The sequence below is a fragment of the Cherax quadricarinatus genome, chromosome 32 (assembly GCF_038502225.1).
Source record: "Cherax quadricarinatus isolate ZL_2023a chromosome 32, ASM3850222v1, whole genome shotgun sequence".
In the NCBI taxonomy this organism is placed as follows: Eukaryota; Metazoa; Arthropoda; class Malacostraca; order Decapoda; family Parastacidae; genus Cherax; species Cherax quadricarinatus.
The window spans coordinates 9580748-9715540 of NC_091323.1; the positions used below are offsets into that span (position 1 = coordinate 9580748).

Sequence of the window (134793 nt, forward strand, 5' to 3'; positions counted from 1 at the left end):
GGAATACATGATATTTACATGTGTACATCAGAGCTCTCCTCTCTTACGGAAGAATCTGCAACATAATATATTAACGTGTTTGTGTGAGGAAGCTTATATTTCCTAAGACCATTAAAAATTCAAAATAATATGCTTCTAACCTGACAATATAGCTAGTGGCATTATACCCAATAACCTGCACCTTTGAGTCAAGGAATTTGCACTCTTTGATGCAGTAAAGTCATCAGAAGTCAGCAGAAACAACTGTAAACAGTGGTGCTGCGGGCTTCTTGAGCCAGATTGCAACTGCAATTGCTACCATTTACTATGTAACAAGTGAATAAGTGTAGATGGTGAGGTCATGCGCCACTGAAACTTGGAATATTTGTGGCTGTATCTGTGTGTACTTTGTGAAACTCAAGTCGTACCCGACAATCTTCATGTTTGAATGAATATTAAGGAGAACTGAAGCTAAGATACAAGGTTGAAATGCTAACCAGTGTTATCTCAACTAAGTGAAGTATCGCTAATGATTCTCAGTACTGAGGACATTATCCACGAATTTTTTTTTTTATTTTTTTATTAACACACTGGCCGGTTCCCACCATGGCAGGGTGGCCCGAAAAAGAAAAACTTTCACCATCATTCACTCCATCACTGTCTTGCCAGAAGGGTGCTTTACACTACAGTTTTTAAACTGCAACATTAACACCCCTCCTTCAGAGTGCAGGCACTGTACTTCCCATCTCCAGGACTCAAGTCCGGCCTGCCGGTTTCCCTGAACCCCTTCATAAATGTTACTTTGCTCACACTCCAACAGCACGTCAAGTATTAAAAACCATTTTTCTCCATTCACTCCTATCAAACACGCTCACGGATGCCCGCTGGAAGTCCAAGCCCCTCGCACACAAAACCTCCTTTACCCCCTCCCTCCAACCTTTCCTAGGCCGACCCCTACCCCGCCTTCCTTCCACTACAGACTGATACACTCTTGAAGTCATTCTGTTTCGCTCCATTCTCTCTACATGTCCGAACCACCACAAAACCCTTCCTCAGACCTCTGGACAACAGTTTTGGTAATCCCGCACCTCCTCCTAACTTCCAAACTACGAATTCTCTGCATTATATTCACACCACACATTGCCCTCAGACATGACATCTCCACTGCCTCCAGCCTTCTCCTCGCTGCAACATTCATCACCCATACTTCACACCCATATAAGAGCGTTGGTAAAACTATACTCTCATACATTCCCCACTTTGCCTCCAAGGACAAAGTTCTTTGTCTCCACAGACTCCTAAGTGCACCCCTCACCCTTTTCCCCTCATCAGTTCTATGATTCACCTCATCTTTCATAGACCCATCCGCTGACACGTCCACTCCCTAATATCTGAATACATTCACCTTCTCCATACTCTCTCCCTCCAATCTGATATCCAATCTTTCATCACCTAATCTTTTTGTTATCCTCATAACCTTACTCTTTCCTGTATTCACTTTTAATTTTCTTCTTCTGCATACCCTACCCAATTCATCCACCAACCTCTGCAACTTCTCTTCAGAATCTCCCAAGAGCACAGTGTCATCAGCAAAGAGCAACTGTGACAACTCCCACTTTATGTGTGATTCTTTATCTTTTAACTCCACGCCTCTTGCCAAGACCCTCGCATTTACTTCTCTTACAACCTCATCTATAAATATATTAAACAACCACGGTGACATCACACATCCTTGTCTAAGGCCTACTTTTACTGGGAAATAATCTCCCTCTTTCCTACATACTCTAACTTGAGCCTCACTATCCTCTTAAAAACTGTTCACAAGTTTACAAATTGAACTTGTGAACAGGTGATGGTCATCAGGTGACGTTTAACATGCCAACATGACGAAAAGAAATGAGTAGTAACATCAAGGGCGCCCTCTACAATGAGCCAGGTAAGTCACTATGTCTCTCAACACAATCCTAATGATGTCACTGCAGTTCCTAGAGTTAGATGTTAAGGGAGTAGAGCCAACCATCAAAGCTATGACACAAAGGCGATTGCCTAAACCAAGGTAAGATTCGTCCATGACTTTCCAGGTGATGTACCTGAAATATTGGAGAATATAGGTCTTCAGGACAAGTGTTAACCCTAGTCATAATCACTTTATTAAGCCAAGAGGAAACTAAGACAGGTGACATCGAAGGAGACCCCAGGCTGCGTCTGCTGGGCTCTTGAACTGTCAAAGGAAAGATGAATATCCAAGACCAACAGTTGTCTTTTAATTGTATTCATTCTTATACATACTAATATAATCCCCCATAGTGATCCGATCAAACCAGATAAGACCACAGAGTAGTCCGATCGAGCCTGGTCTTAGAAAATAAAACAATAAATTGATCATTCGAAAAATTATAAAAGTCCCCAAATCTTACGAAATATAGTAAGACCACATGGTCATAGAATACAGGATCAGAGACCAGGGGTCCACAGAGTCTTAAAGACTCATACATGATCCCGTGAAAATACTTATATGGTCCTCTATATTGTGCTCATTATATGCACTAATTAAAGCTATTTAGAGAGCGAAACATAGTCTCAAATACAGTGGAGCCTCTGGTCACGAACATTCTGAACACAAATCAGTTCACTACCAAAAAATTCGCCAGATTTTTGCATCTGGTCATGAACACATAATTGGGTGCTAAGCAAACACAACCGCCCCAATTTTCAAATTCCGTGCCATTTTGTTTTGCACGTGCCAATATTCCCAATGACCTGTTGTTTGTGTACACCTAACAAAGACCCTCGCCTTGTAGTCGGTCTCGGTCAGAAGTGCATTCATTCACTAACCATGATTTGCCATTCACCATGATTTGCTCCACATAAAATTGTCGCACTATGGTATAAGAAGGCACTCCCTCAACTACCTAAAATCATACCTCAGCAACAGAAGCCAATATGTGTACACAAATGGAGCAACTCTTCCGCACAGCCAATTACAGTTGGTATCCCACAGGGAAGTGTCCTTGGCCCTCTTCTCTTTCTCGTTTACATAAATGACCTACCAAATGCATCGCAACTACTCAAACCCACACTATTTGCAGATGACACTACATACGTCTTCTCTCACCCAAGACAAGTCATGCTAGCCAATACTGTGAATACCGAATTACAGAAAAAATCTACCTGGATGATGACTAACAAACTTACTCTCAACACTGATAAAACCTACTTCATTCAGTTTGGAAACAGAGCTTCAGATGTTCCTCTTAACAGAATGATAAACGGATCACCCATCACAAAGCTCACAGTGGGAAAATTCTTAGGAATCCACCTTGATAATAGACTCAAATTTCAAACATATGTACAACAAATTTCCAAGAAAATTTCCAAGACCGTAGGCATACTATCGAAGATATGGTACTATGTTCCACAGTCAGCCCTCCTGGCCCTATATCACTCACTTATTTACCCCTATCTCACCTATGGAATTTGTGCATGGTGCTCAACAACAATAAACCATCTCTGACCATTAATTACCCAACAAAAGGCTGCAGTCAGAATGATAACAAATTCCCAATACAGACAGCACACTCCACCAATATTCAAAACTCTAAACCTACTCACCATACAAAAACATCCATACTTATTATTGTACCTACTACATACACAGAACACGTAACTCGGATATAAACCCTTCCCTCAAACGTCTCCTTACCAACCTCAACAGAACACATGACCATAACACAAGGACAGATCACTCTTTGATATTCCTCGTGTCCATCTCACACTATGCAAAAACTCAATGCACATAAAAGACCCAAAAATCTGGAAATCATTACCTGGGAATATAAAAGAAACACTGTCTGTTTATAAATTCAAGTCTCTTCTTAAAAATCACTTACTCACCCACAACTAAATAAATACTGAATAACTGTATCTCATAAATGTTTAACCTGTGACCCTATCAAACTTTTTTTTTTTTAATTACATTGCCTAACAGAATACTCCATTCTACTGAATGCTCAGCAACTCAGTAAATGACCATGTGAACTGTCTTTGAAAAATCATTTGTGCTTTTTTTTTTATTCGCCGGTATTCTCCCGGCCCGGGTCTTTTCCAAGTAGTGGTGACCCGGCCTTGGCTCCCTCTCTGGGGAGTGTCTCGAGACGTAAGTCTCCCATGGGAGGAGGCACAAGTACCCCCTCATCTTTGGGACTTTTTTTTTTTTTTTTTTTTTTTTGCCGGTACTCTCCCGGCCCGGGCCTTTTCCAAGTGGTGGCCCGGCCTTGGCTCCCTCTTTAGGGAGTGTATGAGACCTAAGTCTCCCATGGGAGGAGGCACAAGTACCTCCTCATCTTTGGGACCAATTGTCCCCAGGCCTAGCCACAAGTTAGGCCTCTCTGGTCTGCCATCCCCTCCCCAAGGGGGCAAATGGGAATGACAGTCTTAAGAGCTAAAGGCTCGGGCTGAGGCACCTACCCTGCCCTAGAAGGGTTAGGCATGGTGTCGATGTTTGGGACTTAATTGTTATTTGTTTACTACAATTTTTACCACTGAATATATCATTGCTTAGTTAATCTTAAGTTAATTTTAAGCCTGGTCATAATGCTCTGCATACAAGGGGCTTTTGGCATATTACATTTAACCACTGTATTTCTTTGTACATCTATGTATCATGTCCAAATTAATAATAAATAAATAAATAAATAAATAAATAAATAAATAAACTCGAGGATAACGGATAAAGTACCATCCTCTTATCCCCTCCTGGGTACTTATGGTGATATACACCATAAAACTAAGTAACTATGATATACAAGATAAAACAAAGTAACTGTGATACACACTGTGGAAAATATTGTATATTTTCCGAAAATACAGTGTATTTTGTACGTAAATTGATGGAATGTACTGTAGGTAATAAAAATTAATTTGTAAATAAATAACCAGCGAAATTAGTGAGCGTCGCTGGGAAGAGAGACGCCATTGTTTTGAACTGGGCAAAGACACGCTAGTGAAATGTGCATAAATTTCGTCGCTCTGGAGGTTAAATTGTGATTGAAACCTCCCAAATAGGAGCAGAAATTGTTGGAATTGCAGACCTGCATAACTTGAGAAGGCGAGTGGACAGGACAGCCAGGGAACCCCAGCTAAGTCATGTCTATTTATGTTGAAATTCTGGCCAGTATTTTCTTCATATTTTAGGCAAGGGTTTGTGTATGACACACCAAGTAATCTCCAGAGAAATTGGTGAGTGGTATTGTTATAAATTCTCCTTCAGTGTATATGTAGTCATTTATTAAACTTAACATACAGTCCACATATTTATATTAATGTTGTAGCAGAATTCCTGGTGGAGCTATGACAGTAGTAGGTATCGAGGGAGGACATTTTTTGCGACCTAGGTGTCCTAAAATTCCTACTTGTCTCTGTAACTTTGATAAAGAATAATTATCTTTGTTACCATATCTGGTATGTATCTAATGAGATTCATCCAGATATTTTAATATCTCACATAGTTGCCCGTTGGTTCTTGTTTGAACCGGATGTAATTAGTGAAGTCATTAATTAGTGAATTAACTACTTAATAATTATATGTGAAATGACAGAAGGAGGTGGATGTTAAGTCCACAAATTTACTTGATATGTAGTGGATTATAATTATTACAATACTAATTTCGCTGAGCCAAGTCTAGCTAGGATTTATATTAGTGTATTTGTATAACATTAATTTGGCTAACCCAAGTCTGGCTTGAATTTATTCTAAGGTAAGTTGTAATATTTACCATTATGAAGTGAATAATTAAGTACATAATCAGTGTTATTAATTAAGTTGAATTTAATACATTGCATCAGGGGTGAAAATGAGGAAATTAATGTAGATGACAAACACATGGAATTTAGAGCAAAAAAAAGCATCATTGCAGGCTTGAAAGGGTCATGTAACAAAGACATACAATAAATGTTTAGAATTAATGTATCAGGAAACTGTGAATACTGATTATTTAAAATTGTATTTAGATGCTTTAGGGAATAGATATGATTCATTTAAATTATAAAAAATATGAAGGAGATTTGTTAGTAAATTGTACAGATGAGACAGAAATGGATCTTATGATTGACCAGTATTAGGAATTAGAAAGAAAAAATCTTTCTTGTAAAAGTCAGGCTTTGAATAAATTAAAAGATGTAAACCAGGCAGTTGATCAATCTGTTCCAACAAATAATATGTCTTTGCCAAAACTTCCAGAATTATGTTTACCTGTATTTAATCCTGGAGAAAATTGGGAGGAGTTTTGGTCAATTTTTAATGCAGCTGTGCATGATGGGAGTGACCTAGCATGTGCAACTAAATTATTTTACTTCAGGACAGATAAGACAAGATGCTCACATGCTCATACAAGCCTTTTCCAATGTAGATGACTCTTACAAGGAAGCAGTTGACTTGTTGAAGGTCACTTATGGTAATATAGAACAAAGAAGGTTTGATCTAGTGACTATCATTGTTAATTTAAAAACTCCAGATCACACTTACAAACGTTTACAGCAGTTTAGAGTTAAACTGGAGAGCACTCTCAAAACTTTAAGTAATAAATATATTCTGAAGGAATCAGACTGGTTATTGAGTGCCATTGTACAGAAAAAATTAAGCTGTAAAACGGTTGAATGGTTCTCGAACAAGTATCACAAAGATTATTTTGGTCTGGAGGAAATAAGACTAGGTCTACAAGAATTAATTGTTCAGTTGCAGACCAGCCAACCAACTCATTTTAAAGATGCAACACATAATAACTCTGAGGTATCTGTCAAGTTTCACAAAGGGAAAAACTATCCCAATGTTAATAATCAAAATTCATCTCCTAAAAAGAGTTGCATAGGTACATATCAAGTAGCAGGAATCAGAAAAAATGATTCTCTACAAGGTAAGAAGAATAAGTACCCTCCTAAGAGTAGCCCAGTTAATAAGAAACCAGTCAAAGAAAAGAGAGATTGTTTCTTCTGCAAAGGTACTCATTTTTCTAAGAATTGCAATGCATACAATTCGTACAATGATAAAATTGAAAGATTGAAAGAACTTGACAGATGTATCAGATGTCTAGGTAATCACAATGTAAAGGATTGTCATTCCAAATTAAACAACGGTTATCAGTGTCACAAAGGAAGACACCATATAGTCATGTGTAAGGGTCTATATGATAATATTGATAATAATGAAAATGTTGACAATCCTGACACAACAGTAGCTAATGTAAAAATTGCTGCTGATGTTAATAATGATGGTCTTGCTGAAGTAGCCTTACCCGTGTTAGAGGTAAAAATTGATGATAAAAGACTAATCAAAAAATGTAACTGCATTATTAGACCAGGGATCACAGCGTACTTTCATAAAACGTGAATGTCTTAATGGGATGAAAGTACAAATGGGAGATCCTACTACTCCAAAATTATCTGGTTTTCTCTCAGATAAAAGGGCTCAATTGTATGACACTGTTTATGTAACTGTCAGTTTGGGCAATGAGAAAGAACGTATTAATGCAGTAATTGTAGATAGGCTCCCAGAGAAAATATCTACATTAGGGCTTAGTAAAGCTACAGAAAAACTTTCACATAATGTAAATTTAGCACCTTCTGGTGTAAATGATGATTCTGTAGGCCCAATAAATATTTTGATAAGTATTGACTATTATGCCTCCTTTGTAAAGGTATGGTAAAGAAATGTGGTGTCACCCTTTTAAAGACTGCAGGAGGCCATGTAATGTATGGTAGGATTCCTCGTAATAATAATGCATGACTAGAGGAAACTATAAATACTATCACTGTGTCTCTTACTCATGAAATCGTACTCCAATATAATTCTTCCATAGAGGATGGTGTTGAGCCAGTGCATAAATTGTGGGAATTAGACAGCATTGGAATAAATGTAAATGAAGAAAGTCCAGACGATTCTTTTACTCAGGAAGAGTACCTGAGAGATGTAAAATTTGAATCTGGACAATACTGGGTGCGACTTCCGTGGAGACTGAACCATCCAGAATTGCCCACTAATTACAGAATGGCATATGGACAATTAAAGGCTCAGCTCCACGAACTGAGTAAGACACCAGAATTGTTGACTGCCTATAATGATATAATTACTGAACAATTAATTAATAAATTTATAGAAGAGGTACCTCCTGAGCAAACCAAAATTTATGGTCACTATTTGCCACATCACGGAGTGAAGAATTCTAAGACCACTCCTCTGAGGATTGTGTTTAATCGAAGTGCCAGGAGTAACAAAAATGTACCTAGTTTAAATGACTGTTTGATGACAGGTCCGTCGTTGACGGAAAAATTAGGAGATATCTTATCAAATTTCAGGGTGAAGAATTATGCCTTTACGGCTGACATAAGTAAAGCTTTCCTAAGAGTGGGTTTACAAGAGGCTGACCGGGATTGTACCCGCTTCTTATGGCCTGAGAATCCTAGTGACCCACTTAACCCTCTGAAAACCTTTCACTTTAGGAGCGTATTATTTGGTGCTACATCCAGTCCGTTCCTACTTCAAGCGACGATAAATGCACCCCTTAAACGTACGGGAAGTCCACTGAGTACAGTAATGAATAAACAATTTTATGTGGACAATTTCCTGGGTGTGACGTCAATTGAAGAGGAACTGTTAATGACTTATGGAGAGGCTAATAAAATAATGCAAAGTGCAAATATGCCTCTGAGGGAATGGAATAGTATTTCGTCCAAATTAAAGGACAAAATAAGTAAAGATTACCCTGGAGATGAAGTACTAAAATGTAGTAATGTATTGGGATTAACTTGGGATACTGAGAGAGATTTGTTGATGTTAAAACCTAATAATTACAGAATGCCCAATAAATTAACTAAGAGAGTTTTGCTTACTGAATTTTCCAAATCTTTAGATCCACTAGGCTTAGTGTCACCCTTTGCTATAAGAGGGAAATTATTAATACAAGAAGCATGGAAGCTTAAAATGTGCTTGGGATGAAACTCTACCTGGGGAATTCATTAACAGGTGGGATAAATTAATTGGTGGTTATGAGAAAATTCCAATGTTGGAGTTCCCACGCCAGGTGGCCAATCCAGATGGGAAAAATATACTCCACATTTTTTGTGATGCTTCAGAATTGGCGTATGGAGCAGTTGCTTACCTTCATTGTAATAGTGTTATTTCTCTTGTTATGTCTAAGAATAAAGTGTCTCCAATTAAATCATGTACCTTACCTCAGTTGGAATTAACAGCCATTTATGTAGGTGTCAAATTAGCTAATTATATAAGAAATAAGTTGCAGGAGATAAATATTAGCGACACTATAATTTGGTCTGATAATGAGGTATCCTTGCAATGGGTTCGTAATGGAAACAGTAGAATTGTGTACATACAAAACAGAGTCGCAGAAATTAATCAGATGCAAGAGAAGTATAATAGTTTGGGTCATCATATGTTAACATTTAATCATATACCTGGTGAGGAGAATCCAGTTGATTTCTTGTCTCGAGGTTTACCTTATGCTAAATTTGTAAATGCTATATCATGGTTTAAAGGACCGAGCTGGTTGATAAATAAAGCTAATTGGCCTGTACGAAAGGCGTATACTGCTCCTGTTGAAATTACTGTGACCACCGCTCCAATAGTTTGTCCTTCCTTAGCCATTGATATAAATAGGTATTCTTCTTTACCCAAACTAATCAATGTAACTAAGTTGGTGTTTAAATTTCTAAACAAGATGAATATCTCATATAAGTTTTCACACCCTCTTGAATATTGGATAAAGATGGTACAGGAAGATATCTACTGAAATGAGATTAAATTAATGTTGGAAAGAAAGATTGTGAAAGGTTCCATAATAGAGAAATTGGGGCTGTATTTATAGAATAATGTAATTAGGTGCAGAGGTAGGTTACAAAATGCTGAATTGGGTGATTATGCTAAACACTCTATCTTACTGCCCAAAATTCATCATCTAACAATTTTGATTGTTTTAAATGCCCATAAAATGTAATGCATGGTGGGGTACAAGATACCCTAAATTGTATTAGGGAAACTTTCTGGATTCCACAAGGACGGCAAAGTGTAAAATGGGTGATTAAATCTTGTGTAATATGTCACTGTGTGGATGCCAGATCCTATATTTACCCAGGTCCTCCACCATTGCCAAAGGAGCGTGTACAATTAGTGAAACCATTTGATGTAACAGGTGTAGACTATAGTGGTCCAATAATTTTAACAGGTGCTTCAGATGGTGTTCCACTGAAAGTGCATGTGTTTGTTCACTTGTACTGCTACCAGGGCAGTTCATTTAGAAGTGGCTCAGAACTTGTCTGCAGAACAGTTTATACAGAGATTTTGAAAATTTGCAGCTTGGAGATCCTGTCCGAGATTGATGATTTCTGATAATGCCACTAATTTTGTAGCGGGTGCTCAACACTTTATAGAATTAAATAAGAGTAACGATGTTCAATCTCTGTTAACCCAACGAGGGTGTACCTGGAAATTTATTACTCCTAGAGTTCCTTGGCGGGGGGGCTGTACGAAAGACTGATAGGCACAGTGAAGAGGTGTCTCCGTAAAGTACTACACAGGAAGATAATTAATTTGGAGGAATTCCGTGCAGTGTTAGTGGAGGCGGAGAATCAGATAAATAATCGGCCTCTCTCATACATGAGTGATACACCTGATGCAGATGTATTAACACCTCACCTATTATGTGGAAGGAAATTGGAAGCTGCCGCTATCTATAGAGATAATCCTGAAGAAAATGATGAAGATTACAATGATGTGGCAGTGTTGTGTGATAAATTTAAAATGTTAAATAAAGTAATTGATCATTGGTCTAATGTGTGGTGCAAGGAATATCTTCTTACACTATGTGAACACTTTTATGGAGCGACAGAGGCAGTAAATCGACAAAACATTCAACCAGGTGACATTGTGTTAATTGATACTGATCAACATCGAACATTGTGGCCTAAGATGCATAAGGTGTTGTCCGGAAGGTCAAAGTGTTGTGTCGGGTCCAGGAAAGTTTATGCACGATTAAAAAAATTATTCCCTTGGAATTAAATGGAATTCAATCAAATGTAAATGAAAAACTAAGGGAAAGTTACACAAGTGATATTGAAGATAACACTGACCAAGTGATGCAGGAAGATGAGATTGTAGTAAGACCTACTAGAAAAACAGCCACTCAAGCCAGAACTGGCTGGAATCGTCTCCTAGAGGAAGGAGCAATTTGAGTCATTTAGCAACGAACTCCGCCCGGCCACAGTGTGGAAAATATTGTATATTTTCCGAAAATACAGTGTATTTTGCATGTAAATTGATGGAATATATTGTAGGTAATAAAAATTAATTTGTAAATAAATAAATAACCAGCGAAATTGGTGAGCATCGCTGGGAAGAGAGACGCCATTGTTTTGAAATGGACAAAAGGCAAGCTAGTGAAATGTGCATAAATTTCGTCGCTCTGGAGGTTAAATTGTGATTGAAACCTCCCAAATAGGAGCAGAAATTGTTGGAATTGCAGTCCTGCATAACTTGAGAAGGCGAGTGGACAGGACAGCCAGGGAACCCCAGCTAAGTCATGTCTATTTATGTTGAAATTCTGGCCAGTATTTTCTTCATATTTTAGGCAGGGGGTTTGTGTATTATTATAAGTATTATTATAAGTTCTCCTTCGTATATGTAGTCATTTATTAAAATTAACATACAGTTCACATATTTATATTAATGTTGTAACACAATTCTTGGTGATGTATATTTCATTTAAAATTAATATTGGTCCAGAGTGACTTGTAGAGATATGACAGTAGTAGGTATCGAGGGAGGACATTTTTTGCGAGCTAGGTGTCCTAAAATTCCTACTTGTCTCTGTAACTTTGATAAAGAATAATTATCTTTGTTACCATATCAGGTATGTATCTAATGAGATTCATCCAGGTATTTCAATATTCCACATACACCATAAAACTAAGTAACTGTAATATACACCATAAAACTAAGTAAGTTTATTCAGGTATACGTTAATACAGTTACATACATTATCATACATAGAAGCATTTGTGTAGAGAGCCTAGGATAACCTAAAAAAAAAAAAAAGTCAGAATGACTTATTTTCTCAATTTCTTTCGGTGCGCGCTCGTTCTCGTCGAATATCTCGGAGGTAAGGTATTCATAAATTACAGTAATTACAACAGCCATTAGACATCTCTTAAAACTCCTAAAAAAAATTACTTTTTACAACGAACGGTTCGTAGGTTATCTCAGTGTTATTCAAGGCTTTTACAATTAGTTTACTATTACACTGTGCATTCTACGGTATAATTAACTGTTTCTGCACTTAAAAAATCTTAAAAGAACAATATTTGCACACAGTTCGTAGGGGTCTGGAATAGATTAGTCGTATATACATACAATCCATTGGATTGTATGTAAATACGATTAATCTATCCCAGACTCCTACGAACTGTATGTAAATATTGATTTTTTAAGGTTTTTATGCACAAAGATAGTTAACTGTGCCATAGAATGCACAGTGCAATAGTAAACTAAATATAAAAACCTTGAAAAACACTGAGAAAAACTTTGAACAACAGAGAAAACTAACATAGTACAAGTCTGTTCTTTACTTCTGTTTCAATTTTCTTCGAACCATCTTTTCACCCACATTACCACTCTTCACTTACTTAGAGGCCATGGTTAACTGCAAAATGAATTAAAAAACACACGAAATACAACACAAGGAGTTCACAGCTAATGAATGAAAGTATGACCGATTACAAGATGAGGTATACACAAACAACAGGAACTGGGGAAAATTGGCGCATGCGAGAAAATGGCGCAAAATGTGAAAATTGGCTCGGCTGTGTTTGTTCGGAACCTGATTATGTGTAGGTGACCTGATGCGAAAATTTGGATAATTTTTTGGTCGTGAACCGATGTGATTGTGTTCGGAAGCGACATGAATAGGTAAAATTGGTCATTTAGCAAGAACTCATTTAAAATTAAAACCTTTTAAAAATTTTCTCTTATACATTTAAAGACATATTTTTTTCATTTATGTTAATGTAAAAATAAATAATTTTGTACCGAAAGACCCTTAGAAAACTTACCTAACCTTATCATAACGAGCTCAATTTAATTTAGCCTAATCCAACTAAACATATTCAAATTAAGCTTACAATAATTAATAATAAACAAACACAATGAAATACATTTTTGTCGTTAGGTTCAGAATGATTTTTGCCAAATTATTGCATACAAAAATTTTTGCTTGCCTTATTCGGCAATAAGAGCGTTGCTATTTAAGACCAAATCGCAAGTTGGTTAATAGTGTGAGCATGGTGATTAGTGTGCCAAATGGCGAGGGGTTTTTTCTAAATGGAACAATAAGTGTATAACAATTAGCAAAAGTTAGTCAGTGATGTGCGTCTTGAGCGAACACACAGGGCCACTCCCTCCCCCCTCCCCCATCCCAGATCCCCTCCCCTCATCCCAGCCTAGGCCCACTGACTTCCTGACCAAGGGTGTTGCCGTTTAGTGCCCCACCAATTACAAGTTCCGCCGCTCGCTACTCCCCCACCCTCATCCCCCATGCATCCATGCTGCCCTTCACCCGTCACCCCACAGCTGGCGCCCTCCCACCCCCACGATATCAGCAATGTCACAAGTAGTCGCGGGTTCCCAGGAATCTTCACGACAGAGCCAAAGCTGTCGTTCACGAGGCATCTGCCGGGTGTGCCACAGGGAATGTGCACTCAATCCCACATCTGGCAACATCCGTGCACACAATAGATGTCTAGGCTCCAGGAGAGCTCCAAATGAGAACAACCAACAGCCTCCCCCAGCAGACAGGGCTGACAGCTACCGTGACTTCACCTCTACAAAGGACCTCAAATCTGCAATCAAATTAACATCCACCAGGACTCTGCTAGCAAATTCACTGACCTTCTGAAGAAAGTCAACGATGCTCCTTCAAACAACAGATCCTGGCACAACTTGCTGCTTTTTGGCAATGCCTGTTTGGCTGTCCCACCAAGGAGGGACAAGTCACTAGCAACACATGTTATTAGGGCAATAAATGCATTCCCAAGGGATGAGAACCTCGTCCGTCTCCCCCCTAGGGCGACAAACACCCGCCGGGCAAATGCCAACAACAAGACACCCGACACCTCAAAAATCAGAGCCCAAATTAGCAAAAAAATAGAAGAGGGTAATACTATTGGAGCTTTGAGACTTATAACCAGTGAGGATACCATCGCTCCCAAGGATGTCAGCACGGCGCAAGCTCTGAAGGACAAACATCCACCCAGGGCTCCCAGTACCAACATTGACCTCCCTGACATTGCAGCAGGCGAAGAACATCTAACCTTACAGGATGCTGATGTGTATAAAGCTGCTATGTCATTTCCACAGGGTTCAGCAGGAGGTTTCACCGGTTTAAGGCCTCAACACTTAAAACAAATACTCAATCCAGCACTTGGTGAGGTTTCAGAGAGGCTGCTGTCTGAACTCACCAAATTTTCCAACCTGTGCCTGGCTGGCGGTGTCCCAGAGGCCATCAGACCCTTTTTCTTTGGTGCCTCATTGTGTGCCCTCCGGAAAAAGGATGGCGGAATCAGGCCCATTGCAGTGGGTAACACCCTTCGGCGCCTAGTCGCCAAGGCTGCAGTAAGAAGGGTGAGTCAAGAGGCTGCTGCAATGCTGAAACCAACTCAGCTCGGTTTCGGCGTTCAACAGGGCTGCGAAGCAGCTGCCCATGCAGCACGAGTATATATCAAAAACATGTCCTATGAAAAAGCCTTGGTCAAATTGGACTTTGCCAATGCTTTCAACTCAGTCAGAAGGGATGCTGCTCTCCAAGCAGTTTATAGAAACTTCCCTTCCCTTTATCCCTTCATAGAATCGTGTTATAGTGTGACTTCCAAACTATTGTTTGGGGACCATGAAATTGACTCGTGTGAGGGCGTGCAACAGGGGGACCCTCTCGCCCCCTTTCTATTTTGTTTGGTCATCAAGGAAGTCACGGAGGCACTCTCCAGCGAGCTCAATATCTGGTTCCTGGACGACGGTACCCTGGCTGGCACAACAGAATCTCTCCTGGAGGACATCAGTAAAATTAAAGACATGGGAGAAAGCCTGGGCCTTTCTTTAAACCCCACCAAATGTGAAATAGTTTCTACCAATCAACAGTTGATCCAGAATATTAGTACCGTTTTACCAGGAGCACGAGCCATTGATCCAGCCAATAGCACTCTCCTCGGTGCTCCTCTTGGGTCCAATGCCATCGATCTGGTCCTAGGAAAAAAAGTCTCAGACCTCCGGACGATGGAAAGCAGGATGAAAGACATTGACACACACGATGCCTTCTACCTACTCACCAGGTGCCTGTCAACCCCAAAACTTACCTATTTTCTGAGATGCTCCCCAGCCTTCAGCAGTCCAAAACTCAAGGAATATGACTCTCTCCTGAAGGCCATGCTAGAGAGTGTATTGAATCTTTCCCTTGACGATGGACAGTGGTTGCAAGCCTCACTTCCGGTCAGGCTTGGAGGGCTAGGAGTACGCAGATCCTCCCAGATTGCTCTACCAGCTTTCCTATCCTCTTCCATTGCATCAAACGAGTTGATAAGACAAATTCTTCCTGACATCCTCAGTGACTCAGCAGGAATAGAAGACCCTAGCTATGTCAGTGCCATCACCGAATGGGAGACTCTTGCTGCTCCAGCACCAAACCCTAGTGCAGCACTGGCTCACAAACAGTCAAGCTGGGATAGCCCAATTGCTGAAAAGGTGCTTGCCAACATGCTCAGGGCTGCAACATCATATAGGGAGATTGCCCGTCTCCAGGCTGTGAGTGCACCTCACTCCGGGGACTTCCTCCAAACAGTTCCCATATCGGCAATGGGAACGCGACTCGACCCTAAGACCCTCCGTATTGCAGTGGCTCTGCGCCTTGCTGCCCCAATTCACACAGAATATATGTGTATTTGCGGCGAAGTGCAAGAAGACCAATACAGTCTACATGGTCTTAACTGTTCCAAAACCAAGGGCTGGCATGCAAGACACAATGAGGTCAACGACATCATTAAGAGAACCCTTGCTACAGCTGGATGCCCTGCCGAGAGGGAGCCACGATCACTTGCAGCAAACAATACCCACAACCCAGCAAACCGCCCCGACGGGATCACCATCTATCCTTGGAAGAATGGCAAGCTCTTAGCATGGGACTATACCTGTGTCCACACTGGCTGACACCTATATCCATCACAGTGTGGGGCGACAGGGAGGAGCTGCTGACCACAGGGAGGAGTACAAGATCAGCAAGTACAGGGACATTAGCCAACAGTATCAATTTGTCCCAGTGGGATCAGAGACCTTGGGATCATGGGGAAAAAAATGCCACACGTTTCCTTAAAGAATTGGGTTCCAGACTCATCGACACCACCAGGGACCCAAGGGCAGCCACTTTCATGTTCCAGCGCCTCAGCGTCGCCATCCAGAGGGGAAATGCTTGCTGCATACTTGGCTCACGTCCAGCCTCGGAGGAGCTGGAGGAAATTCATCATCTTTGATACATTGTGCCATTGTATTCATGTTTATGTTTTTTTCTGTAAATGTATTTTGTTTATTAATAAATGTTCACATAGAATAAAACATATATAGGGGGTGGTAGGAGAAGAAAATATTCAAACAGCTCCGGGGAGAACCTTGAGTTTTCTCTGAGGTACGTTTATTGTCTTCACTGAGGATGAGGGTCCCCATTCCAGCTATAGAGGTGGTACTTAATTAAATATATATATATATATATATATATATATATATATATATATATATATATATATATATATATATATATATATATATATATATATATATATATATATATATATATATATATATCAGGAATACTGGACTCTAGCTACGCCGGTACAATCACCAGATGGGAGACTCTTGCTCCTCCAGCACCAAAGCCTAGAGCAGCACTGGCCTACAGTCAAGTTGGGATGGCCCCCCATCGCTGAAAAGGTGCTTGCCAACATGCTTTGGGCTGTAACATCAGATAGGGAGACTGCTCATCTCCAAGCTGTGAGTGCACCTTACTCTATGGACTTCCTCCAAGCAGTTCCCATCTCGGCAATGGGAACACGCCTTGACCCTAAGACCCACTGCATTACAGTGGCTCTCCGCCTTGCTGCCCCAATCCACACAGAATATACATGTATTTGTGGTGATGCACAAGGCGACCAATATGGTCTACATGGTCTTAATGCTCCAAATCCAAGGGCTGACATGCAAGACACAGTGAAGTCAACGACATCACAAAGAGAAGCCTTGCTACAAGTGGATGCCCAGCCGAGAGAGAGCCCTGATCATTAGCAGCCAACAATACTCACAACCCAGCAATCGCCTGAACGGGATCACCATCTGTCCTTGGAAGAATGGCAAACTCTTAGCATGGGACTATACCTGTATGCTTACGCTGGCTTACACCTACATCCACCACACTGTTGGGCGACAGGGAGGAGCTCCTGATCACGGGGAGGTGTACAAGATCAGCAAGTACAGAGACATAAGCCAAGAGCATTAATTTGTCCCAGTGGGATCAGAGACCTTGGGATCATGGGGAAAAAACACCACGCGTTTCCTTGAAGAAGTGGGTTCCAGACTAGACACCACCAGGGACCCGAGGGCACCCACTTTTATATTTCAGCGCCTCAGCATGGCCATCCAGAGGAGGAATGTGTACTGCATACTTGGCTTGCATCTAGTTTTGGATGAGATTCATTTTTTTTAATGTTTTGTACCAATGTATTCATATATATATATATATATATATATATATATATATATATATATATATATATATACATATATATAGTGACCACGAACGAGTGGCATTGATCAATAACAACACTGCACTAGCCAAGGACTCGAACCCATGCTGCTTTGGCCTGCCTCATGGTGGGCGAAAACGCATGACGCCCTAATCCACTGGACCATACGATCCTTACAAGTAGGACATCTAGCGGAACTGGATGTTGTACTCCCTACCCAAGGACACACGATGGTGTGGATGACTCTAGTCTAATTTCATTCTAGTCCGTGTTTTGTGTACTAGTTTAACGAGCAGTATTTTATATTGCCGTAACCACGAACGAGTGGTATTGATCAATAACAACATTGCACTAGTCAAGGACTCGAACCCATGCTGCTTTGACCTGCCTCATGGTGGGCAAAAACGCATGACGCCCTAATCCACTGGACCTTACGATCCTTACAAGTAGGGCATCCAGCGGAACTGGATGTTGTACTCCCTACCCAAGGACACACGATGGTGTGGATGACTCTAGGCTAATTTCATTCTAGTCCCTGTTTGGTGTACTAGCTCAATGAGCAGTATTTTACATTATTATTGGGTAGGGAGTACAACATCAAGTTCCGCTGGATGCCATGCTTGTAAGGATCGTATGGTCCAGTGGATTAGGGCGTCATGCGTGTTCGCCCACCATGAGGCAGGCCAAAGCAGCATGTGTTCGAGTCCTTGACTAGTACAGTGTTGTTATTGATCAGTACCACTCGTTCATGGTCAAATAATATAAAATACTAATCGTTGAACTAGTACATCAAACAGGGACTAGAATGAAATTAGCCTAGAGTCATCCACACCATCGTGTGTCCTTGAGTAGGGAGTACAACATCCAGTTCTGCTGTATGCCCTGCTTGTAAGGATTGTATGGCCCAGTGAATTAGGGCGTCATGCGTTTTCGCCCACCATGAGGCAGGCCAAAGTAGCATGGGTTCGAGTCCTTGGCTAGTGCAGTGTTGTCATTGACATATATATATATATATATATATATATATATATATATATATATATATATATATATATATATATGCGGGGAACGAACCCTCGTTGTTTTAGCCTGCCTCGTGGGAAGAGAGCGAAAATTCATGAGCTCTAAACCACTGGACCATACAATCCTACAAACAACATGAGCCTAGCGAACTAGGCTTGCTTCATGTTGCGAGAACATACGATGGTGTAGTTGCCTCAGAGCTGATTTCATTCTACTTCCCGTTTGGTGTACTAGCCTATTCAAGTAGTGAATATATTATTGTAACCACGAACAAGTCGTATTTAATCAGCAACAATTAGCTCTGAGGCAACAACACCATCGTATGTCCTCGCAACATGAAGCAAGCCTAGTTTGCTAGGCTCATGTTGTTTCTAAGATTGAATCGTCCAGTGGTTTAGAGCGTTGTGAATTTTCGCTCTCTTCCTATGAGGCAGTCTAAAACAACATGGGTTCAATCCCTCAGCTACCTGTAGTTTGTTATATATATATATATATATATATATATATATATATATATATATATATATATATATATATATATATATATATATATGTATATGGAAAAGCAGGATGAAAGACATTGACACACACGATGCCTTTTACCTACTCGCCAGGTGCATGTCAGTCTCAAAACTTACCTACTTTCTGAGATGCTCCCCAGCCTTCAGCAGTCCAAAACTCAAGGAATATGACTCTCTAGAGAGCGTATTGAATCTTTCCCTTGAAGATGGACAGTGGTTGCAAGCCTCACTTTCGGTCATGCTTGGAGGGCTAGGAGTAGGCAGATCCTCCCAGATTGCTCTAGCAGCTTTCCTATCTTCTTCCATAGCATCAAACGAGTTGACAAGACAAATTCCTCCTGATATCCTCAGTGACCCAGCAGGAATAGAAGACCCTAGCTATGCCAGTGCCATCACTGAATGGGAGACTCTTGCTGCTCCAGCACCAAACCCTAGTGCAGCACTGGCTCACAAACAGTCAAGCTGGGATGGTCCGATCGCTGAAAAGGTGCTTGCCAACATGCTTAGGGCTGCAACATCAGATAGGGAGATTGCCTGTCTCCAGGCTGTGAGCGCACCTCACTCCGGGAACTTCCTCCAAACAGTTCCCATATCGGCAATGGGAATGCAATTCGACCCTAAGACCCTCCGTATTGCAGTGGCTCTGCGCCTTGCTGCCCCAATTCACACAGAATATATGTGTATTTGCAGCGAAGCGCAAGCAGACCAATACAGTCTAAATGCTTTTAACTATTCCGAAACCAAGGGCTGGCATGCAAGACACAATGAGGTCAACGACATCATTAAGAGAACCCTTGCTAGAGCTGGATGCCCAGCCGAGAGGGAGCCCCAATCACTAGCATCCAACAATACCCACAACCCAGCAATCTGCCCCGATGGGATTACCATCTATCCTTGGAAGAATGGCAAGCTCTTAGCATGGGACTATACCTGTGTGTCCACACTGGCTGACACCTATATCCATCACAGTGTTGGGCTACAGGGAGGAGCTGCTGAGCTCAGGGAGGAGCACAAGATCAGCACGTACAGGGACATAAGCCAACAGTATCAATTTGTCCCAGTGAGATCAGAGACCTTGGGTTCATGTTGAAAAAATGCCACACGTTTCCTTGAAGAATTGGGTTCCAGACTCATCGACACCACCAGGGACCCAAGGGCAGCCACTTTCATGTTCCAGCGCCTCAGCATAGCCATCCAGAGGGGAAATGCTTGCTGCATACTTGGCTCGCGTCCAGCCTCAGAGGAGCTGGAGGAAATTCATGATCTTTGATACATTGTGCCATTGTATTCACGTTTATGTTTTTCTGTAAATGTATTCTGTATATTAATAAATGTTCACATAGAATATCCTATATAGTGGGTGGTAGGAGAAGAAAATATTCAAACAGCTCCGGGGAGAACCTTGAGTTTTCCATGAGGTACGTTTATTGTCTTCTCTGAGGATGAGGGTCCCCATTCCAGCCATAGAGGTGGTACTTCCCCATATAATATATATATATATATTATATATATATATATATATATATATATATATATATATATATATATATATATATATAACCCTTTCTAAAATTTTCTCTTATGCATTTAAAGATATAGTTTTTATATTTATGTTAATGTAAAAATTAATAATTTTATACCAAAAGCACCTTAGAAAACTTTCCTAACCTTATTGTAACAAAGACAATTTAATTTAGCCTAATCCAAATAAATGTATTTAGATAAGTTTAGAATAATATAATAATAAGCAAACATAATGAAATATATCTTTTTTCATTAGGTTCAGAATGATTTTTGCAAAATTATTCAATACACAAAGTTTTGCTTGCGTTATTCGGCAAAAAGAGCCTTGCTATTTAAGCCAAAATCACAAGTTTTAAGGATTAGGCACGACATTTACAGTGGAACCTCGACTTACGAGTTTAATCCATTCCGTGACCTAGCTCGTAACTCAATTTGCTCTTATATCAAATCAATTTTCCTCATTTAAATTAATTGAAATGCCATTAATCTGTTCCAGTGGAATTCCTGCTCTCGGGATGCAGGACAGAAGCTAATATCAACTCTGCGCTTATTTATCTATTACATTTCATCTAATATGACATAATAAACAATATAAATGACACAGAAACATGATATATACTTTAGAATGAATGAAATGTCATGTGATGAGTGGTGGTGGTGGCAATTGCCGCTCCCACACTGACCATATCTTCCCATTCTTCCCCTTCTGAAAAAGGAGTGTTTGTGAGGTTAACTGCACTAGATCATTAGTTTCATAAAAAAAAACTGAAACAATGTATTTATAAATAAGAAATATTGTATAAAACAAAATAGAGAATGTAAAGAAGTAAACTGGTTTTATAAAGTGTATGTACATATTTACCTGGGAGAAGTGATGTAGGGTGGAAGATAGGCCATCAGTGGCCCTCAACCCACAACCCACACACCTCCACCTTGTTTGTGTTTATCTATGATTTCATGCTTTAATTCCTTGAACATCTTTTTCTTCTCGGAACCGTCCTTTTCTCCTTTCTTTGGTCCTATGGTTAGAAAAAAAGAAATTTGGCAAAATAACTGTACAATATGCAAACAAAGAATGAGAGAAATGCTTCCACTGCTTAGATGATGTTTTGACATTTGCTGCGCCAACTAGTGGCGGTGTTCTGAAGCTCGTTATTATTATTATTATTATTATTATTATTATTATTATTATTATTATTATTATTATTATTACTTTAGGGAACTGGAGCACAGATGGGCTGGAGAGGGGCTCTTGATCTAGGGAATTGGATCTGTGCTCCAGTTCCCTAAATTAATAATAATAATGATAATAATGAGCTTCAGAACACTGCTACTAGTTGGCGCAGCGAATGTCAAAACATCAGCTGAGCAGTGGAAGCATTTCTCTCATGCTTTGTTTGCGTTTTGTACAGTTATTTTGCCAAATTTCTTTTTACTATCCGTGGGCCCTAAGAAAGAAAGTTCAAAGGACAGAGCTGAGAAGAATAAGATGATGTCCATGTAATTAAAGCATGAAATCATAGATAAACACAAGTGAGGTGGAGGTGTGCGGGTTGTGGGTTGAGGGGGAAGCTTGCTCCTAACTCGGATTTTGGCTGTAACTCAGAGCAAAAAAATCGGCTGAGAGACGACTCGTAACTCGAAAAACTCGCATTTGAAAGTCCAGGTTCCACTATATACATATGCTGAATAGGTAAAACTTGCGATTTTGGCTTAAATAGCAACGCTCTTATTGCCGAATAAGGCAAGCAAACATTTGTGTATGCAATAATTTTGCAAAAATAATTCTGAACCCAACAAAAAAATATATTTCGTTGTGTTTGTTTATTACATTACTGTAAACTTATCTAAAATATATTTAGTTGGATTAGGCTAAATTATATTGCTCTTGCCATAATAAGGTTAGGTAAGTTTTCTAAGGTTCTTTTGGTACAAAATTGTTAGTTTTTACAACAACATAAATGACAAAAAATATCTTTAAACACACAAGGGAAAATTTTTGAAAGGACTTAATTTTAAATGAGTTCTTGCTAACTGACCAGTTTCACCTATTCAGCATGACACACACACACACACACACACACACACACATATATATATATATATATATATATATATATATATATATATATATATATATATATATATATATATATATATATGTATGAATGAGACAGTTATGTCTTTGTAATACAATAGGTGTAATTTCTTCGAAACATATTTACATGGCAAAATAATGCATAATAGTTACAAAATGATATGTGCTGAGCATAACTTTAATTTCAATAATACATTTTTGAACATTTCTCTACATTCTAAGAAATCATCAGCAGAGCCACTCAGTAACACAACTAAAAAATTCGAGAAGAATATATTAAAATTCTAAAGGTTCAATTTTTCGTCCATTAAATAAGAGTATATATAAAAATTGTAATTAGAAGTTGGTGGACATCGTGTTGTCGTAGGAGTTCGCCTTGGTCCTGGCTGTAACATCGGCTGGGTCCGGGAGAGACCATCTCACCCACGGGTGTATCATTGACCGCTCCACGCGACGACCTCCAGATTTACCTGTTGATACAAAGGAAATTGGTGAGTGCTGTAACCGGGGCGTGTAGATAAGACACCTTGCGGGTTATAACATTTTATTGCCATGAATTTTATCAGTTCAGGGAACTGATGAAGTCCCCGGTTAACGGTGGGAAGAGGTCATCTGTCTCTTGGTTAGCAGATGGATGATCGAGTTTACACGTTGTCTCGATAACAGGAAGGAGGATCAAGCCTCTAGTAGCTCTCACGGATTTATTACTTTATAAAGTAGGCAAAAAAGCATGTTAAGTCACACAATAGTTATTTGGGGACTAAACGTAAACGGTTTTAATAAAAAGCAGATCATTAAGGCCGCCCACTGAACTTGATTATCGCTTCCTCATAAATATAATTTTAATTAACAGGTGGAATGTCATGTAATCAGAATTTAATGTATGACTTAAGTAATGTTACGTGGCGGGAAAAGTGACCTTCACTAAAGAAACATTACATTGACTTTGTAAATGATCCATGTCGGACCGAAACATCGTTATAAGCTACTCTCTCCTATGTGTGGCTTATTTGTGTAAATATTACATTAAGGCGACGATTTACCATTCGCGATCAAGTGATGATGGAAGAGGCCAGGTGTCGCTGGAAGCAGTCAAGTTCCAGTGTAAGAGGTCAGGTGTCAGTGACAGAGGTCAGGTGTCGCTGGAAGAGGTCAAGTTCCAGTGGGAGCGGTCAGGTGCCGGTCGGAGAAGTCAGATGCCGGTGGGAGGGGCCACGTACCGGTAGCAGAGGTTAGCTACCAGTGAGAGAGGTCAGGTACTGGTGAGAGAGGTCAGGTAACGGTAAGAGATCAGGAACCGGTGAGTGAAGTCCGGTACTGGTGGGAAAGATCAGATACCAGTGAGAGAGGTCAGGTACTGGTGGGAGTGGTCAGGTACCAGTGGAAGGTTGGGCACCGGTCTCCCCTATACATAAATATGTTTCTTTATTTTTTCAATTAAAATCTAAATGTCATTATCATATTGACCAATGACCTAAACAACCTGAGAACAAATAAAATTTCAAAAGTATACTAGAGTAGGTAGAAACGAACGTTCGGCAATTCGGAGTTAATTGCAGTCTCTGATTGGTCAACAGGTTGTAGAAGTAAAAAAATAATGCTGTCAGGAAAAAACTAGATGTATTTCGGTGGCTGCGCGATCTGAGAGAAATATCCTTCTATTCTATTACCATCTTAGAACGCTAAAAGGTACGCCACTGAGAGTTTTGGAAATAATCTGTGCCAATTTAGTATTGAAATTTTGATGGCGATAGGATGAGGCGTTCTCGAGTTACGAGCGAAATAATATCGTAAACTTTCAGGGAAAGAAATCCAAACAGCCTCTTAAAGGTACCTCTTTGGGATATCTAAATAACGCAGACTTTTTCGTTAAGACCTCTCTAGAAGGTCCAGATAAAAATCTTAAAAAAAATAACCAGTAAAGGATAGCAGAAATTAGCAATCAATTCGTACATCAGATAATCCCCGAAGTTTATTTCACATTGCTGGCGATTGAGGAATGAAGCGAAGAGGAATTTGGGTCATGAAGGAATGTTGACTGACCTGTGAGGAAGCTGACGAGGACTCCCACCACAAGACCCACAACCAACCCCAGAGAACCCAGCTGCGTGTACGAGAGGCCGAAGATTTTCTGCGGGTACTGTAGGTCGGAGACTCTGTAGAAGAGAGTTGGTTTGTATTGTAACACCCCAAGTGCTGGAAAAGGAAGACTTGTAAATGATGCTCAACACGGGAGAGTTAAGGTTTGTAGTGGGATACCCCAACATGGGAGGGTGAAGGTTTGTTGTGGGTTGCTATATAAGTCGTGAGGATATCAAAGTTCTAATATAAGAATATAGAATTTTTCAAGTCAAGTGAAATGTAAAAAAGAAATTAACTTTGACACGAGTCAATAACCAAAACCTTCATAGATTTTTTTTTCATCATTTACCCTTTCTTGAATGATAAGCTGCAACGCAGGCTAGGGAGGAGAGGTAAACAAAACCCTCAAAGATTATTGTACTGTGATGAACATTTACCAGGATATATTATAAAGAATTTTTTTTTTTTTCAAAATGTTGCTCTTCAGGAGGACTGATTATGGTGATTCATGGAACTCTAGTCATCATCCTATTTCCCATTTTCCCAGGCACTGTGTGGCCTCTGCGGGTTTAGCATTTTCCAGTGTATATAATAATAATGATGACAATCATCAGTCATGACCCATTACCAAGTGATGTATTGTGACAGTAGTTTAAACATTTTTTTAAAGCTTTAGACTCGATTCATATTTTTATAAACAGCAATTTATTTATCCTTCCAAAGTACTATTTTAACTATAACACGAAAATAGTATTCAATAGTCCCAGGGTACATATTTAGCATGTCTGTCTCACTTTCAGCAGACGGAGGACCGAACCTCTGCTACTCCTTGTGTCAATAAGTAAATATTAACCTCTACGCACCTTTCATATATACGATGTATTGTTTATTTTTTTAACGTTGGTAGTAACCAGCAAAAGGTCTCAGTCACATGATCAGAAGCTGCTTTGACTGGGTATTTCACATGACTGAGACTCGTTTCTGGTGTAGGTCTCATACTACTGTAGGGTGAAACGCCTTGAGTCCTACCTGACTGGGTGGGTGTCTGAAGGAAGAGGTATGGTCAGGTTGGCAGGGCAGGCGTCCGTAGAGGTGGGCAGTATTTCTGGTGTGATACCCAGGATTGTAGCACCGAAGCTGAAGCTGAGTGCCACAGCCGTGCCCACGACCAGCGCTGAGCACGCCCCCTGGTCGCACGTCATTAAATAAGCTTAGAGACACAATATATACCGAGGGGTGTATATCTTACACTGAAATTTTAATTTATTTCCGTTGTAAGGGATTAAAACCTTCTTGACAGGTGGGGGAACAGGTTACATGTCTGTGTGTTGATTGCTAGGAAAGTAATATTTATGTAACGGTGTAAATGTGCATCTTTTCTGTGCCTTTATAAGGTGTTAAGTCACATGAGAACCTATGTTCCCTACAACTTCCTTATTTATTGTAATCAGATAAATAAGTAAAATGTAATCAGTGTAATTTAGAAGAAATTAATGTTCTGATAAGGAAAATGTACTACACGCCTGGAAATGTCACTGAATTTAAATAGGTGTATGTGTAAAAGGGGGCAGTAAAGCAACAGCAAAGAACTACAGAGCGATAGCGCTAACATTCCATATCATAAAAATCTTTGAAAGGGTTCTAAGAAGCAAGATCACCACCCATCTAGATACTCATCAGTTACACAACCCAGGGAAACATGGGTTTAGAGCAGGTCTCTCCTGTCTGTCCCAACTACTGGACCACTATGACAAGGTCCTGGATGCTCTAGAAGACAAACAAAATGCAGATGCAGTATACATAGACTTTGCAAAAGCCTTTGACATGTGTAACAACGGTGTAATAGCGCACAAAATGCATGATAAAGGAATAACGGGAAAAGTTGGTAGATGGATCTATAACTTCTTAACAAATAGAATACAAAGAGTAGAAGTAAACAGTAAAGTTTGAGGCAGCTACTGTGAAAAGCTGTTCCACAACGCACAGTACTCGCTCCCATCCTGCTCATCCTCATATTTGACATAGACAGGGATATAAGACACAGCTCAGTGTCTTCCTTTGCAGATAACATCCGAATTTGCATGACCTGGAGTTTACCTGGAAAGGGTTTCGGGGGTCAGTGCTCCCGCCGCCCGGTCTGAGACCAGGCCTCATGGTGGATCAGGGTATGATCAACCAGGCTGTTACTGCTGGTAGCACGTAAGCTGATGTACGAACCACAACCAGGTTGGTCAGGTACTGGCTTTAGGTGTCTGTCCAGTGCCTTCCTGAAGACAACCAGAGGTCAATTGGTAATCCCCTTTATGTATGCTGGGAGGCAATTGAGCAATCTTGGACCTCTGACACTTATTGTGTTGTCTCTCATTGTACTCGTGGCACCCCTGCTTTTCATTGGGGGAATGTTGCATCTCATGCCAAGTCTTTTGCTTTCATATGGAGTGATTTTCGTGTGCAGGTTTGGTACCAATCCCTCCAGGGCCTTCCAAGTGTATATTATCATGTATCTCTCTCGCCTGCGTTCGAGGGAATATAGCTCAAGGACCTTCAACCGTTCCCAGTAGTTTAGGTGCCTTATCGCTCTCATGTGTGCCATGAAAGTTCTTTGTACACTCTCCAGGTCTGCAATGTCGCCAGCCTTGAAGGGGGCCGTTAGTGTACAGCAGTATTCCAGCCTAGAGAGCACAAGCGATTTGAAGAGAATCATCATGGGCTTGACGTCCCTAGTTTTGAAGGTTCTCATTATCCATCCTTTCATTTTCCTAGCGGACGAGGTAGATACATTGTTGTGGTCTTCGAAGGGGAGATCCTCTTGACATTATCTCTCCCAGGTCCTTCACATTACTTTTCCGCTCTATTGTATGGTTAGAATTTGTGGTATACCCTGACACATTTTTAATTTCTTCAAGTTTTCCATATCTGAGTAGTTGAAATTTCTCCTCGTTGAACTTCATATTGTTTTGAGTGGCTCATTCGAAGATTTGGTTGATGTTCGCTTGGAGTCTCGCAGTGTCTTCGTTGGAGGTCACTGCCATGGTAATCCGGGTGTCATCCACAAAGGGAGACGCTGAGCTATGGCTTGCATCTCTGTCTGTGTCAGAAATGAGGATGAGGTATAGAATGGGAGCGAGTGCTGTGCCTTGTGGAACAGAGCTTCTTACCGTGGCTGCCTGGGACTTTACTCTGTTTACTATTACTCATGGTGTTCGATTTGTCAGGAAGTTGTAGATCCATCTACCAACTTTTCCCGTTATTCCTTTTTCCCGCATTTTGTGTGCTATTACATCACTGTCACACTTGTCAAAAGCTTTTGCAAAGTCTGTGTATACTACATTTGTATTTTGTTTATCCTCTACAGCATCCAGGACTTTGTCATAGTGGTCCAGTAGCTGGGACAGGCAGGAGCGACCTGCTCTAAACCCGTGTTGTCCTGGGTTGTGTAACTGATTGGTATCTAGGTGGCTGGCTATCTTGCTTCTTAGAACCCTCTCAAAGATTTTTATGATACGGGATGTTAGTGCCATCGGTCTGTAGTTCTTTGCAATTGCTTTACTGCCACCTTTGTGGAGTGGGGCTATGTTTGTTGCTTTTAGTGTGTGTGGGATGACCCCTGTGTCCATGCTCCCTCTCCATAAAATGTTGAAGGCACACGATAAGGACTTCTTGCAATTCTTGATGAATACAGAGATCCACGAGTCTGGGCCTGGGACAGAGTGCATAGGCATGTCATTAATTGCCTCTTCAAAATCTTGTGAAGTTATAATAATATCCGAGAGTTTTGGGATGACTAAATTTTGGGTTTCGTTCATGAAGAATTCATTTGGGTTGTCGACTCTTAGTGGATCGCTGAACACTGAGTCATATTGGGACTTTAGTATCTCACTCATTTCTTGGCTATCATATGTGTATGTCCCATCCCGCCTAATCAGGGGCCCAATACTGGATGTTGTTTTTCCCTTAGATTTGGCATAAGAGAAGTAGTATTTTGGGTTTTTATCAATTTCCTTTATGGCTTTTAGTTCTTCCTGTGATTCTTGTCTCCTATAAGATTCCTTCAGCTTAAGTTCGATATTTGCAATTTCATTGGCTAGTGCTTCCCTTCGTATTTCAGATATATTGACCCCACTCAGCAGCTCTGTGACTCTTCACCTTCGTCTGCATAGGGAACGTCTCTCTCTTTCTAGTTTACATCTTCTCTTTCTTTTTTCTTAATGGAATGTGTCTTGAGCAGATCTCAAGAATTACAGAATTCATTTTTCCATGGCAGATGTTCGGATTCGTGTTGTTTAGGATGTCTTCCCAGCTTGTTTCATTTAGGACATGATTTGCTTGGTCCCACTGTATGTTTTTGATATTGAAATTGAATTTCGTGAAGAGACCTTCATGAGTGCTCACATTTTGCTGGTCCAGAGCCCTGTGCATACATGTCTGTACCTCTACTTTGTTGTGATCTGAGTGAATTGTCTTTGATACAGTTATAATACGTATCAGATCATCATTGTTAGTGAAGATGAGGTCCAGCGTATTTTCTAGTCTTGTAGGCTCCACTATTTGCTGGTTTAAGGTGAATTTGTTGCAGAGATTTAGTAGTTCGTGTGTGTGTGAATTTTTATCTGAGCTGCCTCCTGGCGTGATCTCTGCTAAAACATTGTTTGCTATACTCCTCCATTTTAGGTGTCTCAGGTTGAAATCTCCTAGTAGTAAGATGTTTGGGGCAGGAGTTGGGAGATTTTCCAGACAGTGGTCAATTTTCTCAAGCTGCTCCTGGAATTGCTTGTAAGTTACATCTGGAGGCTTCTATACAACCACAATGATAAGGTTTTGGTTTTCAATCTTTACCGCCAAAACTTCAACTACATCATTTGAGGTGTTTAGCAGTTCTGTGCAAATGAGGGACTCTGTGACATACAGGCCAACCCCCCCTTGTTGTTTGTTTAGTCTCTCGCATCAGAATAGGTTGTAACTTGGGATTCATATTTCATATGTCATGATGATCCTTTACATGGGTCTTTGTGAATGCTGCAAACATTGCATTTGACACCATGAGCAGTCCCTTGATACAAGGAATTTTGTTGTTTTTTGACGGCAAAGACAAATGTCGTATTGGTGGAATTTAGGGGATTTTATTTGTTGACTCTAATATCTGTTGTTCTGGGGTAGAGGCCAATGTCTGTGCCTCTGCTCCAGAAGTGTTTTCAGGTGGTGTAGGATTATTGTCGTTTCTTGCCAGTCTTTTTTCCCTTCTGGCCCTAAAAAACCTCTGTCCCTGGAGAGGTTGTGGCTCCTCTCTTCTGTTTCCCATAGTCTGGCTGGTCTTTGTCTTCTAGTCCCCTTTAGGTGATGTGCCTGGCAGTATGCATTGTAGCATTTTCATTCATGAATTGATAAGTGACACATTTCTGGGTGAAATAAGTTGCAAGAAGGGAAGTTGCACTCTCCTGTTGTCATGTGGGTGTAGCATTTTTTTGGATGGTCAAAGGTGCATGTCCCACCTGTTTTGCCAGATATACCAGATATAGTATTTACATAGACTGTACTTCTGTTTGCTAGGATTTATTGTAGTTGCGTTCACTGCTGGTGCATTTATTTTTCCCGTTTCATCAAAATCTTTTACCCTTGTGTGGACATCAGTGCTTTCACCAGGTTTTGCTGGTAGTGTGTTGACACTTTTTCCTGAGGCCTCATCCCATTTTGATCCATCTCCAACAGTATATCTATTTTGAACCTTTGTGGATTGAATAAAGCTGTCTTCGGTGTCCTCCAGGACAACGCTAGTACCCTCAAGAGCTCTATCTTCTAAGACATCACTAGGACCCCCTGGAGCACTTTCCTCTAGGACAACACTAGCATCCTCAGCACTGTCCTCCAGGACAGCGCTAGCACCCTCATGAGCACTATCCAAGACAGCCCCGTCCCTACCACCCATTTTTTTTCCCAGCTGTCATACCATGCTGACATGTCTTTCAAGAAGGATGTTTTACTGGTGTTCTTGTCTTTTAATATAGATGTCATTTCCTCATACAGGTGTATCTCGTTTTGGCAGACCCAAAAACATCTCTCTGAGTTTATGTCAAGTGTGGTCACTAGTTTAAAATCCCTGCATATACTATGGGACCACTGACCACACAGATGGCAAGCAATCCAAGCCTGTCTTCGTCCCTTACCCTTTCTGCAGACTACACAGATCTTCATGGTAGTGGTCATCTTACAATACAGGACAACTCTCCTAGCTAGTTGGTCTATAATTCCCCGATGTATTTAATTTTTTGTAACAGTTCTTCCGCTTTGGCTTTATTTCCAACGAAACCATTTGAATCCGCCCGAATCCAGTGAAATCCGTTTGAATCCTCCCGAATCCAGCGAAACTGGAAGAATCCAGTTAGTGGATCACTGTATATCTTTTTTTTAATGAGCACCTTAACAGTAGATCTGTCTATCTGTATTGTAACCATTTGTTGTAGTTACTGTTTGAGTGTTTGATAGGGTGCGTAGAGCCCCGTCAGTTAGTGAAACCAGTCAGAGGATACTTTGTTATCAACGAATCCATTTGAATCCGGTCGTTGGATGAATCTGGGCAGATCCGGATTAGGCTCACTGGGTGATTTTGGATTAGCTCATAAAAGGACTACTGGAAAAAAAATTAAACATTAATATGTGTTCAGTTTGATACAGAAAGTATAACTTGCGTGTTCGGGCGCCGATGGCTTCAATATATGGAGATTACTGGAGGAATAATGATTTTCGTTGTGTATATTGCGACCGCTACTAACTACAGGTTTACCACAAACACTGTACACGTCACTCCATCACAATAAGTGACCCTCCATTGACGACACCGCAAGATTCCAGGCGGACATCAACCAAATAATCTTTAAATGGGCCGCAGAAAATAATATGAAGTTCATTTATGAGAAATTTCAATTACTCCAATAAGGAAAACATGGGGAAATTAAAACTATATCGGATTATAAAACAAATTCCAACCACACAATAGAGCAAAAAACTAATGTAAAAGACCAAGGAGTGATCATGTCAGAGGATCTCACCTTCAAAGTCCATAACATTGTATCTGCTAGAAAAATGACAGGATGGATAATGAGAACCTTCAAAACTCTTCAGGTCGCTTATTCTATCTAGGCTGGAATATTGCTGCACACTAACAGCACCTTTCAGGGCAAATGGAATTGCTGACCTAGAAAGTGTACAGAGAACCTTCACGGCACACATAACTGCGAGAAAACACCTAAATTACTAGGAACGCTTGCAGTTCCTCAACTTATACTCCCTAGAACACAGGCGGGAGGGATACATGATTGTATACACTTGGAAAATCCTAGAGGGATTAGTACCAAACTTGCGCACGAAAATCACTCCTTATGAAAGCAAAAGACTCGGTAGACAATGCAATATCCCTCAATGAAAAGCAGGGGTGCCATTAGCACGATAAGAGAAAACACACTAAATGTCATTGGCCCAAGACTGTTCAGCTGCTTTCCAGCATACATAAGGAGGATTACCAACAGACCCCTGGCTGTCTTCAAGAAGGCGCTGGACAGGCACCTAAAGGGAGCTGTCGGGGAAAAAATTGTAGCTCTTTTGTTTACCATCCGATTTCCTCCAGTTTTGGTGCACAAGACAAAGTGTTTTCACACCATGTAAAAAATATTTGTCAAAAATATACTTCAAACAACAACTGAGAAAAGACTGAAAAAGGACTGATTTACAGAAAATGCCCTTTGGCAGGAAGGTAGTCCTACATGGGATGACGTAAGGTTGTTTGGACACTTGGTGCCGAGAGAACAATGCTAATACTAATTTTCCGCAAAGCCTTTCCTCTAAATAACTCATCTTTATTTCGCAAAAAAATGAAGTTTGTTAGTTCTTGGAATGTTGAAAAAATCTGCCCTTTACTCCCACATAAATCCCAAAGTATTTGGAATATTTCCAAAATTCCCTCTGCATTAATTAGAGAAATCATTATTTTACCATTTCTGTGAATATTATTCCACTTAATTAAGTAATAAAGGCGTACCTTAGCGAAATAAGTGAATAAGTTACTTCCGAGATATTGGCCTGGAGCTCCGGCCGGCCCACCGTCTCAAAAAAAAAAAAAATAGCGAAAATCGCGTTTGTTTCGGTGTATTTCTTAGCAAACTGATGCTCTAGTGCAGTTATCCTCTTCAAAACACCGTTTTCTCTTACTCAGGGACCAAAGAATACGACATGAGAGGATTCACTCATTTACATCGAAATATTCCCGATGGTCTCTCGCCATATTACGGCTTATTTTATTCAGTCTAGAGTATATAACATGTTTGTATATTATTTAAAGTGTTTATTATATCATATTGATCAATTCTGATAGATAAATAAGCCGTAGAGTTGATATATAAGCTGATATAAGCGTAATAATGAAGTGATTTCTCCTGGCACTCTCTAGAGCGGGAACACTGCCGAGCGTTCCCATATGGTTCCTGGTTGTCTCGTCTACGGATAAGCTCCGCCTACTGTTTTATGATGCCAAATAGTCAGTTATTATATTAGAAAGAATAATGCAAGAAAAAGCGATAAAAAGCAAGGAAAAAATTCCAAAATATATGGGCTGTGAGCAGACGCGCTACCCAAATCGCCGTCACAATACCTGATATAAATGACTATAATTTTTTGTAGAAACGTCGTAGAACATTCATTCTGGTATCATTGTGTTGCCATAGAGTTAAGCTATTTTTCTATATATATATAGTTTAATTTCTATATGGCAAGATGAGCGTTGCTATTTAAGCCAAGAACGCAAGTTCTGCCTATTCGGCACGACATATATATATATATATATATATATATATATATATATATATATATATATATATATATATATATATATATATATATATATATATATATATATATATATATATATATATATATATATATATATATATATATATATCTATAGTTTAATTTCCATATTTTTTCGATTTATGGTTAAGCGCGCGCGGAAATTTGCCCTACAGCCCTACAGGGGGTTGTATCAGAATTTTCCGCGCTCACAAAAAAAATCGAAAAATTATGGAAATTGAGTTATTTATACAGAAAAATAGCTTAAGTCTTTGGCAACACAATGGTACAAGAATCAATGTTCTACGACGTTTCTACAAAAAATTATAGTCATTTATATCAGGTATGGTGACGGCGATGTGGGTAGCAAGTCTGCTCACAGCCCATATATTTTTTGGAATTTTTCCTTGTTTTTTATCGTTTTTTTTTGCATTATTCTTTCTAATATAATAATTGACTATTTGGCATCATAAAACAGTAGGCGGAGCTTATGCGTAGACTTAGAGCCAATTAGGCACCATATAGGAACGCTAGGCAGTGTTCCCGCTCCAGAGAGTGCCAGGAGAAATTACTTATTATTACCCTTATATCAGCTTATATATCAACTCTACGGCTTATTTATCTATCAGAATTGATCTAATATGATATAATAAACACTATAAATAACATACAAACATGTTATATACTCTAGACTGAATAAAATAAGCCACAGTATGGCGAGAGACCATCGGGAATATTTCGATATAACTGTGTTATATCGAAATATAACTGTGTTATATCATGTCGTATTCTTTGGTCTCTGAGTAAGAGAAAACGGTGTTTTGAAGAGGTTAACTGCACTAGAACATCAGTTTACTAAGAAATACACCCAAACAAACGCGATTTTCGCGAAAAAAAAAAAAAAAAAATTCGAGACAGTGGGCCGGCCGGCGCTCCAGGCCAATATCTCGGAAGTAACTTATTCACTTTACGGTACATCGTCTGCCTTTATTACTTAATTAAATGTAATAATATTCACAGAAATTGTAGAATAATGATTTCTCTAATTTGCAATTATTCATTTTTGAAAATATTCTAAATACTTTGGGATTTATGTGGAAGTAAAGGGCGGATTTTTTCAACATTCCAAGAACTAACAAACTTTATTTTTTTGCGAAATAAAGATAAGTTATTTAGAGGAAAGGTACTAATTACAAATTCATATAAGCATTGTTCTCTCGGCACCAAGTGTCCAAACAACCTTACGTCGTCCCATATAGGAAGAAATCGCCCCCCAAGGGCATTTTCAGTAAATCAGTCCTTTTTCAGTCTTTTCTCAATTGTTGTTTGAGGTATATTTTTGATAAAACTCCAAAACTGGAGGAAATCGGACGGTAAACAAAAAAGCAACATTTAAAGCTCTCACGGCCCCCTAAGTCAGTACCTGACCAGCCGGGCTGTGGTTCATATGCTGGGTTGCGTGCGGCCAACAGTAACAGCCTGGTTGATCAAGCCCTGATTTACCATGAGGCCTGGTTACAGACCGGGCCGCGGGAGCATTGACCCCTCGAAACCCTCCCCAGGTATACTCCAGGTACTGATCTGGAATATATTGATCTTTACCCATAACTTGAAATGATTAGACCATTGATGGGAAATTGCAAAAAGAAATAATGAGTATATGTTTCGCCTCGACTTCCTGACATTGAAATTTCCGATAACCTAGACCTGTGTGAATACTGTTCCCATTAGATTAGTTAAGGACAGTGTGCAGCCTAGTGTCAGTCCTACCCCGAAAGAGGAACATATGTATCCACTGATGATTTAGAAAGACGGTTGTGTTAGCTCCCACATAACGTTCCAAACTGTCCTGGGCTAAAATTAAGTCACAGCTTGACAATGCTGTGACTTGATAATGGTGTGTGACGGACTAAAACCTCGTCGTAAGTTTCCACTTCAAATTTTTCCATATTTGTCAATTGTTCCAGCCACGGCATTCCGACTTTTATTCTTCAGGTATGTTAGTGTAACAGTTGTCTGTATCTCTTTAAAGGTACAGCAGGATATGTTGACATATTTTAGAGACTGTAAGAAGATCACAATAACTTCTTTGCTATCGCGAAGGCCCTGAAGGGTGTTATAATGAGTATAATATATCTATTCTCGAGCTACACTAGGAAGTCATTATAGACTCGTGGGACAGGAAGAGAGGTTAAGATCTTTGTATCTTACCTTTGTATTACTGAGTGGCATAAACAGAGCCACGAGGAACACCACCAGCAGAACTGAGAAGCTCTTTACCTTGGAATTAGTGAAAGGCATGAAGAGAGCCATGATGAACACCGCCAGCAGAGGTCCATCCACGGAGGAGGTGACAGCGATGGCTGCCTGAAGAATCCCACCCAGGTTCCCCGCCAGGAAGGCCAGACCCACCGCCAGGAAGCCGTAGCCCAGGGCTGAGGAGGATACACTTACAAGCTCGGAGGAAAAATACAAATATTTATGTTAGAGTAAGGAGCCAGTAGAAGCCCAGTCTTGTTATAATTCTATCAAAATCGGTAAAAATAGTTTAAAATGCAATTGAAATACTGCAGTGGACGGAAAGAAGAGAGTGAAATTGCAAGGACAGTGCATGCACACTGAGAGGTATGTATGTCAATGAATATATAATGAGAGGTGTATCTCAATGTATATATACTCCGTTTAATTGCGAACTCTGCTAGGGACTAAAAAATAATGTAATATCCAGAGTATACCTGGAGGGGGTTTCGGGGGTCAATGCTTCCGCGGCCTGGTCCGTGACTAGGCCTGTTTGATACATATGAAAAGGCCAGCCCTAGTAATCCTGAGAAGAATTAACCCTAAGCAAGGTCTCAGAAGTCAATGTTGTGGTCTGTTTTTCTTTTTAGTAGTAGAAATGGAATCCATATGACCGTTAGGCTACCGGATAACTGTACCAGTACGTCAGAGACTCTCTAGATCTGCAATTTCACCTGCTTTGAATGGAGATGTTAATGTACAGCAGTATTCCAGCCTAGAGAGAACAAGTGATTTGAAAAGGATCATCATTGGCTTGGCATCTCTCGTTTTGAACGTTCTCATTGTCCATCCTATCATTTTCTTTGCACTTGTGATCGTGGCACTGTTGTGATCCTTGAAAGTGAGATCCTCAGACATTACTACTCCCAGGCCCCTTACATTATTTTTCTGCTCTATTGTATGGTTAATGGGTGAACATGGACAACAGGTCTAAGGAAACATACCCAATGTTTCTACCTCTGCTGGGAATCGAACCAAGACCTCAGCGTGTGAAGTGAAAACTTTGTCTACCAGGCCACGAGAGGTGAGTAGTAAACCATACCACGGGTGGGGTTTGATCCCGAGGTCAGAGAGTCTCAAAACTCCAGATCGTCGCGTTTGCCACTGGACCAGTTAGCCACAATAAGATTCGTCCAACTAGGTATATTTCTACACCATAGGAAGGTTAGCATGGGCACCACTGTGACCACAAAGGCAAGTTTGTGGCTAGGTGGTCCAGTGGCTAACGCGACGGTCTGGAGTTTTGAGACTCTAACCGCGGGATCAAACCCCACCCGTGGTATGGTTTGTTTGCAATCGTGTCATTACGATTTGGTGAGTAGTATTTATTGTACGAAGTCAGGTGCGGTAGCTTGCCTGGCTACCACACCTACACGTAATATATGACATTTAAAGCATCCCAGAGCGATAAAATGCATATGCAGTACACTTATTACTTATGTTAAAATATTTGCACTCTTAATGTAGGGCGAGATACCTAGAATATACCTGGAGAGGGTTTTCGGGGTCAACGCTCCCGCGGCCCGGTCTGAGACCAGGCCTCGTGGTGGATCAGGGTCTGATCAACCAGGCTGTTATTGCTGGCCGCACGTAAACCGACGTACGAACCACAGCCCGGCTGATCAGGTACTGACTTTAAGTGCCCCTGTTCAGCGCCTTCTTGAAGACAGCCAGGGGTCTGTTGGTAATCCCCCTTATGTATGCTGGGAGGTGGTTGAACAGTCCTGGGCGCCTGACACTTAATGTGTTGTCTCTCAGTGTACTCGTGGCGCCCCTGCTTTTCATTGCGGGAATGTTGCATCTCCTGCCGAGTCTTTTGCTTTCATAGGGAGTGATTTTCGTGTGCAAGTTTGGTACTAATCCATCTAGGATTTTCCAAGGTGTGGTAGCATGCCCAACTACCACACCTCCACGTAATATACGACATTTAAAGCACCCCAAAATGATAAAATATATATGCTGTGTAGAAAGTCAGATGTGGTAGCTCGCACGGCTACCACACCTACACTATATATACCACCATTCAAGAACCCGAGTGTTAGTTGCTCTTCTTCTTCTTCTTCTTCTTCTTCTTATTATTATTATTATTATTATTATTATTATTATTATTATTATTATTATTATTATTATTATTATTATTATTTTATTATTATTATTATTATTATTATTATTATTATTATTATTATTATTATTATTATTATTATTATTATTATTACTACTACTACTACTACTACTACTACTACTACTACTACTACTACTACTACTACTACTACTACTACTACCATCGACATACCCTGTTCGCTGAGTTGATTGGGTTATCCAAAGTAATCTACACATATATACGATAATTTATGTAATTGTATTTATGTGTACCTGCACCTGAATAAATTTACTTACCCTTAGATGCCATCGTAAATGAAATTATTATTATAATCAAAAGGAAGTGCTAAACCTACTAGGGCAGTGGTTCTCAACTCGTTTCAGCCCATAGACCACCAACCCAATTATAAAAATATCGTGGACCATTTCATTTTTTGAGTAATGATATATAAAGGCAAAGCAAAAACAACGACAATTTGATTTGGAATATAGTTCTTATAAATAGAAATTCGAGAAGTTATATAAAATAATAGATATCCAACATTTTGGTCTGAAATATATTTCATAAAAACATAATTTCCTGGAAATAAATGAATTCATAGCTAACATTTTGCTGTGAAATTTCTTTCTAACGAATATAACTTTGAAATTGTGAACTAGAGCCAACATTTTTCTTTGAAATATGATTATTTCACTTTTCCTTGCAACCAGACTTTTGGATTCTCTTCTCACTGACAAGCTTTTCAATGTTAGGAGTGATACTTGATAACGCACAACGAATATCGCTTTCAACTGCAAGCAGATTCATCTATTTGGACTTAATGAGCAACAAACATGAAAATCCACTCTCACACATGTAAGTTGATGCAAAGGGCAAAAAAATCTGACTGCATGTGTTGACAGATTTGGGTAAGTTGCAATCATACTGGTCCAAAATTTTTCCATGGTTGACCGCTGGTACATATCTTTAGCTGCCAAATCATTTTTTCAGGTCCAAGAACTCCTCCTTCATAGCCTCTGGAACACCATGAACATCTGTTACGAATGGATTCCTGATGAAAGAAAACCCATCCCTTGTCATGTCCATCTCCGGAAAGTATCGCTGAAATTAATCCCGCAGCTTTTGTAAATGCTCCAGATTACGAATCTGAATGGCCTCGTTTTTCCCTAGTATGGAATCCACACATGGAAACTGAACTAAATTTTTGCCTTCGACCCTTCCGATCCAGAGTTCTAATTTCTCAAGAAAAGCCTTGATGATTCCTTAGTGAAAGAACAGATTTGCTTCTTTCCTTTGCAGCTGAAGATTCAGTTTGTTCAAGATACCAAAAATATCGACAAAGTATACTATTTTTAATTCAGAGAGCTCTAGCATACCTGTAAAACCTTCTTTCCCTTGAGACTGGAGAAATAGAATCAGTTCTTCTCTCAGATCAAAAATTCTGTTGACTACATTCCCTGCTGACAACTACCGTACAGAAGTGTAGAACAGCAACACCTCAAAGTCGAAACCCACGTCCTGGCATAATTTTCTGAACAGTCTGGTTATAGTCTCTGGTTACCAATGGAACACGCCGTTTCACAAACGCTTGAAAGCCTAATCTTGAGCCTAGCATCGCAGGTGCACCATCAGTGGTAACACCCACCAAATTTATCCAATCCAGACCATTTACTTCAAAGAAATTGTTAATAATTTCTAACACATCCTGAGCCCTTGAGGTGGTATCAAGAGTCTTACAAAAGAGAAACTCGTCTTTGAAGTCTCCCTCAGCCATGTATCATGCAAATACCAATAGTTGAGAAGACAGTGAGACATCCGTTGATTCATCCAACTGTATGACAAACAATGGAGAATCTTTATTTCATCCATAACTTGTTCACTGATGTTTTGTGAAATCTCATTTAACCGTCTCGACACTGTGTTATTAGAAACTGATATATCATTCAGCTTCCGTGCTGCGTCCTCGCCGACAACAAGCCTCACCATTTCTTTTGCTCAGGGTAGCACAAGTTTCTCTACAATCGTATGAGGCTTCTTGGCCAGTGCGACGTTGTATGCGACATTGTAGGAAGCGCGCACTGCATTGGTGTTTTTTTTATCATAGAATGTACCTGTCGTGTCAAGGTGCTGCTGCTTGAAAAGTAATAACTGCCGTTCGAAATAATCTTTATCCTTGTGCAACAAATTGGGGTGGCACTTTCGAGATGGAGTATAAGCTTAGCCGGCTTCAATGAGTCATTCCCCAAAACTTTGAAACAAATACACACCGTGGTAATTCCATGCCATCATTTTCTTGACAGGTGAAGCCGAATTAAGTTTAGTTTTCTGAATACTTGCCCTTAACATTCTTTCTGCCATTGCCATATATCTATATCTGTGGACAATATAACGACATATATTTATTATATGTCGAGTTTTGCATTAATAAAGATATGAAAAACAGAAGATGATAAAACACATGCAATAATAAAACACCATCAGTCTCATAAACAGCATAAACCAGCACAACACAGCAGCACAACACAACACACAGTAGCACAACAACGCACACAGCAGCACAACACAGCACACAGCAGCACAACACAACACACAGCAGCACAACACAGCAGCACAACACAACACGCAGCAGCACAACACAGCAGCACAACACAACACAAAGCAGAACAACACAGCAGCACAACACAGCAGCACAACACAACACAGCACACAGCAGCATAACACAACACACAGCAGCACAACACAGCACACAGCAGCACAACACAGCACACAGCAGCACAACACAACACACAGCAGCACAACACAACACACAGCAGCATAACAACTGACCAGAAATATTTCACATTATTCTAACCTTCCCTCCAGCTTCCTTTTATATTACATTTTATAGCAGAAAGATAAATCAGCTACACCACACCTGTAAAACAGTGCAGGACGAAAGACACAACTAATCAGCTCAGCATCTCATTGTCTGCTACATTAAACTACAGGAATGGCCTGCACTCTCACATGCACACACACACACACACACACACACACACAGGTGAGTACAAATAGGTGAGTACACGCACACATACACACACACACACACACACACACACACACACACACACATACACACACACACACACACACACACACACACACACACACACACAGGGGGTCAGAGACTACAAACCTCACTCAAGGAAAAAGATCTTGGGGTGAGTATAACACCAGGCACATCTCCTGAAGCGCACATCAACCAAATAACTGCTGCAGCATATGGGCGCCTAGCAAACCTCAGAACAGCATTCCGACATCTTAATAAGGAATCGTTCAGGACCCTGTACACCGTATACGTTAGGCCCATATTGGAGTATGCGGCACCAGTTTGGAACCCACACCTAGCCAAGCACGTAAAGAAACTAGAGAAAGTGCAAAGGTTTGCAACAAGACTAGTCCCAGAGCTAAGAGGTATGTCCTACGAGGAGAGGTTAAGGGAAATCAACCTGACGACACTGGAGGACAGGAGAGATAGGGGGGACATGATAACGACATACAAAATACTGAGAGGAATTGACAAGGTGGACAAAAACAGGATGTTCCAGAGATTGGACACAGTAACAAGGGGACACAGTTGGAAGCTAAAGACACAGATGAATCACAGGGATGTTAGGAAGTATTTCTTCAGCCACAGAGTAGTCAGTAAGTGGAATAGTTTGGGAAGCGATGTAGTGGAGGCAGGATCCATACATAGCTTTAAGCAGAGGTACGATAAAGCTCACGGCTCAGGGAGAGTGACCTAGTAGCGATCAGTGAAGAGGCGGGGCCAGGAGCTCGGACTCGACCCCCGCAACCTCAACTAGGTGAGTACAACTAGGTGAGTACACACACACACACACAGCCGAAACACGCAGACGTGGGGGCACAAGGCTCCGAGAACCTTAGTGTTTTTAAGGCATGCAGTAACTGCTTGCAGTAACCATTGGTAGTGACAACGTCAGTGAGCAACCCTACGAGTGATAACCAAAGTTATTAGTTAAAAAAAGTCGAGAGGAGGCCTGAAATCATCAATATTTCCAAGTGCCAAACTGTTAGGGGCGTAGTAGGCACTTGTTGCCACACAGATTCAAATATACGAAGATCAAAGTGAGTGTGGAAGCGGATGTTCAAGAATTACGAGAGACTGGTTAACAAGTGAAATGTGGGGCAGCATGCAGTAAGAGTGAAAAAGTTAATAAGCAAAAGGAGAAAGAAAATATAAAATATATAACAAAGGGAAGGTGGCAGGAGTAGGCCTCCCGAAGTAGTGACGTCACAACAGGTTGTGTGCCATTATAAATATAAAGTGTAGCCCACCGAATGTGTAGTGTATTCTACCATAAGTGAGAAGTGAAAAGTGAAATCACTTGGGGAAAGCGGGATGTATGAGAATATATTGTTATAAATATCACAAATGAAGGATTTTCAAAATACTGATACAAGGCGTCATCAGCATCTGGCAACTTGTCATCGCCCCGCTGCCACACTTGCAAGTGCTTCTCACCTATTGTGGTTACATGTTGTCAGATTCTGGTCTCTGCATTACTGTTAGATACTGGTCACTCACTCCTGCAAGGTGTTACCAGAATTAAAGTAGAAACAGCATAGATAAGGTGGAGACAGGATGGATGAGTGTGAGGAGAGTGAAGCGGCCTAGCGAGGGGTAACATTACACACATGCACACACACACACACACACGCACACACACACACACACACACACACACACACACACACACACACACACACACACACACACACACACACACACACACACACACACACACACACACACACACACACACACACACACACACACACACACACACAAGGAGACAGAAAAGAGGCACTAAACTATAGACCTGTGTCATTGACGTGTATAGTATGTAAAATTATGGAGAAGATTATCAGGAGGAGAGTGGTGGAGCACCTGGAATGGAACAAGAGTATAAATGCCAACCAGCACGGATTCACGGAAGGCAAATCCTGTGTCACAAACCTTCTGGAGTTTTATGATAAAATAACAGAAGTAAGACACGAGAGAGAGGGGTGGGTTGATTGCATCTTCTTGGACTGCAAGAAGGCCTTTGACACAGTTCCTCACAAGAGATTAGTGCAGAAGCTAGAGCATCAGGTGCATATAACAGGAAGGCACTACAATGGATCAGAGAATACCTGACAGGGAGGCAACAACGAGTCATGGTACGTAATGATGTATCACAGTGGGCACCTGTGACGAGCGGGGTCCCACAGGGGTCGGTCCTAGGACCAGTGCTATTTTTGGTATATGTGAACGACATGACGGAAGGGTTAGACTCAGAAGTGTCCCTGTTTGCAGATGATGTGAAGTTAATGAGGAGAATTAAATCTGATGAGGACCAGGCAGGACTTCAAAGAGACCTGGACAGACTGGACACCTGGTCCAGCAAATGGCTTCTCGAATTTAATCCTGCCAAATGCAAAGTCATGAAGATAGGGGAAGGGCACAGAAGACCACAGACAGAGTATAGGCTAGGTGGCCAAAGACTGCAAACCTCACTCAAGGAGAAAGATCTTGGGGTGACATAACACCGAGCATGTCTCCGGAAGCACACATCAATCAGATAACTGCTGCAGCATATGGGCGCCTGGCAAACCTGAGAACAGCATTCCGATACCTTAGTAAGGAATCATTCAAGACACTGTACACCGTGTATGTCAGGCCCATACTGGAGTATGCAGCACCTGTTTGGAACACGCACTTGATAAAGCACGTCAAGAAACTAGAGAAAGTACAAAGGTTTGCGACAAGGTTAGTTCCAGCGCTAAGGGGAATGTCCTATGAAGAAAGATTAAGGGAAATCGGCCTGACGACACTGGAGGACAGGAGGGTCAGGGGAGACATGATAACGACATATAAAATACTGCGTGGAATAGACAAGGTGGACAAAGACAGGATGTTCCAGGGAGGGGACACAGAAACAAGAGGCTACAATTGGAAGTTGAAGAAACAAATGAGTCAGAGAGATAGTAGGAAGTATTTCTTCAGTCATAGAGTTGTAAGGCAGTGGAATAGCCTAGAAAATGACGTAGTGGAGGCAGGAACCATACACAGTTTTAAGACGAGGTTTGATAAAGCTCATGGAGCGGGGAGAGAGAGGGCCCAGTAGCAACCGGTGAAGAGGCGGGGCCAGGAGCTAAGAATCGACCCCTGCAACCACAAATAGGTGAGTACAAATAGGTGAGTATACACACACACACACACACACACACACAAGGGTAGACACTTATAGAAGTTGTGAGAGGCTAAGTTTTAGAACCTAGTATTACTTTCCATATTTTATAAGTAGAATTGATAAGTGTTAGAGGCACACACACACACTCACACACACACACACACACACACACACACACATACACACACACACATACATGAGAGTGGAGTAACAGTTACCTTTCAACCACATACCAACTACCTCCCCTACCCCTCACACCAACCAAACCACCACTGGACATCCTGTACCAAACCCTCTCCCCCCCTCTCTCTCTCTCTCTCTCTCTCTCTCTCTCTCTCTCTACCTTTCTCTCCCTCTCTTTCTATCTTTCCCCTCCCTCTGCTCTATCTCTATCTCTTCCTTTCTATCTTCTCTCTCCACCTCTCGTTCTCTCTCTCCCCTCCTCACACACACCTTCCATTCATTTTCCCTTTCCTCCCTTGGCCTCCCCTAACTCCCCTCCCTCCCCACTCATTATCCCTAGCCTTCTTCCCAGCATTCTCTCTCCCTCTCTATCCTTCTCTCTCTCTCCCTCCCTCTCTCTCACACACAAGCTCCTTCCATGGTAAAAAAAAATGGGTAACCCAAGAGGTCGGAGACCCAGTGGTCTGGAGGTTGAACCCAGGAGGGAGGAACCTGGGAGGGAAGACTAGGAGGTAGAGCTCACAAAAATGGAGGAAGAGTGGGGAAGGAGGCTAACTGAGCTTGGCAGGGTAATGGAGGAGAGGATAGCTGAAGAGAGCAGGAAGCGGGGACTACCAGTCTTAGCAGCAGAAGATAAAATATGGTGCTTAGAAGAGGAGCTAAAAATCTGAAACAGAATAGATAAATGACAGTACAGGAATGACAACAGGGACTTCTATACCAGTCACAGACGAGGGGGCTGTAGGGACTCAGGAAAAGATGAATACAGGAAGATCAATCGTGAAGCCTGCAGTCAATGCAGGAGACAAGATCTATGCAGTGACTAACAGTCAACTACAGTGGCAGGGAACAGCTCAGCAGGGAAGACAGTCCACTGAGCATAGGAGCTGCAGCAAGGGCAGGGGTTGAAGGCAGGAACGTCTCGATGGAAGGAGATAAAACACCTCAGAGGAAGCAAAGAGAGACACAATGGAAGGAAGAGAGGGAGAGGTCAATGTTTGTCTATGGGCTCCAAGAAGTTGAAGGGGAAACCTATGATGAAAGAATCCAGGGGGAGAAGAAAGCGATCGAAGGTATCTTGAAAGCAATAGGAGAGGGAGACATGACCCAGGTGGGAAATTTTTGGAGAATTGGGTGGTTTGCACGCAGAAGGAGACGGCCTGTCAAAGTAATCTTCAAGGCAGAATCAGCTTGAACCAGGGTCCTGCAGGAGAAAGCATGACTGAGACACAATTCAGAGTACCGGAGCATGTACTTTGATCACGACAGAACACAGGAGGAAAGGACGAGACTGAGAGAGGGTACAAAACTGAAAGGAGGAACGGGAGGCATGGATGAGGACGAGCAGAACCCAGACTCAGGTGGAAGGACAAATACACCCTACAGAGACTCCCACAGAAGAACTCCAACCCCAACAACCCCGAAGCAACTGAACAACCTTAACCAAAACCCGCACACTGTTCCCTCTGCCCCCACCCCCACCACAAACCTCACCTCTACAGTAGCCCCTTTTGGGCACTCTGCCCCTACCCCACCACAATCCTCACAACACTGTGACAACCCCAATGCAGCTGAACAATCTCACCCAACACCCACACACTGTTCCCTCTGCCCCCACCCCCACTTCACAAACCCCACTGCCACAGCAGCTCCTTACGAGCACTTTACCCTCACCCCCACCACAAATCCCACCCACACCACAAACCCCCATAGACCCCCCAGGGCTCCCGACCCCCAGCCCCAGTATTCTCCCAGGTCCACCATGATAGACAAGAAGCTGAAGGTGTGATACACAAACACAGATGGAATAGCAAATAAATACGAGGAATGGCACGAAAGAATCAACGAACCTCACTCACACTGTGACAACCCCAATGCAGCTGAGCAATCTCAAGCAACACCCACACACTGTTCCCTCTGCCCCCACCCCCACTTCACAAACCCCACTGCCACAGCAGCTCCTTACGAGCACTTTGCCCTCACCCCCCCCCCACCACAAATCCCACCCACACCACAAACCCCCATAGCCCCCCAGGGCTCCAGCCCCCCAGCCCCAGTATTCTCCCAGGTCCACCATGATAGACAAGAAGCTGAAGGTGTGATACACAAACACAGATGGAATAAGATAAGATAAGATAAGATTTCGTTCGGATTTTTAACCCCGGAGGGTTAGCCACCCAGGATAACCCAAGAAAGTCAGTGCGTCATCGAGGACTGTCTAACTTATTTCCATTGGGGTCCTTAATCTTGTCCCCCAGGATGCGACCCACACCAGTCGACTAACACCCAGGTACCTATTTGCTGCTAGGTGAACAGGACAACAGGTGTAAGGAAACGTGTCGAATGTTTCCACCCGGCGGGAATCGAACCCGGGCCCTCCGTGTGTGAAGCGGGAGCTTTAGCCACCAGGCCACTGGGCCACCATAGCAAATAAATACGAGGAATGGCACGAAAGAATCAACGAGAAGTCCTTGAACATCACAGCAGTCACAGAAACGAAACTCACTGAGACAATAACAGATGCAGTCTTCCCACTGGGATGTCAGATCTTGAGGAAAGATAGAAGGAGCAGAGGGGGAGGAGGGGTTGCACTGCTCATAGAAAACCGATGGAGTTTCGAAGAAACGGAAGGCATGGACGAGATTGGAGAAAGGGCCTACATAGCAGGCACAATTCAATGTGGGGAGCATAAGGTAGTCATTACTGTGATGTATAACCCACCACAGAACTGCAGGAGGCCAAGAGAGGAATATGATGAGAACAACAAAGAGATGGTGGACACACTGGCTGAAGTGGCATGAAGAGCTCAAACGTGCAGAGCAAAGTTACTGGTTATAGGTGATTTCAACCAGAGAGAGATCGATTGGGAAAACATGGAACCTCATGGGGGCCCCAGAAAATGCGAGCCAAGATGATGGATGTGGTACTGGAAAACCTCATGCATCAACACATCAGGGACACTACCAGAGAGTGAGGGGAGGATGAACCAGCAAGATTGGACCTTGTGTTCACCCTGAGTAGCTCAGACATTGATGACATCACATGTGAGAGGCTCCTCAGAGCTAGTGACCACATAGTCCTGAGTTTTGATTACACAGTAGAGTTACAGGTGGAGAGGGTAACATGAGTCGAATGGGAAAAGCCAAACTATAAAAGGGGGGACTACACAGTTATGAGGAATTTCCTGTGGGAGGTGCAGTGAAACAGATAAATGGTAGGAAAGACAGTAAATGAAATGATGGAGTATGTAACAACAAAATGCAAGGAGGCAGAGGAAAGGTTTGTTCCCAAGGGCAACAGAAACAATGGGAAGACCAAAGCGAGCCCCTGGTTTACCCAACGGTGCAGGGAGGCAAAAACTAAGTGCATTAGAGAGTGGAAGAGGTATAGAAGGCAAAGGACCCAGAAAAACAAGGAGATCAGTCGAAGAGCCAGAAACGAATATGCACAGATAAGGAGGGAGCCCCCGCGATAGTACGAAAATGACATAGCATCGAAATCCAAGTCTGACCTGAAACTGCTGTTTAGCCACATTAAGAGAAAGATGACAGTCAAAGACCAGGTAATCAGGCTGAGGAAAGAAGGTGGGGAACTCACAAGAAACGATCAAAAGGTATGCGAGGAGGTCAACAGGAGATTTAAGGAAATATTCACAGTGGAGACAGGAAGGACTCTGGGAAGACAGGACAGAGGGGGACACCAACAGGGAATAGTCCAACAGGTACTGGACGATATGCACACAACTGAGGAGGAGGTGAAGAAGCTGCTAGGTGACCTTGACACCTCAAAGGCAATGGGGCTGGACAACATCTCCCCGTGGGTCCTCAGGGATGGAGCAGATATACACAGATATACTGTGTGTGCCATTAACCACAATCTTCAACACATCCCTTGAAACTGGGCAACTACCTGAGGTATGGAAGACCGCAAATGTAGCTCCCATTTTTAAAAAAGGAAACAGAAAAGAGGCATGAAATTACAGACCAGTGTCACTGACGTGTATAGTATGCAAAGTCATGGAGAAGATTATCAGGAGGAGAGTGGTGGAGCAATTGGAACGGAACAAGATTATAAACGATAACCAGCATGCATTCATGGAAGGCAAATCTTGTGTCACAAACCTTCTGGAGTTCTATGACAAAGTTACGGAAGTACAACACGAGAGAGAGGGGTGGGTTGATTGCATTTTCTTGGACTGCAATGGATCAGAGAATATCTGACAGGGAGGCAACAACGAGTCATGGTACGGGATGAGGTATCACAGTGGGCACCTGTGACTGACATGATGGAAGGGATAAACTTAGAGGTGTCCCTGTTCGTAGATGATGTGAAGTTAATGAGGAGAATTAAATCAGATGAGGATCAGGCAGGACTTCAAAGAGACCTGTACAGGCTGTACATGTGGTCCAGCAACTGGCTTCTTGAAGATTGGAGGAGGGCAAAGAAGACTGCAGACAGAGTATAGACTAGGTGGCCAAGGACTGCAAACCCCGCTCAAGGAGAAAGATCTTGGTGTGACCATAACACTGAGCATGTCTCCAGAGGCACACATCAACCAGATAACTGCTACAGCATACGGGTGCCTGGCAAACCTGAGATTAGCGTTCTGACACCTTAGTAAGGAATCGTTCAAGACACTGTACACTGTGTACATCAGGCCCATACTGGAGTGTGCAGCACCAGTTTGGAACCCACACCTGGTCAAACACGTCAAGAAATTAGAGAAAGTGCAAAGGTTTGCAACAAGGCTAGTTCCGGAGCTCAGGGGTATGTCCTACGAAGAAAGGTTGAGGGAAATTGGACTGACGACATTGGAGGACAGGCGGGTCAAGGGAGACACGATAACAAGATACAAAATACTGCGTGGAATAGATAAGGTAGACAGAGACAGGTTGTTCCAGAGATGGAACACAGAAACAAGGGGTCACAATTGGAAGCTGAAGACTCAAATGAGTCAGAGGGATGTTAGGAAGTATTTCTTCAGTCATAGACTCGTCAGGAAGTGGAATAGCCTAGCAAGTGAAGTAGTGGAGGCAGGAACCATACATAGCTTTAAGGGGCCTAGGGCAACCTATTTAGAGATCATAAAATTGAAGTTGAAAATTTTTGGAATTTTAGGTTTTCTTACCAAAAAAATAGTGCAAAATTCTGGCAACATGTTGATGCAATCAGCTTGTTTCTATCTTGTTTCTAAGTATGTTTTTTTCAAAAATGTAATTTTTATGTTTTTGCTCTCATCAAGAGGACATGTTGGCAATTAGTGTTTTTATTGTTTTTTTTACTCCAGAAATTACTATTATTTCATTCTAAATTACTGATTATTTCATTCTAAACAAGTTCTGTGACGACTAAAGTGAAGAGCACAGAGTTGTTGCTGCTCAGTTGCCTCTGAGTGATCAACAATGATAGGGGTTTGCAACACGCTCACTCTGGGTTATCAACAATGATAGGGGTTTGCAACACGCTCACTCTGGGTTATCAACAATGATAGGGGTTTGCAACACGCTCACTCTGGGTTATCAACAATGATAGGGGTTTGCAACACGCTCACTCTGGGTTATCAACAATGATAGGGGTTTGCAACACGCTCACTCTGGGTTATCAACAATGATAGGGGTTTGCAACACGCTCACTCTGGGTTATCAACAATGATAGGGGTTTGCAACACGCTCACTCTGGGTTATCAACAATGATGGGGGGTTGCAACACGCTCACTATGGGTTATCAACAATGATAGGGGTTTGCAACACGCTCAGATTTGGTTTCATCTCCATAGAGTTTTACAGAAACAAAAACTTGAATAACTCAGGAATAAGTTATTGACATTTGTTTCCCATATTTTCAAAGAGTAATAATAGGAGTGTCATGATTTTTTCCAGACAATATTGATGAATGATGGTTCTATTTAGTATTCAAAAGTTGTTTTGCAATATGTTTTACCATTTTGTTTTTATTGACTCTTATTCTCACAAAAAATGCCAAAAAGAAAGCACAAATTTCAAAAATTTTTGTAATGTAATCTATTGACATTTCTCGAAAGAAAGTTTGAAATCTAGATAATCTAACTCTTTATCTTTCATCTGATGTTGGCTAGAACATTGTACAACTGGGAGGGATTTATGATAAATACAATTTTGCAATATCTTGCAACTTTGCAACAAGAAGTCCATGCAAACATGGGTATAGGATGCAAAACTGCTCCTTAACAACAGCATAACGTTACACTTGAAATTGGACCACAAATAAAAATATGATTCCTTGTAGATAACCCCCCAGGAAGTGGAATAGCCTAGCAAGTGATGTAGTGGAGGCAGGAACCATTCATAGCTTTAAGACGAGGTATGACAAAGCTCTGGAAGCAGAGAGAGAGAGAGAAAGGACCTAGTAGCAATCAGTGAAGAGGCAGGGACAGGAGCTGAGTCTCGGCCCCTGACACCACAATTAGGTGAGTACAATTAGGTGAGTACATACAAACACACACACGCACACACACACACACACACACACACACACACACACACACACACACACACACACACACACACACACACACACACACACACACACACACACACTGTAAGTACGTGCTGGTCAAGTCCCAGGAGGTTGGGGGTCAGGTCACAAGAAGTTGTGGGCAGCCAAGGACCACTGAGACTCTACATTACAGCACAAGCCACCTACCTTTCAGTACATAATAAACCCACACATAATTCCACACAAAATTACACACACACACACACATATCCAGACTCACACATACACTCCCCCCCTCACCACCGACATCTCGCTACTTCCCCTGATCCCTCCCCTCCCTCGTTCACCCTTCCCTCCCCCGTTCACCCTCCCCCTCCCCACCCCTCCCCACTCCTCTCCCACATAGCCACAGTTACTCCACTACCTCCCCACCCCACACTCTGACATACACACTACTAACCTAACATACAGAACTACATAGGTTTCCCACTCTGAGGCAATCAGGATAAAACAAAAATGGGTTGCCAGAGAGCAACAAGAAAAACCAAGGGACAGGAGGAGGAAGCTGCGAAGGAAGATTGGGCAGCAGAGCTCATAAAAAGGGATCATGAATGGGAAAAGAAACTAGAAGAACTTAGCATGAGAATGGAAGAGAGGATAGATATGGAAAGCAGGAAGTGGGAGGCGCATGTCAAAGCAGCAGAGGCTAGGATACAGAGTTTAGAAGAGGAACTGAAAAATCTGAAACAGCCTAAAGAACTAAAGAACATTTTGGGATTGACAACAGTGACTGCTACCTCAGCCACAAATAAGGGGACAGTAGGGAAAGAAGGGGCACAACAACAGAGCCCAAGGAAAACCGAGAAGGGAAAATGACAGGCCACTGAGCCCAAGTACAATAGCCAGTGAAACTTAAGAAAGGAAAGCTGCAGTGGAGGAAACCAAATTAAATGAGGGGATACACAGGGATATGCAGTGGGAGAATGAAAGTGCGAGGTCAGTCTTTGTGTATGGGCTCCAGGAAGTTGAAGGGGAAACATATGAAGCAAGAAAACAAAGGGAAAAGAAGCAATTGAAAGCATCATGAAAGCAATAGGAGAAGAAGACATGACCCAGCTGGAAAATTTTCGGAGAATAGGGGGGTTTGTAAAAAAAAGAACCCGGCCAGTGAAAGTGACCTTCAAGGCAGAAGCAACTCAGACCAGGATCCTGCAGGAGAAAGCAGGATTAAGGGACGTGCCGGCATACAGGAAGGTGTATCTCGACCGTGACAGAACACAAGAAGGAAGGCAGAAACTGAGAGAGATGGTACAAAGGGGAAAGGAGGAAAGAGAGGGGATAGAGAAGACAGACAGGAGATTCCAGCCCCAGGAAGAAGATCAAATACAGCCTCCTACCACAACTTCCTATAGAAGCCTCCCAACCAGGTCAACCCCAGTGCAACCAAACACTCTAAATCAAAACACCCATGCCACATCCAATGCCCCCACCCACTACATTACAAACTCCACCCCAACAGCAACAACCCATAGTTCCTTACCAGGTCTCCCACTTCCCCAACCCTAATATACCTCCCAGACCACAGTCTTAGAAAAGAAGTTGAGGGTGTGGTATACAAATGCAGATGGAATAACAAACAAGTATGAGGAGTGGCACGAAAGAATCAAGGAGACATCCCCAGACATAATAGCACTCACAGAAACAAAACTCACCAGAATAATAACAGATTCAATCTTTCCATCCGGATATCAAATCCTCACGAAAGACAGAGGGAGGAGAGGGGGAGGAGGAGTTGCACTGCTCATTAAAAACCAGTGGGGTTTTGAGAAAATGGAAGGAATGGATGGCACGGGCGAAAGGGACTACTTAGTAGGAACAATAAAGTCTGAGGGACATAAGGTGATAATTGCAGTAAGGTACAACCCACCACAGAACTGCAGGAGGCCAAGAGAAGAATATGATGAGAGCAAGAGAGCAATGATCGACACACTAGCCGAGGTGGCCAGGAGAGCATACATGGGGGGAGCAAAGTTACTAGTTATGGGTGATTTCAATCACAAGGAGATTGACTGGGAAAACCTGGAGCCCCATGGGGGTCCCGAAACATGGAGAGCCAAGATGATGGATGTGGTACTGGAAAACCTCATGCATCAACATGTTAGAGACACTACCAGAGAGAGAGGAGAGGATGAACCAGCAAGACTGGACCTTGTATTCACCTTGAGTAGTTAGGACATCGAGGGTATCTAGTATGAAAGGCTCCTGGGAGCTAGTGATCATGTGGTTCTGTGCTTTGACTACATAGTTGAGCTCCAAGTGGAGAGAGTAGCAGGAATAGGCTGGGAAAAAACAAACTACAAAATGGGGAACTACTCAGGCATGAGGAACTTCCTTCAAGATATTCAGTGGGAGAGGGAACTGACAGGAAAACCAGTACAAGAAATGATGGACTATGTGGCAACAAAATGCAAGGACGCAGAGGAGAGGTTTGTTCCCAAGGGAAACAGAAATAATGGGAAGAACAGAACGAGTCCTTGGTTCACCCAAAGGTGTAGGGAGGCAAAAACTAGGTGTGCTAGAGAATGGAAAAGGTATAGAAGACAGAGAACTCAGGAAAATATAGAAATTAGCCGAAGAGCCAGAAACGAATATGCACAGATAAGAAGGGAGGCTCAGGGACAATATGAAAATGACATAGCATCAAAAGTAAAGTCTGACCCGAAGCTGTTGTACAGCCACATCAGGAGGAAAACAACAGTCAAGGACCAGGTAATCAGACTGAGGAAGGGTGATGGGGAATTCACAAGAAACGACCAAGAGGTATGTCAGGAGCTCAACACAAGATTTAAAGAGGTATTTACAGTGGAAACCAGTAGGACTCCATGAAATCAGAACAGGGGGGGCACACAATCAAGTGCTGGATGAGGTACATATAACCAAGGAGGAGGTGAAGAATCTGCTATGCGAACTTGACACCTCAAAGGCGGTGGGACCAGACAACATCTCTCCATGGGTCCTTAAAGAGGGAGCAGAGATATTGTGTGAGCCATTAACAAAGATCTTCAACACATCATTTGAAACTGGGCAACTCCCTGAGGTATGGAAAATGGCAAATGTAGTCCCAATTTTTAAAAAGGGAGACAGACATGAGGCACTAAACTACAGACCTGTATCACTAACGTGTATAGTATGCAAGGTCATGGAGAAGATCATCAGGAGGAGAGTGGTGGAGCACCTGGAAAGAAACAAGTGTATAATTGACAACCAGCACGGTTTCAGGGAAGGAAAATCCTGTGTCACAAACCTACTAGAGTTTTATGACAAGGTGACAGAAGTAAGACAAGAGAGAGAGGGGTGGATCGACTGCATATTTTTGGACTGCAAGAAGGCCTTCGACACAGTTCCTCACAAGAGGTTACTGCAAAAGCTAGAGGGTCAGGCACACATAACAGGAAAGGCACTGCAATGGATCAGAGAATACCTGACAGGGAGGCAACAACGAGTCATGGTACGCGACGAGGTGTCAGAGTGGGCGCCTTTGACAAGCAGGGTTCCACAGGGGTCAGTCCTAGGACCTGTGCTGTTCTTGGTATATGTGAACGACATAACGGAAGGGATAGACTCAGAAGTGTCCTTGTTTGCAGATGATGTGAAGTTAATGAGAAGAATCAAATCCGATGAGGATCAGGCAGGACTACAAAGAGACCTGGACAGGCTACAAGCCTGGTCCAGCAACTGGCTCCTTGAATTTAACCCTGCCAAATGCGAAATCATGAAGATTGGGGAAGGGCAAAGAAGACTGCAGACACAATATAGTTTAGATGGCCAAAGACTGCAAACCTCACTCAAGGAAAAAGATCTCGGGGTGAGTATAACACCGAGCATATCTCCTGAGGTGCACATCAATCAGATAACTGCTGCAGCATACGGGCGCCTGGCAAACCTACGGATAGCATTCCGATACCTCAGTAAGGATTCGTTTAAGACTCTGTATACCATTTACGTCAGGCCCATACTGGAGTATGCAGCACCAGTTTGGAATCCACACCTAGTCAAGCACGTCAAGAAATTAGAGAAAGTGCAAAGGTTTGCAACAAGACTAGTCCCAGAGCTACGGGGATTGTCCTACGAAGAAAGGTTGAGGGAAATCGGCCTGACGACACTGGAGGACAGGAGGGTCAGGGGAGACATGATAACGACATATAAAATACTGCTCGGAATAGACGAGGTGGACAAAGACGGGATGTTCCAGAGAAGGGACACAGACACAAGAGGTCACAATTGGAAGTTGAAGACTCAGATGAATCAAAGGGATGTTAGGAAGTATTTATTCAATCATAGAGTAGTCAGGCCGTGGAATAGCCTAGAAACCGACGTAGTGGAGGAGGGAACCATACATAGTTTTACGGCAAGGTATGATAGAGCTCATAGGGCAGGGAGAGAGAGGACCTAGTAGCAATCAGCGAAGAGGCGTGGCCAGGAGCTGGGACTCGACCCCTGCAACCACAAATAGGTGAGTACACACACACACACACACGACGTCACGAACCAACTGCCTCAACACGCAAGGTTCACGTGATATTGCTTCCGCTGTCGCTGCATCTAACACGGGCGAATCCATTATCCGACCATACCCGTTCACACTGGTCAATGTGCATGTCGCTGATCCACACTTTATTTTCGATAAATTTAAGACTATATGCACCAATCTTCAGTTTATTACCAAATTATAGTGAACGTTCTGTGGACCACCCAAAATGTCACCATGGACCATCAGTGGTCCTTGGTCCACCAGTCGAGAACCACTGCACTAGGGTCATCATAAACGAGAGACGCGGAAAATGTAAGCAAACATACGAACGCGTATTAATACCTGTACGCTTACTGTTCACACAGGTTCATTTTGCATGCGTTTGTGCTTTTACTGCATAACACAAACATCTTACTTTGTGTATAAGTTGTCTTCACGTTGGTACAGTAAAATAAATAAACAGGAACACTCCCATTATCGCGCAATACACCATTTGTAGAGCGAATGACGCTGTGCAAAATTATGGGTGTGGAGAAATTTTCTCCAGGAGGGGGGTAAAAGCCCCCTTCAGCCCCTTTCAGCCCTTTCAGCTCTGAGGGGCCCAGCCCTCTCAGAAGGGGCAAGCGTCTTGTTTACTGCTACAGTGAGTAATTGATCACAGATGCCGTACGAGTATGCGACGTGGTCAAGCGACCGTTGCTCCTTGCAGTCCAGTGTTGCAGAGTGTATTTTAATAAGAGACAGTACATCTCTTACTTTAGCAGGACAATTAAGGAAAATCCTGCTCCCACTTTATTACCATAGTAAAGATAGTGGACATTGTTGTCTATGCTTAAGACAGCAAGATTTAAACATTCTGCTTTGCTTCATCGAGGAAGTGGCAAGGAAGCAAAAGTACTAGGTCAGCTTTTCCTTTGTGCTAGGGCAGTAACGGCATGGGGTGCTGTGGCGTCTTCAGATTACTTTTGATTCTACTGAAAGTGACACTGACGCTAGGATAACCAACAAAGAACGATCTGTGCGTTAGTGTGAACAAAGTGTCTCATAAAACACAATAAACACTTAAGAGAAGTGTGATCAGCTTCTTTAGTGATAAGATTGTGAACAATATAGACAAATCTTGTGGAACATAGTGTACCAGTGTGCGTATTCCTAGACTATGGAAGACGTGGACATCCAAGGACACTTCAGCTTCTATCAAGTCACCCATATCTGTCGAAGGTGTGAAGAACACCATAGCTCACGCTACAAGAGCAAGGTAGGTTACGAATTTCTTGTAGTACGGGGGACTGCGCAGTTCTTGAGTCGCAAGGAGTTTGTAATCAACCTATAGTCAGCAGTAAGGTGCGGACTTTTGAGTCCAAACAAGTACGTAGTTTGTCAGCCATCAGTGAATGAAATATGCTGACATAACACCCCCTAGGGGCAATTTATAATTTTACAAATTATAAATCTTTACAGCCCGTTGAGAGATGACTTCGACAGCTTCTCAAGACCTTGTCTGCAGGGGCGGCTGTGCAGGCGATGAGTTGTCTTTCTAAGTTAAGTACAAACTCTTTAAACTTAACTGGTAATGCCATTTCTCGACAATGGGGATGAGGTTCACAGGCACATTCTTGAAATATTTCATCTACATAATCTAAGGGGAGGGCACAACTGCCTGAGAAGCAGCAAGCAGCAACAAGGCTGCTCTTATATCTTGCCATCCCCTGGGCCTATCCGAACTCCAGTGATGGCCTAGTTGCAAGTTCTGCTGCAACAACATGCAAGGAACCTAAATTGGCATGAAAACTGACGGTGACGACAGTGGAATGGACTAAATATGACCAAGAGAGGGACCGGCATTCAAGTACCAGACCTGCTTCCAGACGTGAACCAGACATGTGACGTTTTCCACTACATTGAAATAACTGACCTCCATATCAACTGCACAGTGTTCAATGGGAAGACAACATGGCAGAAAACCTAACAACAAAACTCCAAGGAAATGACAAGTCTGTAGGACTTTTTTCCCTCAGTACCAAATGAGGGAAAGAACTGAGCACTTAAACATGGCTGACTGGCATCCAAACACCAGCTACTGCCTGATGTACAACTAGCAAAGTGAAGTTGTCATCTATACTGACGTTCATCTATAATGACAGTAGCATCATATCATCTGCACCACCATCATATCACCTGTACCAGTGTTAACGAGAGGGAAACACAGGAGACATCGAAATCTACAATACAAAACTCCAACGAAACTATCATATAGGACGGTTATCCCTCAGTGGCAATGTGGGAAAGAAGTGAATAGTTAAACAGCCAAGGTTAATGTTTTAGTAGTTGACATATATTCAGCTGACCAGTGTACAGTGAGAGAATCATAGGAGAAAACGCCAAATCTATCTATAAAACTCAAGGAAAGTCAGGTTGTAGGTGGCATTTTCTTCCCTCAGTGCTTTTAAAAATGGCTGAAACAGCAGACCAGGTCAGGCAGTCAACAACACGACACAAACCCAGATAAATGGAATTGAGAGGGATTTGGATGGATAAAGCCATTGATTAAAACTTTCTGGTCCTGTCAGAATGGAAATGAATTAAAGGTGTAATAGGTGAAGCTGGACTGTGAAGTGAGGCATTAAGGGGGGTGTGAAATAAGGGGATAAGTGAAAGGGGTTTGTGAAGTACAGGGATAAGTGAGGAGTGAAGAGGGTTTTGAAGTAGATACCAGGAAATTTACTAGTAATTCAATGGTGACTGCTAGAGCAGCTACTAGGGTTTGCTAGGTGACTGGAAATGAGAAATAAATATTGCTGTGTATTAGTAAAAGAGTGAAGAGTGAAAATGGCAGGCGTTATGGGGGTACAGGCTGTCATAATTATATTTATCTTTCTCCTGCAATTCCGTGAAGAAGGAAATCAGTCATGGGGGCTTGAAAAGGCGAATGGGGTAATAGCACCCAGGACAGTAAAAGCCCAACAGTTGCCATCCTACCAGAAACGTAAATGTCACCAAACAAAAACAGTGGCACACAGCTCTTATTGTAGCACTGTTAAGTGGTGATATCCAAATTAATCCAGAACCTCAAAATATTGTGCAGAGGCAAGACAGGCAGATAAGTGACAGTGTTAATCACGGTCTAGTAGCTAGGAATGATAACCTTAACTCCATATGTAATGTATACTTAGGTCAATGTGAGACAATACAGCCATTCTTATTATCTCAAACACCACCAAACAGGTGCATACACTCTACTAAAGTACGAAAGAAGAGCAGAAAAGACACCTTATGTAAAATGTGTTAGGGGTGGGTGCATGATGGATGTATGTACAATTATAGTAATGGTGCCAGAATTCATTTTGTGTGTAACAAATGCACTTTGACACAGTTACCCTTCAGCAATGATGACACTGATTTACCTAATTTTAATACAAATGACCCATTGCCATATACTGATGATTACAATTGTTTTATGAAAACAGGCCTTCACTTTATTCATGTCAACGCAAGATCACTTCTTCTAAAATTGGCAGAGATTAGGATTCTAGCTAACAGGACTAGGGTGACAGTTATATCCATTTCTGAATCCTGGTTGGATGATATGGTGACTGATGACAAGGTCAGAATAGAAGGTTACAACATAAAATTCTTAGACAGGAACAGAAAAGGTGGTGGAGTATGTGCCTACATTGGAAATGACTTAGCTTACAACCCAAGACCTGATTTAAACAACAATAAACTGGAGCTTCTATGGTTTGAAGTGTTGCTTCCCAAGACCAAACCCATCTTAGTAGGAACTAGTTACCGCCTAGTACTGTCCTCTTTGCTCTCGGGCCAAGAGGATCTGTTGCGCAGATGCTCCTCAATTGCCTGGCTGCGGCGGTGTGAGGTAGTGCTTGTCGTTCCTCTGCTGTCAAACCAGGAGAACTAACATTAGTCAACATGGCGTTCAGTCATAGACACCGGATCAACACAGTGGGAACTGAGCTTCTCCATGGGGTGATATCACCTGCTTCGGCGCAAGTATTACTACCCAAGGTCATCCGAGAGATGTATGGTATTCAGGATGGAGAGTTATAAGGGGTAGCATTAAATGGAGTGCACAGAGTTTTTGTGAAATTGCTCTCAGCAACAGTCTACTAGTCGTTGGTAAATTGCTTTCAGGATGTAAGTCTTAATGCTACGCCGGCTGTTCGTGTAAGGATGATTGACGTATCTAGGTATTTTACATGGATTAAGATTCGCAACGTTCCTTTCAAGGCGGATGAAGCAGACATTAGAAGAGTATTTGAGGAATATGTGACAGTTTATTTGGCCCAGCACGGTAAGTGGGTATCGGGAGCCTACATGGGTCTGCCGGAAGGAACCTTTACCCTAAAAATAACCTTGCGGCACCCCATACCATCCTACATGATCCTTCAGGATTTTAAGACACAAGTCATGGTATCGTACGCTGGGCAGAGATGTACATGCCGCCTATGTGGAGAATATGATCACATAGCGCCTGGCCCAGCGGCGGAGGCATCTGCTTCTGCAAGGGAGAAGTCAGGTGAGGAACAAGGGAGTGATGGAGGGCGTGGTCGTCTATGGAGCGCGATAGTGGAAGAGACGCGTGTGGCTGTGGGAGTGGGTGAGGCCATGGACCAGTTAACTGGCCCAGAGACTATTCCAGCGGCAAGTGACAAGCAGCAAGTACAGGAGGAAGTGCTGGGGCTTGAGGAGGAATTGGCTGAGGTGTTGAAGTCCTTGTCACCGCCTGAGGAGGTGGTTGCACCTGAGCGGGCAGTAGACGATGAGCTGAAGGCTGTGGTGAGTCAACGACAGGAGAATCATATGGACTATGGAACTGACAGCATGGCAGATGTGTCACCGGGTTCAATAAAACAATGTACAGTGGAAGTAGAGGTCCATTGTGAGGCATCTCCAGAGGAAGCTATGGAGGATGAGATCGTCACGAGGAAGAGGGCTGCTGCGTCGGATTCAGATGTCCTAATGCCAGCGCAGCAGCCTAGGAAGCAGTCTTGGGTGGAAAGGGAAGGTAGTGGTGGCCACGACAGGAGGCACCAAAAGAAAGGGGGGAAAGGAAAGGAAGAGTGAAGGTGACAAGTGGAGCTCCAAGTTCTGGTGGCCCTGGGAAGTGTGGAGAGAGGAGGCAGGGTTGGAAACTTTAAGCGGCCTCGGTGTATGACAGTAAACGTCAATGGTTTGTGTAATAGTGTAAAGAGAGAATGGTTTAGATCGTTTCTGAATAAATCTAGAGTGGATGTTGTGTTCTTTCAGGAGCATAATTTTAAGGAGGGTAGGGTGTTGGAGGTGGCAGGGTTTAAGGTGGTAACCCTGCCATCTGCCTGTTTAAAAGGAGGTGTGGGTATATTAATTAGGGAGGCGAGCCCGTTTGTTTTGCAGAGAAGTGAGGGGGGGAGGGTGTTGCATGTGGAAGGTTGGTGGATGGGAAAGCGGATGTCCTTTGTAAACGTGTATGCACCTGCAGAGAATAACATACAGGTGAAACAGGTGTTTGTGTGTGAAGACCTTGTGTTTTTCTTATGGGCATTACTAGATGTGGCACTAGTAGGAGGAGATTGGAACTGCATTATTAGGAGGGCCGACGGGGAGCCGAAAGGGCAGGCTATGTGTCTGTTGCCCTAAGAGACTTATTGAGGGACATTCGGTTACAGGACATTTTTGAGGGGGGGAAGCGTGGAAGATAGAGCACACACTTGTTAGGAGAGGGTATGACACGCATTTAAACAGAGTGTATCTTTCCCAAGGGGTTGTAGTACAATCTTTCAAAACTGTAGAGGTCGCATATTCGGATCACAGAGCAGTAGTGGCTGAGGTGGGGTGAGAGGCGCTTGCAGGAATATATAGGAGTTACTGGAAGTTAAACACAAGTGTGTTGAGCGACGAGGAGGGGTTGGAGGGGTTTGCAGTCCTATGGAAGGAGCTTAGTGGGGAAGCAAGTGGGGTGAAAGATGTGTTGAAATGATGGGATTGTGTCACAAAGGAAAGGATTAGGAAATATTACATGAGGGAGGGAAAACGTATAAATAACTTAAAATATGGACTTTCTAACTATTTGGAGGACAGGTTAAGGGGCTGTTATGTGCAGGGGGCTGTGGGAGGCAATTATCCTATGGATGATATTGTTGAGGTGAAGGGGAGACTGAGGGAGTTACAAGATGAGAGGTAGGGGTAGAGGAGGTGTTATGGGGCGACAAGCCATCGGCGTGTGTATTGCGACATCAAAAGCAACAGCAGCAGGCTACAACTATCTCAGGGTTAGAGGTCCACAAGTCGGCGGGAGGTTATAGGGTAGGTCAGGAGATACGGGCTAGGGCTATGAAAGGAATGTGTGCGTATGCGGATAAATGGTATGAAGGATATTGGAAAAGTGGGGGGCTGGGGGATGAGGTTTTAGAGCAGGTGTGTGAGTATGTGGCGTGCAATTTAGGGAACAGTGATAGGAAGGCATTGGGAGGGGTAATTACAGAGAAGGAAATAGAGATGGCACTAAGGGGAATGAGAAAGGGCAAAGCTCCGGGAATAGACAGTCTCCCAGCTGAATTTTATCTACAGCATTGGGAGTTGATGAAGGAGAGGGGTGAGTTGGGGGAGAAGCAGGTAACAGCCATTGTAATGTTGGTCCCGAAGGGTAAGGGGCAGCACACCCTCAAGGACTACTGTGTGATATCGCTGCTATGCGCAGATTTTAAGTTGTTTGCTAAAGTCTTGGGTAATATGTTTAAATGTGTTATAGGATGGGTGGTTTCAAAACGCAGTTTGGGTTGCCTGGAAAGTCGATGGTAGAAGGTCATGGGATACTGAAGGGTTTTGTGGAGTCGAAAGGGGGGGAGGGGGGCAGCGTTGTTGGCTTTAGACTGGCAGGGGACATATGACAGAGTGGAAAGGGGAGCATTGGGTGCTATACTCAGGGGACAGGGTTATGGGGAAGCAATAGTAAGCTGGGTAGCCACTTTGTACAAAGGAGCTAAGGTGAGGGTACAGATAAATGGATGCTTGGGGGAGGAGATTGCAATGGGGAGGGGACTTAGGCAAGGGTGTCCTATGTCACAAATATTGTTTGCGTGCGTTCAGGACCCCTTCTATAGAATGGTTGAGCATCGAGTGTGTAATAAGGGTGGGGGTGGTGTGGGGGTAGGGACAGTATGGCCTGGATTAATAGGATATGTGGATGGTACAACCATCCTGGTTTGGGAAGGGATGTCGCTGGGGGCTTTAGATGACGCTGTGCAATTGTTCGGAGGTGCAACAGGAATGAAGGTGAATAGCGAGAAGTCAATAGCCATGGGGTTGGGAGATTGGGTGGGGAGAGTGGGAGGGGGATGCAACGTTGTGAGGCGACAGACGTAGTCTTTAAAAAATTGTGGTATCATCTATAGGAAAGACCTGGATGCAGCAAGGGAGGACAACTTGAATCGGTTGTTGGGAAGGATCCAGAGGCATCTGGGTGCATTGAGACCTTATCATTTGACCCTCGTGCAACGAGTGATTGTCATAAATGTATTATTGTACAGTAAGGTGTGGCATGTAGCGGCCATGTTCCCAGTAATAGGGACAGCGATTGCGGGAATTCTGAGACGGGTGTTTAAATTCTTGTGGGGTTCAAGTTGTGATTGGCTACGGAAAGAGGTTGTAATGTTACCTGTGCGTCAGGGTGGGTTGGGGTTGCTGGACCTAAAAAGGAGGGTTAAATGTGTGTTTCTTAAATGGGAGGTGTTGTGAGAGGGAGTGAGGAGGGGAGCAGCTGAATAAAGTACATGACAGATTGGGAAAATTGTATGGTGGAGTGGAGTTGAGGGAATGTGAAACCGTCTTGCGGGCTTTAATGTTGGCTCAAGAACCGAGGAAACTTCGAATAAATGTTTTGTGTAGGTTGCTCGCGGGGAGGGTCGTTGCCCCAGTGGAGGGTGATTTTCCCCATGTATGCATGGGGGAGTATATGGTACAGGTTTAGTAAGTTGATGTTAAAACCTAGGGTGCGGGAGGTAATGTATCGTTTTCTGCAGGGCATTCTACCGTCGGGAGAGGTACTACGAATCAGAAGGGTAGTAGTGGGTGCAGGGTGTGGAATCTGTGGAGGGGAGGAGACAGCGTACCATTTAGTATATTTTTGTGAGGGGTTTGAGGGTGTCAGGTGTTGGTTAAGTAGGGTGGTACAGAGGGTGGGGGGCCGTTGGGTGTCGGTTCTGCGTGCGCTAAGTCTAGATGTGGGAGGGTTAGATGAGGGTGTTACAAGAGCTTTGGGTTATATCATGGTGGATTATATATATATATCGTGGGTAATGAGGGGGTGGGGGGTTTGTGAGGTGCGGTGGCGGGTATTAGCGGTAACTGTTTATCGCACGATAAGGAACTGTATGGGAGGAGGTGGGTGTAGGATTTTTCGGAGGGATATAGAACGCTAATGTTAGGGATTTTATTGAATCTGTAAATTAGAAAGGGTGAGTAAAGGGAGATAACATATGTGGAAGGGAAAGTCAGGGGTCACGACGAGGTCGCCTCGGGGGAAAGGGGTGAGGTGACGTGAATGTGGGTGTAGAAGATGTGGAGGTGTGTACAATGTGATGTAGCATGAAAGTTGGTACAGAGAGCAGAGTGATGAAGTAAAGTAACTTTGTATTAATGTGTGTGGAATTAGTGTTTGCAGAGTCATTATATATATATGTGGCTGGTATTCAAGGGGGAGGGGGATCGTGTGCTTGAGGAGTGTGCCAAAGGAGGTCTGTGTGATTGTGTGTGGGGGGAGTGTCTCCTTATTCTGTTGTAAGTGTGATGTTTTGGATAGAGTTTGAGTGAGAACGGTCATTGGTTCTATTGGGCTTGGACTGGTGTGTTCTCTGGGTTTCATGTCAACCTTGTGGTTGTCATGCCACATAGGCATGCAGAGCTTGAGGGCTCATCATGACCATCTTAATGTAACAAGTGTGAATGGTGATTGTGATTGTAGGTGTAAGTTATGTCCTTGTTGTTCTTCTTGTGTAAATAGGATTAAGATTACCCATTCTTCTTAATGTTATGTTCTGTTATAAGCGATATTTTCTAGTGTATCTGCGTAACCTCTTCATGTTTGTTAATATTATGTTGTGTTATTTTGCTATTGTAAGTCCTGAGGGATTGAGATTCATAATGTATTTGTATTAAATGTATATCAACCTTTGGTTAAGGGGTTTTATGTTAAGCTATGTATTGTGTTTTAAATAAAATATAAAAAAAAAAGTTACCGCCCTCCCACCCATGACCAGTTCTTAGAAGACTTTTCTCGAGTCTTGTCTGGACCTGAAAACAATTGCAGGGCAATAATACTGGGAGACTTCAATATCTGTTTTTAACGGAAAAATAACGAGCTATGCAAAAGGTATAAGCAAATTCTAGGTTTAAATAGTTACACTCAACTAATTAATACACCAACCCGGATCACACAGTTCTCAGCCACCCTAATTGACCACATACTTTGTAACCGCTCTGAGAGCATTAGTCAGTCAGGCGTCATTACCACAGGCCTTAGTGATCATTTCATCATTTACTGCACCAGGAAAATCACTAGGGATAGGATAGGCCTACACAGGACAATAAAAATGAGGTTAACTAGAAACTACAGTAAAGAAACACTGGTAAATAGGCTACACAATTGTGACTGGTCAGAGATAACAAGTTGCACGGACGTAAACGATGCCTGGGAAAAATTCAAAACAATGTTCACTACCATCCTTGATAATATTGCACCAGTTAAAGAGGTTAGGATTAAACGAAGAACTGAACCCTGGATGACTACTGAGATATTACATAATATGAAATTCAGAGACCAGCTGCTAAAAAGATGTGGAAAATTAAATTTACCTGGATGAATCTCATTAGGTACATACCAGTAAATGGTAACGAAGATAATTATTCTTGATCAAGGTTACAGAGACAAGTAGGAATTTTAGGACACCTAGGTTGCAAAAAAATGTCCCCCATCGATACCTACTACAATCTATATCTCCACAAGTCACTCTGGACCTATATTAATTTCAAATGAAGTATACATCACCAGGAATTCTGGTAAAACATTAATATAAATATGTGGACTGTATATTAAATTTAAAAAATGAATACATATACATTGAAGGAGAATTTATCTTAATACCACTCACCAATTAGTCTGGAGATTACGGTGTGTTATACACAAACCCCTGCCTAAAATATGAAGAAAATACTGGCCAGAATTTCAACATAAATAGACATCAACTCAGCTGTGGTAATATCCTGTTTCCATCTAATTACAGAGTCCTGTCCAGTCACCTAATTCTCACGTTCTGCAGGACTGCAGTTCCAACAATTTCGGCTGCTATTTGAGAGGTTTTAAGCCCAATATACCTTCTAGAGCGACGAAAATTCTTCCAATTTTCACTAACGTTTGTCTCGGTCAATTCAAAACAATGGCGTCTCCTTCCCCAGCGACCCTCACCAATTCTCACTGGTTCTTTATATATTTACAAATTAATTTTTATTGACTACAATATATTCCATCAATTTACATACAAAAACGCTGTATTTTCTGAAAATATACAGTATTTTCCACAAAAGATTTAAAACAAACAGACAGGATATTACAGCACTAAATGAATTCCAAAGGGTGAGGAAAAGAGTACAGAGGCTTATAAAAGGAGCAAAGGCAAAGCACTATTGCTCAAAAATTGAAGAGTATAAGCATAACCCCAGAAAGCTCTGGCAACAACTAAAACAGTTGGGATATAGCCATAAGCCAGTAGATAGGTCTAACATAGTACTCACTATCGATGATGAGGTATGTCACGAAACATCTAAGGTGGCAAATTGCTTTAATTCCTACTACACATCTGTTGCATCAACACTATTAAGTAAACTACCAGCTGCATCTAATACCCTTAACACAGACTCTGATAAGTTTCAAACATACTATACCAATATAGAGGTAACCCCAAACAGTTGTCAACTAGTAAGTGTATCTTATGATTTTATTCAAAAAGAACGTTTTTTTATATATATTTTATTTAAAAACTTCATGTACAATAGAACAGGTACAGAAAACATGAATATATATATATATATATATATATATATATATATATATATATATATATATATATATATATATATATATATATATATATATATATATATATATATATATATATATATATATATATATATATATATATATATATATATATATATATATACATATATATACATATATATATATATATATATATATATATATATATATATATATATATATATATATATATATATATATATATATATATATATATATATATATATATATATATATATATATATATATATATATATCGTGCCGAATAGGCAGAACTTGCGATCTTGGTCTAAATAGCAACTCTCATATTGCCATATAAGACAAGTGAAAATTTGTGTATGCAATAATTTCGCCAAAATCATTCTGAACCTAACGAAAAAAATATATTTCACTATGTTTGTTTAGTATTAAATTATTGTAAGAAAATCTAAAACATATTTAGTTGGGTTAGGCTAAAATAAATTGTTCTTGTTATAATAAGGTTAGGTAAGTTTTCTAAGATTCTTTTGGAGCAAAACTAAAAATTTTTACATTAACATTAATGAAAAAAATATATCTTTGAACGTATAAGAGAAAATTCTACAAAAGACTTAATTTTAAATGAGTTCTTGCTAATTGACAAGTTTTACATATTCGGCACGACATATATATATATATATATATATATATATATATATATATATATATATATATATATATATATATATATATATATATATATATATATATATATATATATATATATATATATATATATATATATATATATATATATATATATATATATATATATGCAATAAGATCACAGTAAACAGGTGATTTTAAATTATGCAAAACAACTACATTGAAAGAGTAGTGAAATTCCAAGCGCTTTCGTGACTACTCACATTGTCAAGGAACTATGAAAGTAATACATCAAAGGAAGGCAATAAAAGGGCTTAGACCACACCTCACAGTCAACTCCCACAACAAAGAAACACCTGACGCGGGACAATACCGGACTCATAAGAAAAGAGGAACACTGCAGTAGGTCCGCTGGTCCAACTAGACAGGTCCTCACGACAACCCACTAACAAATCATTCTACCCAAGAAATAAGGTTTATTATTTGTCCAATGTATTATTAAACTCTAACCAAATTTTATTAATTATAAATGAATCTAATTTATACAAACCTAAGGAAATATTCATATTATTTTCAAAACTGCTTTTTATGAAACAAGATTCAATTATATTTCTGTCAACCATGGACTTGCTTGATACAACTTTCTCAACTTTTTGAAAATCAATTGGATGGTTAAAATGTCTCACATGAATAAATAGAGCATTGGAATCTTGTCCAGTTCTAATGCTATATTTATGTTGTTTTAATCTAAGTTCGAGACTTTTACCAGTTTGACCGTAATAAACTTTATCGCAAATTTTACAAGGAATCTTATAGACACATCCGTCAGCATTTTGGGTGGAATTCTTTATCAAAAGTTTTTTTTACTGTATCAAGATTTTTAAATATAACTTTATTATTAAAAGTCTTAAGAAGAGACGGCATATCAACCAAGTTTTCATGGTAAGGGAGAACCAACATATTTGTAGTTAATAAGATTGGTTGTCCCTTTTTGGGTTGTAAAAAGTAATTCTAACAATTTTAAATGATTTATCAATTACATTTTTCGGGTATTTCAGATCAATGGCTATTTCATAAATTTTGGATATTTCTTCATCTATGAACTCTGGACTACAAATACGTAAAGCTCTCAAAAACATTGATGAGAAAACAGACAGTTTAACTTTATCTTGATGGGAAGAATAATAGTGTACATAGGAACAGTTATTTGTAGGTTTTCTGTAAATTTTAAATTTGAATTCATTGTTACTCTTAATAATTAAAACATCTAGAAAAGGCAATGAGTTATTTTCCTCAAACTCAACAGTAAAGTTTATAGAAATGGTGTATATCTGCATTCTTGGGCATAAGACATAAAATATCATCGACATATCTGAACCATTTTGCTCTATTAGGGAGGATTGTGTTAAGCAACCTTGTTTCAAAAAATTCCATGTATAGATTACTAAGAACAGGTGAAAGAGGATTCCCCATTGCCATACCAAATTTCTGAGTGTAAAATTTATCATTAAATACAAATTTTGCATCAACAATGCAAAGTTTAATAAGTTTAATGATAGTAGGAACTGGTAATGGTAAATCATAATTAACGAGTTCTTCAGATAAGAAACTTAATAAATCATCAACAGGAACTTTCGTAAACAAGGAAGTAACATCAAAACTAACCATGTTAAAATCATTTAAGTCAGTCAAGGAGCTTAATTTATCAACTAAATCTATGTTGTTTTTAACATTAAAGTTAGAAATTTTACCAACAATAGGGCTCAAAATGTCAACAAGCCATTTGGATAATTTATACGAAACTGATCCTATGGAGCTAATAATTGGTCTGACTGGATTCCCTGGTTTGTGTGTTTTTATTAGTCCATACATGTAAGGTAAAGATGGATTAGTGGAAGTAAATTGTTTAATTAATTCATCTTCTACTAAAAGGCAAAGATGAGTTAATTAAGATATATTTTTTTCATTGATGTTAATGTAAAAAATTATAATTTTGCACCAGAAGAATCTTAGAAAACTTACCTAACCTTATTATAACAAGAACAATTTATTTTAGCCTAACCCAACTAAATGTATTTTAGATTTGCTTACAGTAATTTAATACTAACCAAACACAGTGAAATATATTTTTTTCGTCAGGTTCAGAATGATTTTGGCGAAATTATTGCATACACAAATTTTCACTTGTCCTATATGGCAAGATGAGCGTTGCTATTTAAGCCATGATCGCAAGTTCTGCCTATTCGGCACGACATATATATATATATATATATATATATATATATATATATATATATATATATATATATATATATATATATATATATATATATATATATATATATATATATATATATATATATATATATATATATATATATATATATATATATATATATATATACACACAAATCGACGACTAGCCGAGGATTCGAACCCATGTCGTTTGGGCCCGCCTCATGGCGAGAGAAAATTGACATGGGTTCAAAACGGGTCCAAAACGACACGGGTTCCAGTCCTCGGCTAGTCGCAGTGTTGTTATTGATTAAATACTGCTCGTTCGTGGTTACAGTAATATTAATATATACTAAAGACTATATCATATGCTTTTGGAAATGACTGTAGTTATGGCTAACTTACCCAGGAACTTGGTAAATAAGGCTTGTCTGGTGCTGGTGAGTTTAGCGAACATGGGGATGTTGGAGAAGGCATCTTCCCAGGTCACTGCTGCTTGTGAGTTGACTCCGGAAGAGATTGTGCTGAGGATGAAGGTCAGAGGTCAGTATGTGCGGGAGTTTGTGTGTGTGTACTCACCTAGTTGAGGTTGTAGGGGTCGAATCCAAGCTCCTGACCCTCCTCTTCACTGGTCGCTACTAGGTCACTCTCCCTGAACCGTGAGCTTTATCATACCTCTGCTTAAAGCTATGTATGGATCCTGCCTCCACTACATCGCTTCCCAAACTATTCCACTTACTGACTACTCTGTGGCTGAAGCAATACTTCCTAACATCCCTGTGATTCATCTGTGTCTTCAACTTCCAATTGTGTCCCCTTGTTGCTGAGTCCAATCTCTGGAACATCCTGTCTTTGTTCACCTTGTCAATTCCTCTCAGTATTTTGTATGTCGTTATCATGTCCCCCTATCTCTCCTGTCCTCTAGTGTCGTCAGGTAGATTTCCCTTAATCTCTCCTCGTAGGACATACCTCTTAGCTCTGGGACTAGTCTTGTTGCAAACCTTTGCACTTTCTCTAGTTTCATTACGTGCTTGGCTAAGTGTAGGTCCAAACTGGTGCCACATACTCCAATATGTGCCTAACGTACACGGTGTACAGGGTCCTGAACGATTCCTTATTAAGATGTCGGAATGCTGTTCTGAGGTTTGCTAGGCGCCCATATGCTGCAGCAGTTATTTGGTTGATGTGGGCTTCAGGAGATGTGCCTGGTGTTATACTCACCCCAAGATCTTTTTCCTTGAGTGAGGTTTGTAGTCTTTGGCCCCCTAGATTGTACTCTGTCTGCGGTCTTCTTTGCCCTTCTCCAATCTTCATGATTTTGCAGTTGGTGGGATTGAACTCCAGGAGCCAATTGCTGGACCAGGTCTGCAGCCTGTCCAGATCCCTTTGTAGTTCTGCCTGGTCTTCGATCGAATGAATTCTTCTCATCAACTTCACGTCATCTGCAAACAGGGACACCTCGGAGTCTATTCCTTCCGTCATGTCGTTCACAAAATACCAGAAACAGCACTGGTCCTAGGACTGACCCCTGTGGGACCCCGTTGGTCACAGGTGCCCACTCTGACACCTCGCCACGTACCATGACTCGCTGCTGCCTTTCTGACAAGTATTCCCTGATCCATTGTAGTGCCTTCCCTGTTATCCCTGCTTGGTCCTCCAGTTTTTGCACTAATCTCTTGTGTGGAACTGTGTCAAACGCCTTCTTGCAGTCCAAGAAAATGCAATCCACCCACCCCTCTCTCTCTTGTCATACTGCTGTCACCATGTCATAGAACTCCAGTAGATTTGTAACACAGGATTTCCCATCCCTGAAACCATGTTGGCTGCTGTTGATGAGATCATTCCTTTCTAGGTGTTCCACTACTCTTCTCCTGATAATCTTCTCCATGACTCTGCATCCTATACATGTCTGTGACACTGGTCTGTAGTTTAATGCTTCATGTCTGTCTCATTTTTTTAAAGATTGAGACTACATTTGCTGTCTTCCATGTCTCATGCAATCTCCCTGTTTCGATAGATATATTGAATATTGTTGTTAGGGGTACACATAGCGCCTCTGCTCCCTCTCTCAGGACCCATGGGGAGATGTTATCTGGCCCCATTGCCTTTGAGGTATCTAGCTCACTCAGAAGCCTCTTCACTTCTTCCTCGGTTGTGTGTACTGTGTCCAGCACTTGGTGGTGTGCCCCACCTCTCCCTCTTTCTAGAGCCCCTTCTGTCTCCTTTGTGAACACTTCTTTGAATCTCTTGTTGAGTTCTTCACATACTTCACGGTCATTTCTTGTTGTCTCTCCTCCTTCCTTCCTTAGCCTGATTACCTGTTGTTTTCCTCCAGATGTGGCTGTATAACAGTTTCGGGTCAGATTTAGCTTTCGCTGCTATGTCGTTTTCATATTGTCGTTGGGCCTCCCTTCTTATCCGTGCATATTCATTTCTGGCTCTACGACTGCTCTCCTTATTCTCCTGGGTCTTTTGCCTTCTATATTTCTTCCATTCCCTAGCACACTTGGTTTTTGCCTCCCTGCACCTTTGGTTGAACCATGGGCTCACCCTGGCTTTTTCATTATTCCTGTTACCCTTGGGTAAAAACCTCTCCTCAGCCTCCTTGCACATTGTTGTTACATATTCCATCATCTCATTAACTGGCTTCCCTGCCAGTTCTCTGTCCCACTGAACCCCGGTTCAGGAAGTTCCTCATTCCCGTGTAGTCCCCTTTCTTGTAGTTTGGCTTCATTCGTCCTGGTCTTTCTGCTCCCCTCTCCACTTGTAGCTCTATTGTGTATTCGAATCTTAAAACCACATGATCGCTGGCCTCAAGGGGTCTTTCATATATGATGTCCTCAATATCTGCACTACTCAAGGTGAATACTAAGTCCAGTCTTGCTAGATCATCCTCTCCTCTCTCTCTTGTAGTGTCCCTTACATGTTGGCACATGAAGTTTTCCAGTACCACCTCCATCATCTTAGCCCTCCATGTATCTTGGCCCCCATGTGGGTCCAAGTTCTCCCAATCGAACTCCTTGTGGTTAAAGTCACCCATGATCAGGAGCTTTGCCCTGCATGCATGAGCTCTTCTGGCCACTGCAGCCAGTGTGTCAACCAAACCTCTATTGCTCTCGTCATACTCTTGCCATGGCCTCCTGCTGTTCTGTGGTGGGTTATACATCACTGCAATTACCACCTTGGGACCTCCAGAGTGAAGCGTTCCCACTATGTAATCACTTTCTTCTCAGCTGTCTCCTCTCTGCAGCTCATCAAAATTCCATCGGTTTTTGATCAGCAGTGCCACCCCTCCACCCCTCCCTGTTCCCTCTGTCTTTCCTCAAGATCTGGTATCCTGTTGGAAAGATGGCATCTGTTATCATACCTGTAAGCTTGGTTTCTGTGAGAGCTATGATTTCCGGTGATGCCTCTTTGACTCTTTCGTGCCACTCCTCCCACTTATTTGTTATTCCATCAGCGTTTGTGTACCATACCTTCAGTTTCCTTTCCAACACTGTGGTTTGGGGGGCCTGTGAGGGTGGGAGACCTGATAGCATACTGTGGGATTCTATAGCTGGGTGATGGGTGGAAGCTGTGGGTATGGATTGTAGTGTGTGTTGGGATGGTGTGATAGGTTGTGGGGTTCTGAGGATAGTTGTGTGTGTGCTTGCCCTTGCTGCTCTGTTCTGCTCTGACTGACCTCTGCTGGTTCGATCCTTGTCTCCTTTTCTAGCTCCTTTCGCTTTTTCGTCTTCTCCCTCAGCTGCTGTCGTTCTGTGTGTGTTTTTTTCAGAAAGCTCTCCTAATTTTCTCTCCCACTCTTGTTCCATTCTTTTCCACTGCTCCTCCATCCACTCCTCCCTACCAGAGCCATTCTCATCTGATTCCTGGCTCCTGCTAGTCCCCACCATTTTTTCTTTTTTGAGTGTGTGTGTGAGAGAGAGAGAGAGAGAGATAAAGGTAGAAGAAGAGAGAGAGAGAGAGGGAGAGTGAGAAGGGAAAAGGGAGAGAGAGTGAGAGAGAGAGGGGAAAGAGAGAGAAGGGAAAGGTAGAAGGAGAGAGGGGGAGATTGAGAAGGGAAAAGGGGGAAGAGAAAGAGAGAGAGACAGAGAGAGAGAGTGTGTGTGTGCATGTGTGTGTGTGTGTGTGTGTGTGTGTGTGTGTGTGTGTGTGTGTGTGTGTGTGTGTGTGTGTGTGTGTGTGTGTGTGTGTGTGTGTGTGTGTGTCTTTAAGACATAAGAATGGAGGAACACTGCAGCAGGCATAATGGCCCTCACAATGCAGATCTTTATCAAAACCACCGATGTATTTGTCCAGCTTTTTCCCAAAGCTAGCCAAGTACGTCAGGTACTAATCAAACCCAGCCTGTGACCTGGTAGGCAAAACTCGCTTCACACACTGAGGGTCCATGGTTCGATTTCCGGCAAGTGTGGAAATATCTTTACAACTGTTGTCCTTGTTCACCCATCAGTAAAATTGGTACCTGGCTGTTAGTCGATTGGTGTGGGTCGCATCCTGGGACAAAACTGACCTAATTTGGTCGAAATGCTCTGCATAACAAGGGGCTTTCTATATAGGTCACTGATCTCAGCTAGGCCTGTATACTTTGTAACTGTAGAAATAAAATTATTATTATTATTATTATTATTATTATTATTATTATTATTATTATTATTATTATTATTATTATTATTATTATTATATTTAAAGTTGAGCACACTCTGCAGCATGTGGCACCATATTCAGTGTGCATTATGTTGTGGGAACAAAAGTCAACTATGCTTCCCCTGGCCTATTTCATCGCTACACAAATGACCAACAATTCCGAACTGAAACCTTTGACGACATTCAGACCATTCCAGCTCCTCTCTGTGTCTTGTTAATGGTCCGAGTCATAAGTTTTAGTCTCTTAATTGCAGGTTATTTATATATTATTCCAGCCACTGTATTGTGACTTTTTATTCATCATGTCCCATTATTCAACGGTGAGATATTCCAACACAAGAATGGGCTATCACTGCAGGAGGCCTACTGGTCACTAGTATAAACTTTAGTAAGTGATGCCGACAAATGGTTTAAAAAAAAGTTACGTGATCAAACGCTAGTATATATTTATTACAAAATGTTTCGATCCTGGAACATATCAAGGTCCCAGACCGAAACGTTTTCTTATAAATCTGTCCTGGTGTTTGCTTACGTGTCATTTTGCGCTGTATGACCCTTGTAGGTTTAGCGCTTTTTTATAATAATAATAACAATAATAATAATAATAATAATAATAACGTGTCTTGTTAAACTGGCCCTTAGATGTCACGACTTGACGACAGTGATGGTACAAAAATACACAATGTACAGAGACAGTTTTTATTTACAAACTACGTTTCACTCCCTTTAGAGAGAAACGCCGCCTGTAAATAAAAGTCTGCTCGGCACATTGTTTTTTTGCCACCTGCTTCTTTAAGGGGGGACAGAAATGTTGTCACATAAGTCATGTAAAAAGAGACTTCGACTGGGGCAACAAGCCCACGAGTTGAGGTATAAAAACACGAAATACTGGGCGAACATTTACTTTAAAACTTGATAAATGAGACACTTGTGCAACGTCTGGGAATCTTTATTCTGGAAACGTTTCGCCAAGCAGTGGTTTCTTCAGTCCAATCAATCTTCGTCAAGATTGATGGACTGAGCACATGGACTCCAGGTTGAGGGACTGATTACCTCAAAGTCCTCCTCGTCTTCCGCCTTTCTCTACATTGGATTGAAGAAGCCACTTTTTGGCGAAGAGTTTCTTGAATGTTGCGCAAGTGTCTCTTTCTCAACTTGTCGGTTTTCTAAACCGACACTTTAAACGATGCTTCCATCATGATTGTTTTATAGTCTTGATAAAGCTCTTTCTTTTTTACCCACATGCGAGGTGTTAGCACTTGCATAGTGTTTACTTGTGGCCTCACTGCCTCAACAGCTGTGTATCACTGACTACTTTTGGTAATATATCTGACCGCAGAGACAAATGGTCTATTGGCCATGTGATTCATATTCCCGACGCCATGCGAAGCGACGTATTAAAATAAACATTATGTTATTACGTTGCTATATTTTCCTTGAAACTCACTGCATCTGCAAATATTTGCCAAAATAATAGGTGAAGGTTATAATATCCCGTTCGCGCTTAAATCACGAAAAAAAGACGTGGGCTACAGTGTGTGATGTCACCTTACATTTTCAAAGAAAGATTGAGAGGAGACAGGCAGAGTCATAAATATACAAATTATATATATATATATATATATATATATATATATATATATATATATATATATATATATATATATATATATATATATATATATATATATATATATATATATATATATATATATATATATATATATATATATATATATATATATATATATATATATATATATATATATATATATATATATATATATAGCATAGATCACCTACCTGAGGGCACCAGAGAAGATACAAGCGACAAAGAGTCCAGGTAAGCCGGGGACGGAGCTAAGACTGTCCATGACGTAGAAGGGAAGGATCTGATCCTTACTGGTGATGAGACCGGCCGCAAGGGGATCACATCCCTCGTAGGTCGCAAACATCACAAGACCTGAGGATTCAGGAACCCAACTTCAGGATCCTAATAACAATCTGAGAAACATGTCTCGGCGTGTCCTTCGTAGGATTTTCTATCGTTATTGATAATGTTGAATCTAAATGGAAACACATGAAGTCTGTGTTGTCTTGCGCTCTGAGAGTTTCACAGGAGCATTGTTGACATAGGCAGTGCTGAGTATTTTAGACGTAACAGGATGACATAGATCAAACACGTTCACAGTGCTATTGTCATACCAAAAAAAAAAAAAAAAAAAATAAAAAAAACATGCGGATAAAGAACACTTGTGTACAGTCAGGCTTTTTATTAGAGGAACCTTTCATCATGACTGACAAAAGTCACTCGTGGCGAAATGTGTGTTCATTTTCCAGTTTGTCAGTCTCACTATTTCATTTACAATCAAAACCCATTATTGTGCTTCATATGTTCACCATTCTGCACACAATCATCATTCTGCACACTATCATCTTTCCACCCCACACTATCATTATCCCACACTCCGTCCCCATCCCGCACACTGTCACCATACTATCGTTACAACACACCGTCAACATATCATACACCATGCTAATTCCATACACACAACCTTCCCACACTCCATTACCCTACCACACCATCACTACCACACCATCACTACCACACACCATCACTACCACACCATCACTACCACACACCATCACTACCACACACCATCACTACCACACACCATCACTACCACACCATCACTACCACACCATCACTACCACACACCATCACTACCACACCATCACTACCACACACCATCACTACCACACACCATCACTACCACACACCATCACTACCACACCATCACTACCACACACCATCACTACCACACCATCACTACCACACACCATCACTACCACACCATCACTACCACACACCATCACTACCACACCATCACTACCACACACCATCACTACCACACACAATCACTACCACACACCATCACTACCACACCATCACTACCACACCATCACTACCACACACCATCACTACCACACCATCACTACCACACACCATCACTACCACACCATCACTACCACACACCATCACTACCACACCATCACTACCACACACCATCACTACCACACCATCACTACCACACACCATCACTACCACACCATCACTACCACACACCATCACTACCACACCATCACTACCACACACCATCACTACCACACAATCACTACCACACACCATCACTACCACACCATCACTACCACACACCATCACTACCACACCATCACTACCACACCATCACTACCACACACCATCACTACCACACCATCACTACCACACACCATCACTACCACACACCATCACTACCACACACCATCACTACACACCATCACTACCACACCATCACTACCACACACCATCACTACCACACCATCACTACCACACACCATCACTCCCACACCATCACTACCACACCATCACTCACCACACACCATCACTGACTACCACACACCTTCACTATCACTCCCACACACCATCAATACCACACACCATCACTACCACACCATCACTACCACACCATCACTACCACACCATCACTACCACACACCATCACTACCACACCATCACTACCACACACCATCACTACCACACACCTTCACTACCACACACCATCACTACCACACCATCACTACCACACACCATCACTACCACACCATCACTACCACACACCATCACTACCACACCATCACTACCACACACCATCACTACCACACCATCACTACCACACACCATCACTACCACACCATCACTACCACACACCATCACTACCACACCATCACTACCACACACCATCACTACCACACACCATCACTACCACACACCATCACTACCACACCATCACTACCACACACCATCAATACCACACACCATCACTACCACTCACCATCACTACCACACACCATCACTACCACACCATCACTACCACACACCATCACTACCACACACCATCACTACCACTCACCATCACTACCACACACCATCACTACCACACACCATCACTACCACACCATCACTACCACACACCATCACTACCACACACCATCACTACCACACCATCACTACCACACACCATCACTACCACACACCATCACTACCACTCACCATCACTACCACACACCATCACTACCACACACCATCACTACCACACCATCACTACCACACACCATCACTACCACACACCATCACTACCACACACCATCACTACCACACACCATCACTACCACACCATCACTACCACACACCATCACTACCACACACCATCACTACCACACACCATCACTACCACACACCATCACTACCACACACCATCACTACCACACACCATCACTACCACACACCATCACTACCACACACCATCACTACCACACCATCACTACCACACACCATCACTACCACACACCATCACTACCACTCACCATCACTACCACACACCATCACTACCACACACCATCACTACCACACCATCACTACCACACACCATCACTACCACACACCATCACTACCACACACCATCACTACCACACACCATCACTACCACACCATCACTACCACACACCATCACTACCACACACCATCACTACCACACACCATCACTACCACACACCATCACTACCACACACCATCACTACCACACACCATCACTACCACACCATCACTACCACACACCATCACTACCACACACCATCACTACCACTCACCATCACTACCACACACCATCACTACCACACACCATCACTACCACACCATCACTACCACACACCATCACTACCACACACCATCACTACCACACACAATCATTACCACACCATCACTACCACACACCATCACTACCACACACCATCACTACCACACACCATCACTACCACACACCATCACTACCACACACCATCACTACCACACACCATCACTACCACACACCATCACTACCACACCATCACTACCACACACCATCACTACCACACACCATCACTACCACTCACCATCACTACCACACACCATCACTACCACACACCATCACTACCACACCACTACCACACACCATCACTACCACACACCATCACTACCACACACCATCACTACCACACCATCACTACCACACACCATCACTACCACACACCATCACTACCACACACCATCACTACCACACACCATCACTACCACACACCATCACTACCACACCATCACTACCACACACCATCACTACCACACACCATCACTACCACACCATCACTACCACACACCATCACTACCACACACCATCACTACCACACCATCACTACCACACACCATCACTACCACACACCATCACTACCACACCATCACTACCACACACCATCACTACCACACACCATCACTACCACACACCATCACTACCACTCACCATCACTACCACACACCATCACTACCAATCACCATCACTACCACCCACACCATCACTACCACACACCATCACTACCACACACCATCACTACCACACACCATCACTACCACACACCATCACTACCACACCATCACTACCACACACCATCACTACCACACACCATCACTACCACACCATCACTACCACACACCATCACTACCACACACCATCACTACCACACACCATCACTACCACACACCATCACTACCACACACCATCACTACCACTCACCATCACTACCACACACCATCACTACCACACACCATCACTACCACACACCATCACTACCACACACCATCACTACCACACACCATCACTACCACACACCATCACTACCACACACCATCACTACCACACACCATCACTACCACACACCATCACTACCACACACCATCACTACCACACACCATCACTACCACACACCATCACTACCACACACCATCACTACCACACACCATCACTACCACACACCATCACTACCACTCACATCACTACCATCACACCATCACTACCACACACCATCACTACCACACACCATCACTACCACACACCATCACTACCACTCACCATCACTACCACACACCATCACTACCACTCACCATCACTACCACACACCATCACTACCACACACCATCACTACCACACACCATCACTACCACACACCATCACTACCACACACCATCACTACCACACACCATCACTACCACACACCATCACTACCACACACCATCACTACCACACACCATCACTACCACTCACCATCACTACCACACACCATCACTAGCACTCACCATCACTACCACACACCATCACTACCACACACCATCACTACCACACCAACACTACCACACACCATCACTACCACACACCATCACTACCACACACCATCACTACCACACACCATCACTACCACACCATCACTACCACACACCATCACTACCACACACCATCACTACCACACACCATCACTACCACACACCATCACTACCACACACCATCACTACCACACACCATCACTACCACACACCATCACTACCACACACCATCACTACCACACCATCACTACCACACACCATCACTACCACACACCATCACTACCACTCACCATCACTACCACACACCATCACTACCACACACCATCACTACCACACCATCACTACCACACACCATCACTACCACACACCATCACTACCACACACCATCACTACCACACACCATCACTACCACACCATCACTACCACACACCATCACTACCACACACCATCACTACCACACACCATCACTACCACACACCATCACTACCACACACCATCACTACCACACCATCACTACCACACACCATCACTACCACACACCATCACTACCACTCACCATCACTACCACACACCATCACTACCACACACCATCACTACCACACCATCACTACCACACACCATCACTACCACACACCATCACTACCACACACCATCATTACCACACCATCACTACCACACACCATCACCACACACCATCACTACCACACACCATCACTACCACACACCATCACTACCACACACCATCACTACCACACACCATCACTACCACACACCATCACTACCACACACCATCACTACCACACACCATCACTACCACTCACCATCACTACCACACACCATCACTACCACACACCATCACTACTACACCATCACTACCACACACCATCACTACCACACACCATCACTACCACACACCATCACTACCACACCATCACTACCACACACCATCACTACCACACACCATCACTACCACACACCATCACTACCACACACCATCACTACCACACACCATCACTACCACACCATCACTACCACACACCATCACTACCACACACCATCACTACCACACACCATCACTACCACACACCATCACTACCACACCATCACTACCACACACCATCACTATCACTACACACCATCACTACCACACACCATCACTACCACACACCATCACTACCACACACCATCACTACCACACACCATCACTACCACACACCATCACTACCACACACCATCACTACCACACACCATCACTACCACACACCATCACTACCACACACCATCACTACCACACACCATCACTACCACACACCATCACTACCACACACCATCACTACCACACACCATCACTACCACACACCATCACTACCACACACCATCACTACCACACACCATCACTACCACACACCATCACTACCACACACCATCACTACACACACCATCACTACCACACACCATCACTACCACACACCATCACTACCACACACCATCACTACCACACACCATCACTACCACACACCATCACTACCACACACCATCACTACCACACACCATCACTACCACACACCATCACTACCACACACCATCACTACCACACACCATCACTACCACACACCATCACTACCACACACCATCACTACCACACACCATCACTACCACACACCATCACTACCACACACCATCACTACCACACACCATCACTACCACACACCATCACTACCACACACCATCACTACCACACACCATCACTACCACACACCATCACTACCACACACCATCACTACCACACACCATCACTACCACACACCATCACTACCACACACCATCACTACCACACACCATCACTACCACACACCATCACTACCACACACCATCACTACCACACACCATCACTACCACACACCATCACTACCACACACCATCACTACCACACACCATCACTACCACACACCATCACTACCACACACCATCACTACCACACACCATCACTACCACACACCATCACTACCACACACCATCACTACCACACACCATCACTACCACACACCATCACTACCACACACCATCACTACCACACACCATCACTACCACACACCATCACTACCACACACCATCACTACCACACACCATCACTACCACACACCATCACTACCACACACCATCACTACCACACCATCACTACCACACACCATCACTACCACACACCACATCACCCACCACTCCCACACACCATCACTACCACACACCATCACTACCACACACCATCACTACCACACACCATCACTACCACACACCATCACTACCACACACCATCACTACCACACACCATCACTACCACACACCATCACTACCACACACCATCACTACCACACACCATCACTACCACACCATCACTACCACACACCATCACTACCACACACCATCACTACCACACACCATCACTACCACACACCATCACTAACACACCATCACTACCACACACCATCACTACCACACACCATCACTACCACACACCATCACTACCACACACCATCACTACCACACACCATCACTACCACACACCATCACTACCACACACCATCACTACCACACACCATCACTACCACACACCATCACTACCACACACCATCACTACCACACACCATCACTACCACACACCATCACTACCACACACCATCACTACCACACACCATCACTACCACACACCATCACTACCACACACCATCTCTACCACACCATCACTACCACACACCATCACTACCACACACCATCACTACCACACCATCACTACCACACACCATCACTACCACACACCATCACTACCACACACCATCACTACCACACACCATCACTACCACACACCATCACTACCACACACCATCACTACCACACACCATCACTACCACACACCATCACTACCACACACCATCACTACCACACACCATCACTACCACACACCATCACTACCACACACCATCACTACCACACACCATCACTACCACACCATCACTACCACACACCATCACTACCACACACCATCACTACCACACACCATCACTACCACACACCATCACTACCACACCATCACTACCACACACCATCACTACCACACACCATCACTACCACACACCATCACTACCACACACCATCACTACCACACACCATCACTACCACACACCATCACTACCACACACCATCACTACCACACACCATCACTACCACACCATCACTACCACACACCATCACTACCACACACCATCACTACCACACACCATCACTACCACACACCATCACTACCACACACCATCACTACCACACACCATCACTACCACACACCATCACTACCACACACCATCACTACCACTCACCATCACTACCACACACCATCACTACCACACACCATCACTACCACTCACCATCACTACCACACACCATCACTACCACACACCATCACTACCACACACCATCACTACCACTCACCATCACTAACACATACCATCACTACCACTGACCATCACTACCACACGCCATCACTACCACTCACCATCACTACCACACACCATCACTACCACACACCATCACTACCACACACCATCACTACCACACACCATCACTACCACACACCATCACTACCACACACCATCACTACCACACACCATCACTACCACACACCATCACTACCACACACCATCACTACCACTCACCATCACTACCACACACTATCACTACCACACACCATCACTACCACACACCATCACTACCACACACCATCACTACCACTCACCATCACTACCTCACACCATCACTACCACACACCATCACTACCACACACCATCACTACCACACACCATCACTGCCACTCACCATCACTACCACACACCATCACTACCACTCACCATCACTACCACACACCATCACTACCACACACCATCACTACCACACACCATCACTACCACTCACCATCACTACCACACACCATCACTACCACACACCATCACTACCACACACCATCACTACCACACACCATCACTACCACACACCATCACTACCACACACCATCACTACCACTCACCATCACTACCACACACCATCACTACCACTCACCATCACTACCACACACCATCACTAACACACACCATCACTACCACTCACCATCACTACCACACACCATCACTACCACTCACCATCACTACCACACACCATCACTACCACACACCATCACTAACACACACCATCACTACCACACACCATCACTACCACACACCATCACTACCACACACCATCACTACCACACACCATCACTACCACACACCATCACTACCACACACCATCACTACCACACACCATCACTACCACACACCATCACTACCACATACCATCACTACCACACACCATCACTACCACACACCATCACTACCACACACCATCACTACCACTCACCATCACTACCACACACCATCACTACCACACACCATCACTACCACTCACCATCACTACCACACACCATCACTACCACACACCATCACTACCACACACCATCACTACCACACACCATCACTACCACACACCATCACTACCACACACCATCACTACCACACACCATCACTACCACACACCATCACTACCACACACCATCACTACCACTCACCATCACTACCACACACCATCACTACCACACACCATCACTACCACTCACCATCACTACCACACACCATCACTACCACACACCATCACTACCACACACCATCACTACCACTCACCATCACTAACACACACCATCACTACCACTGACCATCACTACCACACGCCATCACTACCACTCACCATCACTACCAAACACCATCACTACCACACACCATCACTACCACACACCATCACTACCACACACCATCACTACCACACACCATCACTACCACACACCATCACTACCACACACCATCACTACCACACACCATCACTACCACACACCATCACTACCACTCACCATCACTACCACACACTATCACTACCACACACCATCACTACCACACACCATCACTACCACACACCATCACTACCACTCACCATCACTACCTCACACCATCACTACCACACACCATCACTACCACACACCATCACTACCACACACCATCACTGCCACTCACCATCACTACCACACACCATCACTACCACTCACCATCACTACCACACACCATCACTACCACACACCATCACTACCACACACCATCACTACCACTCACCATCACTACCACACACCATCACTACCACACACCATCACTACCACACACCATCACTACCACACACCATCACTACCACACACCATCACTACCACACACCATCACTACCACTCACCATCACTACAACACACCATCACTACCACTCACCATCACTACCACACACCATCACTAACACACACCATCACTACCACTCACCATCACTACCACACACCATCACTACCACTCACCATCACTACCACACACCATCACTACCACACACCATCACTAACACACACCATCACTACCACACACCATCACTACCACACACCATCACTACCACACACCATCACTACCACACACCATCACTACCACACACCATCACTACCACACACCATCACTACCACACACCATCACTACCACACACCATCACTACCACATACCATCACTACCACACACCATCACTACCACACACCATCACTACCACACACCATCACTACCACTCACCATCACTACCACACACCATCACTACCACACACCATCACTACCACTCACCATCACTACCACACACCATCACTACCACACACCATCACTACCACACACCATCACTACCACACACCATCACTACCACACACCATCACTACCACACACCATCACTACCACACACCATCACTACCACACACCATCACCAAGCCTCACCTGTGATCATAGTGAGAGAGATGAGCAGAAAGGAGACAGGAATCACCATAAAAATTGACCTGAAAGCATCAGAAGGTCATAAAGTATAACTGTGGTACCGTCTACCAGGTATTTGTAAACACACTTGATTTTCTCAGCATAATTTTGACTAGCGGGCATTATTACCCCTTGTCCAGGGAACCTAATTAAAAGAAAAACCAATTGAAATTAAAAATATATAAAGTTTGAAAGCAAATAGCAAAGGTATTTTTTTGTTTTAAATTTTGATTTAGTGTCAGTCTTAAATTAAAATGGGCAGCAATATAACAGTTCCATACTCTAATCATATGACTGAAAATAGTTTCAGAAAATGATGTACCAGCAAAGAGCATCTATTTTGTTATGCCTTATTAGGCCATTTTGCCCGAGCATGTGCTGGACTTTCTTCAACAGTGATGGACTGAACTCATCGATTCCAAGCTGAGGGACTGATTACCTCAAACTCCTCCTCTATTTCCACCGTTCTTTTTTGTATTGGACTAATGAAGCCACTGTGTGGCAAAATGTTTCCTCAATAAAGATTCCAAAATGTTTCACAAGTGTCTCATTCTTCAGGTTTCAAGTTATTGGACGCTGTTGCTTCCTGAGTAATTTTCTCAATATTCTTTCTTTAGTATTACTCTGTTATAAATATTGATGTCTGTTTCACGTTTATTAGTTAAAATTACTAATGTTTTAAGTCAGAAAGTACTGTCTGTTGCTGAGTGTTGCTGCAACATTGTTCACTATTTTTGTACAATATGGAAATCACATTATACACTCTTCAAAGTGCAAGCATGGCCAGTCCCACCTCCAGGACTCAAGTCCAGCTGACCGGTTTCCTTTTAAATCCCTTTATTTATAAATTCAGTCCGGTATGAAATGTTATTAATATTTTATAGAAGCAGTATCGCTGTGTCACGTTACATGGCCTCTTGTAGACCACAAAAAATAGAACTAAGAGTAAGCTTGACACATGCACAGCAATATGTATAGGTATACAGTACTCACATATAAGCATGAGTGAGAGATTTCATGCTGACATAGCGTTGGATGGTGGTCTGACTGCACGAATACTGCGATATCGTACCCAATATGGCACTCATGACGATATTAACGACGGTATGACGCTCCATGGGGTCATACCCGTACCTGCAGGACAGCAGGAGGGAATGATGGGTAAGCAGTGTCCAAAAATGTATGTTAAACGAAGACACATGGATGAAGACTTTGAACAACATTACAACGATGAAGATTGAGTTATCTTTGAGCGAAATGCTGTAATTACGAACACTTAGTCTCCTCTAAGTGTCTTTACATTACCAATGATACATAATGGGAATATTTCCTGTGTATAAAATATATTTAATTTTGCCCTATTTAGGAATAGATCCATAAGCAGACTTCACTGTTTATGAAATACATGAACATATTTGGCCCAAGTGATCCCAAATAGATATGAAAGAATAGGTGAGGATAAAGGTAATGCATATTTCAGCCTAGCACTGCTGCACCTTTTCAGCAGGCTTTGATAAGAGTCTCAGGCTGACGGATATACAGTACTCATATTCTGTTGTATTATCTCCAAGGGAAATTATTTTGTTTTAGTGTATAGGATGATGAAGTGTAGGACACATGTGCAACACTTAGGTGTCTATTGATGATGGTGAGTATGTGGGTGGTATTTTTGGACAAATCTAGGCCATTGGTTATTTTATTGTTGTTATGCCCCCACGATTTTAATTTAAGGCCCTAGTGTGTGCGAGGGCCTGTGTTTTGGAGAGTACATATAACGTATTGACAGAAGGCCAAGTAGCCGGCAAGAAAGGGGAAGGGATGTTTTACTCACTAGTAGCAGTGTGCTAGTGAGCTTATGTGAGTCAAGGTGAACTTGAGTGTGGAGCCAGGACTTTTATTTACGTTACGCAGTAAAAAGCGTAACCGTGAGTAAGATATATGATCAACATTAAGATAGATTTATTGATGAAATATTTTGCCCGTACAATAGGTTTTTTGAAATACAGAGGTTATTACAAAACTGGATTACAATGCCACTGCCTATACAATTGTAATCACCTCTGTACTTAACGGATGAAGCCTAGTGAGAGGTCAAAACCTTCGTCAAAAAAGACAACAGTGTATTACACAAGTGTCTTACTCATCAATTTGTCGGTATTGTATACCATTTATAAGCACAATATATGCTCATCACATAATATGTTTGGTTGTATGTATGCGCAAAGCAATCCTTTGCAAAACCGCACTAATAAACTGAAATTAGGGTGGTAGAAGAGAATACTCATACTGCCACAAAGAGAAAAGTCAAGAATTTTCCATGAAAATCTTAGCTATTTTCCGAGACTATGGGTCTTCATAGAATTATTACACTGATCAACAAACGAAAATTTCGTTGCCAAAAATATTTTTAACACATTTAGGGTATTTTGGGGTTGAGAATTTAAAAATGGCAGTAGAATTTTCAAATTGGCTCTAGTTTGTAAGATATTGCATACCTACCCTTAATTAGCAGGGAACCTAGCCATAACGTGTGTATATGTATATGTAGTGACATTTTGTATATACAGATAGTTTTAATAAAGATTAGAATGTTATTTTTAGATTATTTAATATTTAACGAAAGGAGTCGTATCAACAACGACCACGTGACAATATTGTAACCTTTATTTTGCTATATTTTCCAGATGAACATGAGTTCTTCAAGAAGAGTCTGCCTAAACAATCCCAATGTATTTTGCTACATATGTGGCGAATGCTATTTGAAAAAAAAGGAAAAAACAGCAGATTTTGCAAAATAAACTTATCTTTCTTATTTTGGAGTGGCGCTTGTAGAACAAGTCTTGGGCTTCCCATATGGTTTGCAAAAATCTGTGTAGAATGCTTACGACAGTGGAAAAATAGGCAAAGGAAAAGTTTGTTTAAACTTCCGTGTGCCTATGGTCTGAAGAAAGCCAAAAACCACCACAACGATTGTTATTTCTGTTTGGTGAATGTGAAAGGCTTCAATCGATGCAAGAAAGTCAAGTAGGAATATTCTGATTTGGAGTCAGCAAAAAGACCTGTACCACACAGCTAAGTCGTTCCCATACCAGTGTTTACAATACTGCCTGACCTTCCATTGCCAGATGTTGAAGAAACTCAGGGTTTAGGATGTAACACAGGTGATAGAAGTGAATATGAAGTAAACGTTTCATTACACCAGCAGTTCTCCCAAGAAGAATTCAATGATCTGATACGTGACTTCAGTCTGTCAAGGAAAGCATTTGAACTTTTAGCATCCAGACTAAAAGAAAAGAGCTGTCTGCAACAAGAATTTTAAAATAGCAGCTTATCGGACAAAAGAGATTGAACTCCTTTCTTGTTTCAGCCAAGAAGAAGAACTTGTATACTGCAATAACATCCCAGTACTTCTTGGAATGTGACTTGAATATCGACCAGATTGGCGGTTGTTTATAGACTGCTCCATTAGAAGCCTGAAATGTGTCTTATTGCACAGTGGTAAACAATATGCATCTCTTCCAGTTGCTCACTCAATAAAACTTAAAGAAGAATACGAAAATATAAAAATGGTTTTCAGATACAGTAATTAGTGGTAACTGAATTATCTTACCATATTAGTCTGTTTTAATATAGAATCAAATGTTAATATGTATTAAATTATTTGACTTTTGCACGCTCTAAAAACTCATTTCAATGCGATTTGTAAGTTAGCCTTCCTGATCAATATATTTTTCATAACTTTTTTGTTTTTCGGTGGGATACAAAATTTATAAAAAACTAGAGCCAATCAAGCAAAACCGATGACATTCGGAATCAGCATCACAAACTTACCATAAAATCGGTGTAATATCATTGACCAGAAAATGAGTGTTGACCAGTGTTATTATATTCATGGGAAAGCGTTAAACACGTAGGAGGTCATATAGCTTCTTAGAAATGACAGACAATCCCCCCGAGAAAAAATAAATAGAAAGGTTCCCTGGAAAAATCTTGAGAATTCTTTTTGTTGGCGTTCGATTGTTATATTCTCCTACTCCCAATTATTTTTCTTTAAAGCTCTTGTATTCTCTTCCAACAGCGTAAGTGGCTAGAGATCTGTTAGCGCACGACAAATTGATCCTCCACTACCCCTTGCGATGAATAACCCACAAGAACTGAATGCAAAAAACAATGAATATGTCGAAGATGTGTAGGCACTCACAGAATTAAGTCTTAAGAGAACTGTTATTACTATTTTTCATGGGGTATCTGTAAACCTATAAGGAGGTAACCAAGTTTGGTCCCAGGAAGAGAAGGGTAGCTACATTTCTTTGGCTCAGAAGCCCTTCACCTGTATCAAAGCACCTTCCTTGAAGGGTCCCCATGAAAACACCTTCCTTAAAGTGTTCCTATGAAAGCAACTTCTTTAAAGTGTCCCCATGAAAGCACGTTTGAAGAGTTCCCATGAAAGTGGCTTCTTTGAAGGGTCCTTACGTAAAGATCTGAGGTCCAGCTCTGTCGTGTTGGACACTGATCTCCCACACCCGCTGGAAGCTGCCCATGTCGATGAGTCCCTTTATGATGACGGCGATGAGGCCCAGGATGAGGATGAAGAGTTGCAACACGTCAGTCCACACCACCGCTTTCATCCCTCCCTGTGACAAATTAAAGTTATGTTAATGGTACATAATACCGACAAATAGGCTATGGGACTGAACACCTTCCGTCAAGTCTAAGGGACTGAACACCTAATAATTACCTCTTTCCTTCTTTCATTGCCTCTAGCTTCATAACAGTAACTCCTGCATTCGACTGAAGAAACATGAGTCTTACCCACCAACAAACAACAACACGTTTCAATATCTGGCAGTCTTCCTTTCTTATATTTTTTAAAGTTATTTAAGTTATCAAAGTGAATATTTACTAGACATGAAGTAGTAAGTTGCAACGACCTTCCATAATAAAAAAATATTTCATTACTGGAGTTACATGAAGTAGTAGTAGGTGGCGTTGTAGTGGTAGTAGCAGTAGTATTTTATTTATTAATTTATTATTATTATTATTATTATTATTATTATTATTATTATTAGAGTTACGGTAGTACTAGACTATTATTAGCACCTGAAATCGTAGTAATAGTGACTGTAGCAAAAGATGACGTTGCAATACAGTAATAGAAGTAGTGGCTACTGTAATGTAAGTATTATCATCATTATAGTGACAAAAAGGACAAGTGGTGTTGCAGCAGCTGGTGAACCTCTGTTCTCCCTCATGTCTCACTGGTGACGCTGGTGATGGCCACAGGTGCACGCGTGTAAAGTTTGAAACTGTGAGTGTGCACCTTTGTACTTCTAGGTTTCAATCTCAGTTTCCTCGGGGATATTGCTGTAGTTAACTAGCGATCTGTATTGATCCCATACCCATCCAGTTGTTGTGATTTGATTGCCTAAAATGAAGCCAAAGAATATATGCTACCAATATCTTTGTATAATCGTGAATTTGTTTGTAAATTCTGTCGGTCATCTCCAAACTGCTGTACTAAGTAAAATTTCGTATTTCATTTACGTCTTAAAGTCAGGCCTTAAGATTTAATTATATTAAAAAAATGAGTCTTGGTGTACACGGCATTAGCTAAGCAAGAAGACCTACACGACTCTTAACAAGACTCCAGGTTAGTATTGTGAAAAAAATTGTATAAGCACGCATTTAGTTATGCAGATAAGTGCAACACTGCCTTAAAACAAATGATAAGATATAAGAAGATCCAAAAAAAAATTGGAAAGAATATAAGCGAATGAATTATTGGCTTTCCGTTACTCTCGTGACTGTGTTGGCTGATGAAAACCCCTGTGGGAAGCAACGTTGCCGGCGGCTTGAACGAACCCAAAGGAAGGTATCCAGAGAATATATATACAATGAAACCTCGGTTGTCGAATGCCTTACTTGTTGAACAAATCGGGTTTCGAATAAGGAATTCGAGAAAGAAATGTACTGGTTTTCGTACGTGCTCTTGGTTATTGATGGACAACGCGAAAGGGACAGTGCGGCTCCCAGTGAATGAGTCCACAGCATGGGTCTCAGTATAGCCACTAACTCACGTACTGTAAACATCTCTTTAGGTTTTGTTGTGCATCTTGTGAACTTTTTTTTTGTTATTTTGCGGCTTGGGTGCAATTTTTTTTATTGTGGGATAAGCCATCATGAGTCCAAAGAAGGACAATGAGTTGAAAGCAAAAAGAAAAATTGTAAAGAGCACTGCTGAGTTAAAAAAAAAAGTTATTCGAAAGTATGAGGACGATAGGCCCTGTGTGGTTGATATAGCAAAACTTTCTGGTAAATCAGCTTCTACTATCAGCACGATACTGGGCCAAAGGGAAAAATTTAAAGAAGCTGATCTTGCAAAAGTCGCGATATTGATATCAAGGTAAAGGTCACAAATGATTGAGGGGGTTGAAAAACTCAGTGATAGTGTTTCAGAGGCCATTATTTGTGAAAAAGCGAGTCAGATGCATTATGACTTGAAAAAAACCGGAACAAGGGCTAAAATGCAATCCTTCAAGCTAGTAGGGGTTGGTTTGATATTTTTAAGAAAAGAAGTGGCATTCATAGTGTGGCTAGGCATGGGGAGGCTGCTAGTGTTGATAAAGTGGCTGTTGAAAAGTATGTTGCTGAGGGAATTCTCTCCAACACGTGTTGAATTGTGACGAGACAGGCCTTTTCTGTAAGAAAATGCCCAAGAGGACCTACATAACTGAAGAGAAAAGGCAATGAAAGACAGACATACTCTGTTAATGAGTGGTAATGCAAGTGGGGACTTGAAATTGAAACTCTTACTTGTTTACGATTCCGAAAATCCACAAGTTTTTAAGAAGAACAATATTATGAAAAGCAAATTGGCTGTAGTGTGGAGGGCTAACACGAAAGCTTGGGTAACAAGAAAGTTTTTTATTGAGTGGGTTCATGAGGTCTTTGTTCCCACTCTCAAAACGTACCTCATTTAAAAACAATTACCATTCCGGGCCCTTTTACTTATGGATAATTCTCCTGCTCACCCTCCAAGCTTGGAAAAAGAGCTGCTGGAGCAGTTCAGTTTTATAACTGTGAAGTTCTTGCCTCCTAACACCACTCCTCTCATCCAGCCGATGGACCAACAAGTCATTTCTAACTTCAAGAAACTCTACATCAAAGCACTTTTTAAATGATGCTTTGAAGTCACTTCAGAAACAAATTTAACCCTCAGGGAGTTCTGGAAGGACCTTTTCAATATCGTCACATGCTTGAAGCTCATAGGAAAAGCCTGGAGATGTATCTTCCAGGATCATGCAGTCAGCGTGGAAGAAACTGTCCTGAGTTCGCGGCAGCGAAGGATTTAGAAGGCTTTGAAGATGAGCTCGAGCCAGTAAAGGATATTGTGTCCCTGGGCCTAGAGGTGACCGAAGATGATGTGGAGGAGTTGGTGGAGGAGCATGGAACTGAACTCACCACAGAAAGAATACCAATAGATTGCAGTGGAGGAGCTGTCATCAGAGGAAGAGAAGGGAAGGGATAATGTGCCCATTGCACTTGTCAAGGGAATGTGTGCTAAATGACGTGAAGTGTAGGAGTTTTCTGAAAAATACCATCCAGACAAAGCAGTGGCCATCCGTCTCTCTAACACGTACGATGACAGTGTAATGTCTCAATTTAGACAAGTGTTAAATCAGAGCCTGCAACAAACCTCACTGGACACGTTTTTAGTGAGACAAAGAACCAGTGAGCCAGAACAAGGTGTTAGTAGTGAAAAGAGACAAAGAAGAGAAACAACACCAGAAGGAGAGTTGCCTGACTCTCCTTACAAGCAATAACATACCCCTTCCTTTCCTCCACCACTTATTTCCAGTATGACATTAGCTCTCCTCTGACAAGTACGAGACAGTTAAATTTTCATTTACTATACAGTATTTCAGTTAAAGTTTTCTTTTAGCATTCATTTTTAGAGTTTAATGTAGTAGTATATTTTTAGCAACTTATTATATTGTCATTTGAGGTCTGGAACTGATTAATTCTATTTACATTTTTCTTTATGGGAAAAACTACTTTGATTGTTGTCCGTTTTGGTTGTCGAAACGACATCTGTAACGAAATATATATATATATATATATATATATATATATATATATATATATATATATATATATATATATATATATATATATATATATATATATATATATATGTCGTGCCGAATATGTAAAACTGGTCAATTAGCAAGAACTCATTTAAAATTAAGTCCTTTCTAAAAATTTCTCTGACACGTTTAAAGATATATTTTTTTCATTAATGTTAATGTAAAAATTCTTAATTTTGCTCCAAAAGAATCTTAGAAAACTTACCTAACCTTATTATAACAAGAACAATTTATTTTAGCTTAACCCAACTAAATATATTTTAGATTTATTTACAATAATTTAATACTAAACAAACACAGTGAAATATATTTTTTTCGTTAGGTTCAGAATGATTTTGGCGAAATTATTGCATACACAAATTTTCGCTTGTCCTATATGGCAAGATGAGCGTTGCTATTTAAGCCAAGATCGCAAGTTCTGCCTATTCGGCACGACATATATATATATATATATATATATATATATATATATATATATAAATATATATATATATATATATATAGATATATATATACATATATATATATATATATATATATATATATATATATATATATATATATATATATATATATATATATATATATATATTATTGTACCCACGAACGAGTGGTATTAATCAATAACAACACTGCGACTAGCCTAGGATTCGAACATATCTCGTTTTGGCCCACCTCATGGTGAGCGAAAATCACACATAACGCTCTAACCTAGGGGACCACGCAATTCTACAAGAATGACGCAACCAGCAGAGCTAGGTGTTTTACCGTCATCCGAGGACATGCGGTGTTGGTGCTTTTGAGCTAACTCCATTCTACTTCCCGTTTGGTGTACTAGCCTCACAAGCAGCATATATATATTACTGTAACCACGATCGAGTGGTATTAATCAATAACAACACTGCGACCAGCCGAGGATTTGAACCCATGTCGTTTTGGCCCACCCCATGGTGAGCTAAAATCACATGACGCTCTAATCCACAGGACCACGCAATACAACAAGAATCAAGCACCCAGCAGAGCTGGTAAAACACCTAGCACTGCTGGGTTCTTGATACTTGTAGGATTGCGTGGTCCTGTGGGTTAGAGCGTCATGTAATTTTCGCTCACCATGAGGCGGGCTAAAAGGACATGGGTTCGAATCCTCGGCTAGCCGCAGTGTTGTTATTGATTCGATACCACACGTTCGTGGTTACAATAATATATGTGTGTGTGTGTGTCGAGCCAAATCTGTAAACCTTGCGATATTGGCTTAAATAAAAACGCACTTCTTGCCGAATAAGGCAAGCGAAAATTTGTGTATGTAATAATTTCGCAAAAATCATTCTGAACAACGAAAAAAATATATCATTGTGTTTGTTATAAAATTATTGTAAACTTATCCAGAACATATTTAGTTGGATTAGGCTAAATTAAATTGTGCTTGTTATAATAAGGTTAGGTAGGTTTCCTAAGGTTCTTTTTGTACAAAATCACTAATTTTTATATTAACATGAAAGAAAAAAATATATTTTTAAATGTATAAGAGAAAATTTTAGAAAGGACTTAATTTTAAATAAGTTCTTGCTAAATAACTAGTTTTACCCATTCGACGCGAATTTATATATATATATATATATATATATATATATATATATATATATATATATATATATATATATATATATATATATATATATATATATATATATATATATATATATATGCAAAACAGCCACTCTGAAAGAATAGAGAAATTCCAAGCGCTTTCGTGACTACTCACATTATCAAGGAACTATCCATAGTTCCTTGATAATGTGAGTAGTCACAAAAGCGCTTGGAATTTCTCTATTCTTTCAGAGTGGTTGTTTTGCATATTCTGAAATCACCTGTTTACTGTGATCTTATTGCATATATATATATATATATATATATATATATATATATATATATATATATATATATATATATATATATATATATATATATATATATATATATATATATATATATATATATATATATATATATATATATATATATATATATATATATATATATATATATATATATATATATATATATATATATATATATATATATATATATATATATATATATATATATATATATTTAACAAGTCGGCCGTCTCCCACCGAGGCAGGGTGACTCAAAAAGAAAAAAAATCCCCAAAAAGAAAGTACTTTCATCATCATTCAACACTTTCACCTCACTCACACAATCACTGTTTTTGCAGAGGTGCTCAGAACACAACAGTTTAGAAGCATATACGTATAAAGATACACAACATATCCCTCCAAACTGCCAATATCCCAAACCTCTCCTTTAGAGTGCAGGCATTGTACTTCCCATTTCCAGGACTCAAGTCCGGCTATATAAAAATAACCGGTTTCCCTGAATCCCTCCACTAAATATTACCCTGCTCACACTCCAACAGCTCATCACGTCCCAAATACCATTCGTCTCCATTCACTCCTTTCTAACACGCTCACGCACGATTGCTGAAAGTCCAAGCCCCTCACACACACACACACACACTAAACTTGCATTGAGCATCAGCTGATAGTTTTGTTAACTTTCCAAAGTCTACAGTATGAGACATGTTACTACCCTGAAGTGACGCTGAATTGCCTTTAAACTTGCCGCATTGAAATCCCTATAAGTAGTGTTATTTTCTACAGAGCGGCTCCTCCTGAAAAGGCCTTCTACAGAGCGGCTCCCACAGTATGGCTCCTCCTGAAAAGGCCTTCTACAGAGCGGCTCCCTTTTCACACCTATGTGCTAATGACCTTTTTCACACCTAGGTGTTACTTCCGGTCTAGGGTCTCCCTTTTCACACCTATGTGCTAATGACCTTGACCCTGCCCACGACCCCCGCCCACGACCCCCGCCCACGACCCCCGCCCACGACCCCCGCCCACGACCCCCGCCCACGACCCCGCCCACGACCCCCGCCCACGACCCCCGCCCACGACCCCCGCCCACGAACCCCGCCCACGACCCCCGCCCACGACCCCGCCCACGACCCCCGCCCACGACCCCGGCCCACGACCCCGCCCACGACCCCCGCCCACGACCCCCGCCCACGACCCCCCCTCGAGCCCCGCCCGCGCCTTCTGCTGCACCTTCTGCAGCGTCGTCCGGATCTCCCCCGCGCCCCGAATTTTTTCCGATTTTTTTCGAATTTTTTTTAATTTCTTGTGCTCTCCTCGGGTCAAATTGTTGAGGTTCCCCCTCTCACTTTCACCCCCATCCCAAATTTTTCTCGATAATACAAGTTTTGGATTCCCCCCTATGGGGGTTTCGACTTTCATTTGCTCTCCTCGGATCAAGTTTTTGAGGTTCCCCCTCTCACTTTCACCCAGACCCCACATTTTCTCGATAATACAAGTTTTTGGATTCCCCCCTCTGGGTATAAACATTCAAAATGGACTCCCACTTGCATCCCAAATTTTTTTCGAAATCAAAGTCTCCATCACCTTGGATCAAATTTTTGGATTACCCCTCCCACTTTCACCCACCCCCCACCTCAAATTTTTCTCGATATTACAAGTTTTTGGATTCCCCCCTATGGGGGTTTCGAAATTCTTATGATCTCCTCGGATCAAGTTTTCTCGATATCAATATTACAAAGATTTCCCCCACCATCCACTTCTACCCTCTATGTCCAAGTATTTCTCCTCTATCTCCTCGGATCAAGTTTTTTTGGATTCCCCCCCTCTGGGTATAAGCATTCAAAATGGACTCCTCCTATGGGGGCATGCTTACTACAGGTCTAAACAAGTGTGACGTCAGTATTCCTCTCATCAAGTCAAATGAACTAAGAAGGGTGTTTACTCGGCGGTCAGTGACGTCACACGTACAAGCTGAATCTTGTCGACCCTTTTAGTTCATTAAAGTTAATAAGGGGACACTTACCTTCTGTCAGTGACGTCACGCGATGACCCCACACACACAGGCTGAATCTTGTCGACTTACCCCTACACACATTTCATATACAACATAGGGAAAACATTTTCACTCTTAACCCAGGATAACCCAATTAATTTCACATTTTTTCGTTAATACACACAACAATCCACAATTTCTTTACAACACAAGTCTAGACATTTTTCTCGTTTTAACTATTTCATCTCAGGTCACTCCCCACGAAGTAACCTACCTCCTCACCACCCTCCCGAACCCTCACACTCCAACCAACACCTCACAATTTTCACTCATAACCCCCAATTTTTCTCGTTTTAACTATTTCATCAGAAAGTCACCACAACACTTATAACCACTTTTCGATAAATTCACTAGTCACAATTTTACATATTACGAAGTTAATACGCACACACACCTCACTTTGAACACCTTCAAAAACACTCTCATAAATCATTTGAATACTCACAAAAATACCTTTGAACATTTCCAAACAACACCGAAACACTTTCAAAATATCATTTTGAATACTCCCAAATAAGATTTGACAGCTCTAATTTATCTGCACTTACACATTTCATTAAATTACAACTCATCCCCACATACTCCACCCTCAGTCTCCAGACTTCACAACATTATCACAAAAACTAACTCAAACACTTTACTTTGAACATCACCAAAAAACACCATCAATTGCCTTTAAATACTCCAAAAACATCATTCGAACACCCCCAAATCACCTCTGAATACTCCCAGAACACCTACATAAGTACTCTTGCACATCATTTGAACACCTTCAAAAACACCTTTGAACATTTCCAAACAACACTGAAACACTTCCAAAACACCATTTGAGTACTCCCAAATACACCACTGAATACTACTAAAACACCACTGAATACACTCAAAACACCACCAAAATCACCCACTTCCCACATTACCCACAACCCACATCACCCACACCCCACAATTTTTTCTCGTTTTATCTAATTTCATCAGAAAGTCACAACAACCCACAACTTATAACCACTTTTCAGCATCTCTAGTTCGACAACAACAACACCCACAACCCACATCACCCACACCCCACAATTTTTTCTCGTTTTAACTAATTTCATCAGAAAAAGTCACAACAACAACCCACAACTTATAACCACTTTTTCGGTATCTCTAGTTCGACAACAACACCCACAACCCACAACACCCACAACACCCACAACCCACAACACCCACACCCCACAATTTTTTCTCGTTTTAACTAATTTCATCAGAAAAAAAAGGCACAACAACAACCCACTTATAACATCTTTTTCGGTATCTCTAGTTCGACAACAACACCCACAACACCCACATCCCACAACACCCACAACCCACATCACCCACACCCCACAACACACACAACCCACAATATTTTTCTCGTTTTAACTAATTTCATCAGAAAGTCACAACACACACAACCCACAATTTTTCTCGTTTTAACTAATTTCATCAGAAAAAGTCACAACAACAACCCACAACTTATAACCACTTTTCAGCATCTCTAGTTCGACAAACAACACCCACAACCCTCATCAATTACCAATTTATTCACATTTTTTCCCCCTTCTTTTTACTGAATCTTAAATGTAATACACATTCCTCTTTACATTACTAAAATTCTAATAAAATCCTCTCCATACCCATCTCCTTGTATCCACATAAATTGATATTATACTCGCATCAACTAATCTCACTATCCAACTATTGCGACATGTTTCAACACCCTCCATTCTTTTCCAATATATCATAACTTTTCATTTCTATAATTTCTTTTTAAAATATTCACACATTACCTTTATTTTCAGTAAAATCTCCCCATATTTCATTAAATTTCTAATACAACCCTCCCCATACCCCTCTCCATCTCACCCGCATTTCTTCACATCCACTCACCCATCTCCCAACACACCTCTTCTGAACAAACACAAAATCACATTTCACATCCACAAATGCATCTCATCACCCATCTCAAATCCACTAAAAATCAATGTAACCAAGATATTCACAAAATTCTATAACCACCTAACACACACACACACACACACCTAACCTAACCTAACCTAACCTAACTTATCCTAACCTAACCTAACCTATCCTAACCTAACCTAACCTAACCTAACCTATATCCTATCTAACTTCATATCCTATCTTAACCTAACCTAACCTACCTAACCTAACCTAACCTAACCTAACCTAACCGAACTTAACCTAACCTAACCTAACCTAACCTAACCTAACCTAACCTAACCTAACCTAACCTATCCTAACCTAACCTAACCTAACCTAACCTAACCTATCCTAACCTAACCTAACCTAACCTTACCTAACCTAACCTAACCTAACCTAACCTAACCTAACCTAACCTAACCTACCCTAACCTAACCTAACCTAACCTAACCTAACCTAACCTAACCTAACCTAACCTAACCTAACCTATCCTAACCTAACCTAACCTAACCTAACCTAACCTAGCCTAACCTAACCTACCCTAACCTCATCTCACCTAACCTAACCTACTCTAACCTAACGAACCCTAACCTAACCTAACCTAATCTATCCTAACCTAACCTAACCTAACCTACCCTAACCTAACCTAACCTAACCTCCTCTAACCTAACCTAACCTAACCTATGCTAACCTAACCTAACCTAACCTATCCTAACCTAACCTAACCTAACCTAACCTAACCTAACCTAACCTAACCTAACCTGACCTAACCTAACCTAACCTATCCTAACCTAACCTAGCCTAACCTAACCGAACCTAACCTAACCTAACCTAACCTATCTTAACCTAACCTAACCTAACCTAACCTAACCTAACCTAACCTAACCTAACCTAACCTAACCTAACCTAACCTAACCTAACCTAACCTAACCTAACCTAACCGAAGTAACCTAACCTAACCTAACCTAACCTAACCTAACCTAACTAATCTAACCTAACCTAGCCTAACCTAACCTAACCTAACCTAACCTAACCTATCCTACCTAGCCCTAACCTAACCTAGCCTAACCTAACCGAACCTAACCTAACCTAACCTAACCTAACCTAACCTAACCTAACCTAATGCCTTACCCCAAAGTATTGCGTCATGATTTTTGTACACCCCTTCCCCCCTCCAACGACGCCATGAAATGCGGTTTACATCCAAGGTAGAAAATCACATAGTCATCTCCTTACCGAACACCTGCGTCAACTCAGGTCAGACAGACGCCATGAAATGGTGTTCACACCCAAGGTAGAAAATCACATAATCATCTCTTTCCAGACCAACTGTAACCTAACCTGACCTAACCTAACCTAACCTAACCTAACCTAACCTAACCTAACCTAACCTAACCTAACCTAACCTAACCTAACCTAACCTAACATAACCTAACCTAACTTATCCTAACCAAACCTAACCAAACCTAACCTAACCTAACCGAACCTAACCTAACCTAACCTAACCGAACCTAACCTAACCTAACCTAACCTAACCTATCCTAACCTAACCTAACCTAACCTAACCTATCCTAACCTAACCTAACCTAACTTATCCTAACCTAACCTAACCTAACCTAACTTATCCTAACCTAACCTAACCTAACCTAACCTAACTTATCCTAACCTAACCTAACCTAACCTAACCTAACTTATCCTAATCTAACCTAACCTAACCTAACTTATCCTAACCTAACCTAACCTAACCTAACTTATCCTAACCTAACCTAACCTAACCTAACCTAAAATAACCTAACCTAACTTATCCTAACCTACTCACTTTACTTTGAACACCTTCAAAACACTCTCATACATCATTTGAGACCACCTTTTCTCAATATCTCTCATCCACAACCTTTATCATCTCACTACAGAACAACCCCAAGATTACTTCGAACACTCTCATAAATCATTTGAGTACTCACATAAACACCTTTGAACATTTCCAAACAACACTGAAGCACTTCCAAAATATCATTTTGATTACTCCCAAATAAGATTTATCATCTCTAATTTATCTACACTTACACATTTCATTAACTGAAATTACAACACATCCACCAAACTCCTCCCTCATTCTCCAGACTTTTCAACATTAGCACAAAAAAATAAACTAACTCATACACTTATGACATGAGACATTACCATATCTATCACTCTGACTAAGTTTGAACCAACTCTGAACACCAGTGATCTTCTTCAAAAAATACTCTGCACATCATTTGAACACCTTCAAAAAACACCATCAAACACCTCCGAATACTCCCAAAAATACTACTGATTACTACCAAATCACTACTGAATACTACCAAATCACCGTCAAAATCACCAGAAACTAAGTTTAACATCACCATCTAACATCCTTTTTATAGAAATCCCCTCAAATCACTATAACCAAGAACTCCCTCCCCATTTGGCGCATAAAAAAAAAGCATGAACACAAACCTAATACGCAAACACTTAGTACATGATCACCATCAACTGAAAACATATCTTGTACACACACATAATCTAAGACAATCACCAACTACAATCACCCATGTTCACTTACCTCAAAAATCACTAATATCACAGAAAACACTCATTTTTATAAACATTTCACACACACACAAAAAAAAAATCATATTTGACAATATCTAAGCGCACTCACCTCACTACCACCAACACACGATGTCACACCTCACAGGACCGACGAGCTCACCTCCAGTGACGTCACACTCCCATTGTGTTACTTGGTGGTTGGTAACATCACACCCAACCCACCTTGTTTCAACCTGTTGTACCCTACATTATCTAAGAACACTATATCCAAGACGATTACCAGATTTTATGATCCCCACCACCAAGATCACAGAAAACACACATTTTTATAATTATTCACACAAAAATCACGATCACCAATTCCATATCATGTTTACCGTCATCTATCAACACTCATCACCAAGATCACCAAAAATCTAAGATCATGCATCTCAAAACTACTATGATCACTGAAAACACTTATTTTTTAAACATTCGCACAAAAATAAGACATACACAAAAATACCACAACACTTCCACCAACAACTATAACATAACATGAGCACTATAACATATCACTATCACAAAAAAAAAAAAAAAATACACAGACACCCACATCTTATACATTTCAATCACAAATTTAAGACATGAGACATACACACCAAATCTAAGACATTCACCTCCAACTAAGACATACACATCTTAACTAAGACATCCTTCCTTATTCATTCCGTATATCTCCTAGAGGAACCATCACCACTCCAACACCACCTACTACACTCTGGCTCCTAATGTCATGATGGGCCCGTCGGGGTTAAAACAGCTCTAGGAGATATACGGAATGAATAAGGAAGGATGTCTTAGTTAAGATGTGTATGTCTTAGTTGGAGGTGAATGTCTTAGATTTGGTGTGTATGTCTCATGTCTTAAATTTGTGATTGAAATGTATAAGATGTGGGTGTCTGTGTATTATTTTTTTTTTGTGATAGTGATACGTTATAGTGCTCATGTTATGTTATAGATGTTGGTGGAAGTGTTGTGGTATTTTTGTGTATGACTTATTTTTGTGCGAATGTTTAAAAAATAAGTGTTTTCAGTGATCATAGTAGTTTTGGGATGCATGATCTTAGATTTTTGGTGATCTTGGTGATGAGTGTTGATAGATGACGGTAAACATGATATGGAATTGGTGATCGTGATTTTTGTGTGAATAATTATAAAAATGTGTGTTTTCTGTGATCTTGGTGGTGGGGATCATAAAATCTGGTAATCGTCTTGGATATAGTGTTCTTAGATAATGTAGGGTACAACAGGTTGAAACAAGGTGGGTTGGGTGTGATGTTACCAACCACCAAGTAACACAATGGGAGTGTGACGTCACTGGAGGTGAGCTCGTCGGTCCTGTGAGGTGTGACATCGTGTGTTGGTGGTAGTGAGGTGAGTGCGCTTAGATATTGTCAAATATGATTTTTTTTTGTGTGTGTGTGTGTGAAATGTTTATAAAAATGAGTGTTTTCTGTGATATTAGTGATTTTTGAGGTAAGTGAACATGGGTGATTGTAGTTGGTGGTTGTCTAAGATTATGTGTGTGTACAAGATATGTTTTCAGTTGATGGTGATCATGTACTAAGTGTTTGCGCATTAGGTTTGTGTTCATGTTTTTTTTTATGCGCCAAATGGGGAGGGAGTTCTTGGTTATAGTGATTTGAGGGGATTTCTATAAAAAGGATGTTAGATGGTGATGTTAAACTTAGTTTCTGGTGATTTTGACGGTGATTTGGTAGTATTCAGTGGCGATTTGGTAGTAATCAGTAGTGTTTTGGGGAGTATTCGGAGGTGTTTGATGGTGTTTTTTGAAGGTGTTCAAATGATGTGCAGAGTATTTTTTGAAGAAGATCAGTGGTGTTCAGAGTTGGTTCAAAGTTAGTCAGTGTGATAGATATGGTAATGTCTCATGTCATAAGTGTAGGAGTTAGTTTTTTTTTTTTGTGCTAATGTTGAAAAGTCTGGAGAATGAGGGAGGAGTTTGGTGGATGTGTTGTAATTTAATGAAATGTGTAAGTGCAGATAAATTAGAGATGATAAATCTTATTTGGGAGTAATCAAAATGATATTTTGGAAGTGCTTCAGTGTTGTTTGGAAATGTTCAAAGGTGTTTATGTGAGTACTCAAATGATTTATGAGAGTGTTCGAAGTAATCTTGGGGTTGTTCTGTAGTGAGATGATAAAGGTTGTGGATGAGAGATATTGAGAAAAGGTGTCTCAAATGATGTATGAGAGTGTTTTAGGAAAAGTTAGGTTAGGTTAGGTTAGGTTAGGTTAGGTTAGGTTAGGTTAGGTTAGGTTAGGTTAGGTTAGGTTAGGTTAGGATAGGTTAGGTTAGGTTAGGATAAGTTAGGTTAGGTTAGGTTAGGTTAGGTGTGTGTGTGTGTGTTAGGTGGTTATAGAATTTTGTGAATATCTTGGTTACAGTGATTTTAGTGGATTTGAGATGGGTGATGAGATGCATTTGTGGATGTGAAATGTGATTTTGTGTTTGTTCAGAAGAGGTGTGTTGGGAGATGGGTGAGTGGATGTGAAGAAATGTGGGTGAGATGGAGAGGGGTATGGGGAGGGTTGTATTAGAAATTTAATGAAATATGGGGAGATTTTACTGAAAATAAAGGTAATGTGTGAATATTTTAAAAAGAAATTATAGAAATGAAAAGTTATGATATATTGGAAAAGAATGGAGGGTGTTGAAACATGTCGCAATAGTTGGATAGTGAGATTAGTTGATGCGAGTATAATATAAATTTATGTGGATACAAGGAGATGGGTATGGAGAGGATTTTATTAGAATTTTAGTAATGTAAAGAGGAATGTGTATTACATTTAAGATTCAGTAAAAAGAAGGGGAAAAAAAGTGAATAAATTGGTAATTGATGAGGGTTGTGGGTGTCGTTTGTCGAACTAGAGATGCTGGAAAGTGGTTATAAGTTGTGGGTTGTTGTTTTGACTTTTTCTGATGAAATTAGTTAAAACGAGAAAAATTGTGGGTTGTGTGTGTTGTGACTTTCTGATGAAATTAGTTAAAACGAGAAAAATATTGTGGGTTGTGGGTGTTGTGGGGTGTGGGTGATGTGGGTTGTGTGTGTTGTGGGATGTGGGTGTTGTTGTCGAACTAGAGATACTGAAAAAGATGTTATAAGTGGGTTGTTGTTGTGCCTTTTTTTCTGATGAAATTAGTTAAAACGAGAAAAAATTGTGGGGTGTGGGTGTTGTGGGTTGTGGGTGTTGTGGGTGTTGTGGGTTGTGGGTGTTGTTGTCGAACTAGAGATACCGAAAAAGTGGTTATAAGTTGTGGGTTGTTGTTGTGACTTTTTCTGATGAAATTAGTTAAAACGAGAAAAAATTGTGGGGTGTGGGTGATGTGGGTGATGTGGGTGATGTGGGTGATGTGGGTGATGTGGGTTGTGGGTGTTGTGGGATGTGGGTGTTGATCTTAGTTTATGGTGATTTTGATGGTGTTTTGAGTGTATTCAGTGGTGTTTTAGTAGTATTCAGTGGTGTATTTGGGAGTACTCAAATGGTGTTTTGGAAGTGTTTCAGTGTTGTTTGGAAATGTTCAAAGGTGTTTTTGAAGGTGTTCAAATGATGTGCAAGAGTACTTATGTAGGTGTTCTGGGAGTATTCAGAGGTGATTTGGGGGTGTTCGAATGATGTTTTTGGAGTATTTAAAGGCAATTGATGGTGTTTTTTGGTGATGTTCAAAGTAAAAGTGTTTGAGTTAGTTTTTGTGATAATGTTGTGAAGTCTGGAGACTGAGGGTGGAGTATGTGGGGATGAGTTGTAATTTAATGAAATGTGTAAGTGCAGATAAATTAGAGCTGTCAAATCTTATTTGGGAGTATTCAAAATGATATTTTGGAAGTGTTTCAGTGTTGTTTGGAAATGTTCAAAGGTATTTTTTGTGAGTATTCAAATGATTTATGAGAGTGTTTTTGAAGGTGTTCAAAGTGAGGTGTGTGTGCGTATTAACTTCGTAATATGTAAAATTGTGACTAGTGAATTTATCGAAAAGTGGTTATAAGTGTTGTGGTGACTTTCTGATGAAATAGTTAAAACGAGAAAAATTGGGGGGTTATGAGTGAAAATTGTGAGGTGTTGGTGGGAGTGTGAGGGTTTGGGAGGGTGGGGAGGAGGTAGGTTACTTCGTGGGGAGTGACCTGAGATGAAATAGTTAAAACGAGAAAAAATGTCTAGACTTGTGTTGTAAAGAAATTGTGGATTGATGTGGGTATTAACGAAAAAATGTGAAATTAATTGGGTTATCCTGGGTTAAGAGTGAAAATGTTTTCCCTATGTTGTATATGAAATGTGTGTAGGGGTAAGTCGACAAGATTCAGCCTGTGTGTGTGACGTCAATGACAGAAGGTAAGTGTCCCCTTATTAACTTTAATGAACTAAAAGGGTCGACAAGATTCAGCCTGTGTGTGTGGGGTCATCGCGTGACGTCACTGACAGAAGGTAAGTGTCCCCTTATTAACTTTAATGAACTAAAAGGGTCGACAAGATTCAGCCTGTATGTGTGAGGTCATCACGTGACGTCACTGACCGCCGAGTAAACACCCTTTTTACTTCATTTAACTTAATGAGAGGAATACTGACGTCACACTTGTTTAGACCTGTAGTAAGAGAGAGCACCATGCCCCCATAGGAGGAGTTCATTTGAATACTTACTCCAGAGGGGGGAATCCAAAAACTTTAATCCAAGGAGATCATAAGAATTTCGAAACCCCCATAGGGGGGAATCCAAAAACTTGTATTATCGAGAAAAATTTGAGGTGGGGGGTGGGTGAAAGTGGGAGGGGTAATCCAAAAATTTGATCCAAGGTGATGGAGACTTTGATTTCGAAAAAAAATTGGGATGCAAGTGGGAGTCCATTTTGAATGTTTATACCCAGAGTGGGGGAATCCAAAAACTTGATCCGAGGAAGTAGAGTCTTTGTATTATCGAGTGAAAAAAAAAATTGGGATGGTGGGGGGTGAAAGTGGGGGGAGGGGGAACCTCAAAAACTTGATCCGAGGAGAGCAAATGAAATTCGAAACCCCCATAGGGGGGAATCCAAAACTTGTATTATCGAGAAAATTTGGGGTGGGGGTGAAAGTGAGAGGGGGAACCTCAAAAACTTGATCCGAGGAGATCATAAGAAATTCAAAAAAAATTCGAAAAAAATCGGAAAAAATTCGGGGCGCGGGGGCGATCCGGACGACGCTGCAGAAGGCGCAGCAGAAGGCGCGGGCGGGGCGCGAGGGCGCGGCGAGGGTGGTGGGTCGGCGCGACGGTCGGGGGGCGCGGGGGGTGCGGGGGGCGCGGGGGGCGCGGGGGGATCGTGGGCGGGGTCGTGGGCGGGGGTCGTGGGCGGGGGTCGTGGGCGGGGTCGTGGGCGGGGATCGTGGGCGGGGGTCGTGGGCGGGGGTCGTGGGCGAGGGTCGTGGGTAGGGTCAAGGTCATTAGCACATAGGTGTGAAAAGGGAGACCCTAGACCAGAAGTAACACCTAGGTGTGAAAAAGGTCATTAGCACATAGGTGTGAAAAGGGAGCCGCTCTGTAGAAGGCCTTTTCAGGAGGAGCCATACTGTGGGAGCCGCTCTGTAGAAAATAACACTACTCCTATAAATCCTTAAAAGAATATTCGCATACCTAATAGTAATTCAAACTTACAATAGCTGTATACAACGACGCGATGACGCCAACAGCAATGACGGACACCCACAGGGGAAAGTCTGTGACGGAGGCGAGGGCGAGAGCCGGGGCGTAGATGACCACAGCCTGGTAGAGCAATATCTGAATCACAAACATCCCTCCGGCCATACACCTTACCCAGCGTGAGGCGTAGCGTAGCTCCAGATACTGTTGGAAAAACAAGCAGAGTTTGCGAGCAATGTGTTGCGAGCAGAGTGTACGAGCAATGTATTGCAACACAAACTAAGGAACAAGCTTTCACTGGGAGAACGTTTCTCTCGTTCACCCTACACAGAGAAATGTCCCAGTACCAGTCAACTGCATTACAAATTGGTGTTTTTTATAAGAGATAAACACACAACAATTCACAACACACCCACAAACTGAAGCCGAAGATTGTCCCTACTGGATCATTATCACTCGTCACTTGATAATGGTCTCTAAGGGACCAAAACTAAGGTTTAGAAGCTCGAACCCAGTACAGTTCCTTCCTCACGTAATTATATTCTAGGTAACACTGCAGTACATTCCCTAAGTTCACTTAAATGTGAAAGAGATCATTGACCTGAGATCCTTAATAACAAATGATTTTACCAGTGTGGTTTTGTCTGTGTGTGTGTGTGTACTCACCTATTTATACTCACATATTTGTGGTTGCAGGGGTCGATTCATAGCTCCTGGCCACGCCTCTTCGCTGATTGCTACTAGGTCCTCTCTCTCCCTGCCCCATGAGCTTTATCATACCTAGCCTTAAAACTATGTATGGTTCCCGCCTCCACTACGTCACTTTCTAGGCTATTCCATGGCCTGACTACTCTATGACTGAAGAAATACTTCCTAACATCCCTTTGATTCATCTGAGTCTTCAACTTCCAATTGTGACCTCTTGTGTCTGTGTCCCTTCTCTGGAACATCCCATCTTTGTCCACCTTGTCTATTGCGCGCAGTATTTTATATGTCGTTATCATGTCTCCCCTGACCTTCCTGTCCTCCAGTGTCGTCAGGCCGATTTCCCTCAACCTTTCTTCGTAGGACAATCCCCGTAGCTCTGGGACTAGTCTTGTTGTAAACCTTTGCACTTTCTCTAATTTCTTGACGTGCTTGACTAGGTGTGGAATCCAAACTGGTGCTGCATACTCCCGTATGGGCCTGACGTAAATGGTATACAGAGTCTTGAACGAATCCTTACTGAAGTAATGGAATGCTATCCATAGGTTAGCCAGGCGCCCGTATGCTGCAGCAGTTATCTGAATGATGTGTACCTCAGGAGATATGCTGGGTGTTATACTCACCCCCAGATCTTTTTCCTTGAGTGAGGTTTGCAGTCTTTGGCCATCTAAACTATATTGTGTCTGCGGTCTTCTTTGTCCTTCCCCAATCTTTATGACTTTGCATTTGGCAGGGTTAAACTCAAGGAGCCAGTTGCTGGACCAGGCTTGTAGCCTGTCCAGGTCTCTTTGTAGTCCTGCTTGATCCCCATCCGATTTAATTCTTCTCATCAACTTCACATCATCTGCAAACAAGGACACTTTGGAGTCTATTCCTTCTGTCATGTTCACAAATACCAGAAACAGCACTGGCCCTAGGACTGACCCCTGTGGGACCCCGCTGGTCACAGGTGCCCACTCTGACACCTCGCCACGTACCATTACTCGCTGCTGTCTTCCTGACAAATATTCCCTGATCCATTGTAGTGCCTTCCCTGTTATCCCTGCTTGGTCCTCCAGTTTTTGCACTAATCTCTTGTGTGGTACTGTGTCAAACGCCTTCTTGCAGTCCAAGAAAATGCAATCCACCCACCCCTCTCTCTCTTGTCTTACTGTTGTCACCTCGTCATAGAACTCCAGTAGGTTTGTGACACAGGATTTCCCGTCCCTGAAACCATGTTGGCTGCTGTTGATGAGATCATTCCTTTCTAGGTGTTCCACCACTCTTCTCCTGACAATCTTCTCCATGACTTTGCATACTATACATGTCAGTGACACTGGTCTGTAGTTTAGTGCTTCATGTCTGTCTCCTTTTTTAAAGATTGGGATTGTGTGTGTGTGTATGTGAATGTGCGTGTGCGTGTGTGTGTGTGTGTGTGTGTGTACTCACCTAGTTGAGGTTGCGGGGGTCGAGTCCGAGCTCCTGTGTGTGTGTGTGTGTGTGTGTGTGTGTGTGTGTGTGTGTGTGTGTGTGTGTGTGTGTGTGTGTGTGTGTGTGTGTGTGTGTGTGTGTGTGTGTGTGTGTGTGTGTGTGTGTGTGCATGTGTGTGTGTGTGTGTGCATGTGTGTGTGTGTGTGTGTGTGTGTGTCTGTGTGTGTGTGTGCGTGTGTGTGTATGTGTGTGTGTGTGTGTGTGTGTGTGAGAGTCTGTGTGTGAGTGTGTGTGTGTGTGTGGGTGTGCTCACCTAATTGTGGTTGCAGGGGTCGAGACTCAGCTCCTGGCCTCGCCTCTTCACTGATCGCTACTAGGTCCTCTCTCTCTCTCTGCTTCCCGAGCTTTGTCATACCTAGTCTTAAAGCTATGTATGGTTCCTGCCTCCACTATATCAGTTGCTAGGCTATTCCACTTCCTGACGACTCTATGACTGAAGAAATACTTCCTAACATCCCTGTGATTCGTCTGAGTCTTCAGCTTCCAATTATGACCCCCTGTTTCTGTGTCCCCTCTCTGGAACAACCTGTTTCTGTCCACCTTATCTATTCCACGCAGTATTTTGTATGTCGTTATCATGTCTCCCCTGACCCTCCTGTCCTCCAGTGTCGTCAGTCCGATTTCCCTTAACCTCTCCTCGTAGGACATACCCCTTGGCTCAGGGACTAGTTTTGTTGCAAACCTTTGCACTTTCTCTAGTTTCTTTACGTGCTTGGCTAGATGTGCGTTCCTAACTGTCCAGATCTCTTTGTAGTCCTGCGTGATCCTCATTTGAATTAATTCTTCTCATTAACTTCACATCATCTGCGAACAGGGACACTTCAGAGTCTATCCCTTCCATCGTGTCATTCACATATATCAAAAATAGCACTGGACCTAGGACTGACCCCTGTGGGACCCAGCTCGTCACAGGCGCCCACTGTGATACCTCTTCACTTACCATGACTCGTTGTTGCCTCCCTGTCAGGTATTCTCTGATCCATTGCAGTGCCCTTCCTGTTGTACGTGCCTGATCCTCCAGCTTCTACACTAATCTCCTGTGAGGAATTGTGTCGAAGGCCTTCTTGCAGTCCAGGAAAATGCAATCAGCGCACCCCTCTCTCTCGTGTCTTATTTCTATTACCTTGTCATAAAACTCTAGAAGGTTTGTGACACAGGATTTGCCTTCCATGAATCCATGCTGGTTGTCGTTTATAATCTTGTTCTGTTTCATGTGCTTCACCTCTCTCCTCCTGATAATCTTCTCCATGACTTTGCATGCTATACGCATCAGAGACACTGGTCTGTAGTTTAGTGCCTCTTTTCTGTCTCCTTTCTTAAAAATGGGGACGACATTTGCCGTCTTCCATACCTCAGGTAGTTGCCCAGTTTCAAGGGATGTATTGAAGATTGTGGTTAGTGGCATGAACAGCATCTCTGCTCCTTCTCTAAGGACCCACCGGGAGATGTTGTCCAGTCCCATCGCCTTTGAGGCATCAAGGGGCACGGCAGGTTACCGGCGCGCGGAGCGCTGACGCGGCATTGTTTATGTTTTCCCCCGTGTTATTTTTATCCTTTTCTTATATCTTTATGTCTAATATAATACAAATTCACCATCTGAGATCATGCCAGAGTGGGCGGAGATAATATGATCAAGGGACCAATCAGGTACCCCTGGGAATATTGCATAAAATGGCTGACACCTCCAGCCAACAAAATATTCCATACCCACGCCAATATCAATTATAAGGCTTATTTATCTATCACAATTGAGCTATTATGACATAATGCAATATAATAATAGCATATAAACATAAAAAGCACACCTTAAAAAATAATATATAGCATAATATAATGCCCCAGAGGAAAAAATTTCTATCGATATATACCCTGAAGGTGAAGAAAGGGTCCGTCCTCTCATATGTAATGAGAGAAAACGGATTTAGAATGGTTAACTGTAATAAACACTCGTAGGTCACGGAAAAAGTGTAAAATAAAGCGAATTTTTCGGGGAAAAAAACTATTTCCGGGCACCTGGGGTGCTGCGCGCTTCGGCCTATATCTCGAAAGTAAGTTATTTACCTATTTAGAGCTAATCCATCTTTATTTATGATTGAATTGACTTGATTTTCACAACAAACATAGGAGAATGATTGCTTTACAATGTAAAGTATTCCTTTCTGAATTATCCCAAATATTTTTAGATTTATGTGGGCAACAAGACCGACATTTTCCAATATGTCAAAAAAGTTATGAAACTTTATTTTGTTTAGCATGAAGATAAGGTTTATTTTAGAATTGGTACACGTACGTTGATGGAATTAGAGGTGTTCTATCAGCAGCAAGTGTCAAAACCACTTTTCCAAGTACCACTGAGTACAGCTCCGCTTCCAAATGCAATTTCTCGTAAATTTTGCATATTTCATTTCCTTTTTGGCCGATATGTTTGAAACTTCAGCACAGGATACTCGATATAAGCTTCTAATAGTACACCAAAAATGAATGTAATCGGTTGAAAAATAAAGAAGTCGATATGTTACAATTCCCGTGCCCCTCAAGGTCGCTTAGCAATGTGTGTACTCACCTAATTGTGGTTGCAGGGGTCGAGTGTGTGTGTGTTAGTTATGTGTGTGTACTCACCTATTTGTGGCTGCAGGGGTCGAGTCCTAGCTCCTGGTGTGTGTGTGTGTGTGTGTGTGTACTCACCTATTTGTACTCACCTATTTGTGGTTGCAGGGGTCGAGTCCTAGCTCCTGGCCCCGCCTCTTCACCGGTTGCTACTAGGCCCTCTCTCTCCCCGCTCCATGAGCTTTATCAAACCTCGTCTTAAAACTGTGTATGGTTCCTGCCTCCACTACGTCATTTTCTAGGCTATTCCACTGCCTTACAACTCTATGACTGAAGAAATACTTCCTACTATCTCTCTGACTCATTTGTGTCTTCAACTTCCAATTGTGGCCTCTTGTTTCTGTGTCCCCTCCCTGGAACATCCTGTCCTTGTCCACCTTGTCTATTCCACGCAGTATTTTATATGTCATTATCATGTCTCCCCTGACCCTCCTGTCCTCCAGTGTCGTCAGGCCGATTTCCCTTAATCTTTCTTCATAGGACATTCCCCTTAGCTCTGGAACTAACCTTGTTGCAAACCTTTGTACTTTCTCTAGTTTCTTGACGTGCTTTATCAAGTGCGGGTTCCAAACAGGTGCTGCATACTCCAGTATGGGCCTGACATACACGGTGTACAGGGTCTTGAATGATTCCTTACTAAGGTGTCGGAATGCTGTTCTCAGGTTTGCCAGGCGCCCATATGCTGCAGCAGTTATCTGATTGATGTGTGCTTCCGGAGACATGCTCGGTGTTATACTCACCCCAAGATCTTTCTCCTTGAGTGAGGTTTGCAGTCTTTGGCCACCTAGCCTATACTCTGTCTGTGGTCTTCTGTGCCCTTCCCCTATCTTCATGACTTTGCATTTGGCAGGATTAAATTCGAGAAGCCATTTGCTGGACCAGGTGTCCAGTCTGTCCAGGTCTCTTTGAAGTCCTGCCTGGTCCTCATCAGATTTAATTCTCCTCATTAACTTCACATCATCTGCAAACAGGGACACTTCTGAGTCTGTGTGTGTGTGTGTGTGTGTGTGTGTGTGTGTGTGTGTGTGTGTGTGTGTGTGTGTGTCTGTCTGTCTGTCTGTCTGTCTGTCTGTCTTTGCATGTGTGTGTACTCACCTAGTTGTGGTTGCAGTAGTCCAGTCATAGCTCCTGGCCCCGCCTCTTCATTGACCGCTACCGGGTCACTCTCCTCGCACCATGAGCTTTATCATACCTCTGCTAAAAGCTATGAATGTATTCTGCCCCCATTACATCGCTTCCCAAACTATTCCACTTTCTGACTACTCTATGACTGACGAAATACTCCCCATGATCCTTGTGATTAATCTGTGTCTTCAGTTTCCAACTGTGTCCCCTTGTTGCTGTGTCCCATCTCTGGAACATTCTGTCTCTGTCCACCTTGTCAATTCATCTCAGTATTTATATGTCGTTATCAAGTTCCCCCTATCTCTCCTGTCCTCCTGTGTCGTCAGGTCGATTTCCCATAACCTCTCCTCGAAGGACACACCTCTTAGCTCTGGGACTAGTCTCGTTGCAAACCTTTGCACTTTCTCTAGTTTCTTTACGTGCTTGGCTAAATGTGTGTTCCAAACTGGTGCCGCATACTCCAATATGGGCCTAACGTACACGGTGTACAGGGTCCTGAACGACTCCTTATTAAGATGTCGGAATGCTGTTCTGAGGTTTGCTAGGCGTCCATATGCTGCAGCAGTTATTTGGTTGATGTGCGGCTCAGGAGATGTGCCTGGTGTTATACTCACCTCAAGACCTTTTTCCTTTAGTGAGGTTTGTGGTCACTAGCCCCCTATACTGTACTCCTTCTGCGGTCTTCTTTGCCATTCCTCAATCTTCATGACTTTGCACTTGGTGGGGTTGAGCTCCAGGAGCCAATTGCTGGACCAGGTCTGCAGCCTGTCCAGATCCCATTGTAGTTTTTCCTTGTCCTCGTCCGACTGAATTCTTCTCATCAACTTCACATCATCTGCAAGCAGGGACACTTAAGAGTTGATTCCTTCCGTAATGTTGTTCACAAGGACTGACCCCTGTGGAACCCCATTCGTCACAGGTGCCCACTCTGACACCTCGCCACATCCCATGCTCTCTCTGCTGTCTTCCTGACAGGTATTCCCTAATCCATTGTAGCTCCTTCTGTGTTATCCCTGCCTGGTCCTCCAGTTTTTGCACTAACCTCTTGTGTGGAACTGTGTCAAACGCCTTCTTACAGTCCAAAAAATGCAATCTACCCACCCCTCTCTCTCTTGTCTTACTGCTGTCACCCTGTTATAGAACTGCAGTAGGTTTGTGACACAGGATTTCCCGTCCCTGTAACTGGGTTGGCTGTTGTTGAAAAGCTCATTTCTTTCTAGGTGTTCCACCACTCTTCTCCTGACAATCTTCTCCATGATTTTGCATACTGTATATGTCAGTGACACTGGTCTATAGTTTAGTGCTTCTTGTCTGTCTCCTTTTTTAAAAATTGAGACTACATTTGGTGTCTTCTATACCACAAGTAGTCTCCCTGTTTCGATAGATGTGTTGACTATTGTTGTCAGGGGTACGCATAGCGCCTCTGCACCCTCTCTCAGGACCCATGGAGATATGTTATCCGGCCCTATTGCCTTTGAGGTGTCTAGCTCGCTCATAAGCCTTTTCACTTCTTCCTCGGTTGCATGTATTGTGTCCAACACTTTGTGGTGTACCCCACCTCTCTTTCTTACTGGAGTCCCTTCTGTCTCCTCTGTGAACACTTCTTTGAATCTCATGTTGAGTTCCTCATGTACTTCACGGTCGTTTCTTGTGATCTCTCCTCCTTCCTTCCTTCCTTAGCCTGATTACCTGCTCCTTGCCTGGTGTTTTCCTCCTGATGTGGCTGTACAACAGCTTTGGGTCAGATCTGGCTTTCGCTGCTATATCATTTTCATATTATCGTTGGTCCTCCCTTCTCACCTGTGCATAGTTATTCCTGGTTCTACGACTGCTCTCCTTATTTTCCTGGGTCCTTTGCCTTCTATACTTCTTCCATTCCCTAGCACACTTGGTTTTTGCCTCCCTGCACCTTTGGGTGAACCACTGGCTCATCCTGGCTTTTTCATTATTACTGTTACCCTTGGGTACAAACCTCTCCTCAGCCTCCTTGCACATTGTTGTCACATATTCCATCATCTCGTTTACTGATTTCCCTGCCAGTTCTCTGTCCCACTGAACCCCGTTCAGGAAGTTCTTCATTCCTGCGTAGTCCCCCTTCTTAAAGTTTGATTCCATTCATCCGGCTCTTCCTGTTCCCCCCTCCACTTGTAACTCTACTGTGTATTCGAACCTTAAACCACATGATCGCTTGCCACAAGGGGTCATTCATATGTGATGTCTTCAATATCTGCACTACTCAAGGTGAATACTAGGTCCAGTCTCGCTGGTTCATCCTTTCCTCTCTCTCTGGTAGTGTCCCACGTGTTGGTACATGAAACTTTCCAGTACCACCTCCATCATCTTAGCCATCCACGTTTCTTGTCCCCCAGGTAGCTACAAGTTCTCCCAATCGATTTCCTTGTGGTTGAAGTCACCCATGATCAGTAGCTTTGCCGTGCTCGCATGAGCCCTTATTGCCACTTCAGCCAGTGTGTCAACCATTGCTCTATTACTCTCATCATACTCTTGCCTTGGCCTCTTACTGTTCTGTGGTGGGTTACACATCACCGCAATTACCACCTTGGGTCCTCCAGACTGAAGCGTTCCCACTATATAATCTCTTGCTTCTCCACTGTCTCCTCTCTCTAGCTCATCAAAATACCATCGGTTTCTGATCAGCAGTGCCACTCCACCCCTTCTGTTTGCTTTGTCTTTCCTAATGATCTGATATTCCTTTGGAAAGATGGCATCTGTTATGATACCTGTGAGCTTGGTTTGTGTGAGATCTATGATGTCCGGTGATGCCTCTTTGACTCTTTCATGCTGCTCCTCCCACTTATTTGTTATTCTATCCGCGTTGGTGTACTATACCTTCAGTTTCCTGAGTGTGTGTGTGTGTGTGTGTGTGTACTCATCTAGTTGTGGTTGCAGGGATCGAGTCATAGCTCCTGTCCCTGTGTGTGTGTGTGTGTGTGTGTGTGTGTGTGTGTGTGTGTGTGTTTGTGTGTACTCACCTAATTGTGGTTGCAGGGGTCGACACTCAGCTCCTGGCCCCGCCTCTTCACCGAGTGCTACTAGGTCCTCTCTCTCCCTGCTCCATGAGCTTTATGATACCTCATCTTAAAGTATTGTATGGTTCCTGCCTCCACTACCTCATTTGCTAGACTATTCCACTTGCTGACAACTCTATGACTGAAGAAATACTTCCTAACATCCCTTTCACTCATCTGGGTCTTCAGCTTCCAATTGTGACCCCATGTTTTTGTGTCCCCTCTCCGGCACATCCTATCTCTGTCCACCTTGTCTATTCCACGCAGTATTTTGTATGTCGTTATCACGTCTCCCCTAACCCTCCTGTCCTCCAGTGTCGTCAGGCCGATTTCCCTTAACCTTTCTTCATAGGACATTCCCCTGAGCTCTGGAACTAACCTTGCCGCAAACCTTTGCACTTTCTCTAATTTCTTGACGTGCTTGATCAAGTGTGGGTTCCAAACAGGTGTTGCATACTCCTGTATGGACCTGACATACACGGTGTAGTGTCTTGAACGATTACTTACTAAGGTATAGGAACGCTGTTCTCAGGTTTGCCAGGCGCCCATGCTGCAGCAGCTATCTGGTTGATGTGTGCTTCCGGAGACGTGCTCGGTGTTATACTCACCCCAAGATCTTTCTCCTTTAGCGAGGTTTGCAGTCTTTGGCCACCTAGTCTATACTAAATTTAGAGCGACCGATTTTAAGTGTGTGTGTGTGTGCGTGTGTGTGTTTGTGAGTGTGTGTGCGCCTGCGAGTTTTAAAACGTATTACCTCATAAACCGAAGTAAGTTTGAGCTCATAGAAGAATGGCATGAAGACGACAGCAGACAAAGGTAAGGCAACATGGCCAGTGCAGATCACCCACCACTGCACACCGTGATAGTACGCCTCAGACGCACCTCCTGACCCACCAACACCAACACCAGGGATAAAACAGAAAAATATGAGTCAAAATTTGATCTGAAAATGGAGAAACTGTGAAACAGTTCACGTAAAAGGAATAATATCAAGATTAAACAAAAAATGTAAAACTGTAAAATGATTTAAGAAAAGTGCACAAAAACTGGATTTATAAAAAGTGAAACTATAAAACAGTTCATGGTAAAAAAAAAGTAATAAAATATATTATACAATGTACCTGATGCAAAATCATGTCAATGTGTGACAACAAAATAAACACACACTTAAGGAAGAACCTACTTAATTCTATATTACCTGTCTTTTTTATATGCCTACAATCTTTTCCACTATTCTTTCTTACACCAATCCTTCTCCTCATTCTTACTCGCTCTACTGCAAAGCAAAAATCATTTACCCAGAGATACTGAACATTTTTGGAGCATATTTCCTGAATTCTCTTGTAATGACTCGATACTAATAGCAAAATTATCTTACATGAGGATCTTTATTAGGTATACTGTTTGTGACTGTGAATAAATAGTTGGAGGACTTAAAAAGGCTTACTCAGAACGCTATGTTCCCTTCACACGACCGTTTGTTATTCACCGCTAAGAAAGCAATAGGAGTTGACAATAGGAAAACTTTTCGGTCTCTCTTGGATCATTATTTAAGACAGAAGATAATAAAAGACCCCACTGAACATATGGAGAAGACTTAGCTACAGTGTAGCTGCCTGTGTTTCTAAGTATGAAGGAAATGAACAAGAATACATTCTGCTAGAGCACATTTATTGAAGATGTATCGGTCCTTGGATCGTGACGTGATTAAGATCCTAAGGTCGAAACGTCTTCAAGTTATTGGTTGTCATTTGATTCTTATCTCATTCCGTCAAGATAGTTCGTACAGAGTTTGATTTCTACTATTAGAACAGCTACTACTGTCACTACCAACAGTAATGCTCTGTCAAGAACTGATACGTTGCCGTCTTTTCATTTCCATTCTGTTGATTAGTTGTGAATTGATTAGGACACACTAACCCAGGACGAGAATTGCGGAGACGGAGGAGGCCAGGAGGGACATGGAGACCGGGAAGCAGGAGAAGCTGCGGCTTCCCAGGAGGAACTCATCGTTGGTTTTATTGCGGCTCTTGACGGCGTAAAAGATGCCGATGGCCATCGAGGCCACCAGCATCCCGACGAAGACCAGATAGTCAGCCCAGGTGAAGCTGCCTTTCATCCCAGCTGACCAGTCGAACGTTGATTCCAACATTTTCTTCTTATTTTTTTCTCCTTTCTATCTTATTATATTTTTGTCTGGTTTTTAATTATTTTTATTTTCATTTAGTATTTTCATTCAGTTTTTATTCTCTTTTAATTTTATTCATAGGCTTCATTTTCACTCTTGTTGATGGTTAAGCATTTATTTTTAACACGTGAAATGTGCTACACTTAATCTTTCAGTTTTTAAATTATTTTTTCTGTAGCCACAGTTATTTTTTCATACTCGTCAATCTTCTTGCTGTGGAAAAAAACAAAATGTTTACAAGGAAAAAAGGAAAACATCCACAATACAGATAAAGAGAGTGAAGTTTTTTCACATGGATACTCTACGTAAACTTTGTCATCAAATAAATAGTGATAAACATTATAGGTAGTAGGTTGGTAGACAGCAACCACCCAGGGAAGTACTACCGTCCTGCCAGATGACTGTAAAACAAAAACCTGTAACTGTTTTGCATGATGGTAGGATTGCTGGTTTCTTTTTCTGTCTCATAAACACGCTAGATAACAGGGATATCTTGCTACTCCTACTTACACTTTGGTCACACTTCACAGACACGCACATGCATATATATATACATACATCTAGGTTTTTCTCCTTTTTCTAAATAGCTCTTCTTCTTTATTTCTTCTATTGTCCATGGGGAAGTGGAAAAGAATCTTTCCTCCGTAAGCCATGCGTGTCGTATGAGGTGACTAAAATGCCGGGAGCAATGGGCTAGTAACCCCTTCTCCTGTAGACATTTACTAAAAAAGAGAAAAAGAAAAACTTTATAAAACTGGGATGCTTAAATGTGCGTGGATGTAGTGCGGATGACAAGAAACAGATGACTGCTGATGTTATGAATGAAAAGAAGTTGGATGTCCTGGCCCTAAGCGAAACAAAGCTGAAGGGGGTAGGAGAGTTTCAGTGGGGGGAAATAAATGGGATTAAATCTGGAGAATCTGAGAGAGTTAGAGCAAAGGAAGGGGTAGCAGTAATGTTAAATGATCAGTTATGGAAGGAGAAAAGAGAATATGAATGTGTAAATTCAAGAATTATGTGGATTAAAGTAAAGGTTGGATGCGAGAAGTGGGTCATAATAAGCGTGTATGCACCTGGAGAACAGAGGAATGCAGAGGAGAGAGAGAGATTTTGGGAGATGTTAAGTGAATGTATAGGAATGTATAGGTAGGTAAGTTTGGGGTGCCAGGTGTAAATGATAATGGGAGCCCTTTGATTGAACTTTGTATAGAAAGGGGTTTAGTTATAGGTAATACATATTTTAAGAAAAAGAGGATAAATAGGTATACAAGATATGATGCAGGGCGAAATGACAGTAGTTAGTTGGATTATGTATTGGTAGATAAGGGACTGTTGAGTAGACTTCAGGATGTACATGTTTATAGAGGGGCCACAGATACATCAGATCACTTTCTAGTTGTAGCTGAACTGAGAATAAAAGGTAGATGGGATACAAGGAGAATAGAAGCATCAGGGAAGAGAGAGGTGAAGGTTTATAAACTAAAAGAGGAGGCAGTTAGGGTAAGATATAAACAGCTATTGGAGGATAGATGGGCTAATGAGAGCATAGGCAATGGGGTCGGTTTAAAAATGGAGTGTTAGAGTGTTCAGCAGAAGATTGTGGTTACAGGAAAGTGGGTGCAGGAGGGAAGAGGAGCGATTGGTGGAATGAGGATGTAAAGAGAGTAGTAAGGGAGAAAAAGTTAGCATATGAGAAGTTTTTACAAAGTAGAAGTGATGCAAGGAGGGAAGAGTATATGGAGAAAAAGAGAGAGGTTAAGAGAGTGGTGAAGCAATGTAAAAAGAGAGCAAATGAGAGAGTGGGTGAGATGTTATCAACAAATTTTGTTGAAAATAAGAAAAAGTTTTGGAGTGAGATTAACAAGTTAAGAAAGCCTAGAGAACAAATGGATTTGTCAGTTAAAAATAGGAGAGGAGAGTTATTAAATGGAGAGTTAGAGGTATTGGGAAGATGGAGGGAATATTTTGAGGAATTGTTAAATGTTGATGAAGATAGGGAAGCTGTGATTTCGTGTATAGGGCAAGGAGGAATAACATCTTGTAGGAGTGAGGAAGAGCCAGTTGTGAGTGTGGGTGAAGTTCGTGAGGCAGTAGGTAAAATGAAAAGGGGTAAGGCAGCCGGGATTGATGGGATAAAGATAGAAATGTTAAAAGCAGGTGGGGATATAGTTTTGGGGTGGTTGGTGCAATTATTTAATAAATGTATGGAAGAGGGTAAGGTACCTAGGGATTGGCAGAGAGCATGCATAGTTCCTTTGTATAAAGGCAAAGGGGATAAAAGAGAGTGCAAAAATTATAGGGGGATAAGTCTGTTGAGTATACCTGGTAAAGTGTATGGTAGAGTTATAATTGAAAGAATTAAGAGTAAGACGGATAATAGGATAGCAGATGAACAAGGAGGCTTTAGGAAAGGTAGGGGGTGTGTGGACCAGGTGTTTACAGTGAAACATATAAGTGAACAGTATTTAGATAAGGCTAAAGAGGTGCATTTATGGATTTGGAAAAGGCGTATGACAGGGTGGATAGGGGGGCAATGTGGCAGATGTTGCAAGTGTATGGTATAGGAGGTAGGTTACTGAAAGCAGTGAAGAGTTTTTACGAGGATAGTGAGGCTCAAGTTAGAGTATGTAGGAAAGAGGTAAATTTTTTCCCAGTAAAAGTAGGCCTTAGACAAGGATGTGTGATGTCACCGTGGTTGTTTAATATATTTATAGATGGGGTTGTAAGAGATGTAAATGCGAGGGTCTTGGCAAGAGGCGTGGAGTTAAAAGATAAAGAATCACACACAAAGTGGGAGTTGTCACGGCTGCTCTTAGCTGATGACACTGTGCTCTTGGGAGATTCTGAAGAGAAGTTGCAGAGATTGGTGGATGAATTTGGTAGGGTGTGCAAAAGAAGAAAATTAAAGGTGAATACAGGAAAGAGTAAGGTTATGAGGATAACAAAAAGATTAGGTGATGAAAGATTGAATATCAGATTGGAGGGAGAGAGTATGGAGGAGGTGAACGTATTCAGATATTTAGAAGTGGACGTGTCAGCGGATGGGTCTATGAAAGATGAGGTGAATCATAGAATTGATGAGGGAAAAAGAGTGAGTGGTGCACTTAGGAGTCTGTGGAGACAAAGAACTTTGTCCTTGGAGGCAAAGAGGGGAATGTATGAGAGTATAGTTTTACCAACGCTCTTATATGGGTGTGAAGCGTGGGTGATGAATGTTGCAGCGAAGAAAAGGCAGTGGAGATGTCATGTCTGAGGGCAATGTGTGGTGTGAATATAATGCAGAGAATTCGTAGTTTGGAAGTTAGGAGGAGGTGCGGGATTACCAAAACTGTTGTCTAGAGGGCTGAGGAAGGGTTGTTGAGGTGGTTCGGACATGTAGAGAGAATGGAGCGAAACAGAATGACTTCAAGAGTGTATCAGTCTGTAGTGGAAGGAAGGCGGGGTAGGGGTCGGCCTAGGAAAGGTTGGAGGGAGGGGGTAAAGGAGGTTTTGTGTGCGAGGGGCTTGGACTTCTAGCAGGCATGCGTGAGCGTGTTTGATAGGAGTGAATGGAGACAAATGGTTTTTAATACTTGACGTGCTGTTGGAGTGTGAGCAAAGTAACATTTATGAAGGGATTCAGGGAAACCGGCAGGCCGGACTTGAGTCCTGGAGATGGGAAGTACAGTGCCTGCACTCTGAAGGAGGGGTGTTAATGTTGCAGTTTAAAAACTGTAGTGTAAAGCACCCTTCTGGCAAGACAGTGATGGAGTGAATGATGGTGAAAGTTTTTCTTTTTCGGGCCACCCTGCCTTGGTGGGAATCGGTCAGTGTGTTAATAAAAAAATAATAAATAAAACATTATAATCATGAGGAAACGCTAAATCCATACGGGTTCACACAGCGCCTGGGAGAATGGGAGGTAAGCAAGTCTGAACCCAAGAAATTGATGGCGTGTCCAGTGCATTGATTCAACAGCCCATCGCCAGCATCAACTTACCCAACTGTGAAGCGCTAAACCCGTGTGGGCTCTAAAGCTTGGTGAGTGGTGGAGGTTCGATCCTCCGTTCACTGCCAACACTGCTGGTTATATTGCATCCATGCAATAATAATGCAAATTGCTTTCCTAAAACTCGTTTTTATTTTTTGCTCTGTAGGTCAAGCTAACAGTGAACCACGTCAGGGGTATAGTGAACCACGTCAGGGGTATAGTGAACCACGTCAGGGGTATAATGAACCACGTCAGGGGTATAGTGAACCACGTCAGGGGTATAGTGAACCACGTCAGGGGTATAATGAACCACGTCAGGGGTATAGTGAACCACGTCAGGGGTATAGTGAACCACGTCAGGGGTATAGTGAACCACGTCAGGGGTATAAGGAACCACGTCAGGGGAATAGTGAACCACGTCAGGGGTATAATGAACCACGTCAGGGGTATAGTGAACCACGTCAGGGGTATAGTGAACCACGTCAGGGATATAGTGAACCACGTCAGGGGTATAGTGAACCACGTCAAAGGTATAATGAACCACGTCAGGGGTATAGTGAACCACGTCAGGGGTATAATGAACCACGTCAGGGGTATAGTGAACCACGTCAGGGGTATAATGAACCACGTCAGGGGTATAGTGAACCACGTCAGGGAAATAGTGAACCACGTCAGGGGTACAGTGAACTACGTCAGGGGTATAGTGAACCACGTCAGGGGTACAGTGAACCACGTCAGGGGTATAGTGAACCACGTCAGGGGTATAGTGAACCACGTCAGGTGTATAGTGAACCACGTCAGGGGTACAGTGAACCACGTCAGGGGTATAGTGAACCACGTCAGGGGTATGGTGAACAAAGTCAAGCGTATAGTGAACAAAGTCAGGCGTATAGTGAACAACGTCAGGGGTATAGTGAACCACGTCAGGGGTATAATGAACCACGTCAGGGGTATAGTGAACCACGCCAGGGGTATAGTGAACCACGTCAGGGGTATAGTGAACCACGTCAGGGGTATAGTGAACCACGTCAGGGGTACAGTGAACCACGTCAGGGGTATAGTGAACCACGTCAGGGGTATAGTGAACAAAGTCAAGCGTATAGTGAACAAAGTCAGGCGTATAGTGAACAACGTCAGGGGTATAGTGAACCACGTCAGGGGTATGGTGAACAACGTCAGGGGTATAGTGAACAAACTCAGGCGTATAGTGAACAACGTCAGAGGTATAGTGAACCACGTCAGGGGTATAGTGAACGACGTCAGGGGTATGGTGAACAACGTCAGGGTATAGTGAACAAAGTCTAGCGTATAGTGAACAACGTCAGAGGTATAGTGAACCACGTCAGGGGTATAGTAAACAATGTCAGGGGTATAGTGAACCACGTCAGGGGTATAGTGAACAACGTCAGGGGTATGGTGAACAACGTCAGGGGTATAGTGAACAAACTCAGGCGTATAGTGAACAACGTCAGAGGTATAGTGAACCACGTCAGGGTATAGTAAACAATGTCAGGGGTATAGTGAACCACGTCAGGGGTATGGTGAACAAAGTCAGGGGTATAGTGAACAAATTCAGGCGTATAGTGAACAAAGTCAGGGGTATAGTGAACCACGTCAGGGGTATAGTGAACCACGTCAGGGGTATAGTGAACCACATCAGGGGTATAGTGAACCACGTCAGGGGTATAGTGAACCACGTCAGGGGTATAGTGAACAACGTCAGAGGTATAATGGACCACGTCAGGGGTATAGTGAACCACGTCAGGGGGTATAGTGAACCACGTCAGGGGTATAGTGAACCACATCAGGGGTATAGTGAACAACGTCAGGGGTATAGTGAACAACGTCAGGGGTATAGTGAACAACGTCAAGGGTATAGCGAACAATGTCAAGGGCATAGCGAGCTACGTCAGGGGTATAGTGAACAAAGTCAATGTTATAGTGAACAACATCAGGGGTATAGTGAACAACGTCAGGGGTATAGTGAACAACGTTAGGGGTATTGTGAACCGCGTCAGGGGTATAGTGAACAACGTCAGGGGTATAGTGAACAAAGGTGTATAGTGAACAACGTCAGGGATATAGTGAACCACGTCAGGGGTATAGTGAACAACGTCCATAGTATAGTGAACTATGTCAGGGGTATAGTGAACAACGTCAGGGGTATAGTGAACCGCGTCAGGGGTATAGTGAACAAACTCAGGCGTATAGTGAACAACGTCAGAGGTATAATGAACCACGTCAGGGGTATAGTGAACCACGTCAAGGGTATAGTAAACAACGTCAGGAGTGTAGTGAACAAAGTCAGGCGTATAGTGAACAACGTCAGGGGTATAGTGAACCACGTCAGGGGTATAGTGAACTACGTCAGGGGTATAGTGAACAACGTCAGGGGTATAGTGAACAAAGGCGTATAGTGAACAACGTCAGGGGTATAGTGAACAAACTCAGGCGTATAGTGAACAACGTCAGGGGTATAATGAACCACGTCAGGGGTATAGTGAACCACGTCAAGGGTATAGTGAACTACGTCAGGGGTATAGTGAACAACGTCAGGGGTAGAGTGAACAAAGGCGTATAGTGAACAACGTCAGGGGTATAGTGAACCACGTCAAGGGTATAGTGAACAATGTCAAGGGTATAGCGAACTACATCAAGGGTATAGTGAACAACGTCAGGGGTATAGTGAACAACATCAGAGGTATAGTGAATAACGTCAGGGGTATAGTAAACAACGTCAGGGGTATTGTGAACTGCGGGAGGGGTATAGTGAACAACGTCAGAGGTATAGTGAACAAAGGCGTATAGTGAACCACGTCAGGGATATAGTGAACCACGTCAGAGGTATAGTGAACAACGTCAGGGGTATAGTGAACATCGTCAGGAGTGCAGTGAACAACGTCTGGGCTATGGTAAACCACGTCAGGGGTATAGTGAACCACGTCAGGGGTATGGTGAACAACGTCAGGGGTATAGTGAACAAAGTCTAGCGTATAGTGAACAACGTCAGAGGTATAGTGAACCACGTCAGGGGTATAGTAAACAATGTCAGGGGTATAGTGAACCACGTCAGGGGTATAGTGAACAACGTCAGGGGTATGGTGAACAACGTCAGGGTTATAGTGAACAAACTCAGGCGTATAGTGAACAACGTCAGAGGTATAGTGAACCACGTCAGGGTATAGTAAACAATGTCAGGGGTATAGTGAACCACGTCAGGGGTATGGTGAACAACGTCAGGGGTATAGTGAACAAATTCAGGCGTATAGTGAACAAAGTCAGGGGTATAGTGAACCACGTCAGGGGTATAGTGAACCACGTCAGGGGTATAGTGAACCACGTCAGGGGTATAGTGAACCACGTCAGGGGTATAGTGAACCACGTCAGGGGTATAGTGAACCACATCAGGGGTATAGTGAACCACGTCAGGGGTATAGTGAACCACGTCAGGGGTATAGTGAACAACGTCAGAGGTATAATGGACCACGTCAGGAGTATAGTGAACCACGTCAGGGGTATAGTGAACCACGTCAGGGGTATAGTGAACCACATCAGGGGTATAGTGAACAACGTCAGGGGTATAGTGAACAACGTCAGGGTATAGTGAACCACGTCAAGGGTATAGCGAACAATGTCAAGGGTATAGCGAGCTACGTCAGGGGTATAGTGAACAACGTCAGGGGTATAGTGAACAACATCAGGGGTATAGTGAACAACGTCAGGGGTATAGTGAACAACGTTAGGGGTATTGTGAACCGCGTCATGGGTATAGTGAACAACGTCAGGGGTATAGTGAACAAAGGTGTATAGTGAACAACGTCAGGGATATAGTGAACCACGTCAGGGGTATAGTGAACAACGTCCACAGTATAGTGAACTATGTCAGGGGTATAGTGAACAACGTCAGGGGTATAATGAACCGCGTCAGGGGTATAGTGAACAAACTCAGGCGTATAGTGAACAACGTCAGAGGTATAATGAACCACGTCAGGGGTATAGTGAACCACGTCAAGGGTATAGTAAACAACGTCAGGAGTGTAGTGAACAAAGTCAGGCGTATAGTGAACAACGTCAGGGGTATAGTGAACCACGTCAGGGGTATAGTGAACTACGTCAGGGGTATAGTGAACAACGTCAGGGGTATAGTGAACAAAGGCGTATAGTGAACAACGTCAGGGGTATAGTGAACAAACTCAGGCGTATAGTGAACAACGTCAGAGGTATAATGAACCACGTCAGGGGTATAGTGAACCACGTCAAGGGTATAGTGAACTACGTCAGGGGTATAGTGAACAACGTCAGGGGTAGAGTGAACAAAGGCGTATAGTGAACAACGTCAGGGGTATAGTGAACCACGTCAAGGGTATAGTGAACAATGTCAAGGGTATAGCGAACTACGTCAGGGGTATAGTGAACAACGTCAGGGGTATAGTGAACAACATCAGAGGTATAGTGAACAACGTCAGGGGTATAGTAAACAACGTCAGGGGTATTGTGAACTGCGGGAGGGGTATAGTGAACAACGTCAGGGGTATAGTGAACAAAGGCGTATAGTGAACCACGTCAGGGATATAGTGAACCACGTCAGAGGTATAGTGAACAACGTCAGGGGTATAGTGAACATCGTCAGGAGTGCAGTGAACAACGTCTGGGCTATGGTGAACCACGTTAGGAGTATAGCGAACCTCGCCAAGGGTATAGTGAACCACGTCAGGGCTATGGTGAACCACGTCAGGGATGGATCGATGAGGTAAAAGAGTGGAAAGGAAGAAAAAGTCAGCATATGAGAGGTTTTTACAAATCAGTAGTGATATAAGGAGGGTGGATTATTTGGAGAGTAAAAGAGAGGTTAAGAGAGTGGATGAGGTTCTGTCAATGTTTGCTGAGAATAAGAGTTGTGGAGGGGAAGAATGGATTTTACAGTAAAAGACAGAAGAGGAGAGTTATTAAATGGGAAGTTGGGGATATTGAAAAGATGGTAAGAATATTTTGAGGAGCTGTTAAAAGTTGATGTAGACAGGAAAGTAGTGATTTCATGCATTGCCCAGGAAGGTATAACATCTTTTAGAAGTCGTGAAGAGTCGAAGGTAAGCGAGGTTATAGGTAAAATGAAAGGGGATAAACCATACCCCGGCCGGGATTGAACCCGCGGTCAGTCTCAAAACTCCAGCCCGTCGCGTTAGCCACTAGACCAGCTAGCCACAATAAGATTCGTCCAACTAGGTATATTTCTACACCATAGGAAGGTTAGCACAGGCACCACTGTGACCACAAATGCAAGTTTTTACAGACGAATCTCCAGCTAGCGTGGCCGTGACGAACTCTAGCTCAAGTCCCTTCACTGCCGTCAACATGACTCACGAAATCGTAATGACACGGGGTATGGTTTGTTTGCAATCGTGTCATTACGATTTCGTGAGTCACGAAAGGGGATAAAGCAGTTGGAATTGCTAAAAATAGGGGGGATGGGTATAGTTTTGGAGTGTTTGGTATTTTTCTTCAATAAATGTATGAAAGAAGGGAAGATACTTAGGGACCGGCAAAGAGCCTGCTTAATTCCTTCGTATAAAAGAAAATAGAATAAAAGAGAGTGTAAAAATTACAGAGAAATAAGCCTGTTGAGTCTACCTGGTGAAGTTTATGGTAAAGTTATTATTAAAATAATTAAGAGTAAGAGAGAGAGCAGGATCACATATGAACAAGGATGTTTTACGGAGAACAAGGTATGTGTAGAATAAGTGCTTACAATGAGGCATATATGTGAACAGTATTTAGATAAAGGCATGGAAGTTTTCGCTGCATTTATTGATTTAGAAAAGGCTTATGATCGGATGGATAGTGAAGCAATGTGGCAAATGTTGCAAGTGTCTGGAATAGGTCGTAGGTTATTGAAAGCAGTTAAGAGTTTTTGTGAGGATAGTGAGGGTCATATTAGGAGAGAGATTATCTTCCAAGTAAAAGTTAACATTAGACAGGGATGCCGGGGACACCATACTTGTTTAGTATATTTATAGATGAGCTTGTAAGAGAAGTGAATGTTAGGGTGTTGGAAAGAGGTTACACGGATTAAAGTGCTGGAGTTGGGTAGTACACTGCCCGCACTCCGAAGGAGAAGTACGGATATTATGCCGTTTCAAGGGCCATCTGAATTGTAGTATCAGCGAGCCTCTGACAAGACAGTGGTAGAGTGAATGATGCTGAAAGTGTTTCTTTATCGCGTCACCATACCTCAGTTGGAGACGGCAAGTGTCTTAAAAGAAGTACATATAAATAAATAAATATATACATATATACATATATATATATATATATATATATATATATATATATATATATATATATATATATATATATATATATACATACGTGTGTATGTGTGTATGTGTGTGTCTGTGTCCGTGCGTGTGTGTGCATGTGTGTGTGTGTGTGTGTGTGTGTGTGTGTGTGTGTGTGTGTGTGTGTATGTATGTGTGTGTGTGTGTGTGTGTGTCTGTGTGTCTGTGTGTCTGTGTGTCTGTTAGTTACCATTTTGTCCTAGGCACATGTCGATTAGACACTAGGCCTGTAGTATGTGTGTGTGTGTGTGTGTGTGTGTGTGTGTGTGTGTGTGTGTGTGTGTGTGTGTGCGTGCGAGGGTGTGTGTGTGTGTGTGTGTGTGTGTGTGTGTGTGTGTGTGTCTGTGTGTGTGTGTGTTGTGTATGTGTGTGTGTGTGTGTGTGTACTTGCCTATTTGTGGTTGCAAGGATCGATTCATAGCTCCTGGCCCCGCCTGTTCACTGATTGCTATGGGTTCTCTCTCCCTGCTCCATGAGCTTTATCAAACCTCGTCATAAAACTATGTATGGTTCCTGCCTCCACTACATCACTTTCTAGGTTATTCCACTGCCTGACAACTCTATGACTGAAAAAATACTTCCTAACATCCCTGTGATTCATATGAGTTTTCATCTACCAACTGTGACCCCTTGTTGTTGTGTCCCATCTCTGGAACATCTTGTCTCTGTTCACCTTGTCGATTCCTCTCAGTATTTTATTTGTCGTTATCATGTCCCCCCTATCTCTCCTGTCTTCCAAAGTCGTCAGGTCGATTTCCCTTAACCTCTCCTCGTAGAACATACCTCTTAGCTCCGGGACTAGTCTTGTCGCAAGCCTTTGCACTTTCCCTAGCTTCCTTACACGCTTGGCTAGGTGTGGGTTCCAAACTGGCGCTGCATACTTCAATATGGGCCTAACGTACACAGTGTACAGGGTCCTGAACGATTCCTTATTAAGATGTCAGATTGTTGCTCTTAGGTTTGCTAGGCGCCCGTATTTCCCTTGTTTCTGTGTCCCATCTCTGGAACATCCTGTCTCTGTCCACCTTGTCTATTCCTCGCAATATTTTGTAGGTCGTTATAATGTCTCCCCTGACCCTCCTGTCCTCCAGTGTCGTCAGACCGATTTCCCTTAACCTCTCTTCATAGGACATTTCCCTCAGCTCTGGAACCAGCCTTGTTGCAAACCGTTGCACTTTCTCTAAATTCTTTTACGTGTTTGACCAGGTGTGGGTTTCAAACTGGGGACTCCAGTAGGGCCTGACGTACACAGTGTATAAAGTCGTGAACGATTCCTTACAGAGGTACCGGAACGCAATTCTCAGGTTTGCCAGGCGCCCATATGCCGCAGCAGTTAATGTGTGCTTCAGGCGGCGTACGTGGTATTATACTCACCCCTAGATCTTTCTCCTTGAGTGAGGTTTGCAGTCTTTGGCCGACTAGCCTATACTCTGTCTGCGGTCTTCTTTGCACTTCTCCGATCTTCATGACTTTGCATTTGGCGGGGTTAAATTCTATTAGTCAGATGCTGGACCACGCGTCCAGCCTGTCCAGGTCTCTTTGTAAACCTGTCTGGTCCGCATCTGATTTAATTCTCCTCATTAACTTCACATCATCTGCAAACAGGGACACTTCTGACTCTATCCCTTCCCTCATGTTCACACATATACCAAGAATAGCAATAGTCCCAGGACTGACCCCTGAGGGACCCCGCTCTTCACAGGCGCCCACCGTGATGCCTCATCACAGACCATGACTCGCTGTTGCCTTCCTGTTAGGTATTCTCTGATCCATTGCAGTGCCCTTCCTGTTATACGTGCCTGTTCCTCTAGCTTCTGTACTAAGCTCTTGTGAGGAACTGTGCTGAAGGCCTTCTTGCAGTCCAACTTCCAATTGTGACCCCTTGTTTCTGTGTCCCATCTCTGGAACATCCTGTTTCTGTCCACCTTGTCTATCCCACGCTGTATTTTGTATCTCATTATCATGTCTCTCCTAACCCTCCTGTCCTCCAGTGTCGTCAGGCCGATTTCCCTTAACCTTTCTTCATTGGACATTCCCCTTAGCTCTGGAACTAACCTTATCTCAAACCTTTGCACTTTCTCTAATTTCTTGACGTGCTTGATCAAGTGTGGGTTCCAAACAGGTGTTGTATACTCCAGTAAGGGCCTGACACACGCTGTTCTCTGGTTTGTCAGGCGCCCATGTGCTGCAGCAGTTATCTAGTTGATGTGTGCTTCCGGAGACGTGCTCTGTGTTATACTCACCCCAAGATTTTTCTCCTTGAGCGAGTTTTGCAGTCTTTGGCCACCTAGCCTATACTCCGTCTGCTGTCTTCTGTGCCCTTCCCCGATCTTCATGACTTTGCATTTGGCGGGGTTAAATAAGAGAAGCCAGTTGCTGGACCAGATGTCCAGCCTGTCCAGGTCACTTTCAAGTCCTGCCTGATCCTCAGCTGATTTAATTATCCTCATTAACTTAACATCATCTGCGAACAGGGAAACTTCTGAGTCTAACCCTTCCATCATGTCATTCACAAATACCAGAAATAGCACTGGTCCTAGGACCGACCCTTGTGGGACCCCGCTCGTTACAGGTGCCCACTATGATACCTCATCATGTACCATGACTCGGTGTTGCCTCCCTGTCAGGTATTCTCTGTTCCACTGCAATGGATCAGAGAATATCTGACAGGGAGGCAACAACGAGTCATGGTACGCGACGAGGTGTCAGAGTGGGCGCCTGTGACAAGCGGGGTTCCACAGGGGTCAGTCCTAGGACCTGTTCTGTTCTTGGTATATGTGAACGACATAACGGAAGGGATAGACTCAGAAGTGTCCTTGTTTGCAGATGATGCGAAGTTAATGAGAAGAATCAAATCGGACGAGGATCAGGCAGGACTACAAAGAGACCTGGACAGGCTACAAGCCTGGTCCAGCAACTGGCTCCTTGAATTTAACCCTGCCAAATGCAAAGTCATGAAGATTGGGGAAGGGCAAAGAAGACCGCAGACACAATATAGTTTAGATGGCCAAAGACTGCAAACCTCACTCAAGGAAAAGATCTGAGGGTGAGTATAACACCGAGCATATCTCCTGAGGCACACATCAATCAGATAACTGCTGCAGCATACGGGCGCCTGGCCAACCTACGAATAGCGTTCCGAAACCTCAGTAAGGATTCGTTTAAGACTCTGTACACCATCTACGTCAGGCCCATACTGGAGTATGCAGCACCAGTTTGGAATCCACACCTAGTCAAGCACGTCGAGAAATTAGAGAAAGTGCAAAGGTTTGCAACAAGACTAGTCCCAGAGCTACGGGGATTGTCCTACGAAGAAAGGTTGAGGGAAATCGGCCTGACGACACTGGAGGACAGGAGGGTCAGGGGAGACATGATAACGACATATAAAATACTGCGCGGAATAGACAAGGTAGACAAAGACGGGATGTTCCAGAGATGGGACACACACACAAGAGGTCACAATTGGAAGTTGAAGACTCAGATGAATCAAAGGGATGTTAGGAAGTATTTCTTCAGTCATAGAGCAGTCAGGCCGTGGAATAGCCTAGAAAGGGATGTAGTGGAGGCAGGAACCATACATAGTTTTAAGGCGAGGTATGATAGAGCTCATGGGGCAGGGAGAGAGAGGACCTAGTAGCAATCAGCGAAGAGGCGGGGCCAGGAGCTGTGAATCGACCCCTGCAACCACAAATAGGTGAGTACACACACACACGCGCGCGCGCGCGCGCTCACACACGCACACTGGTATTAGTGTTACAGGAGAGAGGTATGACGGGTGTTCATATTCTCGACACACTTATAATGGTGCCACCACACTATTGCTTTCTAAAGCAATCACCTGCCTTCGTTTCCACCTTAGTGACTACACTACTTCTCACAGCCTACAATTATGGGAGTTGGCACACTGTAGCCAGTTTGAGTGCCCACAGGGCATGCAGGGCTGCGCCTATGCGTCAGTTCGAAAACCCCACAGAGAGAACAGGACGACCTTCCCTACCGTCCTTGCAGTAAAATACTATTCGGCAACACATTGCGACCCGAATTAGAAACATTACATAGCGATAAAGGATATCTTGCTAGTGTACTAGGCGGTTACACGTGACTCATACAGGAATCTCAGGTAACACGACCCACAACAACCTTCAACTCCATATAAGCAACTCGAGAGTATTTGAATGCACATCCTATACCTTGGGACTACGTGTTAAGGGTCTAACCAGTTACCTCCACCAGAGAACTACAGTGTAACCGTCAACACACACTGCCCATGTGTGAAAGAGATGCGTGAATTAATTCAGGTAACTAGGAATGAGGTGACAGGTTTTTAGTCTGGATTCCACACGGCTGGACATGGATCACTAACCAAACCAATCAGAACCCACAGACATCCTATATTCTACACAATATATGGGGAAGCGTTAAGTTCGTAGGGGCTGTAGAGCGGCTGGGACATGGGAGGTATTCAGTTTTGATCCAACGAAGGGGAGGGTTAGCTCGAAGTTCTTGGATCAAGAGTTCTTCGCCACTAGGCGCCTCGTAGTTTCTGTGTCAT

The 134793-nt window shown here is 42.2% G+C and overlaps 1 protein-coding gene across 1 annotated transcript; it reads right to left on the bottom strand.

The window, feature by feature from the left end:
• Positions 1–23145: 23145 nt before the first annotated feature.
• Positions 23146–120138, bottom strand: LOC128690089 (sodium-dependent multivitamin transporter-like). The gene is made up of 12 exons (XM_070090447.1): positions 119669–120138; positions 118503–118633; positions 108828–109016; positions 90978–91138; positions 87498–87638; positions 86469–86527; positions 76116–76275; positions 70071–70189; positions 36178–36332; positions 26095–26252; positions 25027–25139; positions 23146–23453 (listed from the first exon to the last, which is right to left on the bottom strand). Exons 1-12 carry the CDS (start codon positions 119898–119900, stop codon positions 23320–23322), a joined length of 1752 nt encoding a protein of 583 aa, XP_069946548.1. The 5' UTR covers positions 119901–120138; the 3' UTR covers positions 23146–23319.
• Positions 120139–134793: the final 14655 nt, after the last annotated feature.

Bases quoted from the DNA above. Each gene is read 5' to 3' on its own strand.
- LOC128690089 (XM_070090447.1), bottom strand. From the start codon at position 119,900: ATGTTGGAATCAACGTTCGACTGGTCAGCTGGGATGAAAGGCAGCTTC. The intron at 26,253-36,177 runs GTAAAGAGCTTC...ACGTGCGACCAG, and splicing joins TGCCTTTCACTAATTCCAAG to GGGGCGTGCTCAGCGCTGGT. The intron at 23,454-25,026 runs GTCAGTCAACAT...TTGTATCAACAG, and splicing joins CCTCGTCAGCTTCCTCACAG to GTAAATCTGGAGGTCGTCGC.